Source organism: Hibiscus syriacus, unplaced genomic scaffold (assembly GCF_006381635.1).
Source record: "Hibiscus syriacus cultivar Baekdansim isolate YM2019G1 unplaced genomic scaffold, ASM638163v2 tig00116970_pilon, whole genome shotgun sequence".
In the NCBI taxonomy this organism is placed as follows: Eukaryota; Viridiplantae; Streptophyta; class Magnoliopsida; order Malvales; family Malvaceae; genus Hibiscus; species Hibiscus syriacus.
Window position 1 is genome coordinate 672,428 of NW_024063494.1, and position 105,839 is coordinate 778,266.

General features: G+C 34.5%; 6 protein-coding genes, 1 long non-coding RNA gene and 4 pseudogenes across 11 annotated transcripts; 4 read left to right on the top strand and 7 right to left on the bottom strand.

Moving 5' to 3' along the window:
* The first annotated feature begins 23,524 nt into the window (after positions 1-23,524).
* On the top strand, positions 23,525-28,313 carry LOC120191528 (annotated as a pseudogene).
* Positions 28,241-32,771, bottom strand: LOC120191526. Its single transcript, XM_039194468.1, has 7 exons — positions 32,563-32,771; positions 32,269-32,486; positions 31,424-32,081; positions 30,702-31,044; positions 30,142-30,227; positions 29,743-29,937; positions 28,241-29,009 (listed from the first exon to the last, which is right to left on the bottom strand). The coding sequence occupies exons 1-7, from the start codon at positions 32,734-32,736 to the stop codon at positions 28,455-28,457; spliced, it is 2,229 nt and encodes a 742-aa protein (XP_039050399.1). The 5' UTR covers positions 32,737-32,771; the 3' UTR covers positions 28,241-28,454.
* A 1,364-nt stretch (positions 32,772-34,135) lies between these two features.
* On the bottom strand, positions 34,136-40,061 carry LOC120191527 (protein LSD1-like). 2 transcript variants are annotated; one of them, XM_039194469.1, is made up of 8 exons: positions 40,041-40,061; positions 39,890-39,963; positions 38,868-38,981; positions 36,553-36,663; positions 35,596-35,711; positions 34,644-34,715; positions 34,491-34,544; positions 34,136-34,370 (listed from the first exon to the last, which is right to left on the bottom strand). In XM_039194469.1, the coding sequence occupies exons 3-8, from the start codon at positions 38,977-38,979 to the stop codon at positions 34,329-34,331; spliced, it is 507 nt and encodes a 168-aa protein (XP_039050400.1). In that variant the 5' UTR covers positions 38,980-38,981; positions 39,890-39,963; positions 40,041-40,061; the 3' UTR covers positions 34,136-34,328. The 2 variants fall into 2 exon arrangements, with proteins under 2 accessions (XP_039050400.1, XP_039050401.1); XM_039194470.1 differs by lacking the exon at positions 39,890-39,963 and having other exon boundaries at positions 40,041-40,059.
* An 11,014-nt stretch (positions 40,062-51,075) lies between these two features.
* Positions 51,076-56,770, top strand: LOC120191595 (annotated as a pseudogene).
* Positions 56,771-57,680: 910 nt separating this feature from the next.
* Positions 57,681-60,515, top strand: LOC120191567. The gene is made up of 5 exons (XM_039194506.1): positions 57,681-58,196; positions 58,433-58,645; positions 58,827-58,975; positions 59,040-59,108; positions 59,184-60,515. The coding sequence occupies exons 1-5, from the start codon at positions 57,999-58,001 to the stop codon at positions 60,199-60,201; spliced, it is 1,647 nt and encodes a 548-aa protein (XP_039050437.1). The 5' UTR covers positions 57,681-57,998; the 3' UTR covers positions 60,202-60,515.
* Positions 60,516-60,856: 341 nt separating this feature from the next.
* On the bottom strand, positions 60,857-63,230 carry LOC120191568 (annotated as a pseudogene).
* A 10,093-nt stretch (positions 63,231-73,323) lies between these two features.
* On the top strand, positions 73,324-75,698 carry LOC120191596 (annotated as a pseudogene).
* A 5,556-nt stretch (positions 75,699-81,254) lies between these two features.
* Positions 81,255-86,538, bottom strand: LOC120191492 (2-succinylbenzoate--CoA ligase, chloroplastic/peroxisomal-like). Of its 4 annotated transcripts, none has more exons than XM_039194432.1 (9): positions 86,212-86,280; positions 84,934-85,006; positions 84,742-84,786; positions 84,299-84,506; positions 84,098-84,196; positions 83,710-83,807; positions 82,638-83,345; positions 82,338-82,543; positions 81,255-81,451 (listed from the first exon to the last, which is right to left on the bottom strand). In XM_039194432.1, exons 4-9 carry the CDS (start codon positions 84,447-84,449, stop codon positions 81,322-81,324), a joined length of 1,392 nt encoding a protein of 463 aa, XP_039050363.1. In that variant the 5' UTR covers positions 84,450-84,506; positions 84,742-84,786; positions 84,934-85,006; positions 86,212-86,280; the 3' UTR covers positions 81,255-81,321. The 4 variants fall into 4 exon arrangements, with proteins under 4 accessions (XP_039050363.1, XP_039050362.1, XP_039050364.1 ...); XM_039194431.1 differs by having other exon boundaries at positions 84,742-84,822; positions 86,212-86,279; XM_039194433.1 differs by lacking the exon at positions 84,742-84,786 and having other exon boundaries at positions 84,299-84,409; positions 86,212-86,254.
* Positions 86,539-87,003: 465 nt separating this feature from the next.
* Positions 87,004-89,569, bottom strand: LOC120191552 (probable ADP-ribosylation factor GTPase-activating protein AGD13). Its single transcript, XM_039194494.1, has 3 exons — positions 89,154-89,569; positions 87,889-87,984; positions 87,004-87,379 (listed from the first exon to the last, which is right to left on the bottom strand). Exons 2-3 carry the CDS (start codon positions 87,925-87,927, stop codon positions 87,098-87,100), a joined length of 321 nt encoding a protein of 106 aa, XP_039050425.1. The 5' UTR covers positions 87,928-87,984; positions 89,154-89,569; the 3' UTR covers positions 87,004-87,097.
* Positions 89,570-95,703: 6,134 nt separating this feature from the next.
* Positions 95,704-99,056, bottom strand: LOC120191553. Its single transcript, XR_005522704.1, has 6 exons — positions 98,958-99,056; positions 98,378-98,450; positions 97,538-97,618; positions 97,291-97,366; positions 96,244-96,407; positions 95,704-95,982 (listed from the first exon to the last, which is right to left on the bottom strand). It is a non-coding gene; the product is annotated as an uncharacterized LOC120191553 (long non-coding RNA).
* A 1,538-nt stretch (positions 99,057-100,594) lies between these two features.
* On the bottom strand, positions 100,595-103,571 carry LOC120191551 (ferredoxin--NADP reductase, root-type isozyme, chloroplastic-like). The gene is made up of 5 exons (XM_039194493.1): positions 103,422-103,571; positions 103,179-103,235; positions 102,254-102,586; positions 101,717-101,936; positions 100,595-101,247 (listed from the first exon to the last, which is right to left on the bottom strand). The coding sequence occupies exons 1-5, from the start codon at positions 103,443-103,445 to the stop codon at positions 100,751-100,753; spliced, it is 1,131 nt and encodes a 376-aa protein (XP_039050424.1). The 5' UTR covers positions 103,446-103,571; the 3' UTR covers positions 100,595-100,750.
* Between the last annotated feature and the right edge of the window lie 2,268 nt (positions 103,572-105,839).

Sequence of the window (105,839 nt, forward strand, 5' to 3'; positions counted from 1 at the left end):
AATGAAAAAATGGAATTTGATTCATTAAACTGGTTTAAGTTATTAACATCAAGTTTAAAGTTTAGGCTTCTGATAGTTGTTTTGAAATGATATATTTATGTAGATATTGAGCCTAAACAAGTTCTGGAATAATCAAAGGATTATAATCGAATCAAAGCAAAGCTAAGGTGAGTGCAATTTTAATTGTACTTATATTATTAAACGAACATTAGCTTGCGAGGAGCCAATGATGAAGTTACTATGGTAAGAAGTGACTCCTAAAATGTTATTTGATATGTGATTCTTATATATACATGAATACATGATATGCATAAACATAAGAGCATGAAACATAAGATACACGATATGATATATATGATTATATGCATATGTGATATATGCTATGAGATATGACCAATGTGAAATGAAATAAGCTATGTGAATATATGAAATGACATATGAATATGCAATATGTGATATGATATGAAATATATGGTTACACATACATGTAGTATGTAACAGAAGAGAAAGAACAAGTGATGAGAAATGTATTCATAATAAATGCCCATAGTATATGATACGAGAGTTATAGGTATAGTTGGCATGCCAAGAGTCGAGGGTTACATATGTCCTATAAGACATATGATAGGTCCTACGGGACACAGATTACATCCTTCGGGATGACAGGTCCTTCGGGACACAGATGACATCCTTCGGGATAATAGGTCATTCGGTACATTTATACGAGTTGTGGTGACATCATATGTGTGCACAACCTCAGTGTACTCGCTTACCTCTATTCTCAATAATATACATGGGCAATACAATTGAAAGATAAATTAAAGTGAAAGTGGCACAAAAAGGTAAGTTTTACATGTACATGACATGCTTATATATATGTTATCGTGTAATAGATACATGAATGTTGAAATGTCATGATCAAATGATAAGAATACATATTCATGAATTGGTTGTTAAATGTTTATTTATTGCCTCAATAAGTCTATGACTTAGCGTGTAAGTGATTTACACGTAGGTACCAAGAAACGAGAAGAGCAAGAATAGAAGTGGTAAGGACAATATTATTACTAGAAGATCAGATCAGAAGTAATCGACAGAGTATATATTTTGGTGTGTATAGAGTGTTGGCATGTTATAAGTCGTTAATTATGAGTACTCTGATGGAGTTTATATTTTGTGGTCATTTTTATGTAAATTAACGTATTTTGCTTTAAACAAAGTTTTAAATTCCTCTGTTTTTCAAAAGAGTCAAAGTTTGAAAAGTCAATGTGACACCTCGGACTTGTATTCGAGTCGGGTACGGGTTGGGGTGTTACATTTAATGGCATCAGAGCTAAGGTTTAGTCGATTCTTGGCACAAACTGGAGTCTAGATTGTTTTATAAGGTATACATGCCAACAAAATAGTGAAAACTTCTGATCTGATGGAATAGTAAGTATATTGTTATGCTAATAGAACTATATGATTGTATTTTTATAGATGTCCGGACAAGGTAGTTATAGAAATGAAGTGGGAGATGATATACCCGCTGAAAATAGTAATTCATCTGCCCTGGCCAGGCAGAGTGAAGATCAGACACCCTCTGGAGTTCCTGTGAATGATCAAGATGTATTCTTTAGAACTTTAGACGCGGTATTGACGCATTTTCAACCTCTTGTTTCCTCAACTCAAAGAATAAATATTGCGAAAGAGTTAAAAGGGCTAGGAGCTCCTGAATTCAAAGGTGAAGCCGAGGAAGATCCTGCTGTTGCGGACCTTTGGCTCAATGATATGAAGATTATGTTAAATGGACTTCATTGTTCTGATTTGGAGAAGTTATATGGAGTGGTCTCTTTGCTTCGTGGACAAGCAAGAATCTGGTGGACAAATGTTACCTTGAGGATGACCAGTGATCAAGTGACATGGTCCTTGTTTTTTAGAAGAGTTTAAGCACAAGTATATTGGAGATCAGTTTATAAGGCAAATGAAGTAAGAGTTTATGAGTATGAAACAGTTAAATCGCACCGTATATGAATATGAGTGTGAGTTTAATAAGTTGAGTCATTTTGCTGCTGAACTGATTCCAACAGAAAAAGATACTTGTGAATGGTTTGTTGAAGGCTTGCGCCCGAGGTTGAAAGAAATGTTGATCGTGTTGAACTTGTCCTCGTTCCAAGAGGTTGTCAATCATGCTAAAGCTTTAGAGAGAGCTCAGAATAAAAGGTTTGGGGATCAGAGAGCCCAACCATCTAAAAGAACTGGGGCTTCATCAAGTTTTACACCACCTAAGAGAGGTAGAGATTCTGGTTTTCGTTCTTAGGCGAGGTCTGAATCAATGGCATCTTTCGCTAGAGGATCAAATCAAATGAGAGCTAGACAAACTCAATCAATAGGTCCTGGTACTGGGAGAACAAATCTGGGTCAAGAAAGACAATGTCAGACTTGTGGAAGATATCATAGTGGTATATGTAGAGTAAGAGTCAGAGCTTGTTTCTCGATGTCTCAAAGAGGAAGGGGTAGAGGTAGAGGAAGAAGTCAGCCTGAATCTTCTACTCAACAAGAGGTGCGCTCTATTGCTCGGGTGTATAACCTCAAGACCAATGAAGAACGTGATGATCCTGAGATAATTGCAGGTACCTTTCAACTGTATGATAAATGTGTTATGATATTGATTGATCCGGGGTCAACATATTCATATATTTGTAGTAAATTGGTGAGTGAACTGGGAATTCAATTAGAAGCCATTAGTAATGATGTGATAGTAACAATTCCATTAGGGCACAATGCTCAAGTAAATAGAGTGTGTCGTGGGTGTCCCATAAAGATTCAAGGAATCGAATTCCCTGCTAATCTGATGGAATTACCCTTTGACGAATTCGAAGTGATACTGGGAATGGACTGGCTATATCGCTATTATGCTAATGTTGACTGTAGACTGAAGAGGGTTAACATTAATCAGTCCTGACGGAGTGGATGTTATAGTGTTCAGTGAAGGATGGAATCCATTGGCAAATGTAATTTTAGTAATGTCGGCAAAGAAGTTACTGCTACAGGGATGTCAATGGTTCATTGCTAATGTGCGGGATATTAGAACCGAGGACAAAGGGATTGAAGAAATTCCTATCATCAAAGAATTTTCTGACGTATTTCCTGCAGAGTTACCAGGTCTGCCTCCAGACAGAGAAGTGGAATTCCAAATTGAAATAATGCCTAGAACTGCACCTATTGCCATGTCACCATACAGAATGGCTCCAAAAGAGTTGCAAGAATTAAAAATTCAATTACAAGAATTGCTGGACAAAGGTTTTATTAGACCAAGTGTATCACCTTGGGGAGCTCCAGTTTTGTTTGTTAAGAAGAAGGACAGTTCAATACGTCTCTGCATTGACTACAGGCAGCTCAATAAAGTGACTATCAAGAATAAATATCCACTTCCTCAAATCGATGACTTATTTGATCAATTAAAGGGAGCTTCAGTGTTCTCAAAAATTGATCTACGTTCGTGTTATCATCAATTAAAGATTCAAGAGAAAGATGTTCCAAAGACGGCGTTTAGAACAAGATATGGTCACTATGAGTTTATAGTGATGCCGTTTGGAGTTACGAATGCACCAGCTGCTTTCATCGATCTAATGAATAGAATTTTTCAACCCTATTTGGATTAGTTTATGGTGGTTTTCATTGATGATATTTTAATATATTCAAAGTCAGAGGAAAACCATAGTTCTCATTTGAGGATTGTCTTGCAGAATTTACGAGATAAGAAACTTTATGCTAAATTCTCTAAATGTGAATTTTGGTTGAATGAAGTGACATTTCTTGGACATGTAATTTCTGCAGAAGGAGTTCTAGTGGATCCTCAAAAGATTAAAGCTATTCTGGAGTGGGAAGTTCCAAAGAATGTGACAGAAGTTCGAAGTTTTCTGGGGTTAGCTGGTTATTATCGAAGGTTCGTTAAAAACTTTTCGATCATAGCTTTACCTCTAACTAAACTGTTGAAAAAGGAAGTAAAATTTGTTTGGACTCAAGAATGTCAAGAGAGCTTTGAAAAGTTATAGAACATTCTTACAGAAGCTCCAGTGCTAGTTCAACCTGAGTCTGGCAAGGATTTTGTAGTGTATAGTGATGCGTCTCATAATGGCTTGGGATGTGTGTTAATGCAAGAAGACAAGGTGGTGGCCTATGCTTCGAGACAATTAAAGTCGCATGAGAAGCATTATCCAACACACGATCTGGAGATGGCTGCAGTAGTATTTGCTCTTAAGATCTGGCATCACTACTTGTATGGTGAAAAATGCTACTTGTATACAGATCATAAGAGTTTAAAGTACTTGATGACCTAGAAAGAGTTGAATTTAAGACAGAGAATATGGGTGGAATTTCTCAAAGATTATGATGTTGTGATTGATTTCCATCCCGGAAAGGCAAACGTGGTAGAGGATGCCTTAAGCCGAAAGACGTTTGCAGCCTTACGAGCTATGGATGCTAAACTATCATTAGGCGGAGATGGTGCGATTTGTGCGAAATTGACTATCAAACCATTATGGTTAGATCGAATTAAAGAATTGCAAGCTAAAGATGAAAAGTGTTCAAAGAAGTTGCAGCAAATAAATAATGGAGAATGTACAGATTATAAGATGAAAACTAATGGGAACTTATATTATCAAGGGAGGCTAGTGATTCCAGATGTTAATGAATTAAAGAATGATTTATTAATGGAAGCTCACTGTAGTCCATTGACGATGCAACCAGGAGGAAACAAAATGTATATGGATCTCAAGAGTCGATATTGGTAGCTGGGAATGAAGAAAGACATTACGGAATTTGTATCAAAATGTTTGATTTGTCAGCAAGTTAAGGCTGAGCATCAGGTTCCGTCGGGACTGTTACAATCAATTTCAATTCCTCAATGGAAATGGGAGAATGTAACAATGGATTTTGTGACGGGGTTGCCTTTAACTCCGAACAAAAGAGATTCAATATGGGTGATTGTAGACAGGTTGACTAAGTCAACTCATTTTATTCCGGTACGAACTGATTTCTCTATGGATAAATATGTTGAGTTGTATATCAGAGAGATTATACGGTTACATGGTGTACCTGTTTCCATAGTTTCTGATCGGGATCCTAGATTCACGTCACGATTTTGGAAGTCTTTACATGGATCATTGGGCACAAGACTGAATTTTAGCACAGCGTTTCATCCTCAGACAGATGGTCAGTCTGAGCGAACTATCCAAATTCTGGAGGATATGTTAAGAGCTTGTGTTATTGAATTTAAAGGATCGTGGGAAAAATATTTGCCACTTGCTGAATTTGCATACAACAATAGTTATCAGTCAAGCATCAAAATGGTTCCCTATAAAGCTTTATATGGGAGAAGATGTCGTACACCCTTGAATTGGTATGAACTTAAAGATCGAGAAGTTATTGGTCCTGAGTTGATTCAAGAAATGGAAGAGAAAGTCCAAGTCATTCAGAATAATCTGAAAGTTGCAGCTGATAGACAGAAATCATATGCTGATTTAAAAAGGAAAGAAATTGAGTTTCAAATCGGAGATAAAGTTTTCTTGAAAGTGTCTCCGTGGAATAAAGTATTGAGATTTGGACGTAAAGGAAAATTAAGTCCTCGGTTTATTGGACCATATGAAATCGTTAAGAGAGTAGGACCAGTGGCATATCAATTGGCTTTGCCACCTGGAATGGAGAAAATCCACAACGTCTTTAATGTCTCCATGCTTAGGAAATATCGATCCGATCCATCTCATATTGTGACTACTGAAGATATCGAAGTTCAATCAGATTTGACTTATGGGGAAGAACCTGTTCAAATATTGGCTCACGAAGTCAAGCAATTAAGGAACAAGACTATTCCATTAGTCAAAGTGTTGTGGAGAAATCACAAGGTGGAAGAAGCGACGTGGGAACGTGAAGAGGACATGAAGATTCAATAAACGCCATCTCTTTGTACAATGAAAATTCGAGGACGAATTTTCTTAAGGGGGAGAGATTTGTAACATCCCAAAATACGGGTTAGTGACTAAATTATAAAACTTCAGAATGTGTTGATTAAAGTAAGATATTTGAATAGTGTAATGATTTGTTCGGAAATATTTCCTGAAAATAATTAGTAATTATCAAAGGAATTAAGGGGCAAAATGGTCATTTAACATGAAAGATATTTTGTTATCTCTTTATGAAGAGATAAACATTGGGGGAGAGTATTTAGAAAACTCTTATTCTTCTTACCTTCTTTTTCTCCAACGTGCAGAGCATAAGGTGAGTTTTCTATTTGTTGGTTATTTGTTAAATTGAAGATTAGGTTTTGATCATTAGATGATAACTAAGCTTAAGGAAAGCTTATGTTGTCTTATAATCAAAACATGAAGAAGTTATAAGAGATTTAAGAAAACGAGTTTTTATATGAAATCATGGAATAGAGTTGATAAGTTAAATTTTAAGTTGAATTTGACTTGTCATCTATGAGAATAAGAAGATAGAAGTGTTAGAATTGTATGTAGAACATATTGAAATTTGAGTATGATTCTTGAATTACATATGAAGGATAGGATTTTGAAGTTATAGATGATTTTCATGGATATAAGTTGGTTTAAGTAATGGTAGTTGAGTTTAATGACATGACAGGGGTTTAAAATAGAAGAATTAAGTGAAGAATTGATGATTTTCGGGGTTAAAATACAATTTCTGGGTATAGGGAACCAATACCCTATGAAGGGAATCGATTCCCCCTCTTGGACGAAAATTCCAGTATGTGCATGGGGAACAGATTCCCCCTTGGGGGGTATCGATTCCCCCTAAATGAAAAAATGGAATTTGATTCATTAAACCGGTTTAAGTTATTAACATCAAGTTTAAAGTTTAGGCTTCTGATAGTTGTTTTGAAATGATATATTTATGTAGATATTGAGCCTAAACAAGTTCTGGAATAATCAAAGGATTATAATCGAATCAAAGCAAAGCTAAGGTGAGTGCAATTTTAATTGTACTTATATTATTAAACGAACATTAGCTTACGATGAGCCAATGATGGAGTTACTATGGTAAGAAGTGACTCCTAAAATGTTATTTGATATGTGATTCTTATATGTACATGAATACATGATATGCATAAACATAAGAGCATGAAACATAAGATACATGATATGATATATATGATTATATGCATATGTGATATATGCTATGAGATATGACCAATGTGAAATAAAATAAGCTATGTGAATATATGAAATGACATATGAATATGCAATATGTGATATGATATGAAATATATGGTTACACATACATGTGGTATGTGACAGAAGAGAAAGAACAAGTGATGAGAAATGTATTCATAATAAATGCCCATAGTATATGACACGAGAGTTATAGGTATAGTTGGCATGCCAAGAGTCGAGGGTTACATATGTCCTATAAGACATATGATAGGTCCTACGGGACACAGATTACATCCTTCGGGATGACAGGTCCTTCGGAACACAGATGACATCCTTCGGGATGATAGGTCCTTCGGGACATTTATACGAGCTGTGGTGACAGCATATGTGTGCACAACCTCAGTGTACTCACCTACCTCTATTCTCAATAATATACATGGGCAATATCATTGAAAGATAAATTAAAGCGAAAGTGGCACAAAAAGGTAAGTTTTACATGTACATGACATGCTTATATATATGTTATCGTGTAATAGATACATGAATGTTGAAATGTCATGATCAAATGATAAGAATATATATTCATGAATTGGTTGTTAAATGTTTATTTATTGCCTCACTAAGTCTATGACTTAGCGTGTAAGTGATTTACACGTAGGTACCAAGAAACGAGAAGAGGAAGAATAGAATTGGCAAGGACAATATTATTACTAGAAGATCAGATCAAAAGTAATCGACAAAGTATGTATTTTGGTGTGTATAGAGTGTTGGCATGTAATAAGTCGTTAATTACGAGTACTCTGACGAAGTTTATATTTTGTGGTCATTTTTATGTAAATTAACGTATTTTGCTTTAAACAAAGTTTTAAATTCCTCTGTTTTTCAAAAGAGTCAAAGTTTGAAAAGTCAATGTGACACCTCGGACTTGTATTCGAGTCGGGTACGGGTTGGGGTGTTACAATAATTCACCTCCTTTTATATCCCTAACTTTCATACTCTTACTTAAACTAATTATTATCCATTCCATACCTCTAAAACATAGAAATCCAATTCTCCATATAGAATTTAAGAATCTCACTCAAATTCCAACATGTTCTTAATATAATTCTAACACTTCCTATTCCTTAATTAGATTGATGACAAGTCAAATCCCACTTCCAATTCTTATTACGAACTCTATTCCAAGATTTCACTTTTCTATTTCCTTTCTTTAATCCTTCCTAACTCCATCATCTTTTGATTTTAAGATAACCTAAGCTTTCCTTAAGCTTAGTTATCATCTAATGATCAATAAGCAACCTTAAATTCATCAAGAATTTGATCAACAAGAAAACTAACCTTTAGCTTGGCTTCACGATGGAGAAGAAGAATGAAGAAGAAGATAAATCTGGAACTTTGGTTTTCCCTAATTGTCTTCCACGTGGGTATTAAAATATCCCTTCAAAAGTAATATTTAATTGCTTCCCTTATTAAAAGACTTATTTACCCCTTTAGTTCCTCCTTTTTTGCTAATTGCTCCTACACAAAACATTTCAATCAATTCTTTGAACTTTTAAATTTATCCAATTTGATCACTAAATTTTTAAATCTTATAATTTGATCACTAACCCGGTATGGAGGATGTTACACGATGACTAAAATTTCAAGAAAGTTTCATGTCAAAAGTACTAGAAGATTGTCCTCACTTCAGTACATATTTCCAACTGCACTATTTTCGTTAACTTATACAACGTTTGAACTCTCCAACGATGACAATGTTGCTATGATGGTTGATGCTCAAAATCAACATTCAAACGCTGATACACAAATGTATGCCAAATTTTTTGAAGTGTATGCAGTTCATGGTATGTCCAACATCAGTAATGTATCCGACATATTGCTGCAAATTATCATGAAAAAGTTTAAGAATAAAGATGAGCGCCAATTATTTGTGCATATGGGTATGTCACAATGCCTAATTTCACTTGTCAATCATTTTCATTTTTTTTGGGAACTTAATAGTAAGTACTACATTTGGCGTCATGTTACGAACTATTACCTCAAACATTTGAGTCCATGTTTCAAGATTTGCGAGGAAAAAAATGATAGAGGGTACAATTACATCAGCCACATCAAAAAAGAAATGTGGACAAATACATACGTTGATAGATATCGATATGGAAACATGACGACCAACTTGACTGAGGCTATCAATTCGACCTTAAAGGGGGCGTCATTTACTAGTAAGAACTTTGGTTAAAATGACTTATTTTCATTTATGAGTGTTTTTTTGCCAAACTCGGGGGACAAGCTCTAACTTGGATGCAAAACAACCATACTTATCACCCAAGATTAGTTGCAGATCTACAACAAAGAATTTTTGCATCAAATGGAATATATGTAACAAGCTTCTCTCGAAACCATGAATTACTTCGTGCCATAGAAATGCCATGACCTTTTCAAGAGATTGAAGCTAGCTCATTCTGAGTTAATCTACAAGACAAGTGGTGTGACTGCGGGTTTTTCAAGCTCTGAAGTATACATGCTCCCATATCACAACAACTTGCTCATATATTCGTCAAGACTATAACCGTTTTGTGGATCCCGTATACTTACTTTTAGAAGTATTTAAGGTATATGAATTTGAGTTCCCCTCATAGGTAATAAGAAAGACCTATATGAGGTTCAAAATTGGCTTCCGATTGTACCAAATCCGTCATTATTAAGGGAGGCATGTTGTCCAAAATCTACTCGAATTCATTGTGATATGTATATTCGAGAGACGTACAAAGAAAATAAAAGATGTGGGCATTGTAGAAACCTAGGCCACAATAAAAAAAATGTACATATATTTTATCATCACGTAACCGTTGATGTTGTGACGACGTAATTTTTGTTTATGAAGCCTCAGTTTGTGTTATTTCATTTTTGTGTTTTTAATTAATGTGCTACTCAAGTGATGTGATAATCAAGTTAAATAAAACATTACAAACTAAATAATTAAAACAAAAAATAACATTAAATACAAACGTTACAATTCGAATAATTAAATAATAAAAACAATAATAAACAAAATAAATAAAAAGTCCATAATTAAATAAAAATATTAAGAAGCAAAATAAATAAAAAGTACATAATTAAATAAAAACATTAATAAACAAAATAAATAAAAACAAGTCTATCGATGTTTGTGTCTTGAATGTCATCCATAGGGCGGTGACTGTCTATTTCGATGAGGATTTCTTCGTATAAGTTGCTCTTCCTCATCACTCTCATCATCACCAGCAATAGCAACTACATTTTGTTGATTAGGGATTAATAACGATGTAACACTTTCATAAAATAAGGGCCCTGAAGATGTATGACTAACCATCCCACAGCTCATATAAAACTATGAAAACTGCGAAAACATCGACATCGATGAATGTGAAAATTGAGTCACAGTTGTCCGTGTCTCTGGTGAAGCATCGCCTGCCAAATAAGTTGCATATGAATACCACGCTGGATCTATAAGCATTAGAGTATATCCTCTAGGAGGTGTCATAAAACCCTGCGGTTGTGGCGTCTGAAATGGTTGCGGTGGCATCGAAAATGATTGTTGTGCCATCTGAAGTAGTTGCGATGGCATCTGAAATGTTGCGGTGGCATCTGAAATGGTTGTGGTGGCATCTGAAACAACTACATAATATAAACTAGTGTAGACGGTAGCTGTTGTGATGGTTTTGGTGCTGCAACTGAGGACGATCCGGAAGCTTTTGCTTTCCGTTCACGAGTCGGAGGACGAGATATTGTGATGGTGGACGTTTTTCTCTACGCTTATGAATGCTCATACCCCGTGATTCTCAGAAAGTAGGAACGACTTCTCGTTCCTGTTGAACCATTGATAATAGTCATCCGTAACAGAATAACGATCGATATAAATCAACTTTGTACAAAGAATACGTTCACTTCGATCCTCCTAGATCATTACCTACTCGTTGTGCTTCATCAGCTAGTTGACATCTTTTTGTCTCGTCTATTGACGTTATGCATATTGTCGAGATTTCTAGGTGCTTCTTGAATAGATTGTACGAAATCAAATTGGCGGAGCACGCGGTCAGTAAGATGTCACTCGACAATATCATAACATATCAGAAGGACTGCCACTATCCATACATCTAATGGGCCACTCAAGTGTGATGTGATGCAATGCCTCATTACTTCTGTACAATAAGGAGCCTATTGAAACTAAAACAAATATATATACTTCTTATCAAAATAATATTCTAATTATATAATGATATTTAAAGGTAAATAATAAAATTTAAATACATACATCTGTACCAGCCTTTTGATCAATAAGTATCCAAATTTCTTTCAATTTGTTTGGTATATCACAATGATTTCCCTAATATAGAACCACCTATTCAGTGTAAAAAAGTTTCATTATATACTCACAAATTATTTATATACAAACTCAATATTGAAATTACATAAACAATAACGGGAAGACTAACGGGTTTTTTACAACCAGACATAAAAGGGCACTTGATACCACACCTAGGACTGTGGAAGAATGAGACATCCGGCGATAGCATTTTTGCGATAATCAGTTACCCGACACATTTCTCTATACAGAGCTGCCAAAATCGCGGAGCCCCAACTGAATAAGCTGGCAACTCAAAAATCTACGACGTGACGTAACTACAGACAATGAACTTGGTTATGAGATTTATCGGGCATGAAGATCCCTTTTATGAGTTGTAATATGCAAGCTCGGGCAAATATTTTAGCATGTTCCTCGGACTAGTCTTCGCTCAACTGTCAAAATTTGTAGCCAACCATGATAACTGTATTTGACCACCATTAAAATTAGGCGGATACCTCCAAGATACTCCTCAAACAAAGAATGTCAATCATCATCTGCCACACCAAAAATATCCCCATCCACCACAATGACTTGGTTATGAGATTTATCGGGCATGAAGATCCCTTTTATGAGTTGTAATATGCAAGCTCGGGCAAATATTTTAGCATGTTCCTCGGAATAGTCTTCGCTCAACTGTCAAAAATTTGTAGCCAACCATGATAACTGTATTTGACCACCATTAAAATTAGGCGGGATACCTCCAAGATACTCCTCAAACAAAGAATGTCAATCATCATCTGCCACACCAAAAATAATATCCCCATCCACCAAAAGCACAAAATGTATGGAAACATCCTCCAGCGTAATAGTGCAGTCTCTACATTGAAGATGAAATGTGTGTCTCTAGTCTCGATCTCTGAATCAGTGCAGGAATAATGTTGGGTTCAAGGTTACAATGCCCTTCATATTTTGCTATGTCACCGAATCCAGCCGCAACTAAATACGACCAGACACAACTCAATATCTCTAACTTAACGTTACGAATAAATTGATCTAATATACGACCATTCACCTAATTAAAATAAACAATATACAAATTAAAATATAAACTAATACTAAAAAATAACTACATAAAATATTCATAATAAATAAAATAACATATTTTAAAATTATTACTGTATCGAAAAAATAATTCGAGATATGATTCTCATATAAATGTAACAACCCACCTGTCACTTTATAACTGTAAAAAATAAAAAAAATTAGTACAATAAAATATGATAAAATTATAAACTATTGAATGATTATAATATTATAAAAAATTATCATCTTAAAACTTGATTGAAGGATAAATAGAAGAAAGAAAAATAATATTTTCGTTTGTAATGCGAGTGTTGAAAGGGAGGAGGTATTTAGAGGGGAAGGGGGAGATAGATGGATGATTGGACAATATTTATAGTGAACGATTAGATTTAAATGAAATGTGTGGATTATGATATGCGTTTTTTGCCAACTCGGACTGAATCCTACGAAGATGCGTCTCTTGATTCGTGTCTTTCTATCGTGGTGTCATCTCAAATATAACCCCGCGAAGTCATGCTTTATAATCCGTATTTTGTCGGAATAGATGTTAAATCAATAATATTTTAAAAAATAGCGTCTGTCATTTAATATTTCATCGTTGGGATGCTTTTTTTTGGGGGTAAAAACGCCCTTAATTTTATTACAATAGTACTAAACAAGCAACAAAATCCATATTGGGAAACAAAGGTGGATGCGGCTGAAACCGAGAGGACGTGGAAAGTACGGCGTAAATGGTTGGAATTTTTTTTTACTCAAGGAAGCAAGTTTAATATTAATATATTAGGTGGCGGATATAACTTACGAAAGAAGATAAGATCAGATCACACTTTCAACTTTCCATATCATTTCTACACGTCTTGTCATCATATTCGCTTAAATTAAACTTGGATTAGATTTAAGATTATGGGAGTATTACTTTTTCTAAAATTTAATTTTATTTAATTTAATTGAAAAATAACTATGTCCAGTAATTGGATGCCAGCTTTTTGCCAGAGAGCAAGTGGTGATAGTGGAAAGGGCTGATCGAGCAGAGCAGAGCAGAGCAGCCGCGTGCACGTGCCGTGTCGTTCACGCGCCAGACCAAACTTCTCCACGTTAGACCATTTCGTTTACTTTTCGAACAAGGCACGAATGAAACATAAACCTTGAGTGGGACGTTTATGTCTTGATTTCATTATATGTAGATTAAGTATGAATATTGAACAAATTTGATATGCATTGTATGTTATTAATGTTCAGAATTAAATTATTTTTAGTATCATTTAAATTAAATTTAAATGGCATTTTAATACTATTGAATAAAATCTCTCTTTTGTACTAATTATTTAGATTATAAAAATAATGAGCAAGGATTCTCATTTTGATACGTTTTAAGTAAATATTTGATTTAAAACACTATTCTTTCTCTTAATGTTTTCATGGCATTTTTTAACTTTAATTATGAGTTTAGAGAGAATAATAGAACCGTCAAAGTATATTTCATCTTTCGTGTGTACGAATTTTAGAGAATCGTGATAACTTTGGGGAAAAAACATTCGTCCATTGTAACGATTACACACGTCAAAACGGATTCATTTCTAAAGTAGTAAATAATATCACAACACGGTTAATCGATTCTTTGTTAGAACTAAATCATAATAGATATGAAATTAATCAGAATATAATCATGTCAAATCATTAAGAATAAAATAAATACTAGATGCCGAAGCATACCTAAATTAATTGATAAGTTGTAATCTTCCAAGAAGATAGAGTTTACTTAAGCATAAACTCTGTGACGGGATAAGAGTAAATATGAGATTGTCTATTTCTTGGGGACCATAACCCATTTATATAACTGATTTAAGAATCAATTATTGTCTATACTTATAACTCTGTCCGTCATCGAATTATAAATATAACTTTAATAGTATTTACACTTTCATTTCAATAACACTTATAATACCTTATGACTTTATAACATAATTGATCACTTAATTTATGTCATATTTTATAATAATAATAAACATTATTTATAAATATGTGTCCATAGTTATAGATTATAATCCGATATTATTTATTTACATATTTTACATATATTTTTAAGTTAATACTAATGCTTCGTATAACAATTTATTTTTCTTAACATTAAAGACAGGGAGTGACCGACTTTTTTTCTGCGACCCAACAGTCTTTGATCTTTAGGCGGTCATTTGGCAAACCAGCTTGAACTCCCACTTCAAACTAGGGGTGTGAAAAAAATATGACCCATTGATTCGATTCAAAAGTTCATATATTCGATATTTTTTTTTTATAGTTCAGATCGAATATTCGAAAAATGGATAATCAAATTAGATACAGATCGGATAAATTCTAATTTTGAATTATCTAAAATTCAGGGCCGGCTCGGGGCAGGGGCAAGAGGGGCACCCGCCCAGGGCCCATAATTTTAATTTATATTAATTTATTATATTTTAATAGACTAAATTAAAAATAGGACTCATAAATATTAATATACTATTTTCTTATATTAATGCAAGAGGACCCATAAACTTATTTCTTATTGACTTATTGTTCTCATCATAACGTTAAAAAACTATATTAATATACTAAATTAAAAGCAGGCCCATAAATATTAATAAACTAAATTAAAAGCAGTGCCCATAAACTTATTTCTTATTGGCTTATTAAAATAATGTTGTAATAATTTTAAGATTATTTTTTCTCTTAATAATTTGTCGGATGTTGATGCAGATGATTTTTTTTCTTCTGAAAATAAAGTGTTGCAATTGACTTTGCCAAATGTATTCATGTCAGCGCTTGAAGTTATTGAGTTTGTTAAAGCTAGAGATTGTTATCCTAATGTTTCAATTGCTTATCGAATCTTATTAACAATGTCGGTAACGATAGCATCCGCGGAAAGAAGTTTTTCAAAGTTGAAATTATTGAAGAATTACTTGAGGTCAACAATGTCACAAGAAAGATTGAATGGGCTAGCTATGTTATATATTGAGAAAAATATGTTGGAAAGCATTGATGTTGACACTATCATCAATGATTTTGCATCAAGAAATGCTCGAAGGCAATGTTTTTTAAAAGTATTTATATACTTAAATATGTTTTTTACATTTTTGATATTGTAATGAATTATTATTTATTTAATTTAATAAAAAATTAATTAAAATTTTATATTGTATATTTTTTAATATCCTTTTAAATTAGGGCCTAATTTTTTTAATTTTATCCCGGGCTAAGAAAAATTCAGAACCGGCCTGCCAAAATTCCAAAAATATTGGGCCTTTGAAAGTTTTTACCTAGGCTCAGTGATCTTAGCCAGCCCACACCTAGCCTGAAATACCAACCTTACCCGTGTAGCTTTGATCCGTCCCCCCCCCCCCACAATTTTAGTTTTGTTTTCACGTTTTATTGTTGTATGCTAAGTGCTAATCACATAGCATGTATTTTTATAATATATTTTTAAGATAAAATTTAAAATATATATATTTCTAATAAAGTTATAATATTCAATATATGTAGTTTTGTTCGTCCCTAATATTTTTTTCCCATTTTTCAGGTTTGATAAATTATGTATTGATAAATATATATAATATAGATACAAAATATGTTGTATAAAATCACAAAATATTAAATTTTATTTTATTTTATAAAATATTAAAGTTTATATTCGGATTCTGATTCGGATATTTAGGATATCCGACCCGACATTTCAGATATTCGATTATTTCGGATCGAATAAGGATCACAATTCTAGCGATTCGAAATTTCAGATCGGATAATATCCAATATCCGATAACGGACACCCCTGCTTCAAACAATGAAAAAACTATATTTCTGATAAACTTAAATTTAACGTTGATGTGGCTGTGAGAGGTAATGTTGGTATGGCCGGAATTGGTGGATTACTTGAAGACCATAGTGGCGCTATTCTCATCTGTTTCTCGAGATCTATTGATTTGTCAAATATAATAGGTTCTGAATTAACTGCCATCCTTGAAGCATTCCAGGTTTTTGAGGCTGCTAGGTGGGCAAAGGAAAGTGTTCTGATTGTTGACTTGGACTGTTTGCAAGCAGTAAAATGGATTGAGAATCCCAATCTATCTTCTCCTTCCTTTGCTATCTGTTTAATTAAAGGAAGAAACAAGAAAATTGGCATGTGCTGTATCATTGGTCCGGATGCAGAATGATTCATTGGATCTGGGTAACTGGCAATTTTCGACTGACATGAAATAGCAAAGGATTTAAACATCCACAAAGCTGTACAATGGTTAATTTACCTGATTAACATGGAATCCTGTCGGTTGTTAATTTTGAACCAACACAATGTTTCCTTTTCCATTCTGTTTTTATTCTCTTACCAGTCCTAGATAATGGAAGGTAATCTTTACCCTATTTAGTAGAACTGAAAACACAATAACTCGTTCTGTACCTATGACACTGGGACCGAAAAGCCTAGAGATCAAATGATCAGGCATACGGTTAAGCATGCCAGATAACGGGATATAGCAAATGTTCAGAAATTGTAAATCGTTTAGAGAGAAGAAATGAGATTGACATAAAAAGGCGGGAAGGGTGGGAAATACTTTGGTAGCTGCCGACAGCGATGTAAGAGCGATAGACGATACAGTCGCGCTCGACGGCGTCATCGGCGGAGAGATGGGGAATATCGCTGTTGTTGATGGCAATCTGGTATGAACCCAAATACAAATTGTTCCTCAAACTGGACAAGTGATCTGGGTTTCCAGCCATTTCTTTCTTTTTGTTCCGAAGAAATTTGAATGATGGATCAATAGATCTAACACTAACACTCATAGGTTGAGCGTCCGATAGGGTCGGGCAGAGTTTAAGTTAAAATTTTTTGTCTTATTTGAGTTAACGAGTAATTTATTATAATATATATTGATTTTAAACTCAATTTTTTTAAGTATACGTATTATAATACAAGTCTTGTCAATATGAATAACTTATTTTTTTTATTTGTAATCGATTAAAAAAATCAATTTTAAATCAAGTTATAAAATATAATTTAAATAACTCAAAATTATTAATATTTAGTATATTGATTTTCACGTTTGTGTTGAGTCCGTTTACTTTGTAGATATGTGTAAGTCACATCTGAAAAAATACAAATATATATATATATATATTGTACATGGTCATAAAATATTTGTAATCAAATTTAAATAGAAACTAAAAAATTTGATTTGACCTCTAAAAATTTCGAGTTATTCGAATTGTATTTTACAACTTAATTTGAACTTCAAAATTTTTAAATTGATTCGATTTTATGAAATTATAACTCAAAATCAATTTAAATTAAAATTTTTAAATCGAGTAAAAAAATTGATTTTTCGTGACCAAACTCCCATTAACACGCCTACAGAGAGTGGCTGATAAAATTCCCATACTACACGGCACCGTTTGAAATTTATAATTTCTCTTGGGATAATGCCACGAATGCCCCTTAAAATATAGCAAATATTTCAATAGGGCACATGTTCTTTAAGAATGTCCATTTTGATTCATCTACTAAAATGGTACATACTGCTAATTCTGTTAAGTTGCCATAATTGAAAGGATAAACTACATAGATGGTCCCTTTTGTGTTCCAATTTATTCGATCTCAATCATTGGTTTTGAAAAAAAAGATTTTGGACATGTTTTTGGGTTATAATATTTTGGTAATTCGAACATTAACTTCCGTTTATTAATTTTTAATTTGAATCTTGATCTTTTGAAGGCTTATTTTTTTTCACCCATTTTCAAATAAAAAAAATTGAAGTATTTTTCTCCCAAAATTTCTCTCCTTTTCTTCTAACTCTATCTTTGTTGTTGTCATCGTCATTGTTTGTTTAAAGTAATAAAAGATTATTTGAATATATATTTTACCAAATTATCCTTATTATATATTTATTTTTTAACAAGTTGAATTCTACTATAATATTACTATAATTAATTTATATATTTTCTTTAAAAATTTTAAATTCATAAAATTTATATAATTTTTTTTACAAAATTGAAAATATAAATAGGTTTAATGAAATAGTAAAATTTTATTTTAACCCCTGAACTTCATATAAAATTCTAATTATGGACTTCTTTTAAATCTAAAATAGTTTAAGGATAAATTTGTAATTTAACATTCATATAATTTTTATTATTAAACGACAGAAGAATGATATTTTTGAGAAAAAAAATTAAGGGCATTTTAGTAAAAAACGCTGATAATCCAACAATACCTAAGGGAAGGGGTAATCACATTCTCGGTAATATACCTCCATAATACCACTGTTGGGAATAAAGGATTACCGGGGTTGAGAATATTTGCCAACCAAACGGAAAAATGACATTTCATTCCCCTGATAATCCCATATTACTTGAACCTAACACCCCTGGATGTATGTGTGTAATGTTTGAAGGCAATATCCTGTACTTGACATGGGGTGAAATTATACCGACTTATTCTCCTGGAAGGCATATTGAGATTGCTTGGGATTTCCCAGAGGTTGAAGACAAGACAAAACAAAAAAGAAAGCAATCAAAATGGAATGCATGAAACAAAGGGGAATAAGTGGAGGAGCCATGGCCAGTGGCCACCACCATCAGATCGCAGAAAGCCATCGTCACGCTTCCTCCACTATCCTTCACTTTTATCTCTTCCTCTTCTATTATTATTATTATCATCATTCTTTGTTGCTGCCCACCCTCCACTCCTTTCTTTGCTTGTTTTTCATCTTTACTGTCTTTAAATTTTAAAATGCCATCTTTATATTTTATAAAAATATATAAATTTATTCAGAAAGTAACCTAATAGGATAATATTGTTAAATTGTAGGTTTGAAGATTCTCGATTTAATTATTTGCAAACACATATTTAAAATTCTAAATATCATTTAAGAAATTTAATGACTTGCTCTATTAAATTACTTGGTGATTGGTTGAATCAAATGAATATTTGTCAGAATTAATGTTTGTTAAACAAATTGTTTACCTATTTTTTCATAATTATAATTAATATATTATCTATGATAATATTATTGAATTAAATATTATATAATTAAAACCTTTTAAATATTATATTGAATTTGTAACATCCTCAATACCGGGTTAGTGGCTAAATTGTAAAATTTTAGAATTTGGTGATAAAAGTAGAATAGTTGAATAGTTCAATGATATATTTCAAAATATTTCCTGAAAGTTGTTAGTAATTATCAAAGGAATTAAAGGGCAAAATAGTCATTTGACAAGAAAGATATTTTCCCCCTTTTTATATGAATGATGCACGTGGGGTGGGGGGAGTTATATACAAACTCTTCTCCCTTCTCCCTTCTCCCTTCTCCCTTCTCCCTTCTCCCTCCTCCCTCCTCCCGTATCTCCAAGCTCAAATGTAAGTTTTCTAATTAATTGATTATTTGTTGATTTAAGATTTAAGTTTTGATCATTAGATGATAACTAAGCTTAAGGAAGATTAAGGAGTTAGGGAAGATTAAAGATTTTGAGTTCTTGAATGAAATCTTGGAATAGAGTTCATAATTATAAGTGGAAGTCAAATTTGACTTGTCATAAGTGGAATTAAGAGATATGAAGTGAAAGAATTGAAATTAGAACATATTGAAAATTTGGGTATGATTCTTGATTCTGTAGGGAGAAAGGAATTGTGAGGTTAAAGATGGTTTATATGGATATAAGTTGGTTTATGTAATGGTAGTTTGGTTTAATAATATGATAGGGGTTTAAAATAGAAGAATTGAGTGAAGAGTTGATGGTTTTCGGGTTTGAATAGTGAATTTTCGTGCAGGAATAGTGATTTATGGGCAAAATTTACAGATTTCTATAAGGGTACCGATACCCTAGGGGGAGGTATCGATACCCCCTAAAGAAAAATTGGAATTTTGGTTCATTAAACTAGCTTAAGTTATTAACATCAAGTTATAATGTTTAGGCTACTGATAATCATCTCGGAAATTATGTTTATGTAGATATTGAGCCTAAACAAGTTCAGGAACAATTGAAGGATTAGGATTTATTCAAAGAAAGCAAGGCTAAGGTGAGTGCAATTTAATTTGTACTTATGTATGGAATAAACATTGGCTTGCGATGAGCCAGTGATGGAGTTACTATGGTAAGAAGTAACTCCTAAAATAATATTTGATTAATGATCGATGTGATGAATTGTATGATTATGGTATATGTGGTATAAGACAATGATATAAGTGATTACATGTATGTATTATTACATCTTGCTTGTATTATATGCTATGAGACACTGAACTACATGAATATAGGAATATGAAATAAGCTATGTGATATGGACATAGAAAATGAAATAAATAAGTGGTAATGAGATATGAGAATATACGAGAAAGTCTTATGATATAAGACCAATGATTACACGTACATGTGATACGTGACTGGAGAAAAAGAGATATGGGTTTATAAGAAAATGATATGAATATAAGTGATGTGAATATGTGAACTGTTATAAATGATAATGCCCATGTTATGTGATATGAGAGCTAGGGGTATAGTTGGCATGATAAGGGTCGAGGGTTTACCTATGTTCTTCGGAACATATGGACTGTTTACCTATGTTCTTTGAGACATATGGACTGATTACCTAGGTTCTTCGAAATCTATGGACTGGTCCTTCGGGACATTTATACGAGCTGTGGTGACAACATAATTGTGCACAACCTCAATGTACTTACATACCTTAAGTTCTCAAAAGTATACATGAGTTAATACATGGTCTTTAAAGAGAGTAAATAAATCAATTGATATGATACTATGTATGCTCTGTGTGAAATAGTATATGTGTTCCAAGGTATGTATAGAAATGTTCAATATATATTTATATGATAAAAAGAAATATAGTGATAGTAATATAAGTACTGATAAGCATATTAATGGGCTTACAAAAGTGTTTGCATTATCATATGTTATTATGTTATTATCATGTATACAGAAATCATATGTGAAATGATTGAATTCATAGATTGCATATTTATATTTATGAGAAATGCATCATTATTATGTTTATGCCTCACTAAGTCTATGACTTAGCGTGTAAGTGATTTACACGTAGGTACTGAGAAACAAGAGGATCAAAGCTAGGTTCAAAGTAACAACATATCTTTGCTCAAAGATCAGATCAGAAGTAAATTACACAGTATGTGTTATTATGTGATAAATTGGTTGTCATGTAAACAAAGTCTTTAAATTAAGTATGTGTGCTCTGATCAAGTTTTGGAATGTTTTAAAATATTTATGTAAATGATAAATGTATAGTAATGAACGGTTAAATTTTTACGAGTTTTATGTATGTTTTACAGAAGTACTGTAGTAGTACTGTAGCAGGGTATCGGTACCCCTCCAGCATTTTAGAAAATTTTAGCATTCGGGTACTGTTTACGGTACTGTTCATTATTATTCACGATAATGTTCATTATTGTTTATGGTACTGTTCATACCGTATTGTACTATTCATAAAAATGTATATTTTCTTGAATTGGTTATAACGAGCATAATTCAACAATATATTATCATATTTTCTTAATATAAGTCCAATTGATCAGCTATTTTGTAAAAGTAAAGGTTTTGAAATGTCAATGTGACATCTCGGACTCGTATCCGGGTCGGGTATGGGTTGAGGTGTTACAAAATGGCACAAACCAATTTACCTCTGTGATTAAAGGAATTATTGTTGTTTTCAAAGGTCACGAGTTCGAGCACCAACGATTACAGCAGAATGATTGAGCGTTCATTAGCAAATAGTTGAGAGTACTTAGAACATATACTATTTTATCATTTTAGCTTAATCAAAAAAAATATAATAATGAACATAATTTTTTATATCTCGTCTTTAAACTTTGATTAAGTTCCATCCCCTAATTTAGGGTTATCTCAGGTACGATGACCTTAATATACGACTAAGGAAAGGCGCTACCGAAAATGTTTATATTTTCTTAACATTTCTGGTAAAACTCTCGCCTTGTTAATTTTAGTGATCAATAAAATAAGATAAAAAGTAATTCGTTGACGTATATCTTGTCAGCTATCAGGAATACCACTATGACCACCCATTAATTTAGAATAATTATGACTTACACCAATTTAATTTAAGATTAAAGAACAACATAAAATAGACGCGATAAAGAATAACATTTTTAGTTGAACTGAGAATGTCATGAAGAATGTAATATTTTTCTGTTACTAACCAAAAAAATGTTATAAAAAAAATTTTCAACAAAAAAAATATTAAGATAAAAATTAACATGATAGATTGCATTATTAAGATAAAAATTAACATTTTAGATTGTGTCTAATAAAAATATTAAGATTTTTATAATGTTTTCGATCGTGTCTTTTCTCAATCTTAAATTAAACCGTATTTCCATCATTTCAATAAATACTTATAGAAAACTATTATGAATTATCCCAATTTTACCTATTTCTCGTTAGTATATATTATTGAAAAATAATAGTATCATCATTTAATACATTTGGAATTTGCACCGTCATTGTCAATTATTGTGTTTTATGGTGATAATACTTCTACAAATATGTAAAAGAATCACAATTTATATTTTAAATTTGCAAGTACAGAAGATAATTTGAGAGAGAGTGGGACAGTAGTATCTCTTAAAAGTTCAATTTTCTTTATAAAATTTAAATATCCAATGATATGTAGATTACATCTGCCAAAGATTTATCATCATGGCCTAAAATATTTTAGGTTTTATTTTGTAAATTTTAATTTAAAATCATTTAATTAATATTTATTTATTCAAAAATAAAAAGAAAACTAACGTTGGTATTTGTCGAAATAGAGTTTTTTTTTTTTTTAAAAAAAAGAGATAACGTTAAGAAGAACAAAGCATAGCATCCAAGGAAAGTAACAGATTCTCTTCGCTCATTCATAGTCTTAACTCTTTTTTATATAATCATAAGTAAATGGAAAAGAAAAAAAGAAAAACTAGTGGTGCTGTCAGAGTCCATCAACTCTTTCAATGGAACTAGTATTTCTTAATTAAGGGCTCCTTGTGCACTTTCTTTTTCTTCGACAACAGCCGAGTCCCCACATTCCTCATAAAGGAAGAGGGTACGCCTTTTATTCTTCTTCTTCTTCACCACTGCTTTGGCTTACTGAACCTTCTGCTGCTTGCTGCCTCTTCCAGTGTGAAGGTTTTGCTTGGTTTCAATTCCACTCAAAATGGGCAACTTTCATTGCCTGTATTTGGTGCTGTTGCCGCTTTGTTTTGGGTTTTTGGTGTATACTGAGAGTCGGGAGGATTCGGGTTCAGATGCAATCACAGCTGTTTACATCGTCACTCTTAAGCAAGCTCCTGCGGCTCATCGCTTTGAGGAACAGCTAAGAAGGCGGGGTCATCATCATCGGCACAATCATCACCGGTTCCACAATGATTCCTCTTCGGGGAGATTAAACAGGTTTCACAAACCAAGGTATGGAACTTGCTAAATACTTCATAAATAACCAATAATTTGCTGAATGCTGTTTGAACGTATTTTTTATATGTAGAAATAATTCAATATCTCATCCAAGTTCTGGATCATATATCTCTCGAGTTCATGATTCTTTGTTAAGGAGAGCCTTGAGGGGTGAGAAATATCTGAAGTTGTATAGTTACCAATACTTGGTGAATGGCTTTGCTGTGTTCATCACCCCTGAACAGGTAGAACTTCAATCAACATCCCTCATAATTATCCATCATTTTGTCAAATGCTATCATCATCCTGCTGAATGCTTTTTTGGAAAGTGTATAGCATTTTCAAGTATAATATTTGATTTAATACTTACTAAACAAAGAGAAATCATGCATAGAAGCTTTTAATTTTCTTTTTGAAATTTTTGTTATTAATTAGGCAGAATGGTCTTTAGTTTTGTTGTGTTCTCTATTTTTAAAGGCGAACAAGCTTTCAAGGAGAAGAGAAGTTGCAAACATTGTATTGGATTTCTCTGTTAGAATTGCAACCACACATACTCCACAGTTTTTGGGTTTGCCGAAGGGTGCATGGACTCAGGGAGGGGAATTTGAAACTGCTGGAGAGGGAATTGTAATTGGATTAATTGATACTGGTATTGATCCAACTCATCCCAGCTTTGCTGATGATGCATCTGAGAATTCATACCCCGTTCCGGCCCATTTCTCTAGCGTTTGCGAGGTGACACGGGAATTCCCATCCGGATCATGCGATAGGAAGCTTGTTGGTGCACGCCATTTTGCAGCATCTGCTATAACAAGAGGAATATTCAATTCATCAGAGGACTATGCATCACCATTTGACGGTGACGGCCATGGCACGTGAGTGAATCTCTTGCATATTCGTGGATCATTATTGTATTAGTGTTACTTTCAGTCATTTGATATTTTCTGAGTGTATAGGCAACCTTCTTGTCACTTAATGTATGAACAAGGGGCTTACGTTTACCACAATAGTGTCAATGCTAAATGATCTGCAATAACTTCTGGCTACATGCTTATGTTCTGACCTGATGTTATTGGTTTTGATTGAATCTTCTAATGCTGCCAATGAACATGATATTAACGCAGGCACACAGCTTCTGTTGCTGCTGGAAACCATGGGATTCCGGTGGTGGTAGCTGGGCACCACTTTGGAAATGCTAGTGGGATGGCTCCTCGTTCACAGTAAGTTTACAAAACTGAATCTCTGTTTCAATTATTTACCAAAACTACCTTGCTACGCCCCCCGGCCCTACTCCTTTCACACTTTGAGCGCGAGTCGTTTGCAGCTGTCTTTAATTAACAAATTGAATAGATTCCTCAGTCGGTTCATTCTGACTATGCATTTAGCTTGGCTGCAGAGTCTTGAGAATTATTCCAGCTGAACTTTCTGAGCCAGATTTCCTATAAAGATGCAGCAGACTCTTTTCAGTGTTTCTATTTAATCATATTAATGATGTGGCCATGTTTTCCAGTATTGCAGTTTACAAGGCTTTGTATAAAAGCTTCGGAGGATTTGCTGCAGATGTAGTTGCTGGTATAGACCAGGTACGTCATGGTTTGAAATGAAAGTGTTGAGTAGTATTTGGGTCACTCATTCATGACCATTTGAACTTGGAGGGACTTGCTTTTTGGGGGCCGATATTGTGGTACTCAGGTTTTATCTGTCATTTCATGCTATAACTCTTAAAACAAAATATTGCAAAAATCTCTCTATACACATATTGTGTCTACTGTTGTAATAAGCCTCTTTTTTCAAGAAAAAATTGCACCAAATCGACATGGCTTCTTCGTTTTAGAAGAAGCCCTTTTGTTAAATCAGATGGAAATAAAAGCCAACCATGAGAATTTTCTTAAGTCCTCTGATCAGTGAGAATTCCTTGGCTAAAGTGAAAACTCTTTTATTTTTTTATTTGTAAGAATTAGAGCATGGAGATAGAATCCTTCTTTTTCTCGCAATCATTTTGGCATCCATAACCAATTGCTTTATCATGATACATTTTCAGGCTGCTCAAGATGGGGTCGACGTAATAAGTTTATCGACAACTCCCAACAGGCGTCCACCTGGTATGGCAACATTTTTCAATCCCATCGACATGGCATTGCTATCAGGTGTAAAGGCAGGCATTTTTGTTGTGCAAGCTGGCAATACTGGACCATCACCTAAGAGCATGTCTTCTTTCAGTCCATGGATCTTCACCGTTGGTGCTGCCTCTCATGACAGAGCATATTCTAACTCCATCATCCTTGGAAACAATGTAACTATCCCTGGAGTTGGACTTGCACGTAAGTTTACCTTTCAAATGTATTGGCTTCTTCATTTATCTGATCGATTATAATTTTTTTTTCATTTGTTATGCATCCGCTATTACTAAGCTTACATGATACTTACTTTCCTCTTTTTTTATTATTCGGCAGCGGGGGACAGATACAGATAAAATGTATACACTGATTTCAGCAGTTCATGCTCTATACAATGACACAATACTTGCCAATGATATGTATGTGGGAGAATGCCAAGACTCCAGTTACTTTAATGAGGAACTTATCAAAGGAAACCTGTTAATCTGTAGCTACTCAATCTGATTTGTGCTCGGACTCTCTACAATCAAGCAGGCGATAGAAACTGCAAAGAACCTCAGTGCAGCTGGAGTTGTGTTCTACATGGATCCTTTTGTAATTGGTTTTCAGCTTAATCCCACGCCACTGGAAATGCCTGGCATTATAATTCCATCCTCAGAGGATTCCAAGGTGCAGATTCTGCATTTCCCCCCCTAAAACATCTGATTTTTTGTAACTGGTGTTAGAATTCGGAGTACCCTCTCTCTACCCATACACATGCGATCAGAGAATTTACTGATTTTTATAATTGTTGTGAGCAGATTTTACTCCAATATTACAATTCTTCTTTGGAGAGAAATGGACTTAAAAGGAAAATTTCTAGATTCGGGGCTGTTGCAACTATTTCCGGTGGACTAAAAGCAAACTATAGCATTACTGCTCCAAAGGTTATGTATTACTTGGCCAGAGGACCTGCGAAGACAGTTTTCTAGATGATGCAGACATAATGAAACCTAACTTTATTGCTCCTGGAAATATGATTTGGGCTGCCTGGAGTTCGCTTGGCACGGATTCTGTTGAATTCCAAGGTAAATAGAGAGGTAATGGATAGTTGAGTTAAAATACTATATAAGCAGAGCATTATTCTTGAACAATTAACTTGACTTCTTAGGTGAAAGCTTTGCAATGATGTCTGGAACAAGCATGGCTGCTCCTCATATTGCTGGTCTTGCTGCACTGATAAAACAAAAGTTTCCTCATTTTAGTCCTGCAGCCATCGCATCTGCACTCTCTACAACAGCTATGCTTTATGACAATCGCGGTGGCCCCATAATGGCCCAGCGTGCTTATGCTAATCCTGATGTAAACCAGCCTCCGGCAACACCATTCGACATGGGGAGTGGTTTTGTGAATGCTACTTCAGCGCTCTTGATCCTGGTCTGATCTTAGATTCGAGTAAGGCATTCTGCTTTTGTAAATAACTTTTTCTACAAGACATTCTGCAGTAGTTATATCACCGGCATCTTATTCTTACTATATACTTTCTTATTGCAGCTTATGATGATTATATGTCTTTTCTTTCCGGCATCAATGGTTCTGGTCCAGTGGCTTGAATTACACCGGTCAAAACTGTTGGGCCTATAATTCCACGTTTGGTAGTGCTGACCTGAATCTGCCATCCATTACCATTGCTAGACTGCACCAGTCTAAAACAGTTGAAAGAACAGTGTCTAACATTGCTGGCAATGAAACGTACGGAATCAGTTGGAGTGCTCCGTATGGGGTGTCGGTGAAGGTGACTCCAACTCAATTCTTTATCGGCAGGGGAGAGAAGCAGGTCTTGACAATACTCTTTAATGCAACAATGAACCACTCTGTCGCTAGCTTTGGGAGGATTGGACTCTTTGGTGACCAAGGTCATAAACTCAACATTCCATTATCGGTCATTGTAAAATTTTCTTACAATGCCACCAGTAGCTGAGGGTCGTTCAAATAGTGATTTTAGTGTTGGACTGGATTGTTAGTTTTCTTCTTTTCAGCTTCTGCCGATTTTTTCAATCGTTTTTTTTGTAAATGAGTAAAATCAAATTGTAATCTAGAAATAAAAGGATTAAATAATTTGTAGTGCTTCATTCAGCCCAATGTATAAGGTATCAGAATATTTGTAATTTGATGAACAAAAGTGATTGAACCAGCTAAGCAATAATCACATACAGCTTATCCCACCCATAATAACATTAGTACACTACTACTTTGATATATAGTACTCTGACTTTTTGTTCACATTTACATTCCTTTTCACCATCAAAGAATGAATGGCATGAAGTTTCAATTGGTCTCAAGGTCCTCTCATTTTCTCAACAACGTGCCTACCCCTTTTTCAATGTGACGCTTCTTCTCTTCAAGTTTCTCTCCCATTTTCTTTGTCAAATCCATCATCCTTGCCCTCCTCCCCGTCTTCTTTGGCCTTGAATCATTGTCGTCGCCTACATCACTCTGTCGTTCAGACTCAGTCAAAGACCTAGATACTGACACAGAATCTGAAGTTTCCTCTCTATTCTGCTGGTGTGTTTCATGTGGTTCATCAGTTGCAAGAAGGGGTGTTCTTAGATCTTGCAAAGACCTACTCTTTCCTGAAGAACTTGATGACGGCATGGCTTCAGAATCAGCGACTGGTTCCCGAGAGGAATCCTCCTTTGGCTTTGGATTCTTGCTCTCTGGATGAGAGTTCGAGGTTTTCCTGCAATTTTCCTTTGCTTCAATGTTATTATCCGCAGTTGCCTCTTGATTAAGCCATATAAATGGGGCATCTTTCCTTGGGACCCAATCATCCTTTTCTGCCAACATGAAAGGAATGCATGCACTCTCACAGTTTGGAAGCACCATAGTTTCCCGTATAGCCGCCTGCACAAATGATGGAAGCATTGGATGTAAGTTCACTTGATCAGTTTCTTTCATTGTATTGATGCCAAAGTTTCTTTCATTATGTGTTTTCAATGGATGAAATCAAAGATTGAAAGGTAGATCTAGTATCAGACCAAATAATAGATCCATATCTCAAGGGAAAATACTCGAATAGGCATAGGTGGACTTGTAAGAAGATGCATTTAATTAGACGAAATCATATAAGTAATTGAAAGGGAAATTTTAGCCAACAAAGTTTTTAGTCATATGGAGCATCAAGAATCATATCATCTTCAGTCTTAAGATTCCAAAATGTCCAATAACATAGTAGAAAAATACCAATGGTTCCAAGAAATTATAAATGTGGAGAAAACACCCTGACAAATTAAAAGAAGACAAGTGAATTCACCACAAATTTTCCTATTTGTCAAGAAGAGTGTATCAGGGCAAAAGGAGAATGAAAAAGCAGTTCATAAAATTCAGTGAACAAGTTAAAACCTTTCCCTTTTATTTCAAGTTAAATGTCAACTCAGTACACAAAATTGCTTTAAAACCAAATAAAATTACATTAAATAAATATAAAACTAGGGTAGCGTCTTTCAACTTTTGTTTGTTTCACATGGATTTTGTTATTTTAAAGACACTCATTTTTACTCAATTTTAAATAAGCAATCCAAAGAATAAAAATGAAATAATAGGAAATATGTTCTTCAACAAACAAAAGATTTCATACCTTAAACCGACTGATCAAGAATAAAGCAATATGTCCACTAGTTATCTTGTATTCCCCAACAGAAGACTCAAGGTCAAACTCTATATCAGGCATGGACGTGAAACCAAACCATAACTGATCAGAAGGGGGTGGCTTTATATATAACCGTAGTGTTCCTCGAAGGGATGCAACCCTTATCGACAAAGACAAAGGCACCTGCACTTGAAAATACAGGTTATGTTTGATCCTCAAATACCAAGTTGAAAGCATTTCAATTGGCTGCTTTAATATTCCCTTCTTTTTTTAATTTGCTGGATTTAAATTACCTGTTTTACATAAATACCTTCATAACCCTTTAATGTCATTTTTATGTTCTTTTAAGCAGAAACACCTATCTGTATAAAGAGACTATACACTAACCTGTGAAACCTGTTTGGCAACGGAATTTACAACAGACTTCCATCGAGATGCATAACTTGGTGTAACTTTACTGCCTTTTAGACCATCTGAAATCCGAAGAGAGTGAAATCAAAAGACAAAAAAAAAACAACCTTTTACCCTGGCCAGATTAACAGAAAGAACATACAAGCAAAGGATCAACTCGGTTATACTAAGATGAATTAGGTGAGGCTACAGAAAGAGATGCATCTGAAAGCGAAGCCATTGCAGTAAGAGTTCATCTACTTCTTCTGATTTGGAGTCAAGACATCAAACATGACAACACCGGGACAGGGATTTGGAGTCAGCAAGGCTTTCCATTTAGAAATTTCTTCAATTTCTGATTTATATAACTTTCTACAGAGGCTGCTACTTTTGATCTTCACCAGTGTGTCCAAGTGCTTTAACATGATTAGAAATCCACATTTTTTACAATTATGTCGCAATTAAACAACTAACAAAACACATTTATGCATCATCAGATATTTTGGGCCAAGTTGATGGATATGTATATAAAAAATAGCTATCATTTTTATACTAACCAACTTTAGGGTCGACCTCATCCTCTTCAGGAAGATTCAAATGCTTTCCAAAATGCTCAAAGCCTTCGAGAAGGTCTGAAGAGACATTCTCAGTAGAATTTGATTCTGAATTCGAGTCCACTAGGCCTTTTTGAAAATCCTGCTCACTAACTTCAAGTCTGGTCTCAACATCTAACAGAATTCCACCAGAATATTCAGCATCAACTTCGAATGCCCATACCTCATTCATGTCTGTAGGAAGAAGCCTCATTGCATGGATATAAGGTGGGATGTTTCCAATGTCTAAATCAGTACAAATGACTTCACCAATGTAACTAGGGGTCCTCATATTGGATAATGTTCTCTGTTACATCAAATCATAAAAATAATCAAAAACCACCTTTGACATGTGCATTCAGATATGTTTTCATAAGAACAAATTACATGAATACCTAGAAGGCAAAATGATAATTGAATGTCTAAATCAAAAAACCGACACAGTAAAAGTAAACAAAAATGTAGTCTACAAAGACACCAAAATACTGGGTAAAACCAAAATTTTGTAGGTAAGGAGATGTCGAATGGAGAAGCTCGAAATAAAACGCTTGAAAAAAAAATCTTTTCCCTTGTTTTGGCTGGAAAACAAATCGGAAGTCAAAGTACACTCTTTTGATAACAAATGACATTTACAGGCTATCAAGCACAAAAAGAAAAAGAAAGTATAGTTCTGGTGACCATCCAACCTGAATCCGTGCTTGAATAGAACTTTTCAACCCTGCATTTCCTTTGATATCAAAAAAGATTCGAGAAATTAAAAAGTTCCAACAGAGTGTCCCTTCATCAAAACTAAACTTGTCTTGTTCTGAATCAGCATCAGAAGCAACAGAAGCACTTTGACTAACTGTACGAGGAAAACCTTGTTGTAATTGAAATGTCATATTTTCATCGGTTGAACTGTTTGGTACTTTCTTTGTCACTGAATCTTGGAATGGATGCTGTTTCTCACAAATCTTTCTATCTTCACGGGCAGTTTGAGATGTCCATACTCCCTTACTTTCCATACCAGGCTTGGCCATTTTGGAAAGTTTTCTCCAAAATAATCTAACTTTTGATGAAGATCCATCAAATTTACCTCCCTTATCCATTGGCTCAGCACTGAAACCTAAAGAAGGTTTCATAAATGATGGATATCCCGCATTTAAAGATGCCAAGTAAGCACGAAAGTCTTCATTCAACTTAGCAAACCATCTTATCTTTTCTTTATCCTCAAATGAAGCAAGACGAAGAGATTGACACCATGATTCCTTCTCCCAAGAAGTCTCCAGATAAAGGTAAATGGTTTTACTTCCATTGTAGATGGGTGAAGTTTTGCTTTCCACTCTTATTGGAAATCTCTTGGTCCTATCAAAACATTCATTCAAAGGCAAATGAATGAAGCAAAGATAAATATTTTGAAAGTGCGTAACTTAGACCAACTCTGATTAAGCAATATCTTATCAGAATTGTATTGTATGATCCCAAGGCAACAAACCAAGTACGACATCAAACAATGAAGCAAGAAAGAAGAGTAAAGAAATGGGGAGAATACCATTTTCTTGAGGGTAAATTGGTAGCGGAAACAGCCTCAATGATGCAGCCCTTAAGGGGAATAGTAGTGCGGGAAGCATCAGAATGTATGAAAACCAAGTTGTTTTCGACGATTTTAGCATGTTTTCGGGTAGGTGAAACCTCCAAGGGCGAGTCCTTTTTTCGCTTCTGCTCTTTGGGTGCTGGAGCTTTTTCCGATTCAAGAACCCAAACAGTCCCCTAACACATCACAAGACGCGAGTAAGTTCAAATCTAAGCAACAAAAGAAACGAAAGATGAGGGCAAGAACAGAAACCTGCTTGTTGTAAGCGAAATCGAGGGGAGGCTGGGACTGGGGATTCGAGGCAGCAAGAGATTCTCGTTTGATCCTTCGATTCAATCGATTTAACACCAACAACAATCCCACCACTTCCAGACTCACAGTTACCATCACTCCAACAACCAACCCAACGAAGAACACACTCCACATCTTTCCTTTGATTCGATTCAACTATTGGGGAAAACGACTATTTCTTTAAAAGCTTCCAACCGTTTTTTCTTCCCTTTTTCTTTCTTGCGTACGCGGTAACTTGTTTTAATAAGAACTTAAAACGAACAACCCTTTAAATTAAATTCCAATGGAATTTGCTTTTTCATATTCTCTCTTGTTTAACACAAACTTTTATCTTGAATGGATAATATTTATATATCTTATGGTTAAATTTAAATAAATAATATTTACAAAATTAATTTAATGAAAAATTATAAATTAAATAAAAAACAAATTATATATATATATATATTTATTAATTATATATTAAATAATTTTATCAACTTCACCAATCATTTCCTTATCAACGATAGATCGAAGAAAATACGGGTGAAAAATGTGGGTCACTTAAAAATTTAAAATTACTATATAATTTTATTTTTTTATTAAATATATATTTTAAATACTCTTAAAATTTTATAAATTCATTAAAAAAAATTAAATTCACTCCCCTAACTATGTAAACTCATACCCATGCCTCTGACCCTATCTGCATCGCCCTTCACCTGTCATCCAAGCCGGCCACCCGAATTAATCATCACATCAGCCATACAAAAACAAAGATAATGGCTTATGCTCCATGCTGATAAACGAATTAATCATTTAATTGTGCAATCAAAGGTTTGCATGTGGAGAAGCATAGCCAAGCAATGAGCGTTCGTGGACGGTTGTCGGTGGTTATTTGTCTTTGATATGAGTGTATTTTTTTTTATAAAAAAAATATTTTTAAGCCAATTGAGAGAGACACTACCTAGGTGGCTGTTCTTCCTCAATTATTTTTAGTATTTGGTTCTATGTAGTGGCTTGGAAGTTGCTTTGCCAAACCATACCAATTCATGTAAAACTTGAAGATTGTGTATACTAGGAAGTTGCCTACCGGTGATGTGGCTGCATCTAAGATCAGTGCGTTCGCCGCCCAAGGTGAGGGTAAAGTTAAAGATGAATCTAAAAGTTTTAAAACTTATAATATAAAAAAATAAAAAAATATTTTAATTGACACAATGGTTGGATGTAAATATTTTGTTGGATGGTTTAGATTTAAACCATTCATTTATTTACATCTAATCATTAAATCAATCATTATAATGTAATGACGTGTTATTAACGGAATTTGTATTAGATGATCAAAATGACAACGTCATTTGATCTGTTAAATGTCGGTACATCTATTTAAAGACCTGATATATAGAATGTTATGTGAGCATAGTGAGATAGAGGGGAATTGAACTAAAGCAGAGAAGACGCGGCAATAATTGATAAACATTCAGTCAGCTCTCGTGGCTAAACTACATATATGTGAACATTATTTCACATTCGCAAATCATATCGTATACGACGATGAATATAAATGACACTTTCAATCTCCCATTCACAATGTACAACATCACATTTCCCTACCTCATCATGAACAAATGTTAATGATTTCCATTTTCAACACGATATACACAACTAATTGCCCTGCAATACTAACCATGCTGGTGTGCATTCTCCTCCAATGAAATCCAAAATTAACAATGAAAACCATCATCGGATCATTTTTTGTCCGTCGTTACACCAACCACCACATTGCTCACCTGCAATATCATGATTTTCTGTCAGGCGTCCCTTTTTCTTCCCCAACCATGTTGCAACTTCCTATATTCATGACATTGAAGAACACATAAGGTAGATATATGCAGTTAAAGTATATTTACCAATTTGCCACTCTCATCGACAGACATGGGATTCTCAACGACAACTGTTTGGCTCTGGGAAGAGGCATTGGTCAAAAGGTTAGATTCAGGTAAGAGTCGATAACCTGAAACCATCTACATTTTAAAGTAAAAAAACAAACTTCAATAACTTACTGCCGAAGTAGATGGTTTAGTCCCTGTGGCATTCGGTCTGCTTCCTGGAAGCGGAACCCTTACATTGCCCATCTGAAACATAGATGAGAAATATAATGAGCAGAGGTAAACCAAAAAATAGAGGTTCTCTAGACATTAATGCATATACTGTCTCACACAACGCCTCTGGTGTGCATTATCGTATGGACATGATAAGTAGATAAAAAAGTACTCATCTTTCTAATTAAATACAATGCAATTCACTTTCAAAAGGAAAACATACCAAAAAAGAAATAGCTTACAAGAATCAACAGCATGAAAAATTTGACAAAGTTCAAACTACTGCTTCGTGAACATCACATTAAAGAAAATTAATTTGTCCGTTGACAAGCAAAATCTTGCATATATGAGAAATAAATATCCCAATTCATTAAATGGTGGAGACGGCATGGGTACCAACTAAACACCCCAATCCATTCCCGGATATACCAAAAAAGACTCCACAGGTAAACTCACCCAACATCTGTTTCAAGAGAGGGAACTGGTCCTAACTGATTCTGACCAGAACCAATCAATAACTACGCTGGGGAAAGTAAGATCAAGTTTGAGAGAGATTGACACAAAGTTGAATTATACAAGACCCATAAACAAGAAAACATAAGAAGCTCACAACAACCGAATGCAAACCGAATAAATGTATATACATTCAGAATTAGACCAAATATATTCAGAGATGTTGTTAAGAATGTAAAGATTAAGATTAAAAAAATTATGATCTTGCATCAGAAAACATGCAATAATATATGAATTGAAAAATGACAACTATCAAGCAATTTATATATTAAAGTGGCCCTCTTCTAGCCTTTCGTGAAATGCAAGTAAATCCTAAATCTCTGCAAATTCTTAGAAATATGTTCAATATTAATCACAGACACACTAATGAAAAGTTGTATCAATTCAATCATAAACTTACGCCAACATTAGTAACATATTGACAGACAGCACATTTGACTGATGGAGCTCCATACGGATACATTAGAGTTGTACGGCAGTGCCCACAGTTGATATGAGATATCTGGTTGGATGGTGCTTTTTCCATGGTAATGAGATCCAAGAAAAGAAAAGGCAAAAAAAGGTCAATAAACAAGCTGGAGACCATGAAATTGAAAGAAGGGAAGAAAATATGAATAACATTTAGTACAAACTACTGCCAAGCAGCCTGGAATTGCACCAATAAAAGGTTGAATGAGGAACCAAAGAAGAAAATACACTACGGTTCGTACTCCATCCCAAAGTTCATAGAAGATATACAACTTCAGGTACACTGACATTCTTTCGAAATAAAAATTCCACTTTGTGCAAAAAGAGAACCAAAGTCCAAAGTGATCAGGCTGCTTTCTATAAATAAGCATATTAAGATCATCTACTTACCGAAACATCTCAAATGTCACAAACACAGCCTAAACGTGCATGCCACATGAAAAGAAAAAAAAACAAAGCCACATGAAAACTGCAGTGGCATGCTAAAAAAAAGTACGTATAATTTGAATAGAACAGCTAATAATCCAGATGCCAGACAAAGTTTGGAAACATTTTAAGATCATTAACTACTCAAAGTAGCTCAGATTGCTCGTAAAAGAAAATGATAATATAAAACAGTGAAAAAAGACATCCATGTGGAATGCATTGTGACACAAAATACATGATGAGGAAGCACTAATCAGAGAACAGAACTCCCACTTTCTCCAAAAAAAAAAAACTAAGACACATTCTTAAACCTGCTTACATTGTCTAAAAAGTAAAACGATCAACCCACAAACATTAAACTTTCATCAAAGGCCAAAACTGACTTTCCATTTAATAGCAATATTGCACTTCCAAACATTATAACCACAAATTTAAATCATTTACACAAACCAGCATATTATACCTGTTGCAAGGTTAACGGTGTTACAGCAAGAACATCTTACACTTGTTGCTCCACGAGTATACATTAGCAATGTTCGACACCCCCCACATATGAGTTGAGCCATTTCCACCCCTGCAGGGTTTATTTAAAAACTTGGATTAGCAAGCCATAAGATTCTTATCAGATATTGAACTTATTATGTTTACATATCCAGATAAGAGGAATGCTACTGGCCACTCTACATTATTGTTTTCTTTGCCTCAAAATTAATCTCTTATCTCCGTAGAATTTTCTATATAACACCACAACCATTAATAGCATTACCAGATAGTTTCATAGTGAAAAATCAATCAAATCAACCAATTAAAGAAAACACGTTCAAAAATAAAATACTGTGGCATTGCAATCAGAAATCTGTTATTATCACCCTGTAATTAAAGAATGCCATCATTGATCTTACCAAGTTGTTCTTAAAAAAACCCTTTAAATATTATGGTCCAAGATCCAGTTGCACGTTGATGTCTACGTACCAGAAGAAAGGAAGTTAATATTGCCAAAATGCACAAAAGTTGTGGGTAACAATGTTTACATGGGTGGGATACAATCAAACCAAGTTGAAAGGTAGATCTGAGCAGCTTGCCAAGATGAAGTCATGCTTCCAACAGATCTAATGGAGTATGGTTTTGGGACCATAAAACAATTTGAGGTTTGTTTGGAGTGCTCATGCATTTCAAATTCCATTGTTATCTAACCTATACAAAACCTTTTTTTTAACTCTATAATAAATGGACTTATGTCCGACCAAAAATATTTTCAACAATTACCCAAGAACAGAACATTGATACCTCAAAAACAAATAGCAGTATGTTCTCACCGACAAGCAGTGACAAGTTAGATTTTATTATGTTTTGTTATCCAGTTGAATTGAATTTAGTGGAATCTATGCTTCACTCCAAAAGTTAAGTCAGATTACTGAACGATACTACATAGGGGTATATATTGCATGTTAGCTTGTACGATATTGTATTGGGTTTGAAATTCTTAATGAGTTAGCAGCTTGGGCACCAAATCCGCCCATATCCAATCACAGCTATCAAAACTTTAGCAAAGAAAAACCTTATGTGCCTTCTGGCAATTGCTTTTCTTTTGCTATTTTTTTTCCTATTTGCTTTTGGGTACTTTCTAAAAAGCTTCTATAAAGTAAAAGAAAATAGTTAAAAGCCAAATCATAATTGACTAAAAATGAACAAAGGACTAAAATGTATAACCAATCTAACATTTTAGTCAGTACAAATGTAAAATAATTCATTTTGTTAACTAAAAAATGTGTTGTATTTATTGTTCCAAATATGTTTTTTTTTTGCTTTTCCTCGTTTGGAAGCAAGAACAAAATAAGAAAAGTATCAACCAAAAGATAACTTGTAAATGTTGGCATCAAACTAGGTTAAGTGATAAGAGAATACAAGTATTGAAAAATCATGGGAGGAATCAAACACCTTGGCAATTCCGCAAATAGGAGATTGTAGAATAGTTGATGAACAAAGGAAGGGAATAGAATCAGGAACCATAGGACTCTGACAGTTTATAGGATTGTGGTAGAGGAACAAGGTCAGTACCAAAGTATTTTCAGGTTTGACACATACATATCAATGATATACTAACAAATATACGTAAACTTACAAGTAAGATAATACATTCTCAAACTGAAAAAAAAAATCTAAGAATGATTCTTGTGACTTACTACATCTGATACATTGCATTCAAGAAAACTTGTAATATAGCTGCTATTTGCAGCTAACGACAAATTAAATCCAACCATAAGGACAAAAATCCCAGCTCCATCATTTGTACCACTCATTTCAATTCTCATTTCAACATGTCAGCATTTAGTAATAAAACCAATGTCAGATGTTTAGTCAAGGGCAAATTCAGCAAATTTTCAAATAAGATTCTAGCATAATTATAAACGATGTCCGTTGGAGCTCCATGGTCTTGATAATCTAAGTCCTCATTTAGTTAATGAAGAGGTACAGTAGTTTCTAATAGGACCATCCAAGGAGGCAAAGCGTAAATCACTAGGTCAAATATCAAGGGGTGAAAATGAACCCACTAAGCCAAGTATTCTTACATAAGTAGTTCTCAATGCCACTCACATATATAGATAAGACTGGAAAATAAGAGAAAATGTTGCTAATTTTATAATGCAGATCTCTTGAGTTTCAGTAATAATAATCATGACATTTTGAAGATACTGAAACTAGCAACCTTTCAGAACCTCAGAAAACTGATGGTTGATTTTAAATGTTCAATTAATAAGAACGAGAACTGAAGTTTACCAGGGGGAGGGACTTGGGTGATTGTATTACATAACGCACAGCAAACATTTGTAGCCCCTCTAGGATAAAGAAGAATGCTCCTACACCCGCTGCAAACAATCTGGCTTTGCATATCTGCAGTCATTGTAAAGAACGATGTAAACATGGTCTTTATAAACCTGGATATACCAACAATAACAATTTACAACCGGTAATGTCATCTTTTAGATTCAATATCAAACATATGATAGTAAAACCTCATCCATTAACACAATCCTGTCCATCTCTAAGAAACAACAAGACATCCAGAGGTCAAAATTCATGACATTCAGAAACGCCAAAATTGCTAGCCAAAAAAATAAAAATAAATAATAGTAATTTTTTTTATAGGAAATTAGGCCTCATTAAAACCCCCTTCATACCCTCCATGTTGCAATAGTAACATGAAGGACATTGGAAGGAGGAAAAGAGTGCCTATGAATTTTATTAATCAGAACAATAATACACAGCCACAACCAAAACCTACTGATACAACATAACACTGAATACATAAGACTGAAAACAAACACCCTACGAAAAAAAACATTTCCTACACGTTAACACACCAAATATATAACCTAATAATCAACCAATACCATCTTTAGCTAACTTATCCGCTTCCTATAAGTAATAAAGATGCCTCAAAGGAGGAGCGAGATTCATTCAACAAAAAGCATCCAACATCAACTTAATGAGAGTTCTATCTCAGAGTACAACAGATACACGGCAATATGCATCACAATCACTGTAGAAAAATCGGGGTTAAAGAGTATGAAATAACAAAATATTGAGAAAGAAAAATCGTTAAAACAAAAATAGTACTATCGGGTGCACAGTCTTTCTCTTTAATCACTTTTTGGCCTTAAAGCATTTCTTTCTTTTTTGTCCTTTCAATCGTATAGTAGCTAACGACTCAGCAAAATCAGTACATATTTCCAAAATCCCTTTATTTTCAGTGAAATCCTAACATGAATTTTATCAAAAACCCAAAAAGAAAGAAATACCCGATTTCCCCTTCCTTCAACAAGAAACCAATTCCAATTTCTTGAGGAGCAGTCGAATTAAGGCTCAAAATTGACTGTCAAACAAATTAAAAACAGAAATTAAAAGTAAGAGGCAAATTGAAAAGAAGACAGGTAATAAGCTAAGTTTTACCTTGAAGAGAAGATCGACAAGGTGAATATCAGGTAAAATAAATAAATAAATGTTATCAAAAGGATAATTTAAATGCTGCGATTTTACAGATATGATGAGATCCGCAAAAGTTAGGAATCTTGCAATTACGTTCCTTTTCCTCTCTTGGGAGATTTGGTTCAAAGTCTCTTAAGAAAATGTCGTTAGGCCCATTTTTCACCTTTACCCTCCTATTATTTAATTTATTAAATTCTCCAAATTTCTTATCATTATCACGAATTTCTTTGTCCTTCTTATGTAAGCTAGAGTTGAATGAGTTCTGAAAGTTGGAGTTTTGGTTTTGTGGATAATGTAAATTAAGTAGTTAATATTATTTATAGATAAAAAATATTATTAATAAAAAAACCAAGTATGTAATGTTTGTATTATACTATTTATTTAAAATATATAAATTAATTACATGAATCAAACGATCTAATTGATTAAGGGATTATTATTATCTCTTGAAGACATGAGTTTAAACGACGTCTATATAATATTTTGTATTCACCCACTTTAATAAAAGACATATAAATTAATTGATCCTAATCGTTTTCGTACTACTATAATTTTAATTTTTTTAATATTTTTTGTTGTAAAAATTACATTAATCTTAAATTTTCGTCAATTTTTTTTATTTTCCTATTCTCTTCTTATAATTTAATTATGTTATTTTCTAAAGGATTAATCTAAAAATAAATGTTTAAAGTATACCATAAATAAACATTAGATGTTTAAAGAATTATTTTATTAAAAATATGTGTCTAATATTTTCTTTGTTGCACTTTTAAATATCTAACGTGTGTCGCACTAATATATATTTTTAAAATTTTTATTTTTAAAACAATAAAAAATATTGTTAATTTTTTTTAGAAAACCCAAAAACCCTAATTTTTCAACACCCCATTTGTGCCTCCGCAAGTACTCCCCAACAGCGTCGCTGCTAGTTCCACCCCCAACTTTAGGCCACCCTAATCCCAATGTGTGAACGCTCACTCCTATGTGTGAACATTGAAGATTAGATTTATCAATCTAATTGAGATTTAGAATTTTAAAATTTAGAGATTTTAACAACAAGGTTAAAGGGGGGAAAAATAAAGAGTTTCGATCGATAGGGTTTTGATCGGCTACGTTGGATCAACCGACGATATTTTGGTGACCGATAAGGGTAATGAGGATTACAATTAAGGATTTGAGAGATTTTAGTTTTTTTTTGTAATTTAAAAAAAATGGGATTTCTAAAGGGTAAATTACATAATTAATAACTGAATTTTCTTCTTTTTCATATTATGCTTATTGTACTTTAAAAGTTTTTAACTTAATAACTAAATTTTATAAATTGTTTTTTTTGTCATTTCATCGTTAATTTTTTAACGGTATTATGACATGGCTTAGTCGAACGATTTTGACTCCAACAACACTCATCTGACTGATAACGACAACACAATTCTTTAATGTTTGCATTGCTGATAAACATAAATCACACACACACACATATATTAATTTTTGTAAAATTAATTTTAAGTCTATAAAATTTTTCCAACCTTCAAAATAAGTCTTTTAAGTTCAAATTATATTAAAAATATCATTCAAACATTTTAGAACAATTGTCAAAGTCATATATTTCTCAAAATGTCAAAAATTATCTTTTAACATAAGTTTTGACCAGAAGTTTCGAAACTTCTATAAGAGTTTCGAAACTTGCCAAAATAGTGGACTTTGAAGTTTCGAAACTTCACAAGAGTATCAAAACTTCTCTTGTAGTTTCAATACTTTGGGTTCCAAGAACCAAAATTTTTAATTCATTTTTCGAATTGTTTTGAAACTTTCCTCATAGTTCCGAAATTCTATGTGCATGTAGCCTTTAATGCTCAAATTTAATGCTTCAAACGGATCAAAACTCCCTTAAACAACCACAAATGGTTAGAAATCAATGAGGGCATATAAAAAGGGCCTTCAAACAACCAAGAAGAGGTAAGAAAACTATTCCAACAATCAAAGAGCAATTAGAGCCAAATTTGTATTCATTTTGTGTCTTTCTTTCAAAAAACACTATTCCATTCATTGTATTTTTTATTCTAGTGTTCTTGGACGTGTGTGGGAGCTTCAATTTGGAAACATTCTATCTTTGTGAGGATATTCAAAGTTTGCTCATTTGTAATTACTTATTGGGAAGGGTTGAACCACTCTAAAATCCTTAAGATAGTTGAACCACTCTAAAATCCTTGTGTCATTTCCTTACTTCTTGCAAAAGCTTCCAATAATTTTTTAAATTACCAATTCACACCCTCTTGGCCATTTTCCTTGATCGATTGGCTCAACAATTATTATCAAAGCTAGACTCATTGGAAGGTTTTACCATCTCTTAAAAAGATCCTAGAAGAGTTAGTCATCAATCAAGTCATTTGTGACCTCTACACCAAGCTTCGACGTTGTCAATAATTCCTATCCTATCAACAAGTCTCCTTACTTTAACAGAGACAACTTTGCCTATTGGAAGAATAAGATGATGTTTTTCATCCAAACTAGTGATTTAGGAGCTTGGAGCATCACGATGATGAACATTCTACTCTGACTAGAGCTATGACAGAATTGACTGAAGAAGAAAGAAGATTGTTCGAACTTAATGCAAAGACAATGCACATTTTATTTTGTGCGCTTGTCTCCCGATGAATATGGGAGAATTTTATCTTGTTCCAATGCCAAGGAGATTTGGGACAAACTTAACGTTACTCTTGAAGAAACTAATGAGGTGAGGGAAGTTAAGATTAGTCTTCTCTATCATAATTATGAAAACTTCAAAATAAGACCGAATGAGGATATTAAAAGCATGATCGATCGATTTTCAGTTATTTTCAATGGTCTCAAAGGCTTTAGAGAAGTCATTCCTAATGAGAAGCTTGTTAGAAAGATGCTCTATAGTCTTCCCAAATCATGGCAATCCAATAATACCTCCATTGTTGAAGCAAAGAATCTAAAGAATCCTAATCTAGATGAGCTTATTGGGTCTTTGTTCACTCATAAGATGATAGTGAAGGAAAAAAAAGAACAAGAGAAGAAAGATGAGAAAAATAAGGAAATAGAAAAGAAGAAAAATGTTGGTGTTGTTTTCAAGTCTACAAAAGAAGAGAGTGACTCAAATGAAGATGAAGAAATGAAAATGTTTGCCCAAAGATTCAAAAAAAGGAATGAGGGCTTAAAAATGAATCTAAGGAGAATGATCCTATTATTTGCTATGAGTGCAAAAAACTCGGGCATGTCAAGTTTGAATTCCCACAACTGAAGAAGAAGTGATCCTTCAAGAAGAAACACAAGGCACATGTAGCTACATGGAGTGATGATGAGTTCTCCAATGGTGAGGAGGAAGAAGTAGCCAACTTGTGTCTCATGGCCATAGAAGATGATTATAAGGTAACCTCTAATTCATCTATTTTAGTTTATTATTATTTTGATGAATGACAATAGGCTTATGATGAATTAGCCATAGAATGTAAAAACATTATTTCTAAGCATAAGAAAAAAATTTCAAAATTGAAAGATGAAAATGCTTTCTGAGATTAATTTTGAACTTGAAAGTCAAGTCAAAGATATGCAAGTCAAACTTGAAGAGGTTGAAAAGAAAAATCAAGACTTTCATAACTTACTTTCAAGAGTTCATGATGATTATCAAAAGAAACTTGACGATCTTAAAACTTCTTTTAACCATGTTGAGACAAAAAGATTTGAAAAATGTGAACATTCAAAACCTAACTATGTTAAAAATAGCTTTAATGATTATAAACATAGAGGTCCCCAAAGAATCTCATATAAAAAAATTATTAGAAACATATGGGCCCCCAAAGGACTCATCGCTATTTATGATAAGGATATCCTTGAAAAATGGATACCAAAGGGGACAAGATTATTGGGAACTAATGCAAATGGACTCAAAAGAATTTTGGTACCAAAAATCAAAACTTAATCTGTGTTTGTATGTGGAGAATTGCTATAAGGCTCAAAGCAAAAAGTCAAATTCATGGTACCTTGATAGTGGATGCTCAAGATATAAGATCGATGATAAGAGTCGGTTCTTGGAGTTTAAAGCTAAAAGTGAAAGAACAATAACCTTTGGTGACAAATAAAAAGTTCACATTGAAGGATTTGGTTCTATTGGTAACAACTCTTGCATTCTTATTGAAAATGTTTTGTAGTGAATGGGTTGAAGCATAATCTACTTAGTATTAATTAATTATGTGATAAGGGATACAATGTCTTATTCGAGTCTAATGGTTGTAAAATTGTTGACATTACATCTAATATGATTATGCTTATTGGTCATAGGATATGAGATATTTACATGGTGCATTTAGATAATATTGATATTTCTAATGTATGTTTGGTTGCTAAGGATGAGCATGATTGTTGGTTATGGCATAGGAAACTTGGACATGCTAGCATGAGTGTTTTACAAGAACTTGTTCAAGATAATCTAATAAGAGGTTTGCCTATGATAAAATTTGATCTTAATAAGATTTATGATGCATGTGCTAAGTGCAAACACAAAAGATCTTCTTTTAAACCTATTAATGATGTATCATCTAGTAGATTATTACAATTGATCCATATAGATCTTTTTGGGCCTATTAGAGCTACTAGCTTGGGTAGAAAACAATATGCATTTATCTTGGTAGATGACTATTCTAGATTTAATTGGGTTCTTTTCTTAAGTACAAAAGATAAAGTTTCGAAAAATTTCATCACGTTCTCTAAAATAAACCAAAATGAAAAATATTACTCAATTTCAAATGTTATAAGTGACCATGGAACCAAATTTCAAAATCTTGGTTTTGGTTAATTTTTTTAATTCTAATAGAATTAGCCATGATTTTTCAACCCCTAGAACCCCTCAAAAAAATAGAGTTGTTAAGAGAAAAAATAGAACTTTAGAAGAAATGGCTAGGACCATGCTTTGTGAAAACAATTTGCCAAAGTAGTTTTGGGCGAAAGCCACAAATATCGCTTGTTATGTGATTAATAGAGTAATGATTAAGCCTATTTTAAAGAAAACTCCATATGAACTTTAAAAAAATAAAAAACCTAACATTAGTTATTTGCATCATTTTGGATGAAAGTGTTTTGTTTTAAATAATGGAAAAGATAATCTTGGCAAATTTGATGTAAAAAGTGATGAAAGAATTTTCTTGGTTATTCTTCAAATTCTAAAGCTTATCGAAACTTTAACAAAAAAACTCTAGTGGTATAAGAGTTCATACATGTTTTCGATGATAATCCTCTTCTGATTAAGGATTCTTGCGTTGATGATAATGTAGGTGTCTTAAATCCAAATGAAGTTAGTGAATCATCATTGAAAGAAATAGAGAATGAGGAAACTCAAGATGTCCTCAAGAATCTAAGTCTGGATGAAAGAGCCTAAGAATATTTGTAATTATATTGCATTTATCTTATGCATAGAGCCTGAGAATGTCAAAGAATCATTAAATGATGAACATTAGATTATAGCTATGCAAGAAGAGTTAAATCAATTTGAGAGAAGTAAAGTAAATGTCTAGTAATAAATCTACTATAGATACTAAATATGTTTATATAAACAAACTAGATGAGAGTGGAAACATAGTGAGAAATAAAGCTAGACTAGTTGCTCAAGGTTTCACTCAAGAAGGGGAATTGGTTTTGATGAAACATATGCTCTCGTAGTTAGAATGGAAGACATTAGATTATTACTTTCTTTTGCATGTTTTAATGTTTTTAAGTTTTATCAGATGAATGTTAAAAATATTTTTCTAAATGGCTTTATTAATGAAGAAGTATATGTTGAACATCCTCCCAATTTTGAAGATTTAAAATTTCCAAACCATGTTTTCAAACTTTAAAAAGCTTTATATGGGTTAAAACAAACTCCTAGAGCTTGGTATGAAAGATTATCAAACTTTTTAATTGAAAAAGGTTTTTCTAAATGGAAGGTTGATACTATATTTTTCATTAAAAGAAAAGAGAATGGCATGTTAGTAGTACAAATTTATATTGATGATATTATATTTAGTGCTACTAATAATATTCTTTGCCAAGAATTCTTTAAGTTGATGCAAGGTGAATTTGATATGAGCATAATTGGAGGCTCTCATTTTTCTTGGGACTTCAAATCAAGCAAATGAAGGATGACATCTTCATCAATAAAGCTAAATATATAAGGGATATGCTCAAGAAGTTTGGCTTGGAGAATTTCAAACCTCAAGCCACTCCCATGAGCACTTCAATATATGTTGACAAAGATGAGGAAGGTAAATATGTAGATGTTAAATTATAAAGGTCGATGATTGGTTCTTTGTTTTATCTTACCGTAAAAAAACTAGATATTATGTTTAATGTTTGCTTATGTGCTAGATATCAATCATGTCCTAAGGAATCTCATTTACATGCCATTAAGAGAATCTTCAAATGCCTTAGAGACACTCATAATTTAGGACTTTGGTATCCTAGAGACTCAAACTTTAGCTTGCATGCCTTATCGAATGCGGATTTTGGAGGTTGCAAATTGGATAGAAAAAACACCTCTAATACATGTCAATTCCTATGAAATATGTTAATTCACGGTTTTCTAAGAAATAAAATAGTGTTTCATTATCAACCACCGAGGCATAATACATTTCGATCGGTAGTTGTCGTGCACAAGTTTTATAGATGAAACAATAACTTTTATAGATGAAACAACAACTTTTAGACTATGGAATTGATGTTGGTACCATTCTAATTAAGTTTGAAAATACTAGTGCAATTTGTCTCACTAAGAATCACATCCAATACTCTAGAACTAAACACATTGAAATTAAACATCATTTCATTAGGGATCATGTCCTTAAGGAATATGTAGTTCTAAATTATATTGATACTTTACATCAAATAGCTGATATTTTTACCAAGCCATTAGGTAAAAAATGATTTTGGACACTTATGAAAGAGTTAGGACTTTCTAGCATTCCCTGGGTCTTAGTTCAAAATTTTGAATTTTTATGTTTTAAATGATTTTTTGGCTTAAAATTGGTTCTTAAGGAATATGTAGTTCTAAATTATGTTGATACTTTACATCAAATAGCTGATATTTTTACCAAGCCATTAGGTAAAAAATGATTTTGGACACTTATGAAAGAGTTAGGACTTTCTAGCATTCCTTCGGTCTTAGTTCAAAATTTTGAATTTTTATGTTTTAAATGATTTTTTGGCTTAAAATTGGTTCTTATACATGCGTGAGTAATTCTACTTGGTTATCCAATGCAAAAATTGAGGGGAGATATATATGTCATTTCATGACTTTTGGACTTGTTTTGCACTCTTTAAATTTGACTATGCATGCAAAAATATAATTCTATTTGTTCGTACATAAAGATATAATGCTTAAATTTTTACCATAAAATTTCAATTTTGTTAAAATATGCATTCTAGTTTTTCAATACTTCCATATATGTTAGAATTGTATTTTGGGTTATCTTAGGACTTCAAATTACCAAAATTACATTTTCGCATATTTTGTTTTGAAATTATCTCTAAAGTTTTGAAACTTCTTATAAAGTATCGATACTCTCTATAAAGTTTCAAAACTTTCAAAAAATAGTATGTTTTGAAGTATCAAAACTTTTGCCTAAAGTATAAAAAATTTGCTCATATCTCTTCCGGCCATTCGAACCTTTTCTCTTAAAGTTTTCAAACACTCATCGCCAAAACCGTCCGATCGTCACCTAAAGAGCTTCGTTCCGTCCTTCGACCTCCGTCCTCACTCCTACCATCCTTTTTCTCTCCTTACTCCTCTCTCACCCTTGTTCACAGTAAACTTGTGAATCCTCTCATTTTCATTTCAATTTTTTAATTGTTTTAAGTCAAAATATTAAGTTTGTTTCTCTTGCTTAAGTGAGTTATATTCCTTTTTGAATATTTTTACTCACATATAGTTCATAGTTCTTTTAATTTCTTGAAAAATTACTTCAAACTTTATTTCAAATTTTCCTTTAATCTTGCGAAAATTAATTATATTTTCTGAAATTGGCTTGAAATTTAGAGTTATATATATGTGTTCTTGATGCAAGTGATCGACCCATTCGTCAATTTTTCTTAAAACCCTCGTTTTTAAGACCACCCACCAAGTGTTCGGTTAAGTTATCCAACGAAATTTTCTTCTCTTAACCATTATTTTTGTCACCTAAAGGCTCCCAAAACTTCCAACAAATGTCCTAGATTCAGTCAATCATCCAGAACGTCCAACTCCTTCGAGTCACTTTGTTTTGAATCCGATAAGGATTCGTCCTAGGTTTCATCAATTCTTTCATAATAAACCCATTCAACTAAAACGTAAATTTGATGAAGATTTTCACCTTTCCATTGTTTACAACTTAAGTTTTCTTCAACTCTTTACCACTTATGAGTGGCTTGACCTAATGCGCATTCTAAATGTCATTTGTCTGAACCTCGTTTGAGCATTCTTTTGCAATATCATTCTTCTTCTTGAAGAACCTAATCTCAATATTCCTCATAAACATCAAACTCAAAAGATCATTGCTATTCAATCTTATCTCATAGGAAACATAATCGAGCTTTCCATTTAATCTATTGTCAATGACCTAGGAATTCCTTGCGACACTCTTTTCAATGAGGATGCTCTGGTTGCCATTAGTCATCTTCAAAATCACAATCCTACTCTTTTAGATTTTTAGAGTGTCTCTTACACCTTCTTATCACTTGGTTCATCCGCCCTTCGGGTGGAAAAGTCACTCGTATGAGAGACTTAGACTATTGGTGGATTTTTCATTTATGATCTCAAACCCGTCCTCACCTAGCTCATATTATCTTTACCGAGCTTGTCAATACTGTCTCTAAGTGTCTAGGGTATAAATGTTCCTTACCTTACGCTTGTGTGTTTAGTCACATCTTCACCAAGCGTCGGGTTAATCTTACCTAGATGTCGCTTTCATCTTTCAAGCTCCACCGACCTTACATCGGCTCACAAAATCATGTATGACTTCATCAATGGTGAATGGGTTCATATTTTTCAAGATCAAGCTGGAGAGGCTTTAGAAGTTGATGTCACACATATTGATCATAGAATTGTTGCTCATTCTCTACGTTCTTTTGTCACTTTAGAGTTGCTTTACAACTACATGGTTAATAGATTCGATGATATCTTTCACTGCTTCGATGCCATGGAAAACCGTCTTGGTATTTTGGAGGTTTGTTTCTCGGATCCTTATTCTCATCCCTATCCTTCTCATGCGGAGGATGACGAAGACATTGATGATAAGGATTGATCATCCTTTCATTTATCATATCATGATACATTTAAGATTTTTTGGTTTTTTTAAGATATTATTGTGTTTGGATGTTTTGGTTATTTTGGTTTTTTATGTTTTGGTTATTTCAGATATTTTGCTTATTGTATATGTTTTTGTTATGAAACTTTTATGGATTTATATGTTGAATATTTATTTTGGATAATTTTGGTAAACATGTCCTCACCTAGCTCATATTATCTTTATCGAGCTTGTCAATGCCATTATAAAGGTTTAGGGTTTAAACGTTCCTTACCTTATGCTTGTGTGCTTAGTCACATCTTCACAAAACGTCAGGTTAATCTTGCCTATGGCACCGCTACTCTCCTCTCGAGCTTCGTCGACCTTACCTTGACTCATAAAATCGGGAATGACTTTATCAATGGTAAATGGGTTCGCATTCATCAAGATCAAGCCGGAGAGGCTCCAAGAGTTGATGTTGTGCATGTTGATCATAGAATTGTTGCTCCTCCTCCTCCTCATCATTTCGTCACTTTAGATTCACTTTACGACTACAATATTGGTAGATTCGATGATGTGTTTCACTGCTTTGATTCCATGGATGCTCGTCTTGGCGCTTAGAAGGCTCGTTTCTAGGATCCTTATCCTCATCCCTATCTTTCTCATGCAGATGATGATGATGATGATTGATCCTCCTTTCATTTAGCATATCATGATACATTAGGATCTTTGGATTTTTTGGGATATTATTGCATTAAGATGTTTTTGGTTATTTTGGATTTTATGTTTTGGTTATTTCAGATATTTTGCTTATTGCATATGCTTTTGTTATGACACTTTTATGGATTTATATGTTGAATATTTATTTAGGATATTTTTGCTTATCATATGTTGGATTATTGTTTTATCTTGTTATGCTCTAATACTCTATTATCTTTTGTAGCTAAATGATTTTGATCTACCAAAAAGGGGAGAAAAATATCAAAAACAATTTTGATTCAAGTTTTTGTTTTTTTATATTAATTTTTGATTAAAATTTTTGTAGCCTTAAATTGTTTTTCAAAGGGGGAGTTAAATGAAAATTTCTTTTGAATGATATATAATTTGACAATTTTATGACAAATTTCGAATCAAGAAATTTTTTACAAAAATGTTTTATTATATCAAAAAAGAGGAGATCGATAAACATAAATGATTTTGATATAACATAATATATATATATATATATATATATATATTAATTTTTGTAAAATTAATTACAAGTCCTTAAAGTTTGTCCAACTTTCAAAATAAGTCTTTTAAGTTAAAATTATGTTAAAAGTATCATTCAAACATTTTAGAACAATTATTAAAGTCACATCTTTCTCAAAATGTCAAAAAAATATTTTTTAAAACAAGCTTTGATCAGAAGCTTCGAAACTTTTATAAGAGTTTCGAAACTTGCCAAAATAGTGGACTTTGAAGTTTCAAAATTTCACAAAAGTTTTGAAACTTCTCTTGTAGCTTTGATACTTTGGGTTCCAACAGTCAAATTTTTTAATTCCTCTTTCGAAGAGTTTTGAAACCTTTCCCATAGTTTTGAAACTTTATGTGCATATAGCCCTTAATGCATTTGAATTTAATGCTTCAAACGATTCCAAACTCCCTCCAACAACCACAAATAACTAGAAATCAATGAGAAAATATAAAAGGGGTCTTCAAACGGCTAAGAAGAGACAAGAAAGCTATTCCAATGAGATTATCCTATGACCGATAAACTTTTTGCAGATTCAGTCAATAAAGTGGGTGACAACGATGTAAATCTGAATCTAAGTGGAAGGGGAATTGAAACTATGTATAGCTTGAATGTCGGTGGTCTGGAGATTAATCCCAATGAGGATTCCAATTATTGGATAGCGTGGAATGTAGATTCTGGCTTTATGATCACAACAAATGCAAGTTCTGAAATACGTAACAGTTCGAATGTTACCTATGCCTCTACGAATGAATCTTCAATGGCTCATGTTTGATGGAAGCGTAGATGGGCACTCAAGTAATTTTTATAACTCGGACTATTATTGATACGAGGCAAAATATGTTACAACGACGTTAACCCAATATTACAATACTACAACAATACAACACTAGCTGCGACTAGTTTACAAACACAACCTTGATATTATAAGCTTTACTCAATTCTCTCATAGCTTTGCTAAGCTATCTCTCATTCTTGCTTTTCTAAGATTTTCCTCATATTCATTCTCTTACATTTTTTTCTCACTTGTATTACATATAAAACTAATCTACGTACATATTTATAGGTGTAGTAACCGACTTATTTTCAGCTTTGTGGATGCTTCTCAATTTCTCCTTGCCGCCTTAATACTTGCTTGCCTTGATTAAATTCCATGCAATTTTGACTTTTCAAAGTCCATTCTTATTTGATAAGAATTTCTTACTGCTAACTCAACATTTGGTGTTGCCACATGTTTTCCAAATTACTGTCATCATTTCATCTTATCTTCTCATACTGCCTCACTATGTTTCACGTGATAGTATCTTTGTCGCCATGCACTTTAACCACATTTTTCTACTTTTCAATATTTAGAAATCAAGTTTGATTTCTAACACTCCCCCTCAAACTTGATTTTCCATTCCGAGTTTTTCTTGTCATCTCTAATCAATTCTTCATTTGTTATGAGATCACTTTTTGCAAAGAGACTGAATAGTGGAACATTATTTAATTCATAATCGTTGTACTTTTCTGGTATTTTTCTCTCTCTTGTGGATCTTTGAACTTCTGTGGGAGGTGCTTCGAAATCTTCTATTATGTTGCTAGCATCACTGTTGCTGCTTGATGACGATGATATATTTTTTTGTGGACATTGATCATCATCTTGTTCATCTTGATTGATAAGATCGCCATCTTTATCTTTATCTTCATTAAAAAATAGTCCTTCAACTTTTTTTTCCTCTTTGCTCCATTTCCAATATTCTACTTCATCGAACTCGACATCTCTTGAAATTATTACCTTCTTGGTAAGAGGATTATATAACCTGTAAGCTTTTCTTCTTTCATCATAGCCAATGAAAATACATTTTTCTCCTCTGTCATCAAGCTTCTTTCTAATTTGTTCAGAAACGTGAGCATATGCGATGCATCCAAAAATCTTGAGGTGTCCAACTCTTGGTTTATGACCACTACATGTTTCGTTTGGCGTCATATACTTCACATTTTTTGTTGGACTTCTGTTCAATAGGTAAACTACACATCAGACTGCTTCAGCCCATAAATTTCTTGGTAGTTGCTTACATTTTATCATACTTCTTGCCATGTCAAGAATTATGTGGTTCTTTCTTTCGGCAACTCTATTCTGTTGTGACATGTATCTAACTGTCAACTGATGGATGATGTCATGCTCTTTACAGAATTCTTCAAATAACTTTGATCTATATTCACCTCCTCTATCTGATTTGATTATCTTCAAATATTGATCACTTTGATTTTCCGCCATTGCTTTAAATTCTTTCAATTTTTTAATGCTTCTGACTTTTAATTCAAGATATAAGTCCAATATTTTCTACTAAAATCTTCAATAAAAGTTAGGTAGTACTTGCTACCGCCAAGCGATGGTATATCAAAAGGACCGGCTATATCTATGTGTACTATCTTCAGCGGTCTTCGGGCACGCCAGGATCTACCAACTTCAAAGCTTTGTCTATGTTGCTTTCCTTTAATGCAAGCCTCACATAATTGATTTGGAGGGTTAATCTCTGGTAGTCCTTTCACCATACTTGTTTTTGATAACAACTTCAATCCATAAAATCCAAGATGTCCATATCTTAGATGTCGTAATCATGAATCATCTTTGATTGCGGTCTTCATATACTTGACTTCTCCCAACTCGATATCAATTGTAAAGGACGATTTCGAGTCATATTAACTTGGGCTATCAATTCTCCTTCTTTATTTTTGATGGTAAGCGAGCGATTCTTCATCTGCACTTCATATCCTTTTTCCAAGAGTTGACCAAAACTGATGATATTGCTTTTCAAAGCAAGTACATAATAAACATATGAAATGTATTTCTTTTCTCTATTTTTCTGAGTAATCATGACTTCGCTTTTTCCTTTTAGTTCTACGTGCGAGTCATCTTCGAAATTTACTCGCCCATGGACTGTTTTATCTAATTCAGAAACAGCTCATTTCGACCACACATATGGCTACTGGCATAATTATCAAGATACTAAATATTTTTCTTGAATTCTTTATTTCCTTTATAAGTAAGAAATACATGAGATTTTTCAATTTTTTCTTCTCCAGCTGTTGTTAAGTTATTTCTTTCTTCTTGTTTAGGAACAAATCTACACTCATAACTATAATGACCATACTTATTGCAATTATAACATTGTACATGTGATTTATTTCCTTGTTGATATCTTCCTCTACCTCGGCTTCTGAATCCTCATCCACGGCCTGATGTTGGATTATTTTCACTTATTTGATCGGTGCCATATGATCGACTACCACATCCATAAGTTCCTCGTCCTCCTCTGTATCTTTCACGATAACCACCACGATTTCCATGGCCTCGTGTGTAGCTGCTGCTAGCTTCTCCTTCATTGACATTCATCTTGCTTTTTAGAACTTGCTTCAAATTTTCAGAATCTTTATTTTGTTTCATTTTCTGCTCATGGGCTTGAAGTGAACCCACAAGCTCATCGGTCGATATTTGAGACAAATCTTTCGATTCTTCGATTGCCACAACCACGTAATCGAATTTTCTCGTCAATGACCGTAAAATTTTTTTCATCACTCTAACCTCGTTGAGTGATTCACCATTCTTTTCATTTCATTCACTACCGCTTTTACAAGGCTAATATAATCATCGATTTTTTTGTATTTTTTATTTTTAACATCTCAAACTCAACTCTAAGAGTTTGTAAATGTATCTTCTTTGCTTTTTCGGAACCTTGTAGAGATTTTTGTAAAATCTTCCGTGCTTGTTTTGCAGTCTTCGCATCAGAAATTTTTTCAAAGGTAGATTCGTCTACTCCTTGAAAAATAAAGAACAACGCTCTTTTATCTTTTTCCGAGATTCCTTCAATACCTTCTTTTCTTCATTGGATAGGGATGTTTCTGCTGCTGCATTTTAAGTCTCGGTGTAACCACCTCGATGATATCCCAACAATCTTGGAAGCCTAGTAACGTCTTTATTTGAATGCTCCAATTTCTATAATTCGTCTTTATCAATCTCGGGATTTATGGTTGAATCATGTTGTCCATCTTCTCCACTATGTTAAACTCGAACCAAGCTCTGATGCCACTAGATGGAAGCGTAGATGGGCACTCAAGTAATTTTTATAACTCGAACTATTATTGATACGAGGCAAAATGCGTTACAACGACATTAACATAATATTATAATACTACAACAATACAACACTAGCTGATGCTAGTTTACAAACACTATAACACTAGTTGCGGCTAGTTTACAAACACAACCTCGCTATTCTAAGCTTTGCTAAGCTTTACTCAATTCTCTCATAGTTTTGCTAAGCTATCTCTCATTCTTTCTTTTCTAAGTTTTTCCTCATATTCCTTCCCTTACATTTTTTTATCACTTGTATTACATATAAAACTAATCTACATACATATTTATAGGTATAGTAACCGACTTATTTTTAGCTCTGTGGATGCTTCTCAATTTCTCTCTGCCGGCTTAATACTTGCTTGCCTTGATTAAATTCCATGCAATTTTGATTTTTCAAAGTTCATTCTTATTTGATAAGAATTGTTTGCTGCTAACTCAACATTTGGTGTTACCACATGTTTTACAAACTACTGCCATCATTTCATCTTATCTTCTCATACCGCCTCACCATCTTTCACGTGATAGTATCTTTGCCGCCATGCACTTTAGCCACCTTTTTTTTACTTTTCAATATTTAGAAATCAAATTTGATTTCTAACAATGTTCTTGTGTATGAAACAACAAGAAGCATGTCTAACAACCAAGTCTTGGAGAAAAGATTCAATATGTCATGGAGGTTTGAAGTGGATCCTGGTTTTGATTACTTAATTCGCCTACACTTCTGTGAGCTGGTTTTTGATAAGCCAAACCTGAGGATTTTCATAATCTACATAAATAACCGGACTGCAGCAAATAATTATGACCTTTCTGTGAAGGCAGGTGGAATGAGTAAAGCCTATCATCAGGATTACTTTGATGCTGTTTCTTCACAAATCAATACCCTCTGGATTCAAATCGGCCCTGACACAGCAGATGGTGCTTCAGGCACTGATGCTCTCTTGAATGGGCTGGAGATTTTCAATCTTAGCCGAAATGGAAACCTTGCACATGTGCAGAGATATTATTCAACTGGGAGTTCAAATCATCCTTCAAAGCTCTCGGTTCTCTGGGTGGGAATTGCTGCTGGTGTAGCCATTCTTGCAGTTGCTGTTATCCGTATAATCCGTTTCTTCAAAAAACAAGGAAAAGAATCAGGTGACACAAAAAACAATGTTCCTGGGTGGCGACCATTATTCCTTCATGGTTCTATTTTAAATAGCTCTGCTAATGCCAAGCGATCATCTAGACTTCTAAACCCAAATAGATCTATGGCCTTCACTGGTGTTGGTAAGCAATTTACACTTGCTGAGATTCGGGCAGCAACCAATAGTTTTGATGAAAGTTTAGTGATTGGGGTAGGGGGCTTTGGCAAGGTATTAAAAGGGGAGGTCGAAGATGGCACTCTTGCAGCCACAAAGCGGGCAAATCCACAATCTGACCAAGGGCTTGCTGAATTTCATACTGAGATTGAGATGCTCTCAAAGATTAGGCATAGGCACTTGGTCTCCATGATTGGATTCTGTGATGAGCAAAATGAGATGATCTTGGTCTATGAATACATGGCAAATGGAACTCTTAGAAGTCATCTAAGCAGCGGTTAGAAGCATGCATTGGTGCTGCCCGGGGACTGCACTACCTTCACACAGGAGCAGAGCGGGGAATTATTCACAGGGATGTTAAAACAACCAACATTTTGTTGGATGAAAATTTCGTGGCTAAAATGTCGGATTTCGGGCTGTCAAAAACTGATCCTTCTTTGGAACATACTCATGTTAGTAATGCAGTGAAGAGGAGCTTTGGATACCTTGACCCTGAGTATTTTCGCAGACAGCAGTTGACCGAGAAATCCGATGTCTACTCTTCTAGTGTGGTGCTGTTCGAAGTTGTTTGCGCTCGTGCTGTTATCAACCCGAGCTTGCCAGAAGATCAGATAAATCTTGCTGAGTGGGCAATGAGATGGCAGAGACAAAGGTCGCTTGACACCATTATTGACCCACATCTGAAGGGAAAATATTCTCTGGAATCGATGGAGAAGTTCGGAGAGATAGCTGAAAAAAGGCAGTTGGATGGAAACTCTGGTTTACATCAGAACCAGCAGGAGCTCTAGGTAGTTGAAGAGCTGGTAATTGTATTCCTTTACGATATAAAACTACTAGTGGCTGAAAATTCTTTTTATTTTTCTTGCATTAAACTTTAACAGTTTCCTCGTGTAAGCATGCAGTAGAATGATGAAGTCATGATAATGTTCAATTTTTAGTTGGCTTTACTTGTGTAACATGTGCAACATATCAGGTTTTACTGTTTTTTTTTTAATTAATCACGGATATCTGATCTATTAATCAACTAATCCAGATCAGGTACTGCAAAGACGAGGATAACCCTCCCAACCCAGTTTGCTCCATTCGCAAACGCCAAGATTCGAACCCTGATCTTACTTAAGGGACCTGGTACCTCATCCCACTAGACCAACTTGTTGTTGCTTTTACTATCTTCTCACATATTTCTAATCAATATTTTCCAATCGTAGCATTTTCGTTAACATGGGCAATCTATTAAAATGTCATGTTCATGAAAAAAAAATTAAAATATGTTACGTGGTGCACCAACTTCCCAATTCTAATTAAAAATTAATATGACAATCTTTATTTCATATAAAGTAAAATTTTGAGCAAATAGAAATTCTAAAGAACTAACAAAAATTTTATTTTTTTTTAATAAAAAACGATAAGTTTACTCTAATAAAAAAATAATATGTTTACTCTAACAATCAGTTGATATAGTGAAATGAGACATTTGATCCCTAAGTAAGGTTAGGAGTTCGAATTACGATATTAGTAAATGAAATATCAAACTGAGTTGAGATGATAACTCTTAGCCTTCTAGTATTTGATCGTGATTAATCGATCATTAAATGGTTATTAAAAAAATCACGGTAAAACCCCAACGGCTAGTAATTATATAACGGCTACTACTTTTTTGATTGTCATCCGATGTCTCCTCCCGTAATCATCAATCATCATCGTCTTCATACTTTTTCTCTTTCAATTTTCTCTCAGTTTCTCATTGTTTACTGGAATCTTTTTTTTTTATCAAAGTGCAAACATAATTCTGAGATAAAGTGACTTTCCCTTCCCTAAATCACATCGCAAGAGAGAATTGAAGAGAAATTCAACAGCTTTGTCCAAATTAATAAAGACTCTTTTCCTTTATTCAGGGTAGTAAGAGTTGCAGTATTAGTATATCCATCGAAAATTCTTCTTTTCGACTGATAGAAACACTTTCTTGGACAATCTTGAAAAGGGTTTGGTGACTTTGCCGAGAAAAACAGAGAATCGATGTGGTCAAGCGACAAAAACTTACCAGGGAGAGGTTTCTTGACCCCACAGCCCCCTGCATGGAAGAAAACGCAGTTCGCCACCGTCTTGCCATTGTCGGAGAGGAAAAGCATTTTGCCGGCCAATAATGGCGACTTCCATGTTATCCACAAGGTCCCAGCTTCCGATTCTCCTTATGGCAGGGCAAAGCACGTTCAGGTTAATTACACCATTTCCCCTCATAAACAATTTTCTTCTTACTGTTTCCTTGATATTTTCTTGATTAATGGTTCTTTTGTATGGATTAATCCCCTAAAGTTTCTTGTTTTTCCTTCTTCCCACGTTTCTTTCATCCCCCCATTGGCCTTATACATGTTTGGGTTTCATTATTAGTTTAGGGTTTAGAGTTCAGTGTGAGCTTACTTTACGTTTATATTTTGGTTATGGATGCGCAGTTGATAGACAAGGACCCAAACAAGGCCGTTTCCCTGTTCTGGGCAGCCATTAATGCCGGAGATCGTGTTGATAGTGCATTGAAAGACATGGCTGTCGTAATGAAACAACTGAATAGAACTGATGAGGCTATTGAGGCTATCAAATCTTTCCGCCATCTTTGTCCTCATGATTCTCATGAGTCTCTTGATAATGTCCTTGTTGAACTCTACAAGGTACCGTTCCAATCTTTATCTTTAAATGTTCATTTGCTTCTGTCAAAGCTTACTTTTCATTCACATGCTATTATTAAGTTCAGATGAATGAGTCTAGTTTAGTTCTAGCACATTAATGAGAGCTCATGAGTAAATACAAATCTTTTCCCTGCACATTTTTAAGAATCGTTTGTTGTTGCAGAGGTCTGGAAGGGTTGATGAAGAGATTGAAATCCTTCAGAACAAACTGAGGAACATCGAGGAAGGAACCGTATTCGGTGGGAAGAAGACAAAGATTGCAAGATCTCAAGGGAAGAAGATTCAGATTACTATTGAACAAGAGAAAGCAAGGTGGGATATATTGATTGCATTCATAACCTTTATTTGTTGAACTTATAATTTGTATGCGTTTCAGGATACTAGGAAATCTGGCCTGGGCCTATCTCCAGCAACATAATTATGGAATTGGTGAACAACATTACAGGTATGCTATTGAATGTTTATATATACATGTGTGAGTAAATAAATATATTTGACATTGATTTTTGTAACATCACAGAAAAGCTCTGTCTCTGGAGTCAGATAAGAATAAGCAATGCAACCTGGCAATATGCTTGATGCACATGAATAGGATCAGTGAAGCAAAGTCACTGCTTCAGGAAGTTAAAGCTTCAGCTGGAACTGAAGAGATGGATGAATCCTACTCGAAATCGTATGAACGTGCAATGGAAATGCTGGTGCAAGTAGAGTCTCAGTCAACGTTAGAGCTGGCCGTGGCACAGGAACCGGATAAAGGGAAAGAAACTCGAAGATACTCAACATCACACAGGGATAGAACTTTGAAGGAAGCTAGTGTTTTCCTTCCCAAAAGTGAAGACAATAGTGCTTGGCGTATGAACAGGAGAAGATTGCCTCATGCAGATGAGCAAAACAGTGAATCATACCGTGGATATAATAACACAAGTTCACAATCCACACCGACTGGACCGAAAGATATTTTGCAGACTACTCCACAAACTGAGAGGTGGAGAAAAGGATCGTATTTCGAACAACCGAGTGAAGGGTCAGTGTACTCCAGCAAGCTGAAAGAAAGCTGTAGGAAGAACTCTGAAGTTTTGTTAACCCAACCAAGACGATGTTCTTGGGGTTTCAACACTCCAGATCAGAGGAGAGGAGGAAGATGGGGAGAAGATACAGTTAGAAATTCAATTCGAAAGCTATGTTTTGATCAAACTGTAACCACTGAAAGTGTGCCTTCACCTTCAATCCAGAATCTTAAAGAAGAACCACCTTCTTCGAGTAATGTGAAGCCCAAAAACTCTGCAGTTGGCCTAGAAAAGGAAGAAGAGGCTCAGGAAGGCTCATTCACTCAGCCAAGAAACTCCTCGTCGTGGCTAAATAATAGAGATCATAGAAGGAGAAGATGGGCTGAAGAATCCGTTGACGATTCATTCAGTAAGCAATCAAGCGGTGTGACTACTCATCCTGTGCAAAGTCTTAATGTAGAACCATCTGTTTCTTCTAAAGATGAACCAGAAATTGAACTGGAAAAAACTGGCAAATGCTGCACCAAATAAGAAAACATGGGCAGACATTGTTGAAGAAGAAGAGAAAAAAGAATTTCAGTGTGGAAAAAAATATCTGGGGAAGAGCTCTGATGATGGGTTTAACAAGGATGATGACTTCGGTGATGAAAATCTGAATTCCAACATAATTTATCAGTATTCTGTTCATTCTAAGCATCATATTCGAAATATAACTCAATCACTTGGTATGACGGGTGGATACAATGCCTCACCAAGCAATAGTTCATCAAGGAGGAATCGGCTTCAGGTTTTCCGGGACATAACCAGTACATGAAGACTTTCCATTTAGGCTTTAGTTTGATGGTGTTTAAGTGTGATTTTTTTTCTCTTCCAACTGCCTTTCTGCCATAGCCGCCATTAATTCTTTGTATATCTTCAGCTTCTATTCATTGCATGTGTTGTGAAGAAGCATTATAAATGAACTCAAATAGTTGCAGAGTATTGTATTTGTGAACGTCTCCTATTAAAGTAGAATTTAGTTATACTGTCCAGTAATTGTGTTCATCTGGCTCCACAACTGTTGTACATGTTTTTCAGTAGTATTTTTATATTTCAGAATTAACAAAATTATCTAATTTCTAATCTCAAACAATATAATTTTTTTACTTCTTAAAATATAAAAAGAAATAGTAGCAGACAAATCATATAACCTTCAAGCCTTGTCATTCATCAAAAGCTTTAGAAGCAACTGCAGAGACAAGTCCATCAAAGATACAAGGACGAACAACAATCATACATATTATGTTATGTCAACTGAAGTTTGACAACATAAATAACACCCAACCAAGATATACATATCACTATATCACTCAAGCATCAAGCTCCTCCTCCACTTCTTCTTCCCCTTCCTCGTACTCGTCATCCGCGGTTGCGTCCTGGTATTGCTGATACTCCGCAACTAAATCATTCATATTGCTCTCGGCTTCAGTAAACTCCATCTCATCCATTCCCTCGCCAGTGTACCAGTGCAAGAAAGCTTTCCTCCTGAACATTGCTGTAAACTGTTCGCTAACCCTCCTAAACATTTCTTGAATCGAAGTTGAATTTCCGATGAAATTGGATGCCATTTTCAGACCCTTGGGTGGGATGTCACACACGCTAGACTTCACGTTGTTAGGAATCCACTCAACAAAGTATGACGAATTCTTATTCTGGACATTGATCATTTGTTCGTCAACCTCCTTAGTGCTCATCTTACCCCGGAACATGGCAGAAGCAGTTAGGTAACGGCCATGGCGTGGGTCAGCAGCACACACATCATGTTTTTGGCATCCCACATCTGCTGAGTCAGCTCAGGAACAGTCAGGTTCCTGTACTGCTGTGATCCTCTGGATGTCAAGGGTGCAAATCCAACCATGAAGAAGTGTAGTCGAGGGAAGGGGATAAGATTAACGGCCAGCTTACGGAGATCAGAGTTCAGCTGTCCAGGGAACCTAAGACAGCATGTGACACCACTCATGGTAGCAGAGATGAGGTGGTTAAGATCACCAACTGAGTCAAGTTTAAAGAAGAATCAGACGGCAGGCAGATCATATATAATTGGATTTCGGAAACTGATTTAGGCAAATAAAACTAGGCCATTTGTAATGAAAAATCAGAACATACAAGTTGGGGTGGCGAGCTTGAGGGTGCGGAAGCAGATGTCATACAGAGCTTCATTGTCCAACACCATGCATTCATCAGCGTTCTCAACAAGCTGATGAACAGAAAGGGTAGCATTGTATGGTTCAACAACTGTATCGGACACCTTAGGAGAAGGGAAGACAGAAAACGTCAACATCATGCGATCTGGATACTCCTCCCTAATTTTGGAAATAAGAAGGGTTCCCATTCCAGATCCAGTACCCCCTCCCAAAGAATGACAAACTTGAAATCCTGTCGCAAAGGCACATAAAAGTGAGAATTGAAGGAAGTCACGGCTTATTTCTTTCTTAGGCCAAAGCTCTAAAGCAAGAGCAAGTTCAAAACTTAAGATTGTATGAACTGAAAAGGAACCAAGCCAGCTGAGCAGACAATATAGACAAGATTGATATTAAATACAATTACATGAAACATAAACAAATGGGTCGGATAATCAAGTTAAATGGAATTAAAGAGGACAAGCTTGCAACATATATTTTCTATACAAAAACAAACCAACCAGAACAGCTTTCATGGAAATTGTACACCAAGCTAAATGCAAAAACAGACCATAAGGCAACCACAAAAACTTCAAAGCAAGACAGGTGAAAATAAATTTCAATTCCTCAAACACAAGACAATTAAAGATATCATAATATAGATTCAAAGCCTTAACAAATTCATTCTTCTAGATCACAATTTTACTTCAAGACGGTCATGTTCCGTATGTATAACATAGAAGAACATATAATCTGAACTACAAAAATGTTATCGGAACAATTAACCAAAAATCAAGGACAAGCCCAATTTCAGAAAGCGAAAATTGAGGACAAATACAATAGAAATTTAATGTAAAAACGAATAAAACATGCAAATAAAAAAATGTAAAAAGTTCTAGGGATGATAGATACCCTGCAAACAATCACAATTCTCAGCTTCTTTTCTTACGACATCAAGAACGGAATCAATGAGCTCTGCTCCCTCGGTGTAATGACCCTTGGCCCAGTTGTTCCCAGCACCAGACTGACCGAAGACGAAGTTATCGGGACGAAAGATCTGCCCAACGGGACCAGATCTGACGGAGTCCATGGTGCCGGGTTCCAGATCCATGAGAACGGCGCGAGGGACATACCTACCGCCACTGGCTTCATTGAAGTAGACATTAATACGCTCCAGCTGAAGTTCGGAGTCGCCGTTATACTTGCCGGTGTTGTCGATTCCATGCTCGTCGCATATGACTTCCCAGAACTTGGCCCCGATCTGGTTCCCACATTGACCTCCTTGGATATGCAAGATTTCTCTCATGGTTTCTTCACAAGGGTTTTGATTCTTCTCTCTTAGTTTTCCGTGGGAAGATCAAGGTGATGGGGAATTGAAGAAAACGGATTGCTTTGCCTTTTGTTGGGAAATGTATGGCCGGGAGTGAATGTTGGACTGCCCTCAACTGTTGCTGTGCTTTTATTAGATGAAAGAGATACCCAAACAGATTTTCAATCATTCTTACGAACCAAAACTTTAAAATACGGTTAAACTTATGGCGGGTTTATGACAGCCGTTGGATTAAATTCTTAATCCAAAAAAACTTTATATGACAGCCGTTGGATTTAACCTGACATAAATATAAAAAGAATCTTATTTTTATTTGAAAAAAAAAACTTAATTGAAGAAATTATAAAATAATAATATATACAAATTATCCTTAAAATTATTTTTAAAGATTTTTTCACATTAATTCTAATACTTCCATTTTTATCTTATTTTTTTTATTCATTATCGTAACAAAAACTCTTATTTGATTGCTAAATTAAAATAATATATAAATTAAATAGAGTCCACATAAAATAAGATTTAAACTATAATAAAATAAAATCTACACTGAAAGTTTACGAATGATAACTCAACTACATAAAATTTTAAGAGAAAATAATCTCAGTGTCCAAAAATATCTTATAATATACGATTTTAACCAAATTTTTTTTGGATTTACCAAAATGACCAACTAAATCGCAATGCGATCGATAATTCGCAACGCGATCTCCGGTATCGCAAATCAGTTTTCAGATTCGCAACGCGATTCTGACTATCGCATTGCGATTTTCCAAATTCACGTTGCGATTTTCCTACTTCGCAATGCGAATACGTAAATCGCAACGCGAATCTGACTATCGCAACGAGATTCTGACTATCGCAATACTGAATTTCAAATTCGCAACTCGATTTCTGAATTCGCAACAGGTTTTAGTTTCGCAACACAAATGTTTTGAGTATATAACTACGTAGCAACAGCAACTCATAACCTAAATCCCTAAATCACAACTCATTCCATCTCCATCTATCACTCTCTCCGGCGACATCCGTTCCTATATCCAACGACATCCTTCCCCATCCGCCAACAGGTTTTAGTTTCGCAGCTCGTTTGTTTAGTAAATTAATTTACAATAATGAAATCATCTAATGTTGATCATGTTTGGATAGATTTGTGTTTTGGAGGGTCATAGGAGAATGTTCATGGTGTTTTACAATATATGCCTTTACCCATGAATTTTCAACTAAAACTGTCATTAAAAAAGTTAACTTATGAAACTCTAATGTTACGTGTTGCAAATAAATTGAATTTAGAGCCCCTAAGTGGATTTAGGCTATCTTATCAGAGAAATGGTAAAATTTATTTGTTAACCGACAATGAAGATGTTGAACGATTCATTGCTTACATTAGTGTTTCAAGTGATGATGTTACATTGTATGTTGTTGAACCTAGAAGTAGTGAAGTTGGGTCAGTAGCGGGTAGTACTCAACTAAGTTTTTCAACCCCAGTTTATGGTGCTCAAAATTTAATGGTTCAACCACAATTTCATCACCAAGCAAATATTGTTTCACCACATTTCCAATACCAAACACAATCTCAAAACCCACAACCTTTCCCTAATCCAAATCCCAATCAACTTTCAGCACCAAATTCCGGTTTTCGTATTGACCAGTTAGACGATGATGAACCAACAGAAAAAATTATGAGTACTAGTCAGTATTCGAAATTTGATCTTGGTCAATACCCGGACTTTGATCTTGGTCAATACTCGGATTTTGATGATTTTTCAGAAGAAGAAACAGACCCTGCGTGTAATGATTTTGATATTGGTCAATACCCGAATTTTGATGATGAAACAGCCGTTGCCGAGGAAGATATTGTTGATGATAATGAGGAGGAAGTAAATGAACATGTTGAACATCCATTCTGTAATTCATATAACACTGAAGAAGAAAAAGAAGAAGAAGAAATCCCCAAAGAAAAGTCCCCGAAGAAAATACCACGAGAGTATAACTGGAATATGCCAGAATTACTTCAGATACCAGAAGAAGAGTTGGTAAAGATAGCAGTTGATTGTTACACAAAATTATTCGTATCAAGAAAAGATGATTGTTTTGATACAAAGGAAGACTTGAAGAGCTTGTACGAAATGTGTGGAAGATGGCTATCAACTAAAAGTTAACAAATCAAGCAAAGATCGTTTCGAAACAAGGTGTATGATTGACAAAAACTGTACGTGGCATATGATTGCAAAGAGGATAAAAGATTGCGAAATGTTTCAAGTTAGGACTTTTATTGATAAATATACATGTTCAAGAACCCAAGTTTTTCCTCACCATAGACAGGCAAACAAAAAGGTGTTGGGTGGTTTTCTAGCTGAGTTAATGTTTTTGAATGGCAGGGTATATCGGGGACATGAAATTATGACTGACATGAATGCTCGGTTCAAGATTAGTATCTCATATTCTCAAGCTTGGAGAGCCAAATGTTATGCCTTGGAATTGTTGAGGGGGTCGCCAGAAGCATCGTTTGCCCAACTGCCGGCTTATTGTCACAATTTAAAACTGAAAAATCCTGGGTCGGTAACTCATATCAAAACAGATAGAGATGGACGCTTTGATTTGCTGTTTATCGCCATTGGTGCTACGGTTAGTAAATCAATATAATTTTGTTGACTCATTTTTTGTTAGTTACATGCATTTCACATTTAAATGATTATATTTCTTGTGTATATGATTTTGTAGATTTGTTCGTTTATTAATTGCATGCGCCCAGTTATTATAGTTGACAGAGCACATTTAAAAGGTCGATACCTTGGAGTAAACTTATTAGCAGTAGCCATGGATGCTAACAATGGGATATTGCCAATAGCTTACGGGGTTGGCAAATCTGAAACCTCTGATTCATGGATATGGTTTATGGGGCATCTTAGGGATTGCATAGGTCCTATTAGCAATCTGACAATCATATCCTATAGGGCAAACTCAATTGACAACGCTGTTAGAAGGTGTTTCCCAGATGCTTTTCATGGACTTTGTGGTGTTCATTTGTATAGAAATCTAAAATCAAGGTCTGCTGGTATAAAAAATCACAAATGGACATACTGGAAGGCTGTAAAAGCTTATCGGGAAGTGGATTTTAATAAGCATATAAACTGTTTAAGACGTGTTTTGCCTCAGTGTGCTCAAACACTAGAAGATGTCGGGTTTGAAAGATGGTCAAGAGTATATCAACTTGGAGCAAGATATGGTTTCATGACGTCTAATAGTGCAGAATTAATCAACGCTCTAAGTCGTTATTCCCGGAAATTACCCATTACTATGTTAATGGAGTTTTTTCGAGCCTCTATTCAACAGTGGTACTACAAGAAAAGAAACCATGCAGGTATTATATCTTTAAATTCGTAACTTATCATATATTTTACTAAGTATTATTTATTTAAATTTACAGGAACATTGGAATATCGTGTTACACCATGGACTGAAAAACAAGATAACGAAACGTGTTGTGAAGTCAACGTCATGGAGAGTTGAACTATGTTCAAACACTTTGTTTGAAGTATTGGATAATAACTTAAATGGGCTTCTCGATCTAAATGTAAAGACGTGTAGTTGTATGAAATGGCAAACATCTGGTTATCCGTGTAGCCATGTTATAAAAGTTGCTCTTCATCTAAACCAAGATGATTCAAGCGCATACACTATGGATTGCTACACTACAGAAGTATATCGACAGACTTATGTCGAGATTGTCTACCCTATTCCACATCCTTCTGAGTGGGACATACCAGATGACTTACAAACAGTTTTGCCACTAGCCATGGACAGAAGGCTACCTGGCCGACCAAAAAGTCACGATCGTATACCGTCTAAGGGTGAAGAGAAGAAGAGATCGACATGTAGTCGGTGCAAGGAAAGTGGTCATACAAGGTTGACATGTGGATCACCAGTGCCATCATAATCATCTTTTCTTCTACCAAAATATGGATCCTCATCAAAATCCCAATCACAACCGGCTTCACCTTTTGAGACTGTTAACTTAGGTGATTTTTAAATGCAAACGTTGTATTATGTGTATATTATGTGTGAACTTTTAACATTTTCAGTTAGGCATGTATTAGTAACTTGAGTTTGAACATTGCTATGATATGTTCATTTGTTATCACTTATTAGACATTCATTTGACTATCGCAACGCGGAAATCGCAACGCGAATATGACTATCGCAATACGGAAATGACTATCGCAACGCGGAATTGACTATCGCAACGCGAAATTGACTATCGCAACGCGGAAATGACTATCGCAACGAGAGAATCGTAATACGAAATGAAAATCACAACGAGTGAATCGCAATGCGAAAATGAAAATCGCAACGCGAAACTAATTTCCGATTTTCATTTTCGCATTGCGATTCACTCGTTGCGATTTTCATTACGCATTATGATTATCTCGTTGCGATAGTCATTTCCGCGTTGCGATAGTCTGTTTTGCATTCAACATAATGCAGATTGAAATCAACAAATCAACTATTACATTTCAATCAATTAAACAAGCACAAATAATAATTATGTACACATCAATTAAACAAATAAACCTTTACAAATCATCTTTTACAAATCAATTAAACAATCAAAAAATAATAATAAGAATTATTTCCTCATCAATTATTTAATCAAATTTTGCACCCATACATCCATTTCATGCAGCGTATATATGTTTAACAACAAATTATTGAATCAAACATTGAATCAACAACACTTTCTACACATATAAAACCTACAAACAACAAATTATTGAATTCTAGCTACTTAACCAAACATTTTCAAACAAAAAAGAGTATATATGTTTAACAACACTTGCATTTGACTTACAAATTGTTTATGGACACTTTCATAACGCGGATGCAGGTAGGCAACGTCTCGCATATATCGCTCTAGCCATAAAATGCCGAAACCACAAGCCTACTGCACCTCTATCTCTATTGGTGGGAGGCAGAAAATGTGTACTTCCTGTCGTCAAACGCTCCAAGCACATGCATACGAGAGGACTACAATCCCCTCTGGCTTCCTTCGTTTGTTGTGGCGCGGTCTCGTCTCTGATAACTGTAACATTGAACTTCTTTGGCTTCTTGTTTCCAGAATTAGTCCAATAATTAATTGCATCCAAGAATTTAGCCAAATGAGAGCTCCATCCCTTAATAATATCTCTCAAATCAGACAATGATATGTAATTTATCATGCTGTCATATACTATTGTCTTTAGGGATGGGAGCTGAAGCTTGACGAGAAGCCAATGAGTACGTTCCAAAACAGGATAACACCTGCATCGAAATATAATAATTCAAATTGCGCACTTATTTATGAACACCTTTAAAATATTTAAACAAATATACTAACCTTATCGACCTCCCACTATGCATGATAAAGTTTAGCTTGTCTATTAGCCAACACATATGATTCGTGTCGTTGATTCTTCAAGTGAACTACATGAAAAGACGTCGGCATAATTGTATATCGCGTTTTTTTTATATTTTTCTTCAATTTCCTTACAATTAGAAGACGTGTCACCCATGCATCATATGCTGTTTTACAAAAAAAAGACATATATTAGTGAATTACATAAATTTTAAAAAAATTAATCAAACTGAATATAAGAAGAAATATAAGACTTACCCCCCATCGAAATAGTCGTTGTCTTAACCCCTAATAATACCCACCAAGACCGTTCAATCAACAAATGCATATCATCGTTGAGTTTGTATATGTCAGCATAACACCCTTGGCTCCGCTCATGTAGATAAAAATCAACTGCGGTCTTAGCCCAAAGGGTATTATCCAGAATTGTTTCCGGTAGTTGTTTCCTCTCCACTTCATCTGTCGGAATGGTACTGGCCGGTAACTTATACGAAAGCCAACAGTCATCCATCATGTCCGGAACGTGAGGGGGATTCTCAATAATTCGATATATTACGCCGTGTGAAGCGGGCTCTAGAATGTTGGGAGGGACCTCTTCAACGATAACAGTGGCCTCTTGAACGGTGGGAGGAGACTCTTGAGGGATTATAGGGGCCTCTTGAACGATAGGGAGGCCTCTTGAACGATGACAGGTGAGTCGGGCTTTTTCTTACGGATTCTTCGCACTATTGGGGTGAACGGAGACGTAATAGCACGTGCACGTCGTCTGATACGTGAACTCCGTCTTGCAAGAAAAACCCGACGTAGAGCATCCACCTTAGCGGGCCGCTAAAAATAAATTAATACATAAATCAGTAAATAAACAGACATGATATTAAACAGTGAAAACAAAGACAAATATATTTCAAACTTGCACGGTATTCACCCAAGTCATTATTATATCATTGTTCACAAAATGCATCAGATAACATTCCAAAAGTAAGCACTTATATAAACATTTAAAAGGACAAGATATATGTTTAGTGCAGGTTCAATGATAACATAAAGAGTAGTAGTTTATTCTTGAAACTTAAATTTTCAACACTGTGAAGTTAGTATTTGTCTTTTGGTTGAAGTAATGCAATTCATTCAAGCTTCAATTTGCAAAAGAAGAATAGAATCTGAAACTTAAAATCGCAACGCGAAAATGACTATCGCAACGCGAAAATGACTATTGCAACGTGAAAATGACTATAGCAATGCGAATTTGACTATCGCAATGCAAATTTGACTATCGCAACGAGAGAATGGCAATGCAATTTTCATTTCGCATTGCGATTCTTTCGTTGCGATAGTCAAATTCGCATTGCGATAGTTATTTTCGCATTGCGATAGTCATTTTCGCGTTGCGATTTTGTTGTTGCGATTTTCATTTCGCATTGCGATTCTCTCGTTGCGATAGTCATTTTCGCGTTGCGATAGTCATTTTCGCATTGCGATAGTCATTTTCGCATTGCGATAGTAAACTATTCTTCTTCTACAAATTGAAACTTGAATGGATTGCATTACTTCAACCAAAAGACAACCAAAAACAAATACTAACTTCACAGGGTTAAAGAATAAACAGTTAAACAGTATTGGCAGCAACCGAATGAATTTACTAAGCAATCTAAGTAAAATTACGAGTAAATTTATCATCAAGTTAAATATGAAAAATATTAAACTTACCTCATTGCGTAGAGTATGAAACTCGTTCTGCAACGATGCTACAATCTCACGTAGAGCTGCTACCTCACCACGTAAAGTAGACACCTTACACGCCATGCCCATTGTCATCGCGTCCGAATGAATTTACTAAGCAATCTAAGTAAAATTACGAGTAAATTTATCATCAAGTTAAATATGAAAAATATTAAACTTACCTCATTGCGTAGAGTATGAAACTCGTTCTGCAACGATGCTACAATCTCACGTAGAGCTGCTACCTCACCACGTAAAGTAGACACCTTAACACGCCATGCACCATTGTCATCGCGTAAAGTACCGACCTCCTCACGCAAGACATTGACCTCATTACGTAACTCCCCTAACTCATCCCGTGGAGGTGGAGGTGGAGAACAGGGAGATAAACGTCGTGGCATCTTTGCCGGTCGCCTATCATGAGGTGATGGTGGAGCAGAGGCTCGATGATGTGACAGAATAGGTGATGACTCTCGTTGTGGAGGTGTATATTCGGGTCGATTAGGTGATGGCTCTAGGTGAGGTGATGGCTCTGGAAGTAGTGGCTGCTCATCATCCGTGCCATCAAAAAAAAGTTTACTAGCTTGTCACCAATCAGTGGCAAGCTCAGCTTCCGTGGGTGTCATCCTCTGTAATGGAGTGTTGGCCTCCTAACAATATAAAAGCTCAAACAAAGTTAAACGTGTACTAGTAATAACTTGTTTATAAACATATGGTAGTATTTGTGTTAACTTACATTATTTATTGTAGTATACGGTAGTAAATCTTCCCATTGTTGCAAGGACCGTTTTCTCTTCCAGGAAATAGCCCTAGGAATATCATTAGAAGTTTTTAATGCATATGTCTGTATGGCAGGAAAGGCCTCAAATATCCAAATCTACAAACAATATAATAACAAACATTAGTAATTGTTAAAGAATTAATTATAATTTTGGAAACATTATATAAAAATTATTACCTTAAAGACCCAAATAAAGCCTGACAAAGTGTATTTGGAACCATCGTCACGCAAACTTTTCCGATCATCAAAGGCAGACGACAACTTATTCCATGTAGCTCTCCATAGATACGAACCCCACGGAAACAGGTTACATGCATTTAGGTCTTCTACCAATTTAATTAGATAATTAGGAATAGGTTTTCAGGCCTCTCTGCCTAAAAAGCCGACTTGCAAAAGTATTAGAAGGCATACTCGGACAACATCGACGTCATCCATCCGAGTAAAACCATCTTTCTTATTCAATAATCTCGTCAAGTCTTCCACGTGTAAATTCGACAGCTCAGGAAAAACCCGGGAAAACCATGATAGGTGGGTAATATGTCTAGTGTACCGATCTAAATCATCGTGTCCGAAGCGTAGACCGGTGATTAAGCAAAACTCCTCCCGCCTAAAACACGTATACGCCGGTGGAAAATCAAACCATATCTCTTCATCACGACGTTGTATAGTCTCTAGTAGATCGCTAGTCATGGTTTGAAGAAACATATGGGTCAATATAGCATCTCCACCCGGATATTGTACTTTCAGCCATGGCCCGAAGCAAGTATCCTCAAATATTTTTCTTTGTGTAGGTTAAAGCTTCGACGCAATTGTTTTGGCCAGGCTTACTTTATTTCTTAAGGTCAATTGAGCCGAATAAAAGTTCTTCAAAAACAATAAACATACCAAGTTAGATATACCAAAAACTACACTGTGAAGATATAACAAGAACAATAAACATAAAGAGTAGTAGTTTATTCTTCAAACTTAAATTTGCAACACTGTGAGTTTAGTATTTGTCTTTGTTTTTTGGTTGAAGTAATGCAATTCATTCAAGTTTCAATTTGCAGAAGAATAATAGTTTCTGAAACTTAAAATCGCAACACGAAAATGAAAACCGCAACACGAAAATGACTATCGCAACGCGAATTTGACTATCGCAACGACAGAATCGCATTGCGATAGTCGTTCTCGGTTTCAAATACTAAAATTGAAAGAAACTTGAATGGATTGCATTACTTCAACCAAAAGACAAAACAAAGACAAATACTAACTTCACAGGGTTAAAGACTAAACAGTTTAGCAGTATTGGCAGCAATCGAATGAATATAATAAAGCAATCTAAGTGAAATGGTTAATCTATTATTGAAAACACCAGTAAACTTATCATCAATTTCAATATGAAAAACCTAATAATAATGCAAAAAATTCAAAATAAAAATAATTAAAAAAACTAACCATCGGTGGTTGATTTGGTTGATTTTTCATTTCTGACCGTGAATGATTTCGCCGGAGATGGAGACTGATATCGTCGGAGATGGGGACTGATTTCGTCGGAGATGGGGACGGATGTCGCCTTAGAGAGTGAGAGATGGAGATGAGATTGAGTTGTGATTTAGGGTTTTAGGTTATGAGTTGCGATTACGGGATATACTGTGGACGGTTCAGTGTTCCGATATATTAATATATTCGTGTTTGGAATTTGAAAAAAAAAATACGCGTTGGATACGAATGGCCTATGTAAATCGCATTGCGATAGTCAGATTCGCGTTGCGATTTACGTATTCGCATTACGATTTACGTATTCACATTGCGATTTACGTAACCGCATTGCGATTTTTCAAATTCGCGTTGTGATTTACGTATTCGCATTGCGAATTAGGAAAATCGCAACGCGAATTTGGAAAATCGCAATACGATAGTCAGAATCGTGTTGCGAATCTGGAAACTGATTTGCGATACCGGAGATCGCGTTGCGAATTATCGATCGCATTGCGATTTAGTTGGTCATTTTGGCAAATCTAAAAAAAAGTTGATTAAAATCGTATATTATAAGGTATTTTTGGTCGTTGAGATTATTTTCTCAAATTTTAATTATTATCATTAAATCATTGTGAAAATTAATACTTTAATTTGAGTTTAGAAGGGTTAAAAGTGAGGCGATACATGAGTCCAACTGATGACATTGAAAATGCAAGACATGTGAATTGAAGGGTTGATTAGGAAAGAGTGATGGATTGGAGGGGCCACATTTAATCAATCAAATGATTGCAGAACTGAAATTGTCCACTAAATGGCAAAGGAATTGATGAAACTGGTAAGCTGCGGTAGGGAAACACATTGAAGTAGCTGCCCCACTTTATATATGTCTCTATTATTTAATTATATTATAAATTGAGTTGAATCAATTTAATGATTAAGAAATTTGTTACTATTTGATATATTTTTTAATAAAAAATAACTAATTTTATTAAAATTAGAAAATATTTAAAATTATAATAAGATTTACAAGTATAATTGTAAGGATATTTTTATATAATTATTGATACAAAAATTAACCACCTAGCTCACATAAGGACCGAAAAATGGAAAGATTAAAAAACCTAACTAAAATACTCGAACAAAATAAAGATGCGAACAAATATGATTGCATTGGCAAACGATCACAAAAGGAAATGAAACTATTTAAAGACCATCGACAAATCGCTAATCAGAGTCAAGCGACATGAGAAAACTATCCACGAACACAAAATGCATATCCAAATCAATCTGAGGGTTCAAAGCAGGGAAGATCAACATGATAACAAATAATTTTCATATTGATGTCAAATCCTACAACTTGAATAACTCGAAAATTTTAGTAATTAGTAGATTGATTTTAAAAATTGAGTTGAGTCTCTCGATTTTGTACCATAAATGTACATCACATATAAAAAAATATGAAGAAATACACATGTATTGTATATGGTTATAAAAGATCATTTAAATTGGAATCAAATAATATTATAAATATTTATAATTAAATTTAAACAGAAACTTGAAATTTTGACTCGACTCGACTCGAAAAAATTCAAAGACAATTCCGAGTTGTAAAATAAAATAAAATTTATTTTAATTTATTAAAAGTAATACTAATTTGAGAGAATATATAAATAACAGAGACCAAATATGTGAATATATCAAAATATTTAATTTATTGGGGTTGTGAGATCAAATTGTTTCGAGATATTCTCCCTGTTGATGGTCTTTGGCTTGATATGAACGAGTTATCCAACTTTATTACCTCCTCCCCGAAGCCAAATTCTGCCATTGATGATCCTCCTTACAAGATCAACAATGAAGGAATCCAACGACCCATTAATAATAAAACAGTTCCTGCAACAGCTTTGCATTTTGGTAACCTGACAGAGTACGATGTTCATAATTTGTACGGTTTACAGGAATGCAAAGCAACTCCTGCGGCATTGGCTAATCTGACCGGCAAAAGGCCATTTATACTTAGCAGATCGACTTTTATAAGCTCTGGGAAGTATACAGCACACTGGACTGGAGATAATGCAGCCACCTGGGAGGATTTGGCTTACGCAATTCCATCCATTTTAAACTTGGGACTCTTTGGAATTCCAATGGTTGGTGCTGATATATGTGGCTTTTCAGGGAATAACACTGAAGAGCTCTGCAGACGATGGATCCAAGTAAGTCCCTATATGTGTTACTCGAACTCGGTTGTCAGTATCACATTACATAAATGCACAATTGATTCCGATTCTTGTGAATGCAGCTGGGGGCCTTTCACTCTTTTGCTAGAGATCACTCGGAAATTAATTCAATCCGGCACGAGCTCTATCTCTGGGATTCCGTTGCTGCCACAGCTAGGAAAGTGCTGGGTCTCCGGCATCGCCTGTTGCCATACTTTTACACTCTAATGTACGAGGCACACACGAAAGGGACTCCCATAGCAAGACCTCTGTTCTTCACATTCCCACAAGATGTTCAAACTTATGAAATCAATTCGCAGTTTCTCATAGGCAAAGGCATAATGGTGTCACCTGCATTGAGCCCTGGAGTAGTTTCAATAGATGCTTACTTCCCAAGTGGAAACTGGTTCGACCTCTTCAATTACTCCAACTCAGTGAGTTCAACATCCGGGAAATACTTCACACTTGCGGCACCACCTGATCATATAAACGTGCATGTCCTAGAAGGCAACATCATAGCCATGCAAGGAGAGGCAACGACAACGAAAGCTGATAGGAAAACACCGTTCCAACTCTTGGTGGCCGTCAGCAAATGGGGGAGTATCACGGGGGAAATGTTCTTGGACGACGGAGAGGCGGTGGAGATGGGAGAAGATGGGGGAAGTTGGAGTATGGTGAGATTTCATGGAGTAGATACTGGTGGTGATGTCCTTGTTAGATCATAATAGTTGAGAATGGGGAATATGCTTCGAGTCAAGAACGGATCATAAATACAGTTATATTCGTGGGGTTGGAAAAATCTCGGAGGGTGAAGGGGTTTGAATTAAGCACCGCAGACACAACCGACATGAATGGAAATCCAGTTTTGAAGGCAAAATTAGACAAGGATGCGCAATTCCTGGTTGTGGAAATCACAAGACTGATGCTACCTGCGGGAAAGGAGTTCAATTTGCAACTCAAAACTCACTAAAGTTAGAATTTTAAGAAGAGAGACAGACTTCTATGGCGGCTCAGTGATAAATCAGGATCAATAATATAAATAATGAATTGCCATCGCTTACAGCCTCTGGCACTCGTTATTACTGTTCAAATATTAATGTCTGTTTAGATTTGAATTACAAATCAGCCTAATAGCAGCTTGGATTTGAATAACTGTAACCCCTCGTACCGATGCGGATAATCTGATCCGATTTGGAGCGTCACATTAGGGCCACCGGAGCGACTCATTGTAAAAATAGCGAAAAATTTAAAACTTTTTTTAAAACTTGTAAACTCATAAAATCATTTATGAGTACAAAATTTTTATGAGTACAAAATAAAAGTTCTCAGTATTCGAATTTCAGACTCGTATATAAAACAAAATACAATTACAATCCCCCTAATCACATGTACCATACTCTGCAACAACGCCGGAAAAACTCCCTTATTGATGACGATAGCTGTATTGGTACAATTCTTTTAACCTGCAATGGTTAGTAATAGAGTGAGCTTCGAAAAGCTCAGTAATACATAACTGTCAGATGATGCTGCAAGACATGCCGATAAATGGAAAGTCATATCATTTCTTATTGAACCAAATGTATGAACATTTTCGGGATAATCTGAGGTTCCACTGGTAGTTCATCGAATAAAAGTCATGAAGATCTTAGGTCATAGGAAACATTCATAGTATGACAATTTAGGAGGTCGAATATGATGTCTAGTGTGTTCCAATTAAAACCAGTGACAAGATATAAATCTTTTAAAACCATAGTGAAACCCTCCAACCAAACTCCATTATGCAATTCCCCAGAACTGCGTCCGTATGGCTTACTCTAAGCACACAGCAAAGGGAGCCAACCTAAGGATATGCCTTGGGGCTCATGGGCCTACCCAAGGGCATCCTTAGGTCTGTAAAGACAGCTGGATCAGGGCTGTGCCTCCATACTCCAAAATCCTATTCATATAAAAATTCAGTAGAAATCAATTTTAGCCATAAATCGTAATATCTGGACTGTTATTAGTAATATGTCATAATCATAATAATGAAATAAATCGTATAATTGATTTCCACCTGTACACCATAAGTAGTTCTATGATTATCCCAAGGGAGTGCCTTGGGGCCTGAGAGCCTACCCAAGGATCACCTTAGGTCCGTAAGAAATTTCCAGCTTGATCAGAGCTGTATCTCCAGTCTACCCATATAATATCCCTATAAAACAGTTTTATTAGTAACTAGTATATTTCATGGTCCATAAATCAATAGCCATAATTTTATTCCAATGAAAACAGGGAAACCTGGTAACACATTTCAGGTAACCATAGTTCATAAACCAATAGTTTCCATGATTCCATAAATCAGGAAAAATTCATATTTTTTTCGGTGAAAACCATAATCAGATATCACATACCATGTTGCCATGGTTCATAAACCAGTAAATCAATGATTTCGTTAAAACTCATTTCAAAACATATAAAATCGCCATGTAGTACATGTGGAACACCGTAGAGGATCCAAGTATTATTTTTCAGAGACATTTTGTAACTATCGGAATAGATAATATGAAACTTGTACAATTTGATCGGATTCCAGGAACGAGGTCTTATTCAAGAGAATTGATTACTAAACAATCTATTTAGGTATTTAAGGTTGATACTATAGAATCCCATTATGTTTCATGTGCATCATGGAAGAGTTCAAGAATGACCAGAGTAATTTGAGCTGATAAATGAGAAACGAATATTCAGAACATTTACAATCTATGTCGATTGATCAGATTATGAAACAACTTGAGTTGAACAACTTCCAGAACTGATGCTTGTTGACTGATCAATTCATTGCCTTTCAAGGGTATTCGCTCTTTAACAATTCTTGCTCATAGATCATCTTCGTAATCATCGCTGAATAGGTCTTCCAATGGTCTTTATTTCATCTTCACATTTCAACGATATCAGGAAATGCTGACGTACTTGATTCATGTTCATGACCCATAAAAACAATACATCATACAAGTCCATTGGTATTCCCAGACTCGTCCAATTACTTACTAAATTCTCCCTTATTAAGGTTACTTGGTTCATTTAGTAGTCAAATCTATCTCATTTACTTCAGAGTCTTCCCCGAGTAATTCAGACGCTTCTGAGTTCCGGGTACATGTTGTACTTATGTTCAGTTCACTTTGGTCATATACTTTAAATCATTTTGGCATTAATAGTTGATTTATCTCACGAATATCCATTTCTTAATATCGAATACGCTTTTTAGTTGAGCTGAGCATAGTACTTCCATAATTATCATCATTCTAAACTTGAGGAGACGAACAAGCATTCAAGGGGTACCTATTCCATTCAAGTACTGATATAGCACTAACATTGGTTGATCGGCTTAAGTTGCGTTCCATAACTTTTAAAAGCAGTACAACATCCATGCTTATTTAAATTTCTTAATTAATCCAACACATTTACTTAGTCTAGACCATAAGGGCATTTTGGTCATTTTGGTCCTCAATGTTTTTTTCCATTCATTTCAAAGCTTGAGGATATCTATTCATTTCCTAGGCTTGGTGATATTCATGAGTCATTCCATTCTAGGGGTATTTTGGTCATTTTACAGATCCAGTGTATTTCAATCATTTCCTTCTATCATATCTTATTATTCAATTTAATCTTATCACTTACTTCAGTCATTTCAAACAATTTTGACCAAAGAGAACCCTCGATAATTTATTCTTAGCTAGGAGAATTTCAGGTCAATTTCCTTCTCGGAAATTACAAACAAGTTATCAGAAATTTTCTGTACAAGGACAATATCTTAACAATTAAATCCATAATTTATCGGGTAAGGTACGAAATCTCAGGGTATATTCTCATTCAGGGTCAACTCAGACTATTTATACCTCTCAAGGGCATTTTCATAATTTTATAACCAGATAATTTTGCTTTCCCCGGATAATCTCTAAACTTTAATTTATTCCTCAACAAAACTTCTAGTATCTTGTACAATCTATTTTGGATTTAGAAATCGGTTATCTAGGTTTTCTAAGCAAAACCAGTATTTTATGTATATTCAGTTACCGCATTTTTACTGTATTCAGATCGAGTGTAGAAAATAACTAACTACACAAATGAGACCAAACATTGTCTTATTTAATGCATTTACCAATACCAACATGTTCCATAAAGTATAAAGAGGTAGTAAAATATTACCTCAATTTTCGTAACATACTGATCGACTATTTAAACTCAATTCGAACGTCGTCGATCCTTAATTCAACTTCCAATAATTCCTCAAATACATAATAATATAACTTTCATAAAAAACGGAGCTTAATTTCTGAAAAACGAATCGAATCAGTGATAAATCAGTGAAAACCAGTTTACCGGGTTCAAATTTGACGAAACGGACTTCAAATTCAGATTAAGGACATCGAAAAACATAAATTATAATATTTTTGAAAATGATTTTTCGGTTAAAGTCAACAGGTTTGACTAGAAATTTCGAGACTTTCGGGTCCGAATTTCGAAAAACGGACTGTAGAATTAAACTCAGGATGCCGAAAAATGTCAGAATATGTATACCCGGAAAAAGTCAACAGTCAGTCAGCGCCCGATCAACGCCAGTCAAAGTTCTGGTCAACAGTGGTCAAAGGTCAACGGTCAACAGTTTTACACAAATATCACCCTAACAAAAATTAAGTACATATTAGACATCATTCTAAAAATATTTACAAAACTAGCACCCAATATTTTTTATTTACGGCCATCACTTCTCCACGCGCAGGGGCGGTGCGTACGACGTCGTGGAGTGTCAAAAAATTCTCGGAAAAATTCCTAAAAATTATTTTAAGGCATTTTGAGATACTTACCAAGCTCGGTTCACAATTTTGAACGGTGGAGAGCTCGATTCTGAACATCGAAAACTTTGACTTTCTCACCCTTTCAAGGACTCGGAACGATGCAAGGAACACGATGGTGCGGGAGGTGTCGAAAATGGATGGTCGGATCGACACGAATCGATGAAAGACCAACGAAATTGAGTTAAAACCGACGATACTTCCGACTGAAATTAACGACGACGATTCACAATGAAAGGTTTGAGGGTTTTTGTTCATCAGTCGATAAAGAATACGATGGTGGTTTCGGTTCGTCAAATGGAGGTCGGACGTCAAGTAGATCGGAGTGAAAATGATGATTGAGGGGATGGGAAAAATGAGAAGAAATATGGAAAATCATTAAAAGAGATGGATTTTATTTTCAACGTATAAGAAAAATGGTCAAATTCAGGACTAAGCCACTGAATTTCCTGCACTTCCAAAAATAATCTATAAACTTTAAAATTTTATAATTTAATCATCAATTTCTTTCAAAATACCAATTAAATCCACCACTTTATCATTCTAAAATTTAGCCCCTAAATTGGGGTGTTACAATAACTAAACTATAATTTGAGTAGCAAATGTGTTGGCCGTCTTAAATGGTGCAGCAATTGCAGGCTTGGAATTTATTATTTAGTCCAAATGGAGCATAAGGTCACCAGTGACGAAAGGTAGGATTATTCAAGTATATATATATATACATAAATACATAAAAACACAGGCAAGAGCTCAGGATCTTAAATCTACATTCATATATATATACAACATATGTGGACATATCTGTACGTATAATATGTATGTGTGTGCATGGCGCATGCATGCATGATGCATGAGATGTGATGATTAGATCTGAAAAATTAATGAATCCAAATAGGCAAATAATAATAGGTTAGCCTACATTGGTTAGCCAGAGAAGATGTTTCTTCTTGGACCCCAAACTTGGCTCCCGTTACACTTTGACCAAATGGCTCAAAACTTTGGCATAGCGACTCACCATTCCTTTGAGCTTTGCCCCATTGTTATAGTTTTGGTTTTTCTTCACCAGCTGCAGATGTTGCTCCTCTTCCGAGAAGTGCCGGCCCAGTGAAATCGTGTTACCGCCCGTTTCATTGCCATTGATAAGTAGCTTCAAGCTTTTCCGATCCTTGTCATTGGACTTGGGTGGTTGGGGATCATTCAGTGGCTTCCTGGTTCTCTTGGACAGTGTAACGTCGTAGTGGGGCTTGCTTCCCATTTTCTACCAAACCAAACTACAACTGAGGATTTAAAAGAGGGGCTTGCTTTTTGTTTTTGGTTGGTGAGTAATTATTATATAGAAAAAGGAAAACCCACACGGGAAGTGTACTAAAATGTCAAGATCCAAATTGTTGATTAAAGATGAAATGTCTCCCTCTCTCTCCAACTAAAGATATTAACCATCCCCTCGAGCCGGGAAAACACTGCATACCAGAAGCTGAAATATTACCAACCACACTTCAACATTTACCTCATTCTCATTCCAGAAGCTGAAAATTTTAAATTCATCTAAAGGGATTATGAGAGTATTAATATTGAAAGATGAAAATGAGATGTGTAATAAAATGTCTGATTAAATTTGTTAAATATTAAATAAAAGTAACATAGTTTTAAAAATAGAGATGGAAAGAAGAAGAAAAGGATATTTGACACTGGTTCAACTTTACGAATCTAGATAATTGAACACCATCCCGTTGCGGGTGATGAATAAGCAGAAGTAAATTGTCAAAGATTACTAGGAAAAGGAAATAGCTGGGACTCAACTTCTCTTCTAACTTGGTCTCTTCTTATCTTTCCGGTTGTTGTTAATGGAAATTGGGTCCTCCATAATATAAATCTCTTTGGTATTTTAAACCTGACAAGAGTAGGGAAGAAATGTCTGATACTTCAAAATAAATGTCTTATTGAGTCAAAAGTGTAGGTGAAGTGATCACTGATGTTTGAGTAAATTTTTGTTTTCTTCATTGGTCACTAACGTTATCGATTTATAATAAAACGGTCACTACGTTATCGATTTATAATAAAATGGTCACTCCATCGTTATCTCTATTAAATTAACGACGTAGCACCGTTACTAAAAATGTTAATATTTAGTTTTACACCTAAACTACTGTTAAAACATCAAATAAGTCCTTAAACAATGATTTTATCTAATTTATTCCAAAATCTTTGTAATTTATAGTTTTTCTCAAACATCCCACCATCACAACTATATTCGAGCCACCTTCATTACAAAATGAAAACCACACTACATAGATAAATGAAGTTTTTCCATTAAAGACAAATACATGAGTATTTAAAACATATGTTCAATTAATTTTAATGTAAAAGATAATGCTTTTGGTATGGTTTTCGTTTTATAAGGAAAGTGATTAGAATATTTAAAGACAAACGAGAGTTTACTTAAGTGTACTTTTGTTTTGTAAGGAAAATTGTTAGAATATAATTGAGATGGTGTGGTGTTTAAAAAACTAAAAATTAGAAAACTTTTGGCATAAATCAAATATAAAATTATTGTTTAAGGACCTATTTGATGTTTTAGCAATAATTTAGGTATAAAACTAAATATTAATCTTTTTATTAACGGTGCCATGTCATCAATTTAACATAGATAACGGTAGAACGACCATTTTGTTACAAGCCAATAATTTTAGTGACTAATTTGTTACTTTTGAAACTTCAGTAGAGAAAACATTAATGACCATTGGTGTAGTTTACCCTAAAAGTTTAATAGAGCGTACCCGGTTAAATTCTTTTCTCTACAATAACGTCGAAGGATTGTACTAGACAGGAATAGCTCGTTGCTTTGAACTGAACTGTCATCAGACCACTGCCAATTCTCTCTTAATCGAATGCAAGCGACAACCGTCTCTGCTAGACGAGGATCAGGGATTCCTACAACAATGGAGGAAAGAACTCCGGGATGTTGTATTAACACTGCTTCTACCTATATGATCAAACAGATGAGCATTAGAAGGTAAAGCAAGAATCAATTTTTAAGTGACAGATCAGTAAATTATAGGAATTATATTGATGCTAACCTCTTCAGGGTATATATTTTCTCCTCCACTTTTGATTCGACCATTGGTTCGTCCAACAAGCCACAAGTTACCCTGGTCATCAACGAACCCGATGTCACCCGTGTCTAGCCAAGCTTCTTCGATAGAATCTGATGCCTTTTCTGGAATTTGATCCCAGTATCTTAGCATTACGTGTGGACCTCTGGTGAAAATCTTTCCAACATTAGAAGAGCCATATTTGCGTATTTTTATTTCAACATGTGGAGCAGGCTTGCCGACACAAACACCTCGTATTTTGACAGGACTTGAATTAGTTTCTGCAAACATCTGCAGTGATGTACCAGTTGCCTTGAGCATTGAGTCAAAGAGGGTCGTGAAGGCCAGAGAAGAACATGCCTCTGTCATCCCATAAGCAGAAAGAAGTTTTGCTCTTGGGAATAATTTGATTGCATCTTTAATAATGTTGTCCGATAGGCCTCCTCCTCCATTTAATATCTTCTTCACACTGTCACTTCCTTTCCAACTTCGATTCAGCCTGGTTGATGAGATTAGATCAGCCATTATTGCTGGGACAGTAATTAGAGAAGTCACACAGTGTTGTTCTATGGCTTCGAGGGCTAATGTAGCTTCAAACTTGGGTATGAAGATATGGCAAGCTCCTACCATTAGCATGGCCATGGCTGAGGACAAACCACCAATGTGGCACAAGGGAGTAGTATGTAAATAAACCTGGAAGTAACCAGACAATAAATAGTTAAGAAGTTAGTGGGACTAAAGGAAACAGACGTTACTCCAACTTTTCATTCTTCTTGAGGTATTTCTGTTTGACTCTCTTGTCTGACACATAGGTATAGAGATAACCTCCAAAGACCCTCTACATACATTAAAAACATTAAAAAATCTGATTATACACTTATAGGACACGTATATCTGACACACACCCGAGTCTGGTTAGCATAGGTATGATTCCATCCATATTTATCAGGTAAATCCACTTTGGAACAACCATGTTTGAAGTATTTTACCTCTTCTACAATCATATCCTTTAGATACAGTCAAAATGAATATGCATATTTCTAGAAGAAAGGCGTACATCATCCTCACTGTAACCAACAATTGCCACTTTTGCGAGGGATTGTACAATTAAAGCTGTATGGCTCATCACAACTCCCTTTGGCCTACCAGTAGTTCCTATAAATAGCCAAGGAAAATGAAAACCAAGCGCTAAGATATTTTTGCACATTTAAGGATGTGTGACGAAACTAAAAGCAAAGCTACACTTAAATTTATAGTTAAGACTCATTTTTTTCCTTCTTTGCTTTACTTTATGAAAAAAAAAATGCAGAGAAAACCATTGATAGGGAAAAATTAAGAGTACTTAATATTGCTTAGAAGCTATAGTAGATTTCTCAATTCAAGACGACATATTAATATTCCAAATAAGGAAAACTTAAAGAGTACACAATATTCAAAACACATACCTGACGTGAAGCATATTACAACAGCACCCTCTGGTGCAAATGAGTAATTCATCGATCCAAATCTTACAGATTGCTCCACAAGCATTTCCACAGTTAATACTGGAAAAATGAGGCCAAACCTATCATGGTTATTGATTCATCATATATCCCAAATGTGACTTTATTTTCTACGACATTTAGATGTCAAGACAATATACATACTGTTGCATTTGTTTATAACATCCGAGGAAGGGGAGCTTAATGAGACATGCCACGTTAAAGACGGTATAGATTCACCGTGGGGTGCAGAATGCCAGTGGCAACAGCTTTCATCTGTCACCAACATTTTTGGTCTTATGGTTACCATTGCCATTCTAGCCTCTTCAATGCTCTATATTTAGGAAAGGCGATGCAATGCAAGAAATCAGACAAGATTTCATAGCAGACAACATCTCTTACTCTGCAGAAAACTTATGACAAACCCATTCAACCCTAGTGAGGAGATTCTATATTATATTTTACATTCCTCTCTTGTGAAGAAATTCACGACGGAAAATGTTAAAACAACAACCATTCAATGATACAAATTTATGTTGACTAGTTTATGAAACATACCTATGAAAAATTCATATGGAACATACAAACCACAATATTCCCAATTCCAAGAGAAATTTGAAATGTGGCAGCAAATCCAGTCAATAGTTAAGAATCTATTCAGCATAGGAATACTTAAGATCCCAAACAAACTAGATTTAAAACAAAACTCCTCTTATTCTCTCGCTCAAACAAATTAAACAAACTCTGAATACTTGATATAGGAAGTTAAAGCGACTGTTAAAAGAAACTGAGATACTAACCCATCGATAATTCAAAGGAGCAACTATGCCTCCAATAAATGCAACAGCTAGTATCCACTCTAGATACCAATCACTGAAACAGCATGAATTTAATATCAGGAGGAGCAATTATAAGAAAATAAATAACACGCATATGCATCATGCCTCGACTTCACTCGGTCGGACACTTTTTTCTCTTCCTTGCTCATAAAGCATCAAGGGTTAGGTTTCTAGGGCCTAGTCTGTACCCTGCGCTCTTAACACAGTCACACTAGAGATTTTACAATGTCTTCAATATAAATAAAAATATGACTTGAAGCACTTTCAGGTTCAAATTTTGCAAAAAAATATAATTATTTAGTCAAATGAGTTTATAAATAGCAATTTAGGAACCCAAGGAGTGATTCCGGTGACAAAGAGTGACATGTTCGCCCAGATGACCTGAATTGAAGCAACATTGCATGCACTGTGTGTGTGAATTCATCCAAGCAAGAAACAACATGACAAGGTACTATTATGGAGCTACAAAAGAATGCTTAAATAAACAACAGCGTTAAAATTTCAAACACAAGTAGAATGTTGCAGCTAAACAAACTTGTGTTGCGTAACGAGCTCCCAACCGAAAGATTATAAATTAATTATATGATAAATATTCGAGCAGTAATAAATCTTTTCAATGGTTTCCATTTTTGAGTAAAAGAAGATTATCTAGTAAAATTAATAATTAAAAGAATTATTCTATTAGCTATTTGAACAACCAAATATTAAGTCAATTGATTTGAGCCAATGCTTATTATTGAATCCACGAATTAAAATATTATTATTTGTTTTATTTGCTACACCTATATCATGAAATACATAAATTATATTTAAGTGACATTCTGAAATTCTAAGTTTGAATATTTCATCAGCTCAGACTTTTATTTAATTCAAGTTTTATAAATATTTATTAACAAATTAATAATATAAATAAACAAAACCATGATCCTCACATGGAATAATTTGCATGCTTAAACATGATAAACGATCTTTAATTTATAAACTTAGAATAATATCAATTAATTAAATGAGTCAATGAGAAACAATGTGTGTAATGTTGTCATAGATTAACACATTAGAATTTGATTTTTAAGCTAATGTCAAGGCATGCCTTCGTCATAAAAAAATAGTATTTCACACCCAACACGGTCAACAAAAGATAAAGCAAGACTGCGTTTGGCAAGAAAAAGAATTGACGGTCAGTTTCCGTCGTTGAAAAATGCAATTGGAATTTGAAACTGGAAAATTTCCGGAAAGAACCTGTTGAAAGCAGAGATTGCAACAACATCGCCGTTTCGGAGGCCAAGTCGGAGCAGGCCACGAGCCAGACACAGGACGCTCTCAACGAACTGCTGGCCGGTTTTCTGGCGGCCGCCGCTGATAGTAACGAACGAGTTACGTTTTTGGGTGGCCAAACGGCTTAAACACTGGCAAACATGGGCCTCCGAGAAAATTCCCATACGAGTGGTGAATAGAGATTTGACGTTGCGGAAAATGAAGGAAAGCTGTTTCCGAGTTTTGAATGATATGGACACAGAGAGGTTGAAAGTGCGGCTTATCTTATGAAAGTGAACGGTTCCCTTTTCGCCTGCTGTGATGGTTTGGCATTTCACAATCTCTTTTCATTGGACCTCAATGACTTCCACTTATCAATCGGAGCGTTGCATTTCTGTCTTTTGGCTTGACTATTAGTATAACTAAAAAACAATATCATAAAGGCAATTCTGCATCATATATTACCAATTTATATATATATATATATATATATATATACTAAATCCTATATTTGTTCTCTTATCTAAATTCAAAATAGAGATGATTATACAAGTTTTTCTCCATGTAATATCTTTAATTATTGTTTCAAATGGGATTAGTTTAAAGATAGACGTTAACCACAGGTGATTTGCGGCTTAAAAAGAAATCAAGGATCGAAAAAGACAATACAAGGCAACATCAAAAAATTATTTCCCTGTGTGTGTCATGAAAGATTCCATAATTTATTCGAACACACGACATGAATCAATACCTTAATTTAATGATTGATCCAGTCCACTCCAAATAAAATGTTCACTTCAGAACAAATTATTGCCTATATTCAAAATTAACACCCACAGGGCAAATTGAAGCCAATATACACTACACATGCTTACTGATCGAGAGGCAGCCACTCTAGTTCTACATAAATTTCCCCGGATTCAACATTTTGGAGCTGGAGTGATACTTCTTGTTTCACCCTCCCATCAACGATGTTGACGATGCTATCTTCAATAAGGGCATTATCATTCGACTTCAGCCATTTTCCGATCTGCATATCCCCGAACATTTGCGGATTACCGTACGACATTGCAGATGTTATCAAGGGCTGGATAACGATCTCTGCTTCTCCCATCATATCATCCGCTGAGAACGTGTCATGATCATATACTTGCTACAGTGTAGAAGCTCTAAAGATTAGAGAAACTCGATCGTAACTATGCTTAAGATGGCAGGAAATCTTGTATGAATGAATGAATAATGCAAGCATCGGCAGATCAATCACATATCTTGTCATCGTAAACAACAAAAAGATTAAACTAGCATAATAATAACACCGGCCTGTTCTACTGTTGGCTCTTATGACTGCCATTTTATCTAAATATCTTTGAATTGGAACAACCCAAAGCCTGGAAGACTAAAACCCAGCCAACATGTAGCGAAACAAACCAGAACCCAACTCATATGACTTGACCCAAATCCAACTCAATAAGCCTTATCACCATGTACAGATCTACATAAATAGGTAGAACCACAACTATCATATTTAATGCATAAAGAAGGTAATAGTTATTAAAAGACAGTAGTAGTAATACTTTTTTAACTACAAAATTTCTTTTATTAAGGAAACGAACTACATAATTTCTGAATAACTGAGATTAGGTGGAAAAGAACTACACTTACCAACTTCACAGGCCTGTAGTTGGTAGGAACGGATAGCATGAGTTCCTCATTCCAAACTGGATTCAGGTCGCTTGATTTTACAGTCGTCTAAACAGTCTAATAAGATCAGAAGTCACCCATTGATATCATGAGCTAAACAAGGAATCATTCATAACAACTAAATCTTATTTTGGTAGGAAAACAAAAACATAAGAAAACATGTAAAGCATCCCAACAGGTACATGTATGCACTACCAATCTACGTTGATTATTTTTCTTTAAGTACTTGTGTCTGATATGCAACTGGAAATAAGCATAGAAATTTAACCTTTCAAATATTACTCCAACCAAATACATGGAAAAACTTGAAAAAAAATTAAACATAACCATGTTGGATGCATACCCACCCATATCAAATACAGGAAGTTCGAGTAACATAAGTAGCAAGTAAGAGGACAAATCCACAATACTACCAACTGAATGGTACTAACAGCTGGTCAATAGCTGTGTGATTTATCTCTAAAGTGCTAGACTCTTAAGGTGTTTTTGGGTGAAAAAAAATTAAATTTTTGGAGATTTTAAAAATCTAGCATCTATGATGTTTTATTTGGATAAATAATTATTTAAAAAAATAGGCTATTACATTTTTTATGAGTTTAGAAAATAATTATAAAAGAAACAGAATGATATTAAAAATAAATAATCTAAAAATATGAAATATGGATATCATTAGATTTGTAAAAATATATAAATATTTTAATAATATAAAATATAAAAAATATACATTAGAGTTAAATAAAATGATATTTAATTATTTTTTTATAGTGGGCTCAGCAGCTCAGGTGCATTAAATGGAATAAGGTTAGGAGGAACTTTAAAAAACCATCTATTTAGATGGGATTTGAATAAGGGATTCGGACTATTGAAATTCCCTTTTAAAATTCCTAGTAAAGTTTATAATTTCCTATTATTCTGACCCAAACAAGAAAGTTCATTTTTAGGATTTTAAAAACCTTGATAAAAATAAATCTACTCGAAATTCCTCACCCAAATACATCCTTAGTTTCAATGATCAGGAGCAAAATCCACGTGCAGATGTCATACTGATTAATCTACAAGCATAAAGCCCACAAACCCATGTACATACACACAGAGAAGAGAGACAAAAGAAATAACATAATTTATAAAGCGATCCACAGATTGAGATAGACAAAAGAAAGAAAGAACACAATGTATAGCCTTGACAAACTTCATGAGAATAAAACAAACGAAAGGAAGCAAGTAACCTGCTGCCCAAGAGTTAGAAGAACATAAGGATCACTTGTCATCATATCCCGGATGGCTAAATTTGTGCCCTTTTCCACTGTGACCTTTAGTATCCCAATAAGTTCAGCCCTCCCTGTTATCACTTTCAGGTCAAACTAATTGAAGTTATGAAGTGCGGCACCATGTTAAGTACATCTTGTGGTATTCAAATTGTTGGTGTTAATACTGACTTGACTTCTCTCACAAAAATATAGTCGCAACTGGCAACATTTCACATGAGCCTTTGGCAAGTTTTACTGGTAGATCTTTCAAGGTTCAAAGAGAAAGGTGTTATTAACAGGAGTGTAAGGGATACAAGATCTTACAAGGAGGCCTTACTGTCTGATAGATTGAAGAACAATGCATCGGACCATAGGGATCGGTCGATCGATGGTTTCAACAGGAGGAAAGGTATAAAAAATAGTTGGTAAATGCATATTCCGTCTGAGAGCTCCAGTTGGGTGAAGAGATCATTAACGGGGATCATCAAACATTCTTTTGAGTTCGAATTAGTCCAGAAGGCCTTAGTTAATGAAGGTTTTGATGTCCAGATCTCCAGATGGGGTTATGTCTGGAATTCGTGTGTTATTACATTTAAGTCGACTGAAGAAATGATGGATGCATGGCTAGAGAAAAAGGATGAGTTATTTTTCTGGTTTGATAGGTTGGCACTTTTATTGAACGATGATGGTGTTCCAATGGCTTTTTGCCTTGTACATCTGTTTGGGGTTCCATTGTTATGTTGGCAAAATTCCTTTTTGGAACGAGTAGCAAGAAAGTGGGGATTGGTGGAAGAGATTCATGAAGATACAGTTATCAGAGCAGACCTATCGATGGTGAAGATTTTGGTTAGGGTGGCCAGCCCTTATGACGTCCCTGAGGAGATAACTATTGGATCCTATGGAAGATCGTTCAAAGTTAAGATTAAGCTGGGTTCGGTGCTTGAGTATTCTTCCGTTTCCTTTAACAAGTCGCCGGTGGGAGGTTCCGACGATAGACAATTTGGTGAGGAATTTTCTGGAGACAAGGTTGACAGTAGTCTGTCAGATAGCATGGAAAGTGCTGAACGTTCAGAAGAAAACAGCAGACAAAAGGTAGATATCTGGTTTGACCAAGGAGCTAACACGGGTTTGGTTGGAGTTGGTGAGGAAATTCAACTCCCAACGTTTAACAAAGTTGGGAAAGGCATTAATTGTGTGCTGACAGCGTGTCAGGATCTTGGGACTAACAATTTTGGTGAATACGCGGGTTTGGGATGTAGATTTTCAAATTTTTCGGCTGATGGGTCTATAGCCCAATCATCAGATAATGGGCAACTTGGTTCTCCACCTCTAAAAATTATTCCAGCTGGGCCTGGTGTTAAGCTGGATAAATTTGGGAAAATGGACCAGAAGCAGTTTCTGGTTGAATCTGCAAACTCAAAGGAAGATAAAAATGGAGGTCTGCCACTTTCTGGTTTGAGAAAGTGTTCTAGAGGATTGGAATCAAATTTAGAGGAAAAGCCGATTGACTACATTTTATGGTCTGGAAGTAAGATTTCCAGGGGAAGAACGCTTGATCGATCCAACTCTCCATTGACTACAAAGAGTGAACCGTTGGAAAAGAGAAGTATTAGCTTCAAAAGGGTCTACAAGAGATCCAGGGAGAGAAGACATTGGTTAGAGAAAGATGAAATTGTTGTTCCTCGAGAAGAGGAATCTCTAGAGAGGCTAAATGGGAAGATTTTGGATCCTAATTCAGTTCTGCCGGTCAGTGCAGTTGCAGAACCTAATTTGGAAGGCTGTATGGGGTCTACTTTGGAGAGACAGGTTGTTGACAGCAGTTTGGATAGTATGTGGGAAGGGTGGCACTTAGAAGGAGATAGTTATTCCTTCAACTCTAAGTCCTTTAATAGAAGAGCCAAAAGATTGTTGACCAGATTGGCATTGGATCAAGTTAGCATTGAAACAGTTTCTTCTTCAGATTTTGTTATTCTTTTGGAGGAAGCTATAGCTACTTGGGAAATCAGTAATAGATTGGGTGTGTCTTTCAAGGGTGGGAAATCAGCTTTTTTGGAGAAAATCATAAAGTTGGAGGAGGATTTGAGGCTGGTTTGATTTTCGGTGTTTATTGGGTTTTCTAATACTTATTTGAATCATGATGAAATTTCAATTAGCCATTATTACGTGGAACGTTAGGGGTTTGAGAAGGAAGGAAAAACACAGAGCTGTTCAAAATCTAGTTTTAAAGAGACGTCCTATTCTTCTTCTATTGCAAGAAACAAAAGTGGAGAAGGTTCAGAGACAATTTCTAAGGAGAAGTGGTTTGAATACTCTTCAAGGTTTTGCAGAATCTCCAGCAGTGGGTTCTTCTGGAGGGCTATTGAGTTGCTGGGATGAGTGCTCTTTTGAAGTTGACAACCTTATTATAAACAGAAGGTTTATTGCAGTTTTTGGAAAGTTTCGAACTTCACAGTTTAGATGTGGTTTTATTAATGTTTATGGGCCTAGTATTGAAGAAGAGAAAACAAGCTTCTTTGAAGAGTTAGCTGTTTTTATTTGTGGACTGAATATCCCTTTATGTGTGGGAGGTGATTTTAATGTGCATCTTTCTGAAGAAGAGAAGGTGGGGAGAGCTCCAAACAGAAGTTCAATAAGAATTTTCAGCCAATTTCTGCAACATACAGGGTTAATTGATTTACCCTTACATGGGGGCAGATTCACTTGGTGTAACAACCAGGATTTACCCACCTATGTTAGACTGGACAGGTTCCTCGTTGATGTTCATTTCCTAGAAGCATTTCCTGATGTTACACAATACTTGTTGCCAAGGTCAATGTCAGATCATAATGCTGTTTTTCTGGAGAATGAGGGGGCAGTTGGGGGAAGAAACCTTTCAAACTCTTTAATTATTTGATGGAAGAGGACGGTTTCCAGAATTTAGTTGAGTCTACTGTTAAAGAATGCAAGTCTGATCAGAGGAAAGCAGGAATTCTATCTATCCTGAAATCTACTAAACTGTCGATCAAACAATGGGCGGGGAAGAGAGACCATTTTCCTTCTGTAGAGATTACAGATTTAGAAAAGAGGATTCACTTGGAAGAGGTGAACTTGCAGCAGAGGCAAGGTACATATGTTTGGGACAGAGGATCAGATTTGAACAATATGAGATCAGAATTATGGAGGTTGTATAAGATTGAAGAACAAATATGGTTTCAAAAATCGAGAACTAGATGGGTGGAAGAAGGGGACCGCAATACAAGATTTTTTCATACTTGTGCGTTGATTAGGAGAAAGAGGAATTCCATGAATGCTTTGAATGTCAATGGAGAGATAACTCAAGATCCATCTGTCATCAAAGCTTGTGTCAAAGATCATTTTTTTGGAATTTACAACTCTAGTTCTACTTTGGAAGTAGAAGATATGAAGATGAATTTTTCAAAAATTTCAGTGGAGCAAAGTAATATTCTGGAAAAAGAATTCACGGAGGAAGAAATATGGGAGACTCTACAATCATGTGATAGCAACAAAGCTCCCGGCCCGTATGGTTTTAATATGGGCTTCTTCAAGAAATTTTGGGTTGTTCTTAAGGTTGATATTCTGAAATTCTTTCATAACTTTTATTTAGGGAAAGATTGGGAACATGGAGTAAATCATACTTTCATTACTCTTATCCCCAAGGTGGCCAATATTGGTGGATTAGATGACTATAGACCTATAAGCCTTGTAGGAGGTTTGTACAAGATCCTCTCAAAATGTCTTTCGAGGAGATTAAGGAATTGCATTTCTGATGTAATGAGCCCTATGCAGTTTGCTTTCATTCCAGGTCGTCAAATTCTGGATTGTTCTCTTATAGCCAATGAGGGATTGATTTTTGGAGGAAAAGGGACTCAAAGGATGTGTGTTTAAAGTGGATTTTAGAAGGGCATACGACACTGTGGATTGGTCTATTCTTTTTAAGGTTATGGAGAAAATGGGTTTCGGTTCTAAATGGAGAAGTTGGATAAAACAATGTGTTACTACTGCTTCTATTTCAGTTTTGATAAATAGGGTACCTTCTCAGGAATTTCCTATGGCAAGGGGTCTCCGCCAGGGCTGTTCTCTTTCGCCCTTGCTTTTTAACTTAGTTGGGGAACTCCTAAATGTCTTGCTCTTAAAGGCTGTCTCTGATGGATTGTTTTCTGGTCTGCATATTGGGAGGAATGAGACTGCTTTCAACTTATCTCATCTGCAATTTGCAGACGACCTAATTATTTTCTGTGGGGCTTCGAAAATGGAGATTTCAAATGTTAAAAGGGTCTTAAGAGTGTTTGAAGTTATGTCTGGTCTGCAGTTGAATCTTAAGAAAAGCAAGTTATTTGGTGTTAATACGGCTACAGAGGAGGTGGAGGAGTGGGCGTCGTCTATTGGCTGTGCAGTGGGGAAATTTCCTTCTGATTATCTAGGTCTGCCGCTTGGTGCAACACGGAATTCAACCTCTCTTTGGGATCCGGTTGTTTCAAAATTTAACAACAAACTAGCAGGTTGGAAAGCTGCCACCCTTTCCTTGGCAGGGAGATTAGTTTTGATTAAATCGGTTCTCTGTTCTCTTCCTACTTACTACTTGTCTATATTCAAAATTCCATCATCCGTAACTTCTAAACTCAACTCAATCATGTCTAAGTTCTTATGGGGAGATGGAGCGGAGAAAAATAAGATTCATTGGGTTAGTTGGCTTAACGTGTGCAAGCCAAAGGAGGCTGGTGGTTTAGGAGTGTTAAATATTAGCAATATGAACAGAGCACTATTGGGGAAATGGTCTTGGAGATTTGCTAATGACAAGGATGTTGTTTGGAGGAGAATGATCTGTTCAAAACACAATATTGATCCTTTTTCTTTATTGTTCAATAGCAAAATCCCAGCTCAAGCTTCTTGGATTTGGAGCTCGGTGGTGAATTCTTATTTTAAAGAAGACTCTTTTGGTTGTTATTTCCGCAGCATGTTCAGACTAGGAGTTGGGAATGGTCAATTTATTCAGTTTTGGCAGGACAAATGGGCAATGGACTGCCCTCTTAAGGTTTCTTTTCCGAGGTTGTTCGCAATCTCTACAAACCAGTTTGGAAAACTGATTGAATTTGGCGAGTTCAGTTCTTTGGGATGGATCTGGAATATTCAGTTGAGGAGAAGCTTAGCTGATTGGGAATTTGAACAGTGGGCTAACCTGATGGCTATCATTTCTAATTTTTGTCTGTCTAAAGAGGCAATCGATGGTCTGATTTGGAAAGGAAACGGAACTGGTGTCTATTCTGCTAATTCATGTGTGAAGACTTGTTCTTTGGCTCAGAAGGAGGATTATGTTTGGAAGAATTTTGTGTGGAAAGGTCTGGTGCCACCAAGAGTCGAGATATTCATGTGGCAGGTAGTTCTTCAAAAACTGCCAGTGAGGTCTGAACTGGTTAAGAGAGGGGTTACGAGTATAACAGATCTTTCTTGTCCTCTATGTAATTTGGAGGTTGAATCTTCTTCTCATTTATTTTTCTCGTGTTCAGTTGTGTGGTCACTTTGGAACAAATTTGTGCAGTATTGGAGTCTTTCTGTGGTTCTTCATACAAATGCGCAGAAGTTTCTTCAAGCTTGGGAAGATCTAAATCCTAGGTCTGCTATTTGGAAGTTCATTCCTGCCGTTGTTATTTGGACTGTTTGGAAAGTAAGAAATGATATTGTTTTTGATAGAGGGAAGTTTGACCATCTTAATCTATTTTTCCTAGCAAGAGTACGACTTGCATCTTGGTTCTCAGCTAAGTTTGCAGATTCTGTTATTTCAATGGATTCTCTAATCGGGGACCCTTCTCTTGGGGATTCATGCTTTCCTCTCAACAAATCGATTGTTACTACAATTCCTTGGTCCCCCCCTCCTAAGGGCTTTGTAAAATTGAATGTGGATGCAGCTACAAATTCTGATTGGAACAGCAGTGGAGTTGCGGGTATTCTAAGAGATGAGGAAGGTCTTATTCTAGGATCTTTTAAGGAGGCCACGGGTCCAGGTCCACCTATTATGATGGAGCTAAGGGCTATTCAGAAGGGCTTAATTTTCTTTGATTCAGTGAAAGGAGGTATTAATGGTCGTTTGTTGTTAGAATCAGACTGCAAATTGGCAGTGGATTGGGTTAAGAATGGAACTTTCTGCCCTCAGATTTTTGTCATTCTTGTAAGGAACATAACAATTAAGCTAAAAGAAGTTGAGGGTGTTATTAGATGGGTTGCTCGGACAGCCAATATTGAGGCTGATGGGTTGGCTAAATCCGCCATTGGCTAATTCCAGTGTGTAGGGGTATTTTATGTTGGGATTTTCAAATTGTTGTAAGGGGCTTATCTTCTTGTTGTAATCTTATGTATTTTCATTAATGAAGTTTAAGGCACTCTTTTCCTCCTTCCTCTGATGAAGGAACTCATTATAAGTTCCTTATTCAAGAAGGGGGTTTTTAATGAGGCCTACAATTCCTATCAAAAAAATAAAATAATTGTGGACCTAGACAAATAAATTGAATGCAGGTATCCTACAAACAGGATGATATAAAAGAATCCCATGTAATGTTCAGTTCATGCTACTCAACAAGTGACCATATTCTCTTAAAATCAGTAGCAGCATGAACTTCCTTGTTCCCAAGACCATCAATCAGATTGGAAGAAACAAAGAACATAAGAATTTACCGAATTCTGTGATGAATTTGACAGGATAGTATCAAGAATCTTTCCAGAAAGGTTTGATTGATTAGAAGAAGAAGAAGAAGAATCCCTTCCTGATGTGATCCACAAGCTAGCTTTCACAAATTCTTGTTGTTCATACTTGGCCCTGCAGGAAAATTTGAAATAAGTAATTACTATAACATCTAAGTGATGATAATCTATCAAATCTGCTATATGGAAACTAGGTTAAACGGTAGGCCACAATAAGGTCACTGCAGTTTATGACACTGGTTTTCTATCTTAACCCAGTAAAGTGTACCCACAAAAGGCTGGTAAATGAAAAATAGTTTTTGAACACATACAGCACCGGATATAAGTGAGAAAGAAATACTCAAATTGTGAGATTGTAAATTGTCTGAAATCTAACTTAATGAATCTACTCCGCTCATCATTACTAGCATTTGGACCAGGCTTTTTATAACCTTCAGTTATATAAGCCTCATAGATTGAATTAGCAGCAGAATTTCCACCAACTTCAATCATGGCCTCAATTTCTTCATCAGACCATTCATCCAATGTCACAGATAGAACCTGAAATCGTTGGAAAGTAAAAAAAAAAAAGCTACAAATAAACAAATGAAACTCTAAGCAAACCAAAAGACACTAAAATGAAGTTTGAAGTATCGCATATTATGATGTAAGATGAACCGTAAGCATGATATATATAGACATCAATGAGGTCATGACGATGATATAACATTAAAAGTAAAAAGAAAAGCATAGCGCTCTAAGTTAAGCCAAAAAATGGGAAATTTCATCCCAATTTACCACAGTGGAAAAATTCTATAAGTATAATGTCCAAGTTAAGCCCTTAATGGAAACTTTTGTTACTATATACCACTGTTAACAGATTCGACAAAGATAACATAAACATGTGAAAGAGTTCAGTTAAACATATGAAAACTTCAACTGTCACACACAAACCTCAGCTGATATGATTAATCCTCAAGATAATTAAATTTTAATCTTGGTTCATGAATGTTCTCCCGATAATCAACCAGACTAAGCCCAGGGATGCTTTCAAGAAATAAAAGTATGTGAACTAACAAAGCAGTTATCTCAAATAGGCTAGCAGTAGACTATTAGTTAGCATTTTAATAATTATATTTGTTTTTTTTCCCATTTATATCCTAAAGCATTTTTTCTATCAACTGTGTAAATTCACAGGCATGCTGCTGGTTCTATTATCAAGACACACCCATTACTCCATACTTGAATCATCTACTTTTACTGATTTATCAAATTTATTGCACCTTCAATGCTAAACCTCAGATAAATAAATTGCCTATGAGAAATTATACAACCAATTAACGCTGTATACAATAAATAGCCAACAAAAAACCCCTCAAACGTTTCCCAACCAGGAATCATTCCATGAGAAAAACTATACATTACATGCAAACATATTAATCACCTTGGAGATGTGTGGACCAAGGCTTCTGTGCACACCGCAACATTTCAAGCATAAAAAGACTCCAATATTTGCTGATCTGAAAATACAATTTTCAAGGGATTTTCTCAATCCTTTCTTGTGAACATATACACATACGCATGCATCAATTTGCCAAAGAGACATGTATTCATCAGGTGCTCTTATCTCCTATTCACAGGATAAGAAATGAATAGGCAAACTCTAAATATGCTTTAACATCAGAACTTACGCCCACTTTGGATCTCGAGACTGCAATCAGCACAAGTGCGGTTATCAGTTTGATTCAATAAGCTCCTCAATCTCACTTTAGCTGCACAAGAAATGCATTTTCTATGAAATTCAGTAAAATGTAAGGAATACCAAAGATGCATTAATATTAAAAAAAAGTGATTTTACCTATAAAGGTTAAATTTACAAAAATGGAGATTATCTGACATCTTATACTCAATGTAAATCCAAAAGGTGAACCATTAAGTTTTTAGTGTTTGACAGCATAAAACCAGGTTATAAGTGTTCAACTTTTGTGGCAAATCCAATTTCTTCAAGGTAGAAAATAAAAGAAATGAGTGGCATCAAGGATAGGAATTTTTCCCTTTATTCTCGAACATCATTGCATTTCTTAGGCCTTCATAAAAACAAGTTTTACCCTTTGCAGTAAATTAAATAAGTTGACAACTGAATTATACAAAGCCAAAGCCAAAAGATAGTTTCTTTAAGAGCATTACATTCTTTTCACCTTATTTTATTTGACTCGGGATGCACAGGCCAACCATAAAATATTTTGACCAAGACAGTAAGATCTCAAGCAATAACTTTGAGAAATGTGTACGCAAATGTCCCATACATGATGCATACCTACTAGTTAAAAATTTTGCATATTATTGTACATTCGCAAGTTTTGAAGGGAAGCTTAACCAAAAATTATTAACGTTTACTCAAAACTTCCCAAGCTATCTGATCCCTTAGACACTTGCTATTTTCAGGGAGAACATGAATATAATCCTATTTCAAATCATTCAATTGCATTGACTGAATACGAGCATCACGGATGGATGCAAGATTAGCATACCTGAGGTAGTCCTTTTTACTCCACTCATTTCTTTGCTACCAACCCACAATCATCCAACAAGGAAGCTTGAAAACTGAAGAAGAAAAAAATCAATCAGCTGAAAGTATTTGTTTTTTTTTTTTTGGGGGGGGGGCGTGTAATTTACTAAAATTTAAGACTATTCTCTGTTCCTATTGTGCTTTAAATAATCACTATTTTTTCCATTCACGGCCTCAAAATCAATTACTGCATTCTTAAGAGGAGATACCAGAGTAATATAATAACCATAAAATCAATTATTGTCGGACAAATAAAAACTTAAAAAATAAATAGAAAAAACTAAACGAATACTAAAACTACAAGGTGGGGGATGAGACAGAAGCCAATTAAAGTTTTTTTTACAAAAAAATTGCAATTTTTTCACTTTCCCATAAACAGATATAACACAATTGTTAATTTTGAATAAATCGGGCAAAAAATGCAAAGTGTTAAAATAATTACTTTATAATATGAGATTAAAAAGTTTGTGGATCATTGGCAGAAACCAATGAAAAAACAGAGAATGAAACGCAAGATCTGAAAGAGGAGTTTGGGGACTTACCACTTGTTGAAATAGAAAATCCAAAGAGAACCAGAGTCAGATTTAGGTAAGAGGGAGAAGTATAAGCTTTAGGGATTTTAGGTGACATTAAGAATGTCTCTTATATGTTATGGTTTTTGTTAGCTTATATTGGGAGTTGGGGGGGGGGGTATGAGTATGATCAAAACTTGAAGTGATGGAATATGACCGGCAGAGAAAAGGCCTTCATGCTATATTTTAAATATTGGACAATTATTACAATGAAATTAAATAATTTAAAAGGTATTAATTTGCGTGTGCAAAATTTAGTTTAATTTAAAAATAAATTTAAATTGTCTCTCCCTCTTTTTATCTTAATTTTTTTTAATATTTTTATGTCGTTTTCTTGTTTTTTTTTATTAGTTAGTGACGACACTAATCTTAATAGTTAATATTAATTGTCGACCACCAAGATTATTAGTTCTCTTGTTTTTATTTTCTTCTTTCTCGAGTCTTTTTACTTTTGAATAAGAATCTCTGTTTTTGTGACACGTTTTTCTCTGCTCTTGTGGCACGCATTTTCTCTGCTCTTGTGACACAATCCCTATGGTTTTGATACATTTTTCCCATACCTTTGCAGTCGTTTTTGTTCTCGCACAAAAAACATAACGACATTTATTTTTTAATTAGTTTGTCGGTGGTCACGTATAGTCAGATCCCCTCTTTTGGTAGAAAGTTGTTTATCAGAATTGTATAGCGAAGTAGCCTGCTGGATTATTTGGTTCGCTCTCCACTCCTTTATCACTCCGTAAACGTCCCATTTGACAGAGACAATGAGTTTTATGAAGGTTATTGAGTTTAGATTTTATCATCATTCTCGATGGAAGGTTTTATTTTTTCTCATATCTTTAAGTTCAATATTTTACTTTTGTATGAGTATTTTGACAATTATTGTCTCTAAATTTTTCTCTATGTCTCACTGTGTTGTAATTTTGATTCTTTCTGTTAATAATAAATTTCGGTTGCTATTTTAAAAAAAAAAAATTAAAAGGTTCCAATAAAATAAAGTGATTATGGAATTTGAAGTTTCCGACCTTTGACTTTAAATTTTGGTGTTTCATGAATTAATGTTGTTTCTTAACATATTCAAATATTTGTGTAATGTTATATATCTATACCTATACAGGAAAAAAGTTTATATATGTCTTAAAATTTTATTATGTTATTCATTAATTTATTTTGCAAAAACCTTTTATCACTTCGTCTATAATCATTTGATGATTTAATTTTTAACAAACAAAAGTATTTATATTAAATATTTACTCTATTTATATTTATACTAATTTTTTTTTTATAATCACTGGTATCTGATCTATTAATTTATTAATATTTATATTAATATTTTAATTTTTAAAGTAAAATAATAAAAAAATAAGAATTAAAATGATTATATATATATATACTTATTTTATATCTATATTGTTTTCGAGACGAACGAGTCGGACATCGGTAATTATAAAAAAATTGCAATGAGAGGTTAAAAATTGATGAAACTATTTTATTTGAGAAGCTTTGTTTCGTTTAATTGTGGCTCGGCACAACTTATTTAATTATTCTTCAGGATAAAGTATTCTGGGTGGTATTAAAACAATCATAAAATGTAAAGACTTTAAAGTTTATTGCACTAAATATGAAGCCTATCTCAATTATTCAATCCCAGAAAGGTACGCAGGCAGCTAAGCTTAAGCTAAATCAAGGTTTCCATGTGAACCCCATAAATAAATAATTGTCTTCAAACAGGGCATGAGCTTGGGTTAAAATCCTGGAAAGCAAAACTAATAAACTTCCACATGCCACTGTTTGTTCTTCTTCAGCTGTGAAAGCTTCTCATCCCAAATCTCTCTTCTCTGCTCCGCAACTCTCTTCAGCGTCTCTTGGATCCCGGGCATCATTCCCCTGAGCCCGCAGAAATATATATGGGCTCCCTCATCCAAGAGCTTGAAAATTTCATCACTGTATTCCTCCATCTTATCCTGAACATACATCTTGCCTCCACTCTTGTTCTTCTGCTCCCTGCTAAGAGCTCGATCATATCGGAACTGATCAGGGTACTCCTCTAGGTATTTGGTAAACTCATCATCATAAAGGAGACTGTCACTGTTGGCAACCCCAAGGAAAAGCCATGCAAGGCCACGGAACTTGAATGTAACATCTTCCATGAACATGCGGCGGAGGTAGCCCCTAAAGGGAGCTACACCAGTTCCGGTGGCTATCATTATGTGGTTGGCATTTGGGTTATCTTCAGGCAAAAGCATTACTTTGCCAGAGGGGCCTGCCAAAATATTATACTGTAGTTAATTTTAGAAAACTAGTATGATCCAACCACCAAATAACCTGTAAAATCTATAATTTAACCAATGCCAACAAGTGAAAAAGAACATGAATAGACAATCTTACCTAAGCAAAATTACTAAAATAAGAATCAGTATTTGATAGGACAATGGGAAAACAACATTAGTTGAAACAAATGAAGCGAATAATGCAAAATTGGCTGGAACATAAGCACTTCAGCAATCATATGGTTGGGTGTTACGATACAACTTACAAAGCTAGCAGTAGAGCAGAAACAGTATTTGTTTTCTGAAAAATAGCTTTCTGTAATGCAATTTCATTCATTCCAATTGATAAGAGTAGTGAGTGCTAGATGTCAAATGCATGGTAGGATATCTAGCCATGACTCTATATTAAATATTAGCATATAGAAAAAGGTATAGACGTTCCACTTTATTGAAGGATCGTACCAGTGATCTGAACTTTATCTCCAGGCTTGGAGTTGCATAGGAAATTGCTACAAATACCACTTTTTGAAGGATCCTCCTTTCCCGTCTCAGGGTCATAATAGACAGCACGGCGGACACACAAACTGGCTGTCTTGCCATCAAAAGAATCTCCATACCTGGTTGACGCAATGGAATACAGGCGAACATTGTGGCAAGAACCTGGTTTCTTTGGATTTTCGCCCTATGATACAAGAAAAAAATGAGAATTGGAACAAAGTAAATGGGAAACTTTAGAAGAGAAATCAATAAAAATAAAACAAGTTCTAAGAAAGCATATGACTTCATTCTATGAGAATGACAGGCACCAAAGCATACAACTGGACAAAAACAGTGAATTATAATTAGCCATGATAAACATTTCAATCCTCACATTCAAAAGTCAAATCCCTATGCTCCAAACATTATAGTTCATTCAAAAGCTAACATATTCTACTGCACCAAACTATCTGAAAACAACAATAATTACAAAACAGCAACGTATAGAGGTAACAAACTTACAGGAGGGATAACACCATAGCTCTGCCCTTCCCAGTATGGAACATTACCACCATGGTCAATCACAATATGGCAAGTCTCACCGGGGGCTTTTGGACCGACAAGTCTCTCAACAGAAACAATGGTAGCTGTGTAAGGTTCCTTGGGCTTGAATAAATTTAGTGGAGGCTCTTTAGCAGTTTCCAACATTGAAGGTAGAACTCCAACCTTGGATTTGCTGGCTTGTTGCACTGACATGCATATTATGTACTGATTGCTCTTCTGTGCATTTCGTGATTTCAGATCAAAAGATAAGTTGGAATTCCATGACTTGTTACCGAAGTTTAAAATGTTCCTCTGCAATAAAAGCCAAGTGCTTCAGTATCAAGAAATGATTAACTTACAGTGCAATGAAAAGTAAGCCTGAAATTTTATTCCAGAAAAATACTGCAATTCTAGCTCAGTTCTTGCACGGGCAGTATTAATAAGAAACAGCTTCACAAGAAAACTGCCGAATACAATGCTGCATTTGACAAGCATACACCACACTTTCGCTATTATCAACATTCAAAGATGGATACACACATGAAGAGCACACCTTTATAACAGGTGAACACTCTATAGTCTATACTATTAATTAAGCAAGAGAAAATTTGCGTTGCCAAATGTTCAGCACCCTTGTCTCCATAACCCACTCTATAGACATAAACTATATAGAAACTCAACCATCATACATTATTCTGACTCCAACGGTGCAATTTAAATTCGATATTCAAAAGAGTTTATCAACTTTTCGGATAGGAATTTAACTCTAACTTTTCGCACATCATATACTATGTTCTAACTCTAGTCTTTCAACTTTCCAATGATCTAAACACCCATTGATGAAACTAAACCAAAAATCGCCGATCTTATAGCACAATAATCAGGAGTAATAATTAGTGAGTACCTTAAATACAGATCTCCTTATAGAAATGTCGTTTCCAGTAGGAACAGCTACAGAAACCTGAAAAATAAACCCAAAATATTATTCTTGCAAAAAAACCCATTTCGATAAATTCGAGAACAGCTAATGAAACGATAACAATAACTTTATCCCTATAAAATGTATTGGGTGATCCTTTATTTTTTTTCACTTTATCCTATGAATCAAACAGAAAGGAAAACTAAAAAAGAAAAAAAGAAGAAAGACCTGGGATACAGTTGAATGAGCCATGAAGCAGAGATGAAAGAAAAAGACTTTCAGAGGAGAGCAAATTCAACGAGATCTTTGTTTTGATTTGCTTTTCACTTGTCTTCTCTTAAATTAGGATTTAAAGGATGGGACTGATGGTTTAGGAAGAAAAATTTGATCTTTTGGTTACTGCAAAAGACGCTTTCTCTTCTACTTTGCCTTCTCGAGTGGCTGCTTAGTTAAGCATATTATTAGGAATAATAATGATCTTTCCACGATTGGTTAAAAATAATTATTTAAAGAATCTAATATGAAATATATTTTTACTGTTTTTCTATGGCCGAATTGTTGAGATATTATTGTGAGAGAAAAAAATCCCAAGATAAGTTACATCGGAAATTATTTCTCTGTCTGTGTTTATTTAACAAATTTTATAAAAAGATATATAAAAAGACCTAATGATAATGATGAATTTTTTTAATAATATGATTACAAAAAGTAAAAATATTTAAAATTATAATATTTACGAATATTATTGTAAACTAAATAAATAATTTATATATTTTCATATAATATTGATACTAGTTACTTTGGATTATACAATGATTATATGGAAAATGTTAAAAATTTAATTAAAAGACTCGAACGACAATAGATCAGTAAATGAAACACAAAAGTGGATTAAGCTATTGAAAGACCCTGAGAATCGTTAATCAAAATCGAGCGTCTTGAGAACTATCAACGAACGTAAAATCGCGTATCAAAATCAATTTGATGGTTTATAATGGGGAAGATCAATAGGCCTACAAATAAACTCAATATTGATCAGGTGTGTCGTCGTCAAATCTAATATTAAAAAATAAAATATAAAGAACGATCAAAGGACAAAAAAAATCGATGATCGACAATTAATATCTAAATTAGTATCATTGTTAACTGAGCAAAGCAAAAATAAATAAAATTTATTTGATTTATATAATTTACAAAATAACATATATACTTGTATAACTTATAAAGCAGAATAAATTAAGTTAAACAAATTTAGAAATATATAAAAAAATTAATATAATTTTTTATTTACAACTTATTTATATTATAAGTTGAGGAGCCTCTAAAGTTGCCACTTTATAAGGCCTAAAATGGTGTTGACTAGTGAAGGTTTAATCTGTACATATGTAGTGTGAAATTTTAATAATTAAATAACATAATTAAAAGATGAATTTACAACACATCACTAATATATACATAGAAATATATCACTGGTTAAATTGTTTTAATTAAATAAATAATAAGATGATAAATTATATATTTAATACTTATACTATTATTTTTATTTTATTTTAATACATAAATTTTATTTTTCAGAACTATTAGCGACAGTGTTGATGTGACATAATAAGAAAGTTCTTTCTGTTTTTTAATTTTCGCGTCACCTTTTTATTTCTTCATTAATATTTTTCAATTGATTTTATTCAACCAATTAAATTTTGGCACATGTCATCAATTATGAGGATAAAATAAAAGAAATCATTCTCATTCTTAGCAGTAATTGTACCCAGGTCTCTTACATGAAATGCAAGACACGCAACCATTGAGTTAAGCTAGTATTTTGAGTTATTTCACCGAATTTTATATTTAACTTATGTAATAGTATCACTATAAAATCAATATTTTTCGATGATTATAAAATTTGAATATAAAACACTTTAAATTGGTGATCGAAAATTTAGCCACTCAATTATAATGTGAATCTATTTTATTATATTAAACTTAATACTTATTTATATCATTATTAAATTAAAGAATAACTTTTCACTTTATTTGGAAATAAAAAATAATTAAATAATTATTTATATTTATTTATAAAATTTATATTAAATCATTCTAAAAATTATATTTTTTAATATTATTAAAATATTTTTTTAATTTTTAAAAGCGTATTATTTATTTATTTTAAACAATATTAATTAATTATTTGAAATAATATTTAAATTATCTATTTAGTTTTAAATAATATTATACTGAATTAAAGTGATAGTTGGATACTAAACGTATAATTTACCTTAAATTTTAGATTATTAAAAACTAAATAGATAATTTTAAAATAATAATTTTAAAATAAATAATTAATATAATTTTAAAAAATAAATAAATATTTTATAATATTATAAATATACTTTTTTATATTGATTTCATATAAATTTTATAAAAATATAAAAATTATTTTTTAGGCAAAAGGGTAACTTTTGCCCATGTAGTAGATTCAATTTATCACTTTCGTACCTATCATGTTTTCGCATCAATTTAGTCCTTAAAGTTACTCAATTGCATCATTCTATACTCTGCCCTAACTTAAAATATTAAATTATAAAACCTAAACCATAAATCACAACCTCATAACCTCTAAACCATAATTCTTGAACCGTAAACTAGAAC

Bases quoted from the DNA above. Each gene is read 5' to 3' on its own strand.
- LOC120191551 (XM_039194493.1), bottom strand. From the start codon at position 103,445: ATGGCTCATTCAACTGTATCCCAG. The intron at 103,236-103,421 runs GTCTTTCTTCTT...TTTATTTTTCAG, and splicing joins CTCATTCAACTGTATCCCAG to GTTTCTGTAGCTGTTCCTAC. The intron at 101,248-101,716 runs GTACGATCCTTC...ATATTTTGGCAG, and splicing joins AGATAAAGTTCAGATCACTG to GCCCCTCTGGCAAAGTAATG.
- LOC120191492 (XM_039194430.1), bottom strand. From the start codon at position 86,411: ATGGGAATTTTCTCGGAGGCCCATGTTTGCCAGTGTTTAAGCCGTTTG. The intron at 84,468-84,933 runs GTTAGTATCTCA...TCCTAAATATAG, and splicing joins CTCCTTTGAATTATCGATGG to AGCATTGAAGAGGCTAGAAT. The intron at 83,346-83,709 runs GTACGCCTTTCT...GGTTACTTCCAG, and splicing joins TTGGTTACAGTGAGGATGAT to GTTTATTTACATACTACTCC.
- LOC120191527 (XM_039194469.1), bottom strand. From the start codon at position 38,979: ATGCAAAGCCAGATTGTTTGCAGCGGGTGTAGGAGCATTCTTCTTTAT. The intron at 34,716-35,595 runs GTAAGTTTATGA...TCTATGTTTCAG, and splicing joins AATATGTTACTAATGTTGGC to ATGGGCAATGTAAGGGTTCC. The intron at 34,545-34,643 runs GTAAGTTATTGA...GCCTCTTCCCAG, and splicing joins CTAAACCATCTACTTCGGCA to AGCCAAACAGTTGTCGTTGA.
- LOC120191526 (XM_039194468.1), bottom strand. From the start codon at position 32,736: ATGTGGAGTGTGTTCTTCGTTGGGTTGGTTGTTGGAGTGATGGTAACT. The intron at 31,045-31,423 runs GTTGGATGGTCA...TTGATGTAACAG, and splicing joins CTATTCAAGCACGGATTCAG to AGAACATTATCCAATATGAG. The intron at 29,938-30,141 runs GTTAGTGTATAG...TTTCAAGTGCAG, and splicing joins TTGCCAAACAGGTTTCACAG to GTGCCTTTGTCTTTGTCGAT.
- LOC120191567 (XM_039194506.1), top strand. From the start codon at position 57,999: ATGTGGTCAAGCGACAAAAACTTACCAGGGAGAGGTTTCTTGACCCCA. The intron at 58,976-59,039 runs GTGGGATATATT...TATGCGTTTCAG, and splicing joins ATTGAACAAGAGAAAGCAAG to GATACTAGGAAATCTGGCCT. The intron at 59,109-59,183 runs GTATGCTATTGA...GTAACATCACAG, and splicing joins ATTGGTGAACAACATTACAG to AAAAGCTCTGTCTCTGGAGT.
- LOC120191552 (XM_039194494.1), bottom strand. From the start codon at position 87,927: ATGCTATCCGTTCCTACCAACTACAGGCCTGTGAAGTTG. The intron at 87,380-87,888 runs GTAAGTGTAGTT...TCTACACTGTAG, and splicing joins ACTACAGGCCTGTGAAGTTG to CAAGTATATGATCATGACAC.